The sequence below is a fragment of the Ochotona curzoniae genome, unplaced genomic scaffold, assembly GCF_017591425.1.
Source record: "Ochotona curzoniae isolate NIBS_2020 unplaced genomic scaffold, NIBS_Ocur_1.0 scaffold_4701, whole genome shotgun sequence".
Lineage (NCBI taxonomy): Eukaryota > Metazoa > Chordata > Mammalia > Lagomorpha > Ochotonidae > Ochotona > Ochotona curzoniae.
In genome coordinates this window covers 83,505,224-83,649,402 of record NW_024467122.1, presented here as the reverse complement: position 1 = coordinate 83,649,402, position 144,179 = coordinate 83,505,224, and the positions used below count along the sequence as shown (strand labels likewise).

The following is a 144,179-nucleotide window of genomic DNA, read 5'->3' as shown; positions in this document are numbered from 1 at the left end:
ATAAATCTTTGAGGTGAAGATCTAGAGAATTTGAAAAAGGACAAAAAGTGGTCAGGGGTGAGGCTTGAGGAAAGTTGAAGGTGTGTTTTTACCAAGACCTGAGGTTTTCTAGTTGGACACACGAGAAACCTCTTTCTTTTCCAAGCTTTGGTGTGGGGCATGTTGAGTGTCATCTGGAACTTTCCCCTGTAACCCTGTTCCATCGTGAGGTCCGTCCGAGAGCACACCAGATGCAGAGATGTTACAGGCAAGAGCCGACGGGACAGCCACCCCAGCAAGGTGGTGATGGACCACTGTGCCGGCACAGGCCTCCAGGTTGCTCACAGCTGGCGACACCATTGGGTCACTATCAACTGGTAGTAGTGGAAGCTGGAAAAGGGAGTGTAGCAGGCTGATTACAGAAGCAAATGGCTGCAGTGAAAGGAGGGCTCCCAACGGTCAGGAAGAACAATTGTAAATCCTTTGATCCCTTAAGGACCCCTCTGTGCCAGGCAGTTCTCAGAAACCAAATGGGGCTGAAGTCACTGAGTGTTAAGATGGCATTACTGTTATTTCCCCTGTAGCTGGGTGACCTTCATCCCTCCATGCCCTTGTCTGTGGTGCTTTGTGTCTGCTAGCATGAGCTTTCAGAATTTGACATAAACTCCACTGCTTCGCCAAGATGGTGGAAGTGGCCTGCATGTCCTTGCTGGTTTGACCGCCGTGTGGGCCCCGGGCAGGAGAGGGCGTCCTGACGGCCTGCGTGTGGCTGGCCTGGCCGCTGTCCGGGTTCTGGGCAGGAGAGGACGTCCTGACGGCCTGTGTGTGGCTGGCCTGGCCGCTGTGCGGGTTCTGGGCAGGAGAGGGCGTCCTGACGGCCTGCGTGTTGCTTGTCTCCAGGTCCTCCTTTGTGGTCCAGTTGGTCCCAAGCTGCATGAGCTACTTGATGACAGTGTGTTTGTCCCTCCAGAGTCATTGCAGGAATTGGATGAGTTCCACCTCATTCTGGAATATCAGGCAGGTAAGGGAATGCGTAAGTACCAGTGCGCCTGGCCAGGGAAGGCAGTGTTGTTCGATTGGGCATCTTGTGCATGCCACACCACTTCCAGCCTGGTTCCATGCAGCTGAGATTACCCATAGTCTCAGTGCAGAGCCACGACTCACAGGCCAGTCCTGGGGCCTCCGTCAAGATACTCGGAGCCCAGATAGGACTGAGCACGCTCAATAAAAATGATCTCCCTTGTTACTGAGAAGGGAGTGGGTGGGTGTCCCTGCCCAATCCCAGGCAGGCTCCGCCCCAAGCTGCTCTGAGTCCCAGGCAGACCGTAGCATTTCCTTTTGCCCTGGGCATGCGAGTGGTAGGTGTTTTGTGTTTCATGATGTGTGTTATATCCCCTTGTGTGAGCCCAGGCCTGGCCCCCCACTCCCTGCCTCCTCCAGCTGGGTCTTAGCGTGTGCTCAGAAGGCAAGCCTCTCAACACAGTGTTAATTCCGTTGAAGACCCAAGCCTCCAGACTGGCACATTAACACTCTCCCGGCCAAGTCCCAAGATGCCCTCGCTTTCCTTCCTCAGCCTTCTGCCCTCCTGAGCATCTTAGTGAAGGGCATCATGCCCTCGTGGTGGGGGAGGGGACCTGCCTCTGCTGCACCCCTCCTCCCCTGCCAAGTTCCTGCTTCCTGTCATGGCCCCTGGCGACCACCAGGTGACACTGTTATCTTTAGCCAGGCTCCTATTTGTCCTAGCCGCCAGTTGTGTTCTGATTACCCAGATGTCACAGCTGCTCTCCAAGGGAGATGGGTCCCAAGCCTCACACTGAGTTTTCTTCCCTGGGCCCGATGGGCAGCTCCCTTGTCCTCAGCCCCGGGATAGGTCGGCAGCAGCTCTCAAGCCTGCCCCTAGGACGCACACTCATCCCCAGCTTCCCTCTGACTTAGGAAAATTACAGGAGAGTTGGTCAGGTTTTTTTCTCTGTTTCTCTCCTACAGAATTCCCCAGAGACTCTCCTGCTCAGGGGGTCACTGTGTGGGTCTGCTGATGCCAGCCCGGCTGTGGGCCAGGCTGCTGCAGCGTGAGGACAACTGGCTGGCAGCAGTGGACACTGGGCTCTGGGCCCACCCGCTCTGCTCCTCTGCCTTCCTCCTTGTCCTGGTTGATTTCTGTCTCTTGTCACCTGCTAGAAGCAGCCCTGCTTTGAAGGCAGTGTGTGTCTTCTCACAGAGAGACCCTCGCTGTGCTTCCCAGCGGTGCCGCTATGGGAGAGCCAGGTCCTTGTCTCACTCTGAAGAGCATCAATATTATGCATCAGTATTTAGCCCATTACAGTATCTAGATGTTGGACATGGAGTTTACCCTTGTAGTGTTTGGTGTTGTGGGCATTAGGTCATCGGTCTGTCCTCGGAACCACTTGTCCTTGCTTACTCCTGCCGCGGCCAAGCGGGGGCAAGGGGAGGCAGCAGGAGTGGTGTGCTTGACAGCAGGGCCCTCACCTCAGATCCCAGCTCCTGCGGGAGGTGTAAACTTGGAAAAGCATTGGAAATTCTAGAGCTGGTGCTGGAGTGGGAAGGAAGCGGGCGAGTCCAATTGGATAGCAGAGGTAGAAAAGGCTTCACGTGTCAACAGAAGGTAGCACTTGAACTTGATGAAGCCCTTCTCTGAGCGGCTAGCACAGGCGTGGTCGAAGCCGCTGGGCATCTTCAGCCTTGGACCGTGTCCTGTGGGCAGCAGCAGGAGGAGGTGCGTGAGCCTGGCTCCTGGGGCTGACACTCCTGTGGCAGGGTAGGTGCAGGGACACCGTGTGCTGGCGAATGACAACCCTGTGGCAACTCTCCTGCGGCTCGGGGAGCTCCTCACCTTGGCACAGGCTGTCTCAGGTTGGGGCTGTTTGTGCTCCATCTCCTTCCACAGCGCAGTGCTGACCTTAGACCCCTGTGACCAAGGGGCCTTTCTGGAAGCCAGCCTGCTTGGAGCTCAGGCTCCAGAAGAGGTGCCTGTCAGTGCCCCCCCCCCCCCCAGCCAGGAGGCCTATAGTCTCTTCCCCCTTTCCCACTGTGTTTACTGGCTCTTCCAGGGGAGCAGTGGGGCCAGTCAGAAGCTCCCCACGCCAATCGCTTCATCTTCTCTCACGACTTGTCCAACGGGGCCATGAACATGCTGGAGGTGTTTGTGTCCAGCCTGGAGGAGTTCCAGCCCGACCTGGTGGTCCTCTCGGGCCTGCACATGATGGAGGGACAGAGCAAGGAGCTACAGACCAAGAGGCTCTTGGAGGTAACAGTGCTGCCCGGTGTCTCGCAGAGCCTGCCAGTGTCTGCCTGTGGCTTCTCACCCCTTGGGGCCGCTGGCTAGGAAGCTGGTCTGCAAAAGGCACCGCTCGCTCTCAGGCCTGGGTGGCAGTGGGAGAACAAGGCAACTTCTGCCTCCTGTGCTCCACTGAATGTGGCCGCGGGGGTTTGGTCTGTGTGCTGTGTGCGCCCACCTGCTCAGCTGCCGTACCAGGGGTACCGAGGCAGTTCTTCAGTAACACACTCTGGCAGAGAACACCCCTCATGCCCAGAAGTCCCGGGACGCATGGTGCTCACAGCTGGAGGACACGCTCAGGGCAGTTGGGGGCAGCAGCTTTTCTTCCTTGCCTGTCTCTGATGGCAGCGCTGCTTTTTCTCTGTGTAGGTTGTCACCTCCATTTCTGACATCCCCACGGGGGTTCCAGTTCACTTGGAGCTGGCCAGCATGACCAATAGGGAGCTCATGAGCAGTATCTTGCAGCAGGTAAGCCCATGGCCCTCCTCTGGCCCTTGCCTCCGGGGCCTTGCGGACAAGCTGCCCTGTCAGCAGGACAGAGCTGCGGGCTCTGGCAGCTCAGGAGATAGCCCCAAGGCTGCAAGGAAGGACCAGGAGTGTTCTGAAATACACCTCCTAGGCAGGCGGAAGTGTGGCAGTGATGGCCGGAGTGGGGCCTGGCCTCCCTCACAGAATGGAAGTCAAGCTCAGGAGCTTCCAGTTCAACTCAAGGAGCTCCAAGGGAGGGAACTGTGAGGGCTTCTCCCCCTCTGCTCCTGGTCCAGACAGCAGCAGTGTGATGACAGGGCCAAGCCGGTGGCCACCTCGGAGACCCCGGCTGTCAGCGCCTGTGTCGCCCACAAGCTTCTGGGCTCAGGCCAGTCATGCGGGCTCCCGCCTCACCTCTCCTCAGCCCTGACGACGTTGCAGAAACACTACACAATGCACATGGTGTCTGCCTCTGGTCCTCCTCAGTCTGTTCTCTGTCTCTGGAGGGTTGGATGGGTATGTCCATGTGGGAGGACAGCCCTCCTGTTTCAGCCCCCTTTTACCTAGAATGGTCCGCTTTGCTCTCACAGACTTCCCCTTGGAGGGCTTCTCCCAGCCCCAGGGTGGCATGGGGGTGGGCTGTCTCCCTCCAGACACTTCCGTGGTTTGCCTTACTGTTGCATACAGTGGTGCAGAATAATTGCATCACTTCCTTTTTGCCTGCATGTGTGTTTCCAGTTCTCAGGCGTGGGTTTGCCAAGGCTACGCTGTGTGCCCCTGAGAGGTGTGCCACTGACACCCCCTGGCTGAGTGTGCGGCTGCCCATTTCCTCGTGTCATTGTCACCAGCACTGCATGGAGAATGGCGTTTCAGTGCAAAGGGTTAGGGTGGACGTTTCCTTCTCAGGGAAGTCTTGGGCTTAGACACGGAGCAGCAAGTATAAGGGTCCCCATACTGCTGCCCCTCACCCCTCCAACCAGCGCCCCAGGGGTGCACCTGCCCTGGCCGTGAGCTGCTTCACCACACAGCTCCTTCCACTGTTTACACTTGTTTACTCTTGACGTTTTTCAGAATAGTTCTTATTTATATTTTTCCAAAAAATTTTTTTGTTTTTTAAATAAGGCGCTTCTGCCTTTTCTCGGTAGCTGCCACCTCAGTCCCGAACCCGGCATCGAATCCAGCTGTCCCTCCTGTGGGCACCAGGGGAGATGAGGCAGGGAAGCCCTCAGCCGGCACATTGAGTTCCTGGCAGTGGCTGCATCCTCAGCCACAGGCAGTCCTGGCTTCTGAAGTTGTTTGTTTTTAATTGGAAAGTCAGATATACAGAGAGGAGGCGAGACAGAGAGAAGGATCTTCCATCCGATGATTCACTCCCCAAGTGGCTGCATCGGCCGGAGCTGAGCCAATCTGAAGCCAGGAGTCAACAGTTTTTTCCAGGTCTCCCACATGGGTGTAGGGTCTCAAGGAGTTGGGCTGTCCTCTATGCTTTCCCAGGCCACAAGCAGGGAGCTGGATGGGGAGCGGGGTCCATATGGGATCCCGACATGTGTAAGAAAAGGAGCTAGTTTGGAGCTGGGCCCCAGGAGCTTCTTTTAGGCCTCCCACTTAGGTGCAGGGGCCCAAGCACGTGGGCCAATCTCTGCTGCTTTTCCAGGCTTAATCAGGGAGCTGGCGCCCATATGGAATGCCAGCATTGCAGGCAGAGGAGTAACATGACATGCCATTTTATCCGCCCCAGTTCTGAGCATTTTATCCACTCCAGAGATGTCACTTCCCTCAGCAGGAAGCTCCACCCTTCTGTAGGCTTCTAGTCCACAGGACACCCCCCCATGACGTGGTGAACATGACCTGGGGCAGCATACAGACTGCAGCGTTAGCACCGGTGGGGCTGCGCTGCGCTCCAGGGCACAGTGCCTGGCACTGCAGCCACACACAGTGTCTGCCCAGCTGGTCTCGAAGGCGGAGGAGGTTAGAGGAGCGACCGAGTCCAGGACTCCAGGGGCCGGAAGCCCTGTGTGCAGGAACAAGCTGCCCCCTTCCTGCCAGAGAGAGACCTGTTGCTTCTCCGTTAGCAGGTCTTCCCTGCGGTGACCTCCCTCGGGCTGAACGAGCAGGAGCTGTTATTTCTCAGCCAGTCAGCCTCCGGGCCCCACTCATCCCTCTCTTCATGGAACGGTGTTCCTGACGTGGGCGTGGTCAGTGACATCCTCTTCTGGATCTTGAAAGAGCACGGGAGGAGTGAGAGCAGAACCTCGGACCTCACCCGCATCCACTTCCACACGCTGGTCTACCACATCCTGGCAACGGTGGATGGGCACTGGGCCAACCAGGTGGCGGCCGTGGCCGCGGGAGCACGGGTGGCCGGGACTCAGGCCTGCGCCACAAAAACCATCGACGCCCAACAAGTGTCCCTGAAGGCACCCCAAGAGTTTGTGACTTCCCGCTTGGAAGCAGGCCCCAGGATTGTGTTCAGCCCAAATGAGCCAGTTGTGACGTGGCACAGAGAGGGGATATCCTTTCACTTCACCCCCGTCCTGATCTGCAAAGACCCCGTTCGCACTGTGGGCCTGGGAGACGCCATTTCAGCCGAAGGCCTTGTCTATTCAGAGGTGCTTCCCCGCTCCTAGGAGGCTCCTGCAGGGTGTGCTGAGCAGAGAGGATCTCAGCAAGGAAGTGCTTTGGAAGAGGACCAAGGGTGTCAGGACAGCTTCCAGAACTGACATGGGGAACAGCCGAAGAGCAGCAGCAGAGACTGTGCCACACACATTCCAGCCCGTGGGCAAGTCCACACATTTCAGTGTTGCGTCCAAATTCAGTTAGCTCCTAATGGGGCTGGGTGCATTACAGGGGATACCCCAACCCCAGTCCCATATCATCAGTTTCCATAGCCTCCTGGAGCCTTGCCAGCCAGCTTCTCCCTGGGAACGTGGCGCCTCCTCGCCAGCTGAGACATGCATGCCTTGTCGGTTGCACCCTCGTGTGCTGCTCGTGAGTCCTCGGCCCTTCCTGCCTTGTGGGGATGGGGTCAGAGAGGCAAGTCAGGATGGGTCAGGCCTCCTGTGCCTTACAGTGGGCTGCAGGCCGGGCAGCCCTGGGCAGCCTAGCGGAGGGGTGACTGCAGGCCTGGTGGCTTGGCTTCTGCAACACAAGATGGATTTGTGTTGGTTCATAGCTTTGGAGGACTGCTTTTAAAACTGGAATGTGCTTCTCTGTGTCTAATAGGTCATGTGTGTGACAAATCTTGTATTTTATGTTTTCATCAACATAGTCATCGAGGAGTTGGAGCCCACAATAGCCCCAGAATCAGGAATAAATTTGTCATGCTAATATTTATTTATTTTTTTAATAAATCCTGAGTTTTCTGTGTGCTTTTAAACATATTAAAAATGACATACATTTTAGGAACCCTGCCTGTTTGTAGTTGATTCTGTTTCTGGCAACATTTGGTCTTGACCTGTGGCCAGCACGTCACCATGCCCTGCGCGGGTCCCTCCCTCATGCTAAGCCTGGCTGGCCCTGACACAGCAGCACGTGGTGAGCTGAACGTGCTGATCCAGGGACTGGGAGGCACAGCCCACAATGGCTGGCTGCCTTGCTGTGAGCACCCATTCCGCACCAGGCCCACACAAGCCGCTTCTGGAATCTGAGCGCTCCTTCACGCTGCCTGTGACCTCCACTTCCAGCTTCAAGCCAAAAGGCACAGCAAGACTGCTTCTCCAGAGAAAAGGTGAGCTTTAGGCAGTGTGCACCGTGACCCACTGCAACCCACCTGGGCCGCTGCCTCATCCTCCACCTTCGTGCTCACTGACCGATCATTAACGAGCAGCCTGCTTTCTTGGTTTTACTAGGTTTCGGTGAGACCAGACAATTTGGAACAACTCGTCCTCCTCGAATCTTGCAGAGCTGTGCACACCTGCCTGTGGTTCCCCACCGTGGGCATGAGAGCCCCGGGTTTGCCTGGCGGTGTTAGTAGCCAGGTCCAGGAAGGGGGAGCAACACACAGCCTGCGGTAGCCTCAAGTACTCTGGACGCTGCATCAGTTTGGAGACGACCATCCAAGTAGGCGATAGGTAAGTGTTGGAAGTGGCTGCTGTTCTGTAAAGTGTTACTGAACTTGTGTCAGATGGGTGTGTGTGAACCTGAAACTCCCACCTCGAGAGCAGGGCAGCCCTGTCACCTGGGATGTGCTGGGCAAAAAGGAACTGGAGGGCAGGCTGCACTGAATCTGTAGGCTCTGGGCCCGTCACCCTTGGCTTTGTGCTGGTTTTACAAGAAAAAAGTTTGAAAATCCAGTGACCTGGGAAAAGCCACACAGGCCGGGTGGAGGGGGACGGTGCCCTCCTGCTGGCATACAGCTGACACTGCATTCAGGAAAGAGCTGCCACAGCAGCCACAGTCGGCAGTCACCAAGCAGGGCCGCCTGTGGAGGGTGGGTGCTCATCAGAAGGAATCCCAGTCCTGTGCAGGATTGGGAGCGGCCAGTGTTGTGTGTTTGGGACAAGTTGTCCTTGTGGAGTTTCAGGGTTACCTGCATGACCCGGCGCTGAGGGTGGCTGCTCCCCTGGAGGGCTCTCGGCAGTTGCATACAAAGCCAGTTATGTCATTGGTCACCAAGCTAAATGGGCCATTGCCTGTGATTCTTTCGAACCATGTTAAAGCACTTGAAAAACTACCACAATGTGTTATTTTTTGAGGGGTTTTCTGTTTGTTTTTGAGGTGGAAATTTGTATACAGTACATTTGTCTACACCACACATTTTAACCATTCCCCTTGGTAAGTCTTGACAAATGTATGTTGTATTGGGCCGCCTTGCCTTAGTCCAGAAGACCCAAGAGTTGCTTCTTTCAGCTGAGAGTTTGGGTGTGGAGCAAGCATGACCAGTGGCATCTTCAGCAGAGGTCGGTTCTGCCTGTTCTGGGGTTAGAACGGCAGATTTGGGGTCTTTGGGTAAGTGTCACTCAGCAGGATACCTTGGGCTGACTCCACTGGACTTGCAGTTTGTTGCTTTGAGTGGCTACCCACAGGGAAAACAGGTTGCCAGGGAATAGTCCGGGAAATGGAGCTGCTGGGAAACCCACGCTCCACACCCCGGCAGTGGCGCACGGCAGTCACGCATGACTTTAGCCCTTTTGATGGATATTCAGTGGTGTTCGTTGTGATTTGAATATAATTCCCTCAGAAATGGAGCCCAAGCAGTGTGGCACAGTGGGATAAGCTGCCACCAGCAGTGAAACTTAGTGTTTCATTGTGGGTTTCAGTTTGTGTTTCCCTTAAAAACTGTTAGTGCTTGTCACTCATTGTCTATAAGGTATCAAAATCTTCTGTGCATTTTCTTTCATTAGTTGTGCTGTTTGTTTACTAAATATGGCCTAGTTTTTTAGAGGTTTTAGTATGTTGTGGATTCAGCCTTTTGTCTTTCTCCTAGCTTCTGACTGGACATGTATCTCCCTTAAAGTCTTCGTGGCCCCCTCCTGGTCCTGAGAAATACTGGCAGCTCACTCCATTTGTCACCAACATAGCTTTTGGTTTTCTTCTAGAACTGTAACTTTTCAGTTAGATCTATAATCCACTTTGAATTACTTTCTATATACATTATTAGGTTGGAGTCAGTTTACTTTAATTGGCAAATGACATGTCTTTATCATGTACAATATGTTTTAAAAACTGTTTAATTTGTGTAATGGCTAAATTGAACTAGTTAACACAAGCCTTACCTCACATATTTATCATTTTTGTGGTGAGAATGCTTCTACTCTGAAGAATTTCCAAGAGTGCATTTATTGCGCTGCAGTCACCGTGTCGCTCAGTGGCTCAGGAAACTGTAAGAAACTGGGCACTCTGCTGGGCTGCAGTTCCTGCTGGTGAGCATGAGAACCAGGGCTGGGAGTGGGCTGGGCTGGACAAGGTGGCAGCACCCACTGCATGTGTGAGGGGCGGAGGTGGGTCTGGCTAAGCTGCAGCACCTGTGTATAAGAGCCGGATGGGATGCGAGATGGGTTGGATTAGACTGCTGCACATGCTGGCACACACAAACTGGGCTGGAGGTGTGCCTTGTGGGGGTTACCCTGACTAGACTGCAGCACCTATGGGTTTGTGTGGGAGACGAGGCTGAGGTGGGACTGCCAAGGCAGCTATATGTGCCTTAACGGTGCAGGTGATGGACTGACCCTGACCCTGCACTGACTGGCGCACACAAGTCAGGTCTGGGATGACCACAGGCGAGGTTTGTTGAGGGACTCCCCAGCTGGACCACTAGACTCAGACCCAGACCCAGACCCAGAATGCCAGCCACTCTGCTGGGCAGTGAATGTGGAAGAGGCTACATGTGCTGGGCAGCTGGTGTGTGGGGACATCTTCGTGACTTCCTCCAGACTCCGTTGTGGATCTCGCTGCCGGTGGTGTCAGTACTGACTGCTCATTTGCAGTCCAGCCTGACATGACTTGTACCCATTTCCAGCACTTGCCACCAGATGCTGCAGCAAAGCCTTGCTTGCTCACTTCATTTGGCTCTTGCATGCACCAGCAGATGCAGTGGCCTAGCCTAGCCGGCCCTCCCCCAAGCCCAGCTCACATGCGAGCAGGTGGGTGTTGCAGCCTTGCCCAGCCTGGTCTGTCCCAGTCCCAGCTCACTCCCAGTGGGAGCAGTGGCCTGGCAGGGGAGTCCTCAAAGCTTCCCTATGGGGCTTGTCCCCAATCCCAGAACCTGCTGGTGGGTCCTGCAGCCTGGCTCCATCCATCCTGCTTACACTGGCAGGTGCTGCAGCTTAGTCCAGCCCAACCATTCCCCATTTTTGGCCTTCATGTGAACTGCCAGGTGGCCTGCATCCCATCCTGGCCCTCACACCTGCTACAAACTGGCCCAGACCCAGCCCACACATAATACCGACTGGTGCTGAAGCCAGGTCTGGCCTTGGCTGCCCCCAGCCTCAATTCTGCTCACCTGTGGGAGTTGCAGCTCAGGGAGAGCTCCCCAAGTTCCCCCACCAGGCTCCCAGAGCTGGATCTCACAGGTGCTAGGCCAGCTCCCCCAAGACCCAGTTCCCGGTGCACCCACAGATGCTGCTTCCTGGGCCTGCTCCCAAGCCCAGTTCCCATGGCAGCGAACCTACAGAATCTGTCCCACATGCAGGTTAGTCTCATGGCCCAGCCTTGCATGACCCATTCCCTACCCTGGCACTCATTGGCAGGCATGCCCCACCCCAGCCTTAGCTCAGGTCTCCCAGTGGGCAGGTGCACTGGTCTGGCCCAGACATGCCTTCTGATTTCCCTCTAAACCACCCAGTCTTAGCACAGCCTCATTACCTGCAGGCGCACTGGTCTGGTCTGTGGAGGTCCCCAAAAGTCGTTCCATACCTGTCAAGTACTCCCTTGGAGGTCCCTACTCCCACAGTCCCCAAACCTTCATCCATGGTAGATCCACAGCCCCCCACCCGGGATTGTCTGTGTCACATATTTATAGTACCTGGAACAGCTGGTGCTTATCAGACAGTAATATATATATATATTTTATGGTTACATAGTTGAGAAGGATGCATGCCCATGTGGACCACTGATTAGGGTGGGAAGGGCCAAGGAATAGTGGAAGGTGAGTGAGACCATTACTTCCAGCCACACACAACATCCTAACCTCATTGCTAGCTGTCCTGCAGTGACTTCCAAACCCCTTGGGTTTAGCTGCTGTTCCAGTCTCCTGAATTTCTGTCTTCAAACCAAACCAGATGTCATGCCTGAAATTCAGCTGTGGCAGTGTAGAGTGGCCAGCCTCATCTGGACATCTTAAAGGTAAACACATCCAGAGCCAAACCCCACAGCCAGCTCAATCCAGAAAAGAACATGGATGCCCACCCCTAGTTTCTGCTCATTTCTCTCGTTGTTGGGTCTTCTCTAATAGCCCCCTACTTTGCACTAACCTTCAGTAACAGAATTACCAGCTCAGTGTGCTGGCTCGGACTCCACACTGGTGAGTGGGGTGAACCGACCCATTGGCAGTGATTGCTTGACCTGCCACCACCAGGGTGGCTGGCCCTCGAGCTTCCTTCTGCACTAAGGAGCCTTGAAAACAGGCAAGGGAAGGCTGATCGCTGTTTCCCAACATGTTTTTATTGTGATCTCTTATTGGTTCAAATACAAATTTCCTCAAAGAAAATACATTATCTTTAAACAGGACCTAGAAGACTGTTACCACTGATGAGTTCCTCGGCTCTTGGAGTTGAGAGCAAAGCCGCTCGAGGCTCCCACCTCATACCCCGACATGATCAGGCTGCAGATGCCGACGCCTCCCCACCGCCAAGGGCAGGGCTCTGCTCCGAGTCCCCTGGCAAGCAGGCCCAGGTCAAACTGCACTGCTAACCCAAGGTCTGTGCTTGCCTCAGGGACTGATCCACTGATCCACTTGACCCGAGGGGCTGCTGGCAGGGTCTGACTCAGCCTTCCCCACAGGAGGGAAGGCTCCCCCAGCTGGGATGTGCCTTGGAACCAGCAGCCTTGCTCCCGGTTCTTGAAAGGGACCAGGTAGGTCATCTGTTTTCTGGCTGAGGGGCCCAGGAGGCTACCATGCTGTGCCTTGGCCTCCTTTCCAAACGGGTCGTGCCAACCCTCCCTGCCTTCCACCTCCTTACCCCGTGGAGCCTGCCCACAGAACGGTGCTGGCCTCTACTTGGCCTTTCCTAACCTGATACATCCTCGTCTAAGAATCCCTAATCCTGGGGTTATCCTATGCTATTTCTCTCTCATCTGTTCCAGTGTTTGCGCTGGACTTGCTTCCACAGTAGGCTCTGGCTCCAGAGGAAGAGACGGTGGCTTGGTGAGCGGGGCTGAGCCTCCAGCACCTAGGAGAGAAAAGATGGCACCACCCAATGCAGTGTTGAGCAAGTCCTCCTTCCTGGAACTAGCAGGGCTGTAGTTAGAAACAGGCCAACAGTGCTAGGTCTGTGACAGCCTAGGAAGCAGCCATCCTGGGCAGGCTGCCTGGTCAGTGTGCTGACACCCAGCTAAGCCATGAGGAAGCCAGGACTGGCATAGCCTGTCTTCCTCCCCACCCCCAGCCATCAGGGCACCAGCTGTGAGGGTGCCAGCCTCCCTCCAGCACTGTCCCCTGCTGGCTCAGGGGGCATCCTAGAGCTCTGGGTAGCTGCCTACCTGAGGGGAGCGTTCTGTATGCAGCTGCTGAGGACATGGCCTGGCCTAGAGCTTGATTGGAGCCCAGAGGCTGCTGGAGAACAGCAGGCTTGCCGCTGGAGGTGCCACGGGGCTTGCACTTGGCGTCTTTAGCTGGTTTGGTCCAGACGAGTGCCTCCCCAACTTGGAGAGCAGCTCCCAACTTCTGAGCCATCTCCACCATCTTGTGTCCAGGTGGAAAGAAAAAAATCAGACACGACACTGGCAGAGATGAGCTAAGCCCTCTGCCCAGCTTCCCAGCAGGAGTGCAGCCTGTAGGCCCACGTGAGGCTGGTGATCAGCACACAGAAGGAAGTGCATGCCCTTGGTGAGCAGTGACAGCTCCAGGCTGGGGCACACGGGGGAGCTGGGCTCTGCCCTTCTCAACCCTGGGGAGGTTCAGACACACAGACCCAACAAGCCAGGATTTCCTCCATGATGATTTTCTTACAGGTGTGTTTCTCCAGAACCATGAGCCCAGGAGTCCTTAGTCAGGCTGGTTTGGGTGTGACCAAGTCTCCCTACCTCTGGGTCAGTTTCCACAGAGCCACTGTCCTTGAGCAGTCGGACCTTCTTCTCGAGCTCCTGATACTGGGCCAGGGCAGCCTTCTTCTCACCCTGGTTGTACAGCAGCACAGCGTAGTTCAAGTTTACCAAAGGGTTACACCTGCAGCAGACAGACAGCTCCTGTGGCTTACAGCGTGCCAACAGTGGTCATTTACATGACCGTCTCACAAACACAAGTGATTTCAGGGGAAATTAACCATAACACAGCAAATAGGACAAGTGTGTAGAACCGTGGAGAATGAAGGCATGAACCTACTCACACAGCAAGCAGGTGCTGGGACCAAGTCTGATATCCCCCCACCTTAAACAGAGGCTGGAAACGGTTGCATCCCCTGCAGCTAGTGGATGCCAGGGGTTTTAGAACAGGTTTACAGGCCCAGCACAGTAGCCTAGCAGCTAAAGTCCTCACCTTGTACATACCATGATCCCATATGGGCACCGGTTCTAATCCCAGCAGCCCCACCTCCCATCCAGCTCCCTGCTTGTGGCCTGGGAAAGCAGTCGAGGACGGCCCAAAGCTTTGGGAACCTGCACCCGCGTGGGAGACCTGGAGGAAGCTCCTGGCTTCAGATTGGCATCAGACAGAAGATATTTCTTTCTCTCTGTTTATCTGACTTTCTAATAAAAATAAATCTTAAAAAAAAAATCAGGTTTACTATCGCACACTGAGCTGGAGCCCTGCATGATGTCCCTGCTGCGTGCACAGGCCAGGCTGCAGTGACTCCAGAAAGCTCAGCCTTGCCCACAGCATCCCAGCCGAGAACTCACTGATCCAGGCGCACAGCTTCTGCGTAGGCTCTCCTGGCGTTCTCTAGGTCCTCCAGGTTGGTCAGGGCCACTGCAACAAGACAAGGCAGCACTGACGCAGACAGCTCAACTTGGCACCCTGTATGTGCAGCCCTCAGCAGAAGCCTTGCCTAGGACACCCGCCAGCTTTAAAGTTCTGTAGGGCAACAGCACTTTTGAGAGGACCCATCTACTCCACCAGCTGTGCACTCCTTTCTAACCAGTACCAAGGAAGAAGTCCAAATAAACAGGTGAACATACAAAGCCAGAGTTCTCAGGCTGCCCTTCCGGCCTTCCTGTCCCTCCCCAGACCACCACCACTGCCCCCAACAGCTGGGACGTTGTGACTTCACAGTTGCATCCACTTCAGCATCGCCATTGGGCCTTACGGTGTGGGTGTTCCCACCCCCAGGTACCCATCACAGCCAGGCAGCTCCCAGTCACCATTTGGGGTCACTGACTGTGATGAGCTCATGCCATGAAGACTGTCCGTGAAGACATGGACACTGCTTTGGGCTTATATTCAGTAAGTCCAGTGTATATGTTCCATCATTTTACATCTTTAAAATGACTGGTGTTAAAAGATAAAGGGCAGGGCCCGGCGCGGTGGCGCAAGTGGTTAAAGGTCCTCGCCTTGCACGCCCGGGATCCCATATGGGCACCGGTTCTAATCCCGGCAGCCCCGCTTCCCTTCCAGCTCCCTGCCTGTGGCCTGGGAAAGCAGCAGAGGACGGCCCAAAGCTTTGGGAACCTGCACCCGCGTGGGAGACCCGGAAGAGGCTCCTGGCTTCGGATCGGCATAGTATCGGCCGTTGCGCTCACTTGGGGAGTGAATCATCGGACGGAAGATCTTCCTCTCTGTCTCTCCTCTCTCTGTATATCCGTCTTTCCAATGAAAAAATAATAAAAATAAATCTAAAAAAAAAAAAAAGGATGAAGGGCAGAGGTTACTCCACACCAGCCGGGGCGAGCCAGGCTCAAGCCTACGGGCAGGTGTCTGGAGCACCTAGGTTCAAGGCCAACTCAACTCCTCACTCCAGTTTCCTCTGATGTACCCCGTGGAGGCAACAAGAAGGCTGAAGTGGTCAGGTGGCTGCTGCCCACATGCACAAGACTTGGATTAAGTCCCAACTTCATTCTGGGCCCAGCCCTGGCCATCCTGGGCATGCAGGAGATGAGACATTGGATGGGAATTCATTCTGTGTCAAATACATTTCCAACGGTATATCCCGTTATGTACTAACGGAGGCCAGTCATAAGAAAACTGACATTTACAGGCTTGATTATTCCCACATCAGACTGCTGGATCAAGTCCGTACTGCCCTGCTTCCAACCAGTGCCCTGCTAGAAAACGGCCTGGGTGGCACCAGGTTGAAATTCAGAGTAGAGTTCTAGGCTCAGACCTGGCTATTGGGCCATTTTGGATCAAAGACCTCTATCGCTCTGTATAAATCAACTTTTAAAAATAAAACCAAGGGCTGATGTTCACTGAGTGTTCAATCAACCCTGGGCACATAAAGTGAAGGAGGTAGAATCCCACCTAAGCCAGAACTGGGTTCCAGTGGAACTGGCTTGGCTCCTGGTTCCAGCTTCCTACTGACTCCCCGGAGACAGCAGGAGATGGCTCCAGCAGTTGCATCCTTGCCGCCCATGTGGGAGATTCAGACTGAGTTTCTGCCTCCCAGCTTTGGCCTGGCCCACTCCCAGTACTTGTGGCCATTTAGCGAAAAAACTCAAGGACAATAAATTTCTTTAACGCTCAGTAACATGTAGAACAGTGACAGTAAAGACCAGGCTCATAGCCCTCATGGTCTAGAACTTGACACCATAGAAAGCAAGAGAAAATAACTAAAAGATGAATGATGGATGACCTTGGTCTCAGTGGAATCCAGCAGCTCCTGCAGGACTCAGGCTTCCCTCAGCTCCCTCAGAGGGGTCCGTGTGCGTTCCCTTACCGGCCAGGAGCATGTACAGCTCCCCCATCTTTGGCTGGAAGTTGATGGCCGCACTGAGGAAGTGGAAAGCAGATGCGTACTGCTGCATGGTCAGGTGGACAAGGCCCAGGTTGTATAGAATCTTCCAGTCAAATGGTGCCAAGTAGTTGGCACGTTTCAGGCAGCTGATAGCCTGCAGGAGAGAGGTGCTTAATGAGGGAGGGGCGAGCTCAGCTGACCCAGTAAGCACACATGTGACACAGACAGGAAGCTGATGGGGATACTCACTGCCACGTATTTCTTCTTGCCAAAAAAGCACATTCCAATGTTGTTCCAGAGTGGAGGGCTCTCTGGAACAGCGCAAGCTACAACTCTGTACTTGGTGAGAGCAACATCAAAGTCCCCATGGGTCTGCATCATGCTGCCAGCTGCCAGGATGGCCTGTGTAGATGCCGCACACCAGGAGCAGTCCTGTCACTCCCAGAGAAGTGAGGAGACAGGAAAGCTGCCCCAGCTCATCTCTCCAAGCTATGGCACAATGTCCCAAGAACCTCCCTGCACCCCACACTGTGGCTTGACTCACTCACTTGTAGCTTCTAGCCAGAGAACCCAGGATTTTTAGACTGCTCTGCCAACCCCACCCGAGACATCACAACACACCAGTCCTGTCTGCTCCTCTCACTGAAGGGAAGGTTAAGCCAATCGATCAGCTACCACGATGACCTAATGCTGCGCTGGATCTGTGTCCTTCCCCGGCACTGCTCTCCCTCATGGCCTTCCTTCCCACCCACCGTCACATCGGCAAACTCGACTCTCAGGTTCATGAGGAATCGAAAAGTGCATTACAGAGACCAAGCGTGACAGTATTAGAACACCGGCTTCTTCAACCCACAGTCACACCGTCAGGAAGCAAGCTGCAGCACTTGATCATGGTGTCAGGAAGGGCAATTTCCCAGGAAAGCAAGGTGACAGAGCTGGCAAACCCTGAACACAAGCTCTGGGGACTCCCAGCCTACAGTACCTTGTAGTTGGTGGGGTCGTAAGACAGTGCATTTCCAAGGTGTTCAAATGCCTTCTGGTAAATGCCAAGCTGAGGGGAAAAAAAGTGTACCAGACCATTTATATCAGCAGGGAGACACAATGAAGGGACTCAATTCTCTTTTGAGGGAAAAAGAACTACAGGTATCAGACACAGAAAACAAAAGAGCCCTGCGTTGAGGCTGTCGCCCGTTCATATCAGGGGAACTACCGCCAATCCAGCTCCCTGCTGATGGCCTAGGAGAAGCAGAAGGTCACCCAGTTCTCCAGCCCCCTGACACCCACGAGGCTGCACCTGGCACCACCCTGGCCACTGCAGCCAGTCACCTGCAGAGTGAACGGGAAGGCTCAAGATCTGTTTTTCCCTTTAACACTGAATTTCAAGTAAAATGAAACAAAAAAGGAGTCATAATATCAACAGAGGCAGGACCTGGGGCTTGCGGGACTCTCCTCAGGGGCCGCGCAGGCTGGGACAGGAGAGACGGGGCTAACAGGACCCCACTCACAGGCAGATGCATGGAGCGCCACCTTGCTCCAAGCAGGGGCACCCTGCCTTCTCAGCAGCTCCTGGCTGGGAAGAAGGGGCAACAGAAACGGGCACAGCAACACAAGCCCAAACAGGCTCAAAAGAGCCAATCTTTGCAGAAGCCTGAAAAAGAACTGCTTTTTATCTGAGCACAAAAAAAATCCTTTATCAAAGAAAACAGAGAGCAAGGCCCAACAGCCTCACAGATTGAAAATGTGCTAAGTATCAAAATGCAAGGAAGCACCAGAGACTAAAGCAGCTGTCCTGTCAGTGGGTGAAGGAGTAGAGCACTCTCACCTGTAAGTAGAGCAATCCTAGAGTTGTAAGAAGTTCTGTGTTTTCTGGTGAGAACCTGCAACAGAGCAACAGGAAGCACATCAGAGGCAGCGAGACGCAGTGCCACTCCTCGTGCTGCCCCTGACCAACATGGAGCACCCACATCCCACAGTGTCTGGGTTCAAGTCCCATTTCTGCCTCCCAACTCCAGCTTCTTACCAATACAGACCCTGGCAGTGGCCTTGGCTAACGGGTCCCTGCCGGCTACGTGAGAGACCAAGATGGAGTTTCCAATTTCTGGTTTTAGCCTCAGCTTTAGCCTGAGCCATTGCAAGCATCTGGGGAAGTAAGCCGGCACAATAGGGCCCAGCACTACTGTGGCTAAATCCTCGCCCTGCATGCACCGGGAACCCATATAGGGGCTAGTTCGTGTCCTGGATGCTCCACTTCCCATCCAGCTCCCCACTTGTGGCCTAGGAAAGAGGCAGAGAATGACCCAAAACCTTGGGAGCCTGCACCCACATGGGAGACCCGGAAAAAGCTCCTGGCTGCTGGCTTTGGTTCAGCTCACCTCCAGCCATTGTGGACACTCGGGGAGTGATCCAGTGGATGGAAGATCTTTCTTTCTCCTTTTCTCTAAATCTGATCTGCCTTTCCAATAAAAATAAAATCTTAGAGGAAAAAAAGCAAGGAGAGCACTCCCTTTGCCTCTAAGGTAAAGAAAGATCGTTGTCTCTCCTCTCCATAAATATGCTCTACCTTACAATAAAAATAAGTCTTAAACAAAAAACAGGGCCCAGCACGGTGGCCTAGCAGCTAAAGTTCTCACCTTGTACTCACCAAGATCCCATATGGCCGCTGGATCTAATCCTGGCAGCCCTGCTTAACATCCAGCTCCCTGCTTGTGGCCTGGGAAAGCAGTCAAGGACGGCCCAAAGCCTTGGGACCCTGCACCCGTGTGGGAAACCAAGAGGAGGCTCCTGGCTCCTGGCTTTGGATCAGCTCAGCTCCCGCGGTTGCAGTCATTTGGGGAATGAATCATTGGACAGAAGATCTTCCTCTCTGTCTCTCCTCCTCTCTGTATATCATCTGCCTTTGCGACCAGGGCGAGCACTAGCTGCCTGTAAAACAGCCCAGCCAGGGAAGGCTAAGCAGTTTCCTAGTTCACTGGGGAATCTGCCTTCGTCTTTCCACAACAATATCTCAACTCAGTCCCTCCTCATGTGAGTAAAACTTCTATGACTCTAGCAGCACCCATGCCACCATCACTAGGCATTCTCACCAGAGCTGCCAGTCACGAATGATGGTTTCTACTTCCTCAGTGAGGCTCCAAACACCGTTTACTTTTTCTCGATTTGGAAACAGTAACTTCAGCACTTGACCAGTCCCTCGAGAACTGGTTCCTTGGATACACTGCATGGGCTGACCGCACGGCCACCACTGTCCTAGCAGATCAAGCACTACATCCCAGATGGGCACTGGCTCTAGTCCCATCTGCTCCATTTCCAATCCAGTTCCCAGCTGATGCATCCAGGAGAGCATGGAGAATGACCCAGGTGCCTGGGCCCTATACCCACCGGGAGATAAAGTCGTGCCTGAGTTCGACCTGACCCACCCCCGCTCATTGCAGCCATATGGGGAGTGACCCAACAGATGGAAGATCTTTCTCACAGCGTCTCCCTTTCAAGTCAATAAACTTTTTTTTTTTTTTAATAAAAGAGCCAACCTTTACGAGTGCTACGACTCAATACCACAGAGGCCCTTTAACACATGATGTGGTTTCTTCCTGTTTACCACATAAACAGCCTCTTGATGACAGAAACCTTCTGTTGCTTAGTAAACAAAGCAACCTTTCTGACATTTTGGGTTTAAAGTAAGGTTAAAGGAAATTCAGAAAGCAGCTTCTGACTACTGAAACCTAAGAGCTTACCCACATGGTAACAACTGGCCTTCTGTCTCACAAAGGCATGTGAGTCCCAAGTCACGGGCCAGTGGCACCTACAGGGTGTCTGAATGGGGCCTTGGAAAGTGGTTAGACTGCATTAGGCTCTGAGCGGGTCCCCATGACCTGTGATGGCACTACACAGCAAGACCACACAGGCGTGTCTGCTTCCTGCTCACCGTGCGGCCATCCCACCACATGTGTACTGCCATCACTGGTCTCAGCCCACTGCTGCGGCTGCAGTGAGCCACATTCACCTCTCTGCTTTTACATGTGGCTCCTCTCATGCGTTCTAGCCCTAGTAATGGAAAGCTGATCCATACCTTAACAGAAATCCTTGTGTAGTTCGGAGGTATCACTCAGTTCCATTCACAGTCTTGAACTACCATAATGATATTCAAAGCAACAAAGGGCTGGCGCTGGACACAGTAAGCTAAGCCTCCACCTGAGATCCCAGCATCCCGTGTGGGCTCAGGTTCGTGTCCCGGCTTTTCCACTTCCTATCCCCGAATATTCACAATGGCTGGAGCTGAGCCGATCGGGAGCCAGGAGCTTCTAGGTCCCAAGGTTTAGAACCAACCTCCATTGCTTTCCCAGGCCATAAGAAGGGAGCCGGAAGGGAAGTGGAGCAGCTGAGACATGAACTGGAGCCCATATAGGATGCCAGAGCTCGGAGGAGGACAATTAGCCACTAGGGCCATTGTGCTGGCCCCAGAAACAAATCTTGGAAAAAGAAAAAAAGAAAAAAAAGTCACCATGGGATAATGAGACTAGAATTTTACTGCTGAACCATGAGGTTTGTATACCAAATGCAATCTCTGGAAACAAAATCTGAAAAAAAGAATAGAGTGAAAATGACAGACTGTCTACTCCTCAATCTGCCCTCTTCCTCCTGGGCCTGTCTACTCTCCCTGCAGCTGCAGTGGCCATCTCACTAGTTCTGAACCGTGGAATACTAGTGGAAGCCATGTGCACCTCACCGCAACTGATTCATGGATGTTCCATTACAGCTTCAGCCTCTGGGGTGGTGACGACAACCAAGCAGTCACGAGCTCACAAAGGAGGCGACCAGATTCCTGTTGGCCCAGAGCAGCTGTCCTCTGGGATGAAGAGGACAAACAGTCCACTCACAGTCCCTTGGGAGAGTCTTAACCAAGCCTCAGCATGGCCTTGAACTCCTTCAACTACTCAGGGGTCATGCACGCTCGCTCCCGGGATTGCGCGTTCATACATCCTCTTGGCTTTTAGTTGCTCACGCATTGAAGAAAAAGCACTTACTCCACGGCCTTCCTGTAGACTCCGATGGCCTTGTCCAGGTCTCCCTCGAGCAGGTGCACCTTCCCCAGCATCACGTAGGTGAGCTCATGCCTGTGAAGCTGCAGGGCACTGTGCAGCTGCTCCTGTGCCTGACGAGGGAGGAGGAGGCCCCAGGATCACTAACACGCAAGGACAGCACCTTCCTCCCTCCTAACACAGGGCACCAGCTCTCAGTCCAGGGCCCCCAGGGCACCACTGACCAGCATCCCCAGGCAATGTGACAATAAATGAAAAGGGAACCAGTTATTCACTCAAGTCACAGGCAGCAACCCAAGCACCAAGGGCCCACTCTGGGTGCCATCCGTACTCCAGTCAGAGAACTGTAGTTTCTGTTCCACCAAAGCATAAAGCAAAGGGCTGATTATTCACTGATTCACCCTTGTGGCTTCAAGTAAAATCTAATTCTCCAATTCTCAGTACAAGCAAAGACCAAGGCCTGAGGCTGGTGTAACGGCAGAGCAAGGTAATCCTCCAGTTGCAGCACTGGCATCTCACATGCCAGTGAATCGAATCCTATCTGCTCCACTTCCAATCTAGCTCCCTGCTAATGTACCTGAGAAAGCACAGGAGGATGGTCCAAGTGCTTGGGTCCCTGCACCCATGTGGAGACCTGGAAGAAATTCCTGGCTCCTGGCTTCAGACCAGCCCGGTTCTGGCCACCACAGCCATGTGGGAACCCAGCAGGTGGAAGATCTCTCACTGGGTCTCCCTCTCTAACTCTCTCCTCCAGCTCATAGTATATTTCAGTGGACAGACATGTCCCTGCTCAAAATATTCTCCAAACTGTCAGAACCAAATATGCCAAGCTGTAGTACCATGCAAGAAACCCAAGTACCTACTAAATACATACTTTTTAATTCATATTTTTTGTTATCTCACAGGAAACAAAGAAGACACACTACTCATACAATGATTATATTTTTTATACCCATGACAGATGAGGCCACCCTATTTTCCAAAAGGAAGCAAACTAAACATTATGGAGCAGGAAGGGTTAGGGTTAACTTAGATTTGCAGCCTTGGTGGCACTGGAGACAGGAGAATCAGAATCACAGCGGAGCACCTCATGAAACCCCAGGTGCACCATTCCTGTGTCAGTTACCTTGCTGAACTGCTTCAGGTACATGTAGCAAACGCCCAAGTTATGGCAGATCTCCTGTGCACAAAACAGAAGGCAGGCAGCTTTAGGCATCATGCCGCAGCGGGATCAGGGCTAACAGGCAGCCGGAGACTGCTGACCACTTAGCAGAAACTTTAAAGGATGCACCACAGGCTGTAGTTCATATATTTCTGCAAAGAATTTCTTCATCTAAAAAATGTAAGAGCTACAGACAGAATAAGCGGGTCACTTTCCCGGGTCTGTGTGGGACCTGCACCATGTACTCCGCCCACCTCCCTATCTTTTTTCTCTGGCGGTTGCATCCTACCTACATCTTTTGTGTCCCCTTCCTTCTCAGCAGAGAATACCATCTAAGCCACAAACTCCGCCCTCATAAACCCACCCACTCTTCTGCCTGTGTCTGCACGCTTGAGTCATCTAGCTGTTTTCCCTGGGAAGCTGGAACCAAAGCAAAGTCAGCTAGTTACAAGCAACACACGCTGACGATGTGGACCCAGAAAGCCCATGGAGCCCCGTGGAGGCCACAATGATGTCATCATGTCATTAGGACCAGTCTTCGAAGTCAGGAACTCTACGGCCAGTGGGCCAGATCCCCTACCCTGCCCTTTTGTGTAAATTCTCTCGGAATGCAAACATGAAAACTTGTTCTCCGGCAGTTCCTTCACTGTTGAAGTTGCAGACGTAAAAAGTCACAACAGAGTCTAAAAAGGAGCCATGCTCCACATGTTTGCTAGCTGGCCCTTTACAAATGTGCCAACCTGATTTACACACAAACACTGATGAAGCAGGCCTGGCGTGGCAGCCTAGTGGCTAAAGTCCTGGCCTTGCAAGACCAGGATCCCATACAGGTGCCGGTTCTAACCCCAGCAGCCCCTCTTCCCATCCAGCTCCCTGCTTGTGGCCTGGGAAAGCAGCTGACAGCCCAAAGCCGTAGGACCCTGCACCAAAATGGGAGGCATAGAAGAGGCTCCAGATTGGCACAACTCTGGCTGATGCACTCACTTGGGGAGTGAATCATCAGATGGAGGATCTTCCTCTCTGTATATCTGACTTTCCAATAAAAATGAAATAAATCTTTTTTTTAAAAAATGATGAAGTGCTCCCAACACAGTAGCCTAGCAGCTAAAGTCCTCGTCATCCACGTGCCAGGATCCCACATGGGCATTAGTCCTAACCTCGACGGCCCTGCTTCCCATCAGGCTTGTGGCCTGGGAAAGCAGTCGAGGACGGCCCAAAGCCTTGGGACCCTGCACCTGCATGGGAGACCTGGAAGAGCTCCTGGCTCCTGGATTCGGATCGGCACAGCTCCAGTCGTTACAGTCACTTGGGGAGTGGATTATTGGACAGAAGATCTTCCACTCTGTCTCTTTTTCTCTCTGTAAATATGACTTTCCAATAAAAATAAAATAGATCTTTAAGGAAAAAAAAAAAACCAAAAACTACAATTTCCAACCTCTTTCACCGAAGAGGCAAGTGAGTGGAAGCGTGCTGAGGGATTCTTCCCTGGCACTGGTGGGTCCTCTTTGCACGGCCTCTTGTCTCTGCACCCCGGGAATGCACACGTGCTGCCAGAGCAGTCACCTTCTCATCAGGAGCAGAAACCTCTGCTGTGACATCCGGAGTCCACTGAATCAACAGGAGCAAGTTCTCACCTGGACCTCTTGTTCCGTGAGGAAAAGCATAAGCCCACACTTCTGTATTGCAATTACACATAAAGCGGGGGGTGAGAAGAGATGGGGGAATCAAAGAACGTTCCCTGACCCAGATAAAGATAAGCATCTTCGCAGAGAGAAGGCCGACTGGTTTCAGACAGAAGCAGGACGCAGCAGGTGCGCGCTCCTGGCACTCTGGAACCCTAACGGAGGAAGGACAGTCCCCAGTGCCGGCAGCTGCACAGCAAGCTAAGCCCCCACCTGCAGCACCAGATCCCACATGGGCTTCGGGCCCCGGCTGCTCCACTTCCATCCAGCTCCCTCCGAGGGCCTGGGAAAGCAGTGGAAGATGACCTAAGTCCTTGGACCCCACACTCATGTAACAGACCCAGAAGAAGCTCCTGCATCCTGGCTTTGGAACAGCCCAACTTCAGCTGCTGCGGCCATTTGCACATAAACCAGGGAATGGAAGATCTTTCCCTCTGGCTCTCCTTCTCTCTGTAAATCTACTTTTCCAATAAAAATAAATAAATCTTTAAAAATTAAAAATCTCCAGTGCTTCTAGAGAAGAAAAATTTATCAGTAAGCGTCAGACTGGTAAAAGACTGTGCAACAAAGACTGTCACAAACGCAGACAGCGGGGACCGCAAATTTAGGAGCGATGTGATCTGATCCCACGTGTGTCACACACGAGGGTAAATTCAGACCTGCCGGGCATTTCCTTCGAATGTAAAGTGTGTTCACCAATAAGAAAGAAACGAAATCTCCCTACTCACCCAGTCTTTCTGGTTCAGCCTCGCTGCTTCATTGTACACTTCAGCGGCAGCTTTATGTCTCCCTAAAAGGAATCTGGGGAGACCCATTACTTCCTTAAAACTCTCACCGCACTCACCTCCCTGCACTTACCCTGTGAGCTGGCCGTGCCGCCCTGCCCTCCGAGGGGCAAGGGCAGGTGCCCTCTTGGGAGGCCTGGACTAGCACTGCTCCAGGGCCCGAGTGCCCACCCTAGCCAGCTTTAGTTGAAAAATGAACCATAAACAAGGAGCACATAAGAAAAAAGCAAATGAACCAGCTTATTAAGCAAAAGCTGCCTTCACCGGTCCTTATACTCCGCTCCCAAGCCCAAGGGTCTTTGTGTGATACTGGGTCATGAGACTGGGAGAAACAGGAGAGCCAGGCTCCACAGGACAACTGCAAGTGAGAAAGGCAGAGCAGGTAAAGAAAACGGACATGGAAACCGCAGGGAGCATCTCACTGCTCAGCAAAGGGGATTGGAAAGCCACTTCCATCCAGGACACTCTCCCAACAGACACTCAAAACGTACCATGTGTCCAGTGGTATGTCAGCTACAGAATGATACAATGGGGCCTGGTGTGAGACAGCGTAGTGGTTAGGGTCCTCGCCTTGAACGCGCAAGGATCCCATATGGGTGCAGGTTCTAATCCCGGCAGGCCTGCTTCCCGTCCCGCTCCCTGCCTGTGGCCTGGGAAAGCAGTCGAGGACAGCCTAAAGCCTTGGGACCCTGCACCTGTGTGGGAGACCTGGAAGAAGTTCCAGGCTCCTGTCTTCGGATTGTCTCAACTCCAGCCACTATGGCCGCTTGGGAAGTGAACCATCGGATGGAAGATCTTCCTCTCTGTCTCTCTTTCTCCCTGTATATCTGCCTTTCCAATAAAAATAAATAAATCTTAAAAAAAAAAAAAAAGAATGATGCAATGGGAACTCTCCTGTGAGCTGCCAGGGACAACGTATCGCCATATGCATGAGAAAGAGTTCTCCCTTCCAAATGGAATGTAGTGTTTGAAAAAATTTAGTTCCTTAATACCACTACTCTCATTTTCTCCAATTTCCAAAGAATTCCCATGAAGCAGCTTGCCCCTCAGGCAGTGCTCTAGAAGACACAGCCACCACTGTCCCAGCGCATACTCACAGGGACCTGGCCACCTGCTTGAGGTTGTCCACACTCTGAGGGCTGAGCACAGCACACGTCTCAAAGAGCTCCAGGGATTCTTGGATATTTCCTTCTAGGCGAAATATCAATGCTGCCAAGCAATAGAAAATATAGAAAATAAAACCATGTGCTGGCACAAAGGAAACCTGGAGCCAGGAAAAATGGAGAAGGAAGTGGGAAACCACACCAAAGAAATCTCTTGGACAGGGCCCAGCACAGTAGCCTAGTGGCTAAACCCTCACCTAGCGTGTACCAGAATCACACATGGTCACCAGTTCGTGTCCCCGTGGCCTCGCTTCCCATCCAGCTCCCTGCTTGTGGCCTGGGAGGACAGCCCAAAGCCTTGGGACCCCGCACCTGCTTGGGGTACCCGAAGAAGCTCCTGGCTTCTGGCTTCGGATCATGTCAGCTCCAGCCTTTGCGGTAGCTTGGGGAGCAAACCAAAGGATGGAGGCTTTTTCTGTCTCTATCTTCCCTTCTCTCACTAACTCTGTCTTGCCAAAACTAAATTTTTTTATTTAATCATAACCAAAACAGGGACTCAGACTCCAGCACTCCAACATGTGATGTGGTGATCCAGCGCAGTCTTAATTGCCACACGAAACACTTACCAGATATCTGTCTTTAATACAATCGGATATGACTTCAGAAGGGCTGAGACCATAAGCCCAAACCCGGACGGACTAAAGCCTCTTCAGGAAGGAACTTCAAGCCTTCCTTGCATTCACTCTAAAGACAGTCGGTCCCTTTGAAGATTTTGATGCAAACATCAGAATATTTTTGGCCTTCCTCATCAGATGCTTGACCTATGATCGTTCCGACCACCTGACAACTTTCAGAGACCACCCAAGTGGGGTCAGCAGAACCAAGCCCACCACTAGCAAAGAACTAACTAGTAGTATGTCATTTCCTGGTCTTCAGTAGAGCAATCAATTAGAACAAACAATTTCTCCTAAACCTAGATTTTCATAAGAATTGATCAGGCTCTGGGTGAAATCATCCTTGGATTGGTGAAATCCACAGCATTCCAGAACTATCCAAACTACTTGGGGAAGAACCCCCAGAATATGTACACACCGAGACTCTGGGGTGATATGAGGTGGCGGCTCCTCATCCCTGGGTACTGGGACGTGTGGAAAGTCAAGTGTGGCTTCCCCCTTTGTCTCTCCCCTTCCCCCAGAAACAACAAGAAACAGCAAATTTGCAAACAATGAGTTCACCCAATTTTCTCTAAACCTTGATCCCTCCCACCCTGATCAACCATATAATTATAAAAATAAATAAATAGAAGAACTTATCAGGCTCTGAAGACTGAAACTTGTAATACTAGAAATAAAAGCATTTTTTCTTCCATGACACACTTACAGGTGTCAATATCTTACCAAATTTGTGAGAGGAATTATGAATTAAGCTGAGGAATATAAATGCAATGAATCTAAGCAATATCATTTATTCGTTTATTTCATAGTGTCATCAAGAAAGTTCCTGGGTAAGCCGATGTTGCTGCTTTGGACACTACAGGGAAAATTTTAAACTAGCAGTACCTATATTTGCTTTCTGATGAATTTGTTCTCTGCTTTATCCTGCAGACTTCTAGGCCTCGATTTTCGCCCAACTACAAGGATCCTTTCCAAAAGCACCTGCTGGCCCTGACATCGCTGCAAGAGGCCCGGGTCCTAAGTGGCCATTTTGAAAAGCACCAGCCAGAAGCTCAGAGGGTGAAAGCAGTCAGCTCTGTCAAGTGCAGTTCAGGATGGGCATTTTACCTGGCAGTGAGGATGCCAACTAAGACCCCCACATCCCACATGACAGGGTCTGGGTTCAAGCCCCAGGTTCTGAATCCAGTTTTTTGCTAATACAGACCATGGGAAAAAGTGGTCCGGCCCAGTAATTGAATCGGCCATCCACATGACAGACCTACTGACTTCCCAGATCCCAGCTTCAGGTGACCCCAGCCCTGGCTGCTGCAGGCAGCTGGGGAATGAACCAGCACACGGCAGCTCTTCCTCTAGGCCTTTCAAATAAATGAACTTGTTTAAACATACCATTTACTTTTTTAAAAATGTAACAATTAAAAAAAAAAAAAACCTATAAAAAGTAAATGATATCAATGTGGAACATTTACTTGAATTTCAATATTTCATGAGATATTTTCTTTTTTCAGGAATCTAGGAGAACTGTATTTCTCCAGCGATAGAAAAAGATCTTGTCTTACCTTGTACATAGATTGCATATTCACATAATCCGTGAGTCTCTTGAAGCTGCTCTTTGATAACAGCCTAAAAGAGGAAGGAAAATACTTCTAAGTGGTAGCTAAATGTCTTTTAAGAAAAGGCAGACAAAAAAAGCAGGCATTTAGCCAATGGATTAAAAGCCTTACCAGGACGTCCAGACCCTCTTCCAGAACTCCTTGATTTGAGTCCTGGCTGTGCTTCCAATCCTAGTTCTTACAAATGTTCACTCTGGAGGCCAGTGATGGCCCTCCCACCTGCATGGGAGACCCAGGCGGCTCCTGCCCAGTCCAGACCCAGCTGTCGTGGGCATTTGGGGAATTAATCAGTGGATGGCAGGTCTCTGTCTGCCTCTTTGGCTTCCAAATAAATGAAATGTATAAATAATTTTGCTTTAAAAATAAAGCACACATGGACAAGGAGCACACGTAAGAAATCTAGGATATAAAGCAATCATTCCAAAGCAATTCAATCTCAACTTCTTGCTTACGACTCATTATTTTCAAATACTGATTGGCAAACTATGGGCTCACAGGATATTATTTTCACTCATTAAAAACCTTGCAGAAGGAGCCTCCTGCAATGCCAGCATCCCATACGCAAGCACGGTCCTCAATGTTCTCTTGTGATGTAGCTCCATACTAATGCAGGAGTTCTAAGCGCTTGGCTTTGTCTTGGCTCAGCCACAACCTTTGGGGTCATTTGGGGAGCAACCCAGTGCACAGAAGATCAATTTCTTTATCTCTGCCTTTCATATAAATCTTCAGAAGGTAAAATTTAAAAATGTGAGAAACTTAAAGAGTGTACACCTCCATCCACTAGCTCACTCCCCACATGTCCATGACGTAGCCAGAGCTGGGCCAAGCTCAAAGGCGGATGCTAGGAACACAAGCCACACCTCTTTCTCTTTCTCTAAAGCAATGGATTCATTACTTTAGCCTCTGTGGGTCTGCATTAGCAGGAAGCTGGAGTTAGGAGTGAGAGCTGGGCAACAAACCCATGCATTAGGTATGGGAAGAAGCCATCTCATCTGTTAGCCCAGCTTAGTTAGGATAACAGCACAGTCAAGCCAACTGCTAAGCAAAATGCCTCGCCCCTACAGAACAGTTCTATACAGCTCTCAAGATAAGAATTTTTCAAAATATTTTTAAAGTGTAATATAGAACTCATATATGAGCTAAAGAACACTGTATATGGACTGTAAAGAAAGTCTAAACAATTTCCTGCATACTCATCACAGAAAGTTTACCAGCCTGCCTAAACTCTGACTAGACTGTGTGTGTGTGTGTGTGTGTGTGTGTGTGTGTGTGTGTGTGTGTGTGTTGTGTAGAAGGAGAGATTTTCAAGCACTACTACTAATGCTAGCAATGCTCTGAGGAAAACACAGGCTCTACCTTTGTCCTGTGCTGAGCCAACTAAGCCTATAGCACAACAGCTGAGAGGGCAAACAAAACTGCTGGCAGGGGCTTCAACAGAACCCACAGCAGCCATGAAAGTCAGAGACAGGACTTCACAGGCCATGCCAGTGGTACACAGAACATCACTACGGGGGCACGGCTGAAAGATGAGATTAGGGGTAAGGTTAGCAGAAGTCTCCCAGTCATTTAAATTACAACAATGAGAATTAAAGCACAGAGAGGGGGAAGCAGCCAAATCAAGAGATGGTCAGTGGAGGATCTCCATACCTATCTATAACACAGTGCCAGCTGGGTGAATGATGTGATCCATCTCTGAGACAGGAGTGGCAGGAGGAATGTGGCGGGAGCAGATGAATTCAGCCACAGAGAAATCTGGCTTGAAATGCTGATGATGCACTCAGTAGGTATTAGACTAATCTGAAGATGAGGAAGGACAGAATGAGCAGAAAGGGGGCCAACCATGGAACATCCTCCAACTTTCAAGAAGTAGGCAGAGGCCCCAGCTGCAGGCAATTGCCTAGGTTGCCTTGTACCTAGGCAAGCATTCCACTGCTGGGTAAAAAGCAGCCACTGGCTGGTGGGCACTCTATACCTGGTTAATGCCAAACTTACGTTAATTATATCAATATGCCAACATAATTGCTTGCTTTTTATTGGGGGGGGGTATTTGTTTGTTTGTTTTTGTTTTTTGATTAGTAGAGACAGAGGGGCTTGCTGAGCCAGGACAAGCCATCCTAGCATCCAGGCAGAGGGACTGCAGATTGCCTAGAGAAGGATGTATGGGGATATATTGGAGTGGGAGCAGCTGAAGAAATGATTTATTTGGTATTCCACAGACTGGGTCATTACACTTACATGCAAGGGGAGGGAGCTGAGGTGGAGTGGTTTCAGGAAAATGTCTGGGTCAGGCCAAGGCACCAGCCCAAGTAGGAGATCTGGGCTGGGCTACATAGCATCACCCACCACCTGCTGGCACACACAAAAACTGAGAAGGGGCATTCCTGGCTGGGTTAGGCCACAGTGCCCACCCATATGTGTTGGAGCAAAGGGTGGGCCATACCAGGCTGGGTTGCAACACCTACCAGAATGCAAGAGAACCAGATCTGGGATCAGACACTGCAGGAGAATTGTGGGCTAATCTCTGTGGGACTGTAGCACCCACTGATGCAAAGAGTGAGGGTCGTGACAGCCAAGTCAGTCTGGACCACAAGCTCACCTAACAGAAACCCATCTGACACTCACAGGAGCTAGGGCTGGGAGGAAGCTGGGCTGGACAAGGATACAGTAACCACCAGCACAGGGAAAAGCAAGACTAGGGCAGACCAAGCCAAGCACAGCCACTGCATCCACTGGCACACATGACACCGAGGGTTGGGTGAGATCGATTGCTGGCAATGATAGGGAAACTTGAGGAACTCCCCTGCAAGGTTGCAGTTCCTGCTGCTGAGCATGACAGTAGGGGCACGGAGGAGGCCAGCACAGACTGGATCACAGCACCCACTGGATTACGTGTGAGACCAGCCTGGTGGTGTGCCTGGCAGTTAGCACCGACCAGCCATAAGTGAGAGCCAGGACAGGATGCAGGCCAGGCTGGTTGGACCACAACACCCACCAGTTCACATGAGGGCTGAGGATGAGCCAGGCTGGGTTAGGCTGCTATATCCATCAGTGAGAACTGGGACTGGAAGTGGGCCAGGTTAAGCCAGGCTATACCAAGTGTTGGCAAATGCCAAGACTGGGGGCAGGCCATCTCAGACAAGGGTGTACACAAGAGACAAAGAGGATGTAGGCTGGGCTGGGCTAGGCCACAACACATGCCAGCACACAGAAAAAGTGGGGATGGGGAAGGACCTGGTAGGGATTACCGAAAGTTGCCCCAACTAGGCCATGGCACCCACATGTGTATGTGAGGACTGTCTATGGGAGGCTGGCTAGGCTGCAGCACCCATCAGTATGTGTGAAATACAGGGTTGGGTCACAACTAACTAGACAGCTGCATCAACCTGTATGTGCCTTGGCTGAAAAAGAGGGCACAGCATACACCAAAAACCCCCACATAGATACCAGTTCTAATCCTGATGGCCCCGCTTCCCATCCAGCTCCCTGCTTGTGGCCTGGGAAAGCAGTCAAGGACAGCCCAAAACCTTGGGACCCTGCACCAACATGGGAGACCCGAAAGAGGCTTCTGGCTCCTGGCTTTGGATCGGCGCAGCTCCAGCCATTAAAGCTAGTTGGGGAGTAAATCAACAGAGGGAAATCCACTCTGTCTCTCCTCCTCTCTGTATATCTGACTTTCCAATAAAAACAAATCTTAAAAAAATTAAAAAAAAAAAAAAAAGAAAAGAAGAGAAAGAGCAGAACACTTGCTTCCACCCAGAAACCAAGAAGCCCCAGCCAACTGGCCTTTCGCCCTGCCCTTGATTCAAGAGGCCATGGAACCACCGGTTCTAATCCCGGCAGCTCCACTTCCCATCCAGCTCCCTGCCTGTGGCCTGGGAAAGCAGTCGAGGACGGCCCAAAGCTTTGGGACCCTGCACCTGTGTGGGAGACCTGGAAGAAGTTCCTGGATCCTGGCTTTGGATCGGCATAGGATCGGCAGTTGCGCTCACTTGGGGAGTAAATCATCGGACGGAAGATCTTCCTCTCTGTCTCTCCTCCTGTCTGTATATCTGACTTTCCAATAAATAAATAAATCTTAAAAAAAAAAAAAAGAGGCCATGGAACACACCTGACCGCCCCCAGCCAATCAGAAGTCCCATTAGCAACCAAGGTCAGTTGGTCTGCGTGTGGGGCCAGTGAAACTCAGGTTTTTAAAAACAGCAGTATCCAAGCGGAAGCTAACCAGTCCACAAAGTGTGGGACCACAGGAACTGTCTTATGTGCTGGGCAGCAGCTGCCCCACTCCACAGCAGACACTGTCAGTCACCTTCCCAGGGGTCTCGTTCTCCCGGTCACTGCAGGCTCTCACCTTGCATGCTTCATAATCCTTCCGGATATAGTGCAGGTGAATCAACCAGTTCTGCTTCTCCAAAATAGGAAACTCTGGAGCTGGACAGCAGATTTTGACAAAACAAACGACAGTTATTCCTGGATTTTCTTCCTAGCATTGTCTTTACATCTAAATTAACCACACACATACTACAATATATTAAATCCTTCACGCTGCTAGGAACATAGTGTAGCACACCGGAAACAGAACATTAAACTGAGAATATGTATCCTACCATTTTACCCCATGTATGTGCCTGAGCTTCTGCCACTTCTAATGTCAGTTTCTCAAATGATAATTTGGTTTAAATAACATGACATTTCTTCAGGCTAGCTCTGTGGTACAACAGGGTAAGCAGCTGCCCCCATGCGGGCACTAGTTCAAGTCCCAACTGCTCCACTTCTCATCCAACTCCTTTCTAATATGCCTGGGAAAGCTGTGTAAGACAGCCCCAAAACCATGGGCCTCTACCATCCATGCTGGAGACCCAGAAGTTCCTGGTTTCTGATTTTGGCATGGCACAACCCTAGGCATTGCAATGGTTTGGGGAGTTGAACCAGCACATAAAAAATCTCTCTCTCTCCTCTAATTCTGCCTTTCAAATAAGCACGTAAATAAGCCATTGAAAAAAATAAAATTTTTATTTTTTTCTTTCTCCTCTCATTGCAGATGGCACAATTTTCTAAAGAAAATTTCACAAATGTTACTAGTGAAACAGAATACATAAAACATAATGTCACATCTGACAGATCAGAATGCCGGGCGTTTCCTCCAGCTCTCACACATGGGTGCAGGGACCCAAGTACGTGGGCCATTTTCCACTGTTTTTCTAGGCACGTTAGCAGGAAGTTGGATCAGAAGAGAAAGTGAAGCAGCCAGAATCAAACTAGCACTCATATGGGATGCCAGTGTTACAAATTATGCCATGGTGCCTGCCCCACAACTTTACTAAAATCCTACAATAGGGCCCGGCAGCGTGGCCTAGTAGCTAAAGTCCTCGCCTTGAACACGCAAGGATTCCATATGGCCGCAGGTTCTAATCCCAGCAGCTCCATTTCGCATCCAACTCCCTGCTTGTGACCTGGGAAAGCAGCTGAGGATAGCCCAAAGCCTTGGGACCCTGCACCCGCATGGGAGACCTGGAGGAAGCTCCTGCCTCCTGACTTCGAATCGGCATAGCACCAGCCGTTGAGGTCACTTGGGGAGTGAATCATTGGACGGAAGATCTTTCTGTCTCTCCTCCTGTCTGTATATCTGACTTTCCAATAAAAATAAAATAAATTTAAAAAAGAATCTTACAATAAAAGACAAAAGTTTTGGGCCCAGCTCAATAGTCTAGTGGCTAGAGGCCTCACCTTGCAAATGGGCACATGGGATCCATATGGGCACTGATTCTAATCCTGGCTGCTCCGCTTCCCATCCAGCTCCCTGCTTGTGGCCTGGGAAAGCAGTCAAGGACAGCCCAAAGCCTTGGGACCCTGCACCTACCTGAGGGACATGGAAGAAGCTCCTGGCTTCAGACTGGTTCAGCTCCAGCCATTGCAGCCACTTGGGGAGTGGACCAGTGGACAGATCTTTCCTCTCTGTCTCTCCTTCTCTTTGTAAGTCTGCCTTTCCAATGAAAATAAATGAATCTTAAAATTTTTTTCAATAAGAAATAAAAGACAAGTTTTTTGAAAATGAAAAAAAAAATGCCAAAATGTCCTCAAGAACCCAGAGACTCATGAGATGGGACATTTGGAGTTAGAGGGAAGCCACTACCAAATCCAAGTGCTATCACATCATTTCACACTCCTGAAGATACGTGTCTAAAAGCTGAAGGAGCAGCTGTGACACAGTGGGTGGAGCCAGTTTGGGACACCCACATTTCCTACGGGAATGTCTGGCTCCAGTTCTGGCAACTCCACTTCCAACCCTGCTTCCTTCCAATGCAGTTCTGGGAGGCAGCAGGTGTGGGCCCACGTGGCTGAATTCCTGCTTCCCACATGGCAACTGTGAATGATGTACCAGGCTCCTGGCTTCAGCTACTGCACATACTGGATGGAAGTATAAGTTGTCTCATTCTTGTTCTGTCTTCCACTGGAAACTAAAAGAACTTGAGTTTCACCAAAGACCTCAGAGATCACTGTCCCATAATCATGCCAGTACCAAATGAGTGAATTTTAAAAATGCATAATTTCTAATTTACTCATTCAACTTCAAAAATGTATAATTTTCTCATCCGTAAAATCGAGTCTCATTCTTTCAACCAATATTTACTAACTGCCTAACACTGTCAGGCACTGAAAACCCAGAAATAATCAAAAACGACTCCAAATTCGAGGAGTTCACGAGAGTTGGGGCAGACAGCAAAGGCGGGGAGGAACGTGCTCACAGAATGAGAAGATGATAATAAAGCAAAACAACGAAGGCAGATCGAGCCCTGGGTAGGACATTATCGTTGGAAGCGGAGGCAACAACATACTCATCTTCGGACTTAAAATGACCAGGTGACTTACAACAGAAGTCCAAACAGTGCCCAGGTGGGGAATTATTTTTCTGTCTCCCTGCCTCTTTCTTTAATAATACCATAAAAGAATGGGTAAAAATAGTGCCTGGTACACAGGAAGCCCTATAGAAGTTTTGGCTTTTGTTGCTGTTACATTTTACTTATTTTCAAAAGTGAGAGAATTCTGGATAACTTGGAAATCCCTACATCTGCAAATTCTGAATTTACAGTTATAATTTTACCTTTAAATGTGTGTGCTGAATTTCGTACGTTCCAAATCATTGCTCAGTCCAACTCCCCACTATAAACCAGGTTCTCGCCTTCCTTTGCAAGTATTATGAGATGACCTTCTGGAAAGTTCTCAAAAACGTGAAAGCAGAGCACAGCTCCCCCGTTCTATGATGAAAACAGAGGACACCTTGCCTGCTATGTCACCACAGAGATTGGGTGGCCCGCCACTGAGCTGAAGGCCAGGCCTCAGCCCCACCCCAGGCACCTGCCAAGGTGGAAGGCTGGCAGCCCAGCAACAGCACTCCTTGCCCCATTCTACTCTTCTGTGACATCTCATCCTCACGCCTCCTCCCACCTGATGTGTTTTAGACAATTCCTTGCCTGAATACACAGGTCACCTCAAGGGCTCTTCTATTATTTATCCAGGTGCTAAGTTGTCCTAAGCAGGGTATATGCAGACCCAATATTACTAACTCTGATTAATGTTTCAGCTGCATCCCAGCTACAGAAGAGCTAAAGAAAATAGCTGTAGTTGGGATCCTTAAGCACATATTTGCCTTAGTCACCCAAGGCCTTTTTAAGAATGCTGCAGACAAGCCCTTGCCTGGTAAAGGACCTCTTCCAGCTCTCCCAGGTCAGCACTAAGAGCTCAACTCGGGCCCCAGCCTTCTGTGGAACTCGGACAAATGGTTTAACTTTACTAGTCCTCCTCTAGTCCCTCTAATTTTCATTGGAAAATATGAAAAATAAATATGGTCATTCAATAATCGTTCATTTTCTCGTGCCAAAGAGGAATTGTAAAACTTTTACTTCAAAATAGCATCTGGGCCATCAGAAAATGTGACAAATGTGGAATGTAAACCTAGAACAGTCTAATCACTAACACCTGAACTGGGTCACTGTTAGACTCCAACAAGGAAACAGGGTGAGACCACTGCAGGATTTAACAAAAGGGACTGTGACGGGGGAATGGAAGAGGCGAGAACCTGCAGGAACAGCTCAGAGATGACTCCGGGCACTGACATCACGCAGGGACACAGGAAGGAAGGGCATTGCTACCAGCAGCCGGGGCTGCGGCCACCAGCAGGCAGCTGCTGCTGAGTAGAGGCCCAGAGCGGGCCAGGCTGGCTCCTCCTTCCTCCCACCTGCTAACCCAGCCAGAAGGGGAGGGTTCTTCCTGGGGAGGAAGAGGGGCTGTCGAGAGCCAGGGCCTCACAACAGCAAGACCATAAGAGGAGGTGAAGTTAGGCGTGGGGGTAAACAGTCCAGCAGCAATGGAACATTGTCACCATGTAGGAATGTAACTAACAGAGAACAGATACAGGGGTGAACAGTACTGATTCAAAGATATTCACTAGAAGCTGCCTTCTAATTTCATTATTAAACTGCTGTTATACCTAAATAAGTCTTTAAAAAAAAAGAAACAGCGGGTGGGGGGGTGCGCAGGCTGGCTCAATAGCCTAGAGGCCAAATCCTCGCATTGCATGCACTGGGGATCCCATATGGGCACCAGTTCGGATCCCGGTTGCTCCACTTCCCATCTATCTCCCTGCTTGTGGCCTGGGAAAGCAGTGAGGACGGCCCAAGTCCTTGAGCTTCCCTGCACCCACTTCACAGAAATGGCTTTGAACCAGCCTCGTTCCAGTCACTGCAGCCATTTGGGAAATAAATCAAATAATGGAGTATCTCTCTCCTTTCTCTGTAACTCTGCCTTTCAAGTGAAAATAAATAAATCTTTAAAAAAAAATTCCTCTAAATAAAATATATACCACATTTCCATGAGATCACAAAAAGCAGATCCTTACAATCTAGACTCATTATGACCACAAGCACTTATTTCACTTGCACACATGAGATTATTCAATGCCTGACACGTACTACGGAACTTCAGACTGGTTTATCTCAAAATAGAAAATGAACACATTGGTGTGCTACTGCAGCCCTGCCAGTATGTGCAAAAAAAAAAAAAAAGAAGAAGAACACATACTTATGTAGCAATCAATCTCCATTTATGCACACTTATAGTTCAAATCAACATCCTAATACCTGAATACTCCAAAAAAATAGAAATTAAATGTGGTGGTAGTCCTCTAGTGCCTTTCCCAATGCTTCCCATTTTTAAAAGTTCTACTGTGTGCAGAATAAAGAATCAATGAGACAGAAAAATATATGAAAATATGCACATCTGATGAAATTACATGCTGGGGCCCGGCGCAATGGCACAGTGGTTAAGGTCCTCACCTTGCATGCCCGGGATCCCATATGGGCGCCGGTTCTAATCCCGGCAGCCCTGTTTCCCATCCAGCTCCCTGCCTGTGGCCCGGGAAAGCAGTCAAGGATGGCCCAGGGCTTTGGGACCCTGCCCCCGCGTGGGAGACCAGGAGCTTCGGATCGGCATAGCATCGGCCATTGCGCTCACTTGGGGAGTGAATCATCGGATGGAGGCGAGATCAGAATCTTCCTCTCTGTCTCTCCTCTCTGTATATCTGCCTTTCCAATAAAAATAAAATAAATCTTTAAAAAAAGAAGAAATTACATGCTGACCTTTTTTATGCCGAGGTTTCTGGGATTCAACAGACGCAGGAAACTGAGTTCTCTGAAATGAAAACAAGAGCTACATTAAAGCATCACCATATACTTTGCCGACTTAGAAAATCACTCAAGTAACAACAGCAATCAATCACCAATCATGAAATTAACCCACTAAATGCACTATCATTCTATTTTTAACCATTTATTTTAGCCCCAGCTGTAGGCAATTGCCCAGGTTGCACCATACCTAGGCAAATGTTACACTGCTGGGAGTAAAGCCGCTAATAGCTGGCAGGCATCCTAGGCCTGGTTAATGTAAATTTGCGTTAACTATACCAGTGTACCAACATGGCTGCCTATTCTATTTTTTTTTTTAAGATATGTAGGGGGCAGATGCCATCACACCAGCAGACAGGATCTGGGGACCCACATATGAGTATACGTGGACCCTTCTTAGGCAGGCAGGGTCCCAGGCTGCCATGGCACACGGCTGGAGGACCAGGCTTGGGAATACTCATGCTCCCTGGCATAGGTGGCTATGAACTGTTCAGGAAAGGGATTCTGGGGATATGTGGGAAGAAAGACTGAAAGGGAGAGCATCACAGGTGAGAAATGAATTCTGGGGGACTCTACCAACAACGCTACTATACTTGCAGGTTAACAAAGAGGCTGAGATGGGTGGTTTAGATGAGGGATGCTGCAGGACCTTTGGGGGCCAAAGCAATACAGGTCATTATGTAGGAGACCTGAGATGGGGTTGTTGGTATCAACCACCAACTACTGGCACACACTTCCACAACTGGGGAGCCTGCCTGGCAGGGCACAACTACACAGTACCCACCAGTGTAGGGAAATGGTGTGAACCAAGTCATCCTGGACCATGAAACTAACCAGCATGAGAGAGAACTGGGGCCAGGAGCAGATTCCTCAGGGAATCCTTGACTCATCCCTGTGGGACTGCCACACCAGCTGTTTTTCTTGAGGGTTGGGGGTGGGAATGGGCTGAGCTAGGCATGACCATGGAACTCATCAATATTCCTGGGTACTGGGGCTGGGAACAAGCCAGGCTGTTTCAGGTTGTAGCACCCATAGACACACCCAAGAATTAGGTGTGGAGTGAGCTGGGCCACAACTTTCACTAGCACACACAGGGACTGGAACTGGGAGTAAGTCAGGCTAAACCAAGCGGCAGCACTCACTGGTAAATGCCAAGGTGAGGTAAGCCATGCCAGTCTGGGCCACAGCTCCCACCAGCACATGTAAGACCTGGAATGGGGGGTAAGCCCAGTAGGGGAGCTGCAGGGACTCCCCTGTTGAGCCACTGCTCCCGCTGGTGAGCCTGAGAACTGGGATCAGGGGCAGACCAAGCTGGGCAGGGCTACAAAGCCTGCTGGACTACATATGAGCTGGGTTAGGGGGACAGCCAGGCTGAACTAAGCGACTATATCCACTGAACTAAGCGACTACATCCACTATATGCAAGATCCAGACTAAGTCCAGGCTCATCAGGCTTTGCTGCATTATCAGCTAGCAGAGACTGGAGGCAAGTTCTGCCAGGCGAGACCATAGAACCACCTGGAAAATGCCAGATCCAAGACTGGGAATGGACCTAGCAGGGAAATTGTGGGACAGCCTAGACTAGTCTGCTGCACATACAGACATGCACAGGCACCGGGGCTGAGGGCAGGACTGGTGGGGTTATTGCAAGTTGCTCCGATTAGGCTGTACTTCCTACTCGTGTGCCTGAAGGCCAAGTGTATGATGATCAGGGTTAGGCTGGGCCAAAGCAACCACTGATTTGCATGAGATGGGGCTGGGGACAGAACTGATTCAGCAACTGCAACCACCAGTGTGCGTATATACTGATGTGGGTGATGGACTGAACCAGACTCCCCACTGGCTAGCACACACAGGAGTCATGTCTGGGGTCACCTGTGGGGAGGTTTCTTCAGGAACTTCCCCCGACCCACAACAGTACCTCTGGAATCAAAACTCCAACCACAGCAGGGAGGGAAAGTCATAGGATCTGTGGTTTGATTGTAGAATTTCTGTGTCAGCACCAGACCTCCATAGCTGCAGTGGCCTGTGCGGTAGACGGCATGCCCAGACGCTCACTGTGGACATGACAGCTCATTGAGGCCTGCAGAGGTAGTCTAGTACCATGGCAGAGGATGGTGGGCAGAACAAATTGGACAACTCGCAGTGAAGCTTCGACAGCAAGTATCTGGGCTAGTGGAGACTCCAGGGTGGAGTATGTCCGTCAATGGACCTTGGAGAGATTACCTCAACCTTCAATCAGTGAAATTAACAGCATACCAGAACTACTGAAATCACTTAAGCAGTAACCTCACAACATTCTCCCCATCATGGACCCTGGGATGACTTCAAGAGGCCATCCCACTTCCTTGGGTACGGATGCAGTTACACTGCTGGGAGCAGCCATCTCCCCTTCTCTCCCCACTCTCCACAGATGCAGGAAGAAAAAATTTTAAAAAAGGGAAACAGTGATATCATCCACTTTCCTCTATTCCTTGACCCTTTCCATCCTAATCAGTGGGGGAGATGATGGGGACACCATGTGGGGATCCCACATGGGGATGCATGCTTCTCAACTAAGCATCCTCAAAAACTAAATAAAATTTAAAAAGACAAAATAACATGCAATATACTTATAATTACTGTATAATAAAATATACTCACAAAAGTACTGAGATCTCAGATGCTTCATATTAATATTATATCTAAGGTTATACTTCTCAGAAGCCAAATCAAAAAAATCAAATTTGATTTTTAAAAATACCTTATAGGATTATCTACAGGGCATAGGATTATCATGGTATCCTAGTGGCTAAAATCCTCGCTCAGCATGTGGTGGGATCCCATATGGTCACCAGTTCATATGCCAGCTGCTCTATTTCCCATCCAGCTCCCTGCTTGTGGCCTGGGCAAGCAATGGAGGATGACCCAAAGCTTTGGGACCCTGCATCCATGTGGGAGAATCAGCAGAGGCTCCTGGCTTCAGATCAACACAGCTCCAGCCATTGCAACAGTTCAGGGAGTGAACCAGCTGACGGAAGATCTTCCTCTCTATCTCTCCTCCACTCTGTATATCTAACTTTCCAATAAAACTAAATAAAATCTCAGGCCTAGCATGATAGCCTAGTGGTTAAAGTCCTTGCCTTGCATGCCAGGATCCCATATAAACACCAGTTCTAATCCTGGCAGCTCCATTTCCCATCCAGCTCCCTGCTTGTGGCCTGGGAAAGCAGTCAAGGATGGCCCAATGCTTTGGGATCCTGCACCCGTGTGGGAGACCTGGAGGAGGTTCCTGGCTCCTGGCTTTGGATCGGCTCAGCTCCAGCCATTGCAGCCACTTGGGGAATGACTCATCGGACAGATTTTCCTCTCTATTTCTCCTCTGCTCTGTATATCTGACTTTTCAATAAAAACAAATAAATATTTTTAAAAATAAATCTTTTTAAAAAGGAGTACCTACAGAGAGGTTCTCTAGATTCAATTTGAGGATGGAAAATGCTTCAAATTTATCAACTTCCTATGTTATTTGCCAACATATGAAAAAATAATGGTTGAAAATCTTTCAGAAATACTGAGACATTTACTTTTAGATTCTGAAAAGCCACAAATCCCAACAGGGTTAAAAGAAAATAAATCCACAGTTATGTCACCAGGAACTGCACAAAAGACAGTGAATTCTTACAAGGAGACAAAAGTAAAAACATATCATCCAATTGTCTACAGAGAAAGGACACAGTAGTTTAAGCCACTTGCGTCCCACCCTGGTGCACCAGTTAGAGTCCTGCCACTCTGCTTTTGATCCAAACTCCTGCTAACGTGCAGCCTGGGAAGGAACACATGAGCCTGCATCCCTGCCAAGTGTGTGGGAGACCTGAACCCAGGCTCCTGGGTTCCACCTGCCAACCCCAAGCCATTAGGGAAGTGAACCCAGAGACGAAAGATCCTGATCTTACTTTGTCTTTCAAGTAGAGGAAAATAAAGCATAAAAATCAAAAGGCAGAGGTGTCAGGCACAGTGGAAAGTCCTGGGCATACTGGCCTCCCTTTCGGGGTATCTGGGTTTGACCTCAGTCGATGTTCAAACCACTGCGTTCCTGCCACCACACAGGACAGCAGGGTGACGTCCTGGCTCCTGGCCAAGCTCCACGTGCTGCAGGCATGGGGATGAACTAGCAAACAGGAGATCTCTATCTCTGTCTCTCAAATAAATAAATTTGCAAAAACAGACCTAACACTTGAACTGTCAGACTAAATAAATTGAAAGTTAATCTAGACCAGAGGTGAGAGACAGCAGCCAATAGGTCAAACCCAGGCTACTTTTAAGCAGTCCACAAGTGAACAATGGTTTAGACATTTTTAACTTGTTGGGGAAAAAATTAGAAATTAGCATTTTCAGCATAAATTATAGAAGAGTCAAATTTCGATTTCTATACACTCATAGGTTTATAGATTAAGCTGGCATTTGTGTTCCAACAGAGTGGCTGAAAATTTTGACAGCTCAAAATATTTAATGCTACTTCAAAATTTGCAGCTCGTGGTCCTTTACTTTACTTGGAAAGTTGGAGTTACAGAGAGAGAAGGAAAGACAGAAAAATATCCTCTATCCACTCCCCAAATGGCTGCAATGAGCAGAACTGGGCTACTCTGAAGCCAGGAGCCTGGAGCCTCTTCCAGGTCTCCCACGAGGGTGCAGGGTCCCAAGGCTTTGGGTCATCTACTGCTTTCTCAGGTCAAAAGCAGCGAGCTGGATGGAAGTGCAACAACTGGGACATGAACGGACACCCAAAAGGGATCCCAACGCCTGCAAGGGGAGGATTCATCCACTGAGCCATCATGTCAGGCCCACTAAGGGTCAGATTTAACTCTGGATTTAAAACATCATTTAGGAGCCAGCATTATGACACAGTACATTAAGCTTCCACCTAAGACACGAGCATCCATCTCATAGGAGGGCTAGCTGGAGTCCAGTTGCTCTACTTATAATCCAGTTCCCTGCTACTAATGCAGCAAAGAAAGCAGCAGAAGATGGTCTAAGTACCTGCACCCTTGCCACCCATAAGGGAGACCTGGATGAAGTTCTAGGAACCTAAATTCAGCCTGGTTATTGTGGTGATCATCTTGAAATTGAACTAGTGAGTGAAATTTTATTTTCCTGTCTGTCTCTCTCTCTCTGTAATTTTGCCTTTCAAATAAATAAGCTCTTCATTTTCAATGTATTTTCAACTGTAACAAAAGGAAAGAGGGCCCAGCATGATAGCCTAATGCCTGAAGTCCTCACCTTACGCACCCTGGAATCCCTATAGGCACACGTTCATGTCCTGGCAGCCCAGCTTCCCATCCAGCTCCCTGCTTGTGGCCCGGGAAAGTGATGGAGGACAGCCCAAAGCCTTGGGACCCTGGCACCCGTGTGGGAAACCCAGAGGAAGCTCCTGGTTCCTGGCTTTGGATCAACTCCTGCGGGTGCAGTCACCTGGGGAGTGAATCATCAGATGGAAGATCTTCCTCTCTTTCTCTCCTCTTCTCTGTATATCTGACTTTGCAATAAAAATAAAATCTTTTTTTAAAAATCTAGATGTATGATATTTTTATAAAGACATCTGAAATAGAAAGTAAAAAAAATAAATAAATAAATAAAATATAAAGGCAAGTAAAAAGTAAAAGATAGGAAATGACATTGTAGAAAAACAAGGAAAAAACAATAACCAAAGTACTGCTAATAATAATATTAGATAAAATGGACTGTAAAAGGGAAAGCTTTATCAAGGAGAATAAGCTAAATAAAAATAAAGACTAAAGCAGAACAAGAAAATATATATATAATTTTAGAAAAGCATAAGGCAGGGAAGGATTACTCAACTTTTGGGGAGTGAACCAGCAGATGGAAGATCTTCATCTCTCCTCTCTTTAAATCTATCTTTCCAACAAAAAGAAATAAATCTCTAAAACAATTTTTTTCAGACTTACCTTGCCTGACAATAGATTCTAAAACCCCTTCTAGGAAGGGACTCTGTCCCAAACCTGGGAGGGCTCAATGCCGTGGAGAGCAAGAATCTGAGCACGCCCCCTTGCTGGTTTTCCCCCCCTCTCCATCTGCCACAATCCCCTAGAAGGACAAGGTGTGGCGCCGGAGGACAGTGGCGCACAGGAATGGCACACTAGTCCTGGCACACACACCCTACACTAAGTGTCTCCTCATCCACCCTGAATTCTGAAAGCCACTCAAGTCAAGTCCGGCAGCCCCAGGAGGTTGCTGTGGGTCAGTCGGAAGCACAGCTCCATCAACCTGGTGCTGGCTAATCCTCAACTGAGGCCCCTGATGCAGTCTCCAAACCAACGGGTTTCGTACAAATCCGGACAATTCGCTTGGAGCGTGAAGGAACCTCACTCCTCTGCTGTCACAAAGGAGCTATGTTCAGAACATAGAATGAGAGGCGCCCCATTCCAGCATGCTAAGCTCTTGGATTCCTAGCATCCAAATAGAAGACTGTGGAATGAGCTACAAGTTCCTGACTTTGGCCAGGCTGAGCCCCAGGTGTTGTAGGCATTCTGGAAAGTAAATCATTGGATAAAACAGAATCTCTCAAGGCTGGTGGGTTGGCTCAGCATGTCAATCCTCTACCTGTTGGTGCCTGTGTCCTATACAGGCGCCGATTCAAGTCCCGACTGCTCCACTTCCAGCCCAGCTCTCTACTCATGACCTGGGAAAGCAGCAAAGAAAGGCCCAAGTCTTTGGGCATTTGCACCTGTGTGGGAGACTGAAAGAAAGCTCCTTGCTCCTGGGTTTAGATTAGCCCTGTTCTGGCCTCTGCGACCACTTGGGGAATAAACCAGCAAACAGATATCTGGAAGACTTCTCTCTCCTCTCTCTCTGTAAAATCTCTTTCAAATAAATAAATCTTTTTTTTTAATTCTCTTTCACAAAAAACAAAAACATTTTTTTCTGAGAAAAGAGATAAAAGGCCGTGCAAAAGCAGCATTTGGGAGTTTCCAAGTTACTGGAAATGACCCACGCTTCAACCTCTGTGCTGGGAAGTTGAGCTTCCTTCCATATTATTCTCTAGCACACACACACACCATTTTATTCATTCTTTTGGAGGTAAGATGTAGCTTACAGCAATGAAAAATTCACCCTCGAAATTTAAAAAAAAAAAATACACCAAACAAAGCTATTTTATGACTTTCACAAATACACAAAACTTAGTAAAGAAAGAAGCATCTCATTTAAAAGTGGACAAAGAATTTGTAGACACTTCCTCAAGGAGAAACAAATGAAATTCAAGCACATGAAAAGATTTCTGAATACAGAAATTTAAGCTCACAGAGCACTGGGTAAGCGCCAGTCATTACATCTGAGTCAGACCTGCTAATGTACAACAGTAACTTCTATTTTCTGCTCCAAGTTAACCCTTAATAGACATTTACTTCACATTATTGTTAAGTATATTAACAACAAACTATCTTCAGTACAAACCCTAGAAGCCAGGATTCCTTTAGAGCTAAAACCAACTTACAAAACAGCCAAAAGCTCTTATTTTTCTGGTCATTTTCCAGCATATTTTTAAGACAACAAATTCCATACCCACCCCCAAACAATCAAAATATTTCTAATAGCAGTGCCGAATGGGCCTGAATCTCAAAAAAAGTAAAAAAAAATTAGAAGAAAAAAGGTGCGTTGGCAAAGCTTTATGTTGGAGACACTGTCAAATTGGTAGATATATGCCTCAAAGGATCACTACTGCTGTCCAAAAACCAAACACAGAACTGTCCCGCGGGATCTGCCCGAGGAAAGGACCACTCCTAACAGCTGGCATACCCTGAGATAAACCGAGACACCCGACGACACGCGATCGTGCCAACACTCAGCCACACACACACACAATCCTGTCACTTGCAGCTACTGCAGGAGATTATTACAGTTAATCAGCGAAGGCACAAAAATAGCAGGCTCCGTTCCAACGTGGAGATTAGAAAAACTGATTCCAGAGAGAGAGAGAGAAGTGAAAATTCAGGTGACCAGAAGTGGACAGGAATTACCACAAAACATTTAGTACTCCTTCAACCAAGCAGGAGTAAAAAAGGAAATAGAAGGATCCCAAAGAAGAAACCCGAGGGAGCCAGACAGGCTCAGCGCCTGAGGGGGTAACACCTTCTGTGGGGTAACACATCCTGTGGGGTACCCAGTCCTGCGGGGTAACACGTCCCGTGGGGAACACGTCCTGGGGGATAACACACCCCGTGTGGTAACATGCCCTGTGGGGTAACACATCCTGTGGGGTTCCCAGTCCTGCGGGGTAACACACCCCGTGGGTAACATATCCTGTGGGGTAACACATCCTGTGGGGTATCCTGTCCCGTGGGGAACACGCCCTGTAGGGTAACACGCCAAGTGGGGTAACACACCCCGTGGGGTAACATGCCCTGTGGGGTAACACATCCTATGGGGTTCCCAGTCCTGCGGGGTAACATGCCCCGTGGGTAACACACCCTGTGGGGTAACACATCCTGTGGGGTACCCAGTCCTGTGGGGAACACGTCCTGTGGGGTAACACATTCTGTGGGGGAACACGTCCTGTGGGGTAACACATTCTGTGGGGGAACACGTCCTGTGGGGTAACACATCCTGTGGGGTACCCAGTCCTGCAGGGTAACACGTCCCGTGGGTAACACGCCCTGTGGGGAACACGCCCCGTGGGGAACACGCCTCTCAGCACCCACGGGAGTAACGGCGCCCTGTGGGGAACACGCCTGCCACTGTGACCAGCCCCCTGAAGCACGGAGCCCGCTCCCGGCGTCCCCGGGCCCTCCAGGCCAGCTCGGCGGCCCAGCACACTCGCGCAGCCCGCCGACGCTCCGCTGCACGCCACGCGGCCCGCGCCCGCCGCGCCCGTCGCTCCCACGCCCGGCGCTCGGCTCGCCGCCTCACCAGGCCGCCCGCCACCCGGGCAGCACCACCGAGAACCCGTCGCTCACCGGCGCGAGCTTCTCCTCAGCCATCTTGACTCCGCCCCAGGCCGCCGCGGCCGGAAGTCGGGCGTTGTCATAGCGACGGGAGCGGCGGAAGTTGTTGTCTAAGAGGACAGGACCGGGCCGGACGCCGCCAAATGCACGAGGATGCCCAGTCATCCGTTAGCCCGGGAGGCAGTGGGGTGGCCCTGGCCGCTGGCAAACGGATCCCTGCCGCTGAGGACACGGAACCTTCCTGAGAGCATCGTGCACTCACTGCCTCATTCTCTCAGTGACCACAGTGGCTGCAGCTGAGCCAGGCCATAGTCAGAGGCCAAGAGCTTCGTCCAGGTCTTCCACCTGAGTGCAGGAGCCCGGGAACTTGGACCATCTTCTGCTTCCCCAGGCGCATCCAGGAGCTGGATGGTAAGTGAAAGCAGCCAAAACTGAAATGGACATCCACGTGGAATTTCCTCTTCACAAGTGGTGGTTTAACCTGCTATGCCAAAATGACTGTCCAAAATCAAACCATTATCCATGATTGTCAAGTAAAAAAACAAAACCAGTGAACTATGGAAGGAAAGCCTCTTTTTTTTCCTTTTTATTTATTATTTCTGGTACTCTACTGGCGTGTATACAGAAAAGAACAGGAGAACATAGCTTCTACCCTAGCAACCAACCAATTAAAGGCCACATTAACCTGGAAAATCAAAAATATGTGTTAATCACAAGAAAGAGGAGAGTACAAGCAAAAATCTAAAGTGAACCAAGCTCCAGGAAATGTCAAATTTGTCACAGACCAGAGATGCCCCTCCTCTAACTGCTCATTTCCTAGTAGAATCTTGCCAAGAAGAAGAAGCAGGAGTGAGGGGATGGGGAGCCATATGGTAAACTTCTTGGACAATGGCAAGAGGCTGGGATGGCTGAGAACTGGGGAGTGCAAAGCCATACAGTGGAGTTACACCCATGCCCCTCCTCTACATCTGGGGACTGAAAAATGGGGAAGTGGAACAGCCACAGCAGAAGCCCACCTGCAAGAGTGATGGCAGGTCTTGCAAATGCCTGGAAAGGAGGAGATAGGCCAGAGAGAAACTTACAGCAGCTGTGAAAGGCTGGGAGGGGGCCTGACAAAGGGTAGGTAGGGACTGAAAGAAAACCCTCCTGCCCAGCCCCACTCCCAAAGCCAGTAGTCAGGAACCTCCCAGGCTGCCAGGCAAGAAGAGATAACCCCCAACTCTCCCCTCCATCTGCTCCCATTGCCTTGGCTAGAAAACACAGGGAGAATCTTGTATCTGGGGAATCTTGTGAATGTTCAGATGGAAGGCCCTGCTGAAGTGAAAATGCTGGTTCTATATGAATAACATCTGAGAGTAATGGAGACCAAATCAAAGCACAAATACAATAAGGCCAAGCCCAAATTAAGTCAGGCAGCCTGAAAGCAAAAATTTTACATCAATCCAAGAATCATTTATTTGGTTTTTTTTAATCTTTTCTTCTTTGATTATCTAGTACTTTTATTTAAAAAAATGTTTTGTGTTATTTATATTGGAAAGTCACATTTACAGAAAGGAGGAGAACCAGACAGGAAGATCTTCCATCCACTGATTCACTCCAAGTGGCCAATCCAAAGCCAGGAGCCAGGAGCTTCTTCCATCTCTCGCACATGGCTGCAGGGTGCCAAGGCCTTTTAGGCAGTCCTCGGCTGCTTTCCTAGGCCACAAGCAGGGAGTTGGATGGGAAGTAGAGCCGCTGCGATTAGAACCAGCATCCATATGAAATCCTGATGCATGCAAGACAAGGACTTTAGCCACTACCACACTGGGCCCAAGATTCATTTATTTCTAAGGCAGAGTTAGAGAAAGATCTTTCATCCACTAGTCCACTAGTTGTCACCCTCCCCTTGAAAAGGGTATAACATTTGGGGATGTGTCAGGCGGGAGCCAGAAGCCAAGAGCCAGGACCTTCATCCAGGTCACCATGTGGGCAGTAGGAGTACTTGGGCCCTTTATTACTGTTTCCTGGGCACATTAATAGGTAGCTGGATCTGAAGTGCAGCAGTCAGGATTCAGGCTGGTGCCCATATGGGATTCTAGCATCATTGTGGCAATTAATTCTGTGTCACAATGTTGGCTTCTTTTTGAATATAAAAGATCCATATAGCATCACATAAGTGACATGTGTTCAAAAATGAGAAAATGAGCTCCACAATAATACAGAGTTCAGCAGAAATGGAACTAAAGGCATTGGGTTCATCCCATCTGGGTGCCAGTTGGTGTCCTGCCTGCTCCACTTCTGATCCAGCACGCTGCTTGAAGCCTGAAAAAGCAGAGGAGAATGGCCCAAGTCCTTGGGACCCTGTACCCACATGGAGGAGCCAAAAGAGGCTCCTGGCTCTCAGCTTCATATGGGCTCAGCTTTACCCATTGTGGCCGTTTGTGGAGTATACCAATGAGTACAAAATCTCTGTCTCTACTTCTCTCTGTAAATCAATTGCTAAATCATAAAAAAAAAAAAAAAAGAAGGCTGAGAGATCTTTAAAATAATTCCGGGGAGGGTCAGCATCTTGGTGCAGCCGTTTAAGCCAGAAGAGCCTGCGATGCCAGTATCTTATACTGGCACACCAGGTATCCTATGCCAGCTGGTCTGCTCAATATTAATATATCGAACAAAGTCACAGCAGATGGTCCAAATACCACCCACCAGGGAAGCCTGTATGGAGTGCCTGGCTTCAGCCTGGCCCAGTGTAGCATTTAGGTTATTTGGGGAACGAACCAATTGGAAGAAGACCGATCCTTCCCTCTCTGCTAGTCTTTCATTTCAACTGGATTAAAGTGTTTAAAAAAAAAAAAACTGTAGCAGAGATCAAAATATAGCAATCAACAGACAGGGTTGTGGAGATAATTCTGATAAAATATCTAACAAAAGGCTTGGCATAAAAACCTAGTGGCTGAAGTCCTCACCTTGCATGCGCCGGGATCTCATATGGGTGCCAATTCTAATCCCAGCTGCTCCGCTACCTGCTATTGGCCTGGAAAAGCAGTCGAGGATGGCCCAAAGCCTTGGGACCCTGCACGCATATGGGAGAGCTGGATGAAGCTCCTGGCTCTTAGCTTTGGATTGGCTCAGCTCCAGCTGTTGTAGCCACTCCGGGAGTGAACCAGCGGAGGGTAAATCTTTCTGTGTATCTGCTTTTCCAATAAAAATAGAAAAAATTTTTTTAGAAGGTTTACTTATTTTATTGGAAAGTCAGATATACAGAGAGGAGGAGGAGAGACAGAGAGGAAGATCTTCCGTCCGATGATTCACTCCCCAAGTGAGCACAATGGCCGAAGCTATGCCAATCCGAAGCCAGGAGCCTCTTCCGGGTCTCCCATGCGGGTGCAGGGTCCCAAAGCCTTGGGCCATCCTCGACTGGTTTCCCAGGCCACAGGCAGGGAACTGGATGGGAAGTGGAGCTGCCAGGATTAGAACCGGCGCCCATATGGGATCCTGGCGTGCTCAAGGCGAGGGCTTTAGCCGCTAGGCCATGCGGCCAAGCCGGAAAAATCTTAAAAATAAAAAAATCTAGTGAAAAACATGGGCAACATGGGTGAAGAAATACAGAATGTTAACCGAAAATGGCAATTTGACAATCATAATGAAATGCTAGAAATGCAAAATACGATGTTAGACACACAGAATTCAGTAGGTGAGTTTAAGCAGTTAGCATCGAGGTGGGCACTGTGGTGTAGTAGGAAAAGCCGCCACGTGGAATGCCAGCATTTCCCAGTGGATTGCTTCACTTCCCATCCAGCTCCTTGTTATTGCACACCCTGGGAAACCAGGAGAACATGATCCAAGTCCTTGGGCCGCTGCATCCATGTAGAAGACCCCAATTTCGCTGCTGGCTTCAGGCTTCAGTCTGGCCCAGCCCTAGCCATTGCATTTGGGAAGTGAATCAGTGAATGATGATTTCTCTACATCTCCCCCTCTCGTTGTAACTGTCCCTTTCAAACAAATAAAAATGAAATTTAAAAATGTTAGCATTGTAAGGCATCAGATAAAAGATAACTAAATAAATAGTATCTTTGGAAAAAAAAAAAAAAGGCAGGCCTGGTGCTATAGCATAGCAACTAAGTCCTCACCTTGAACGCGCTGGAATCCTATATAGGCACTGGTTCTACTCCCAGCAGCCCAACCTCCCATCCAGCTCCCTGCTTGTGGAAAGGCAGTTGAAGACAGCCCAAAGCCTTGGGACCCTCCCCCCGTGAGAGAGACCCGGAAAAGACTCTGGGTTCCTTGCTTCAGATTGGCTCAGTTCCTGCCATTGCAGCTGCTTGTGGAGTGAATCATTGGACAGAAGATTTTCCTTTCTGTCTCTCCTCTCGGTATATCTGACATTGCAATAAAAATAAATAAATCTTAAAAAAAAAAAAAAAAAGCAAGATGGAGCCTGGCATAGTAGCCTAGCGGCAAAGGTCCTTGTCCTTACACAAGCCAGGATCCCATATAGGTGCCAGTTTGTATTACAGTGGCTCTGCTTCCCATCTGGCTATCTGTGGCCTGGGAAAGCAGTGGAGGATGGCCCAAACCCTTGGGACTCTGCACCTGCCCAGTAAACCTGGAAGAGGCTCTGGGCTCCTGGCATTGGATCAGCTCAGGTCTGGCCATTGTGACAGCTTGGGAAGTGAACCAGCTGATGAAAGATCTTCTTCCTGTCTGTCTCTTGTCCTCTCTCTATATCTGACCTTCAAAAAAATCATAATAAAATAAATCTTTAAGGAAAAAAAAAGTAAGGTGAAATCACCTGTGATCTATAGCACAGTGTCAGTCAACTACTAGACAGGTAACGGAAGCTCAGAAAAAAATTAGACACAGGGCCCGGCGGCATGGTCTAGCGGCTATGGTCCTCGCCTTGAACGCCCATGTGGGATCCCATATGGGCGCCGGTTCTAATCCTGGCAGCTCCACTTCCCATCCAGCTCCCTGCTTGTGGTCTGGGAAAGCAGTCGCGACAGCCCAAGGCTTTGGGACCCTGCACCCGTGTGGGAAACTCAGAAGAAGTTCCTGGCTCCTGGCTTCGGACTGGCATAGCATCAGCCGTTGAGGTCACTTGGGGAGTGAATCATCGAACGGAAGATCTTCCTGTCTCTCCTCCTCTCTGTATATCTGACTTTCCAATAAAATAAGTAAATCTAAACAAAAAAAAAAAAAGAAAAGAAAATTGAGGGTCAGTGAGAACAATTAAAAAAAAACTTAGAGACAATTGCAAGGGAATAGATAATTTTTTTAATGTAAAGATACATTTTAAAATATTGACTTACTTGAAAGGTAGAGTGACAGAGAGGGAGAGAAAGAGATCTTCCATCTGCTGGTTCACTCCCCAAAAGGCTGCAATGCCTGGGACTGGAACTTGCCAGAGTCCCAAGACAACAACTCTTTGCATATCTCTCACATGTTTGTCAGGAATCCAAGCACTTGGGTCATTTTAGGCAGCTTTCCAAGGCATGTGAGCAGCCAACGCTGCCAATATTGGATGCTGACATCACAGGTGGTGGCTTACTCCTTTCTACCCATTGCCAAGCCCAGAAATCTCCAGTATTCATGGAAGACATCAGTACAAATCTACAAAGTCCAGACACTTCCATGCAAACATGAGCACTGGTAGACGAATCATAGTCAACCAGCGGAAAGGTAAATATAAAAAGATTTCACCAGGGCTGGCATGGTGTAGCATACTAAAGCTTTTGCCTGTGATGCCGACATCCCATTTGGGTGTTGCTTCAAATCTCAGTCACACTCCTTCCGATCTAGCTCTCCACTTGTGTCCTAGGAAAGCATCAGAACATAGCCCTGGACCCACGTGGGAGACATTGAGAAAGCTCCTGGCTTGACAGGACAAGCTCTGGTCATTGTGGTCTTTGGGGAATGAAACAACAAATGGAGGGTTTCTGTGTCTGTGTGTGTCTTCTATTTGTGTAACTCTGCCGTTACCTGCTTGGCCATCGCATTGGGGCCCTAAAGTTTATTTTTACTAGAAAGACTGAATGATAGGAAGTAGGGAGATAGCTATACAATACTGAGATTTCATCTGCTGGTTTAATCTCCAACTGCCTTCACAATTTGGGGATGGGTCAGGCCAAAGCCCAGAACTCAGTTCATATCTTCCATGAGGGTGGCAAGAGTCAAGTATCTAAGCCATCACTCAGCCTCCCAGATATAGATGAACAGGAAGCTGGATCACAAAGAAGGGCCGAGGGCCCGGCATGATAGCGTAGCGGCTAAGGTCCTCACCTTGAACGCCCATGTGGGATCCCATATGGGCACCGGTTCTAATCTTGGCAGCTCCACTTCCCATCCAGCTCCCTGCCTGTGGCCTGGGAAAGCAGTCGAGGACGGCCCAAGGCTTTGGGACCCTGCACCCGTGAGAGAGACCTGGAAGAAGCTCCTGGATCCTGGCTTCAGATCAGATTGGGGAGTGAATTATCGGACAGATCTTCTCCTCTGTCTCTCCTCCTCTCTGTATATCTGACTTTCCAATAAAAATAAGTAAAACTTAAAAAACAACAACAAAAACCCCAAAGGAGCGCCGAGAGCTGATTACAGGATCAGATACAGGATGTGGGTACCACAACACTCACCCCAACAAGTTTGTAAAAGGAAGGCCCCATGAAAGCAGACTGAAGAGGCATGTGGCTTAGTGATTAATGCCTACGGAGGAGGAATGCCTGGGTTTGCTCTGGGTTCCTGACCAACTTCTAGAGGCAGTACAGATGTCTCATGTAATTAGGTCCTCACCACAGAAGACTTGGGGGGCCCAGCACTGTAGCCTTGCAGCTGAAGTTCTTACTTTGCACACACCAGAATCCTACATGAGAGCCGGTTCTAATCCCAGCAGCTCCTGGCTCCTGGCTTCAGATTTGCTCAGCTCCAGCAGTTGCAGTCACTTGGGGAATGAACCATTGGATGGAAGATCTTTCTCTCTGTCTCTCTTCCTCTCTGTATATCTGCCTTTCCAATAAAAATAAATAAATCTTTAAAAAATAAAAAGGTTTTTAATATCCTTTTTGTTTCAAAGATTTATTATTTTTTATTAGAAAGGCAGATTTACAGGAAGGAGAAACAAAGATCTTCTGTCCATTTGTTCATTCCTAAAGTGGCTACAACGGCCACAACTGAGCCGATCAAAGCCAGGAGCCAGGCACTTCCTCCAGGTCTCCCACACAGGTGCAGGGTCCCAAGGTTTTGGCCTGTCCTCGACTGCTTTCCCAGGCCACAAGCAGGGAGTTGGAAGGGAAATGGAGCTGCCAGGACACAAACTGGCGCACATATGGGATCCCAGCACATAGGAGGTGAGGACTTTAGCCACTAGGCTACTGTGCAGGGCCCAGATCATCCTATTTTTAAAAAACAGAAAGGACCAAGTGTTGGGCACAGTGGTGAATTTGTTGCTTGGTATGCTTACTTTGCACATCAGAATACCAGTTCATGTCTGGGCATTTTGGCTTCTCATGCAGCTTCCTGTTAACGTGCCTCCTGAGAATGCATCGGGTGATAGTTCAAGAACTGACCTCCATGTCACCTGCATGCAACACCCTGCTTTGCTGGCCTGGTCATGCCTGGCAGAAGCATTTAAGGATGGAACCTTTAGAGAGAAACTTATCTTTCTCTTGACTTTCCAAGTAAAATGAAACAAACAGAATGCACAGGCATTTGGCCTAGTAGTTCAGGTGTTCCTTAAGATGTCTCCATCTTTATGGGTTCATCATGTCCCGGCTGCTCCACTTCACATCCAGCTCCCTACATCTGGCTTTGGAAAGCAGCAGAGGATGGCTCACGTCCTTGGAACCCTGCATCGACCTGGGAGGAAGCTCCTGGCCTTTGGCTTCGGATTGGCTTAGCTCTGACTATTGTGCCCACTCTGGGAGTGAACCAGCAGATGGAAGCTCTCTCTGTCGCTCCCTCCTTCATAAATCTACCTTTCTAATGTTCCTGTGGCGTATGTTTGGGTCTGTGTCTGGGCCCCACTACCCATCCTAGCTTCCAGCTAGTGCGGAACCCGAGAGGCAGCAGCAGTGATGACTCAAGTGGGTGGTTCCTGCCACCCACTCGGGCGACCTGAATTACCTTCCTGGCATTTTTGGAGGGAATCTCAGACAAGGTCACTTCCTCTTTCATTTTTCAAGTGGGAAAGAAAAACAAAGACTTGTGTAAGAAATACAAGACAGCCTTCTTCATAAATGCCCCAGACTAGAATAAAGTAAAACTCCATCAGCAGGAGAAGGGATAAACAAATGGTGGTATATTTGCAGAATGAAACACTATTCAGGAACAAAGAACAGTCTCCTGTACAATACAAATGAGTCTTTAAATTGTTGCAAGTAAAAGAAGCCGGAAGCAGAAAAGTACATATTTCATGATTCCATTTTTCATAAAATCCAAAAGCAGGCGAAACAAATCTTTAGTCATAGAAATCGGCGAGTGGGGAGCGACTTGACTCATGGACGGTTTTAAAGGCACACGAGAGAATGTTCTGGGATGATGGCAGCATTCTAGATCTGCTTTGGGGTGTTTATTATACAGATGTGTACAACTGTCTGGATGCCAAAACATTAACGCCAAGATGTGTGCACTTTACTGCATATTAATTGTTAATTTACCCAGCCAAGCCAAGTGGGAGAGTCCCGTGTCAGCAGTGTCTGAGCTGCTCACCTCAGACCTTCTAGCTTTTACTTTCAAATCTGTTCAGGACCAGTGCCTTGATTGTGGGTTTTATCCGCAGCATTTAGAATCTGGTGAGTGAATGACCACGTGGCTATGGTAAGGCACTGACTTGCACTTATTCCACTTTTATGGGAACACATGGTGGAGGTCTTAATCTTTAAAAGGACAATGCTTTGACCTATCTACTTTATTGCAAGCCAGTCAACACCGTAGGGTGAAAAGTCTCCCAAGCCACCCTTCAACAGGCCCATTTTGCTCTCCTGATTTTTATAATTCCCAAATTAGTACCACAGTTTTGGGAATTCAAAAATCCTTATTCAAAACAGGTAGCCATTCAAGTTACCCGCTCTGTTGTTACAAAACTCTTTAATAACTGTCCTCACTAGGTAGAAATGAACCACAAGCCAGGATATGTTCACACCAGCAAGGCCAGTGACTAAGTTACAAACTATTCAAGAGCAGATGTAAGAACTTAACAACTTCACAACATTCCTTTGGGACAGCCCAGGTAGGCAAACCAAAGGTGTTCTGTAGTTATTCCCCAATGCTGTGCTACCTCTGAGGGAACCTTAGGAACCTGCATGGAGTTTCCCTGCACAAGATAGCTGGTAAATTCAGGCAGAAGTTCTTTTGGAGGGCATCTCCAAGAAAATTCCTGCTGTACGTGTGCTCGGTCTTCAGTAGTCCCCAGCTGGCTACCAGATTCACAGACTGCTGGATGCTCGCCGCCTAAAGCCCAAGTTCAAAAGTGTAAGAGCTGCTTCCTGTGCATTGCAGCAGCTTCTAGGGCACTGCTCCATAATCATGCATCAGCAGTGGCTGTTGGCCAGCGGAGGGAGAATCTAAGACCAATAGTGTTCAGTCTCAAGAGCTTTCTGGAGGAAGAAACTGCATTCAGGAATTGGTCTTGCTTCTAAAGTCACCCTCCAAATTCTCACCATGAAAAACAAGTACTTTCACAAAAGGCATGAGGCCTGAAGAATAAATGCCAATCTTCTCATGGTCAGTCAGGGAGGAAGTGGTAATAGGGGCCTCTGGAAGACAACAGATGTTAGGAAATATCCCTTTGCACATGGACCCCATTGCGTCCAGGTAGACTGGCTGTCTGTCAGAATTGCTTCTTAAGCCCTATTGAAATGCGGGGATGGCTCCCAAGTGTCAAGGGGGGGTGGAGGGAAGGAATCTTCAGGTGCTTCATAGAAGCTGGAGTATAACCAGCAAGCCATCTGTTCCCTACAGAACACAGCCGGAGGTAAGCTGGTCATTGAGTTTTCAGGTCCTCCTATCTGTTTACATAGTCTGAGCCGGGCTGAGAAGCAGTTAGCTACAGTGGGGTGAGAACACACAGTGCAGAGCTCAACGTGACTGCACTTCTCACAGGCCGAGCGGCTGTTTAACACCATGACTATAGGGGCTCCAGGTAAACCATCAGAAATTCCCTCCCGGCTGCAGCATAGCAGCTCCCGTACTCTAGCAACCTGGGTGTGAAACTTCCCCATTAACTATAGGATGGCTGCAAAGAAGCTACCTACCTTCTCTGAGCATCTACTTTTTAATTTACAAAACAGGGACGACAACTGTTTCACAGGAATAGCTTAAGTAGCATAAACATGAAGGAAGCACTTCGTGTTAGGTACTAGTTAGCCATAGTTATCATACACTAATTTCTTACATGTATTTTACAAAACAAGCTTTCCAAGAATCTTGAGTATGTGGAAGACAACTGTGATGTGTATGCAGCTAAGCACGATCCCCATGCACAGGGGTGTGGGGAGAACCGCCCTTGGATGGACACTGCTGCTTCAAGGATCTCATGGGTTCTGTGTGCACACACCTTTGATCATTCATGTGAACCTGTGGGGCAGAGTGGCAGCTAGCAGCAAGAGCAGAATCTGTTATATAGAAGGAAGTGGCAGGCAGGGCTAGATGAAGACTCGGAAGGGTTTTCTAGTTCCTTGGTGGAATCTCACCCTGCCTCCCTAGACCTCATGAGTGTGTATCTGCCTTTTCCTCCAAGTTCCGCTAGTTTTCTTTGATCCTCACAATTACCCCTAAATGCAATGGAAAATACACAGGACACTAGAAGGAGTGTAAGGAATCAAGACAGGTGTGATTATGTCATAAACTCACTGTGCAAGTCAAGTTTTTGTTTCATTCTGATCACTTGATTTACGGCTGTTTACAAGACAGACGACATTGAAGGCATCTAGCAAAAACGTTATCAGCAAAGGACAATTTCTACTTGTAGCCTCCTTTTACACAAAAGCGAAAACTATGGCTGAGACATTCTTTCCATTTTGACACACTAAGAACAAAAATAGGCCAATCTGGTCTTCACAAACAAGATTATCAAAATAATGACAAGTGAAAGCAAAATTTGTGAAATCTCTAAAATGTTCTGAACTTCACCGTAAGTGGAATAGTTTATAACTTTTGCTGAAACTCTAAATTTACTTTTCCAATTTGCTCCTGGGAAAAAGAATGGATACCACTTGATGTAAACATTGTCAGTTCCACTACTACTTGTTCGGTTTTGTGAATTTTTTCCTAGGTGCATGGATCGCCTAACAGAAAAGTAACAACAAAACCCAAACACTGGCACCAACAGTATTGTGATACTGCAAGTGAAGGATTCCATATTGGAACCCAGTCCAAGTCCCAAGTGTTTTGCATCTCAACTAGCTCCATGCTAACAAACCTGGGAAGGCAGTGGAGTACAGCCCATATACCTGGGTTTCTGTCACCCAGCTGGGAGATCAAGATGGGAGACCTGGTTCCTGCCTTTGGTCTGGACTAGCCCTGGTCATTAGAGCCATTTGAGGAGTTTATCAGTGGAACTGAGATTTAACAATCTTTAAAAATAGATAAGGTGCATTGCACTATACCCTGGGAAGGCACTAGTCCACAGTACCTACACAGCTGAGGCCTATACATTTGCCTTTCTCCTGTAAGACCTTGAGCTGCTCACTTCCTCCTGGCCACTACAGAGGTCAGCTGAAATCAGTCTCAACTAAGCCTCCTACCTATGGCATTATCATCCCATGTGTAAGTCGGTTCCAGTTCCAGCTGCTCCACTTCCCATCTAGCTTCCTGCTTATCGCCTGGGAAAGCAGTGGAGGATGGTCCAAGACCTAACGTGCCTATACACGTTAGGAGAGCTGGAAGCAGCTCCTGGCTCCGGATTGACTCAGTTCTGCTCTGACCGTTGTGTTCATTTGGGAAGTGAACCAGTGAATGGAAGATTCTGTGTAAGTCTGCCTTTCAGAGCTCAGCACACTAGCCTAGTAAAACCTTGCTTTGCATGCCCAGTATTCCATAAGGGTGCCAGCTGCACCACTTCCCATCCAGTTCCCTGCTTTTGGCCTGGGAAAGCAGTTGAGGATGGCCCAAAGTTTTGGGACCCTGCATCCATGTAGAGTTCTGGAGGAAGACACTGGCTTTGGATCAGCTCAGCGTTGGCGATTGCAACCAATTGGGGAGTGAACCAGTGGATGGAAGATGTTTGTCTCTCCTCTGTACATTTTCCTTTCCAATAAAAATTAAATCGGGGGGTGGGGGAGGGGGAGCTCCTAAACAGTACTAACACCCAGCTCACAAATCCCAGGAGTTAAATCAAGTTCCAAGCTGTGTCCCTCAGGCATCCATATTTTCTCTAAGCTTCCCACACAAGCACCAGGCTGAGAACCACTGGTCAGGATAACTTTCTCAGCATGGAGCTGCAATGCAAGATTAACAAGATGGCAGCATGTAACAGCTTGTTTTAAAATACTATACACTGCCACCATCCAAAATTAAGACAATTCACATAAAGAGTAGATTTCACAGGCTTCTCAGAGATCACCTAATACAGAATAGTTTTAGTACTAAAATACATATCCTGTCATTACACAGCTCGAGATTCCTAAATTACTAATAAGGCTGAGCTGTTAACAAACCAGTATGTGAATAACTTATAAACCAAGTGGTGATTTCCTAAAAATGGTCTCATGCTAAAGCATATGTATTGCGACCTAAAAACTGCTCTTCCCAACAATCTTTTTTCCCATCTTTCTTTCATTTTATGACAGTTTCATAGGCTCTGGGATTCCCCCAGCCCCTCCCCACCTCTTTTCCCATATTAAATACTAACAACCAGAAAAAAACTCAACAGGTGACATTAAAAAATTGAAACTCACAAGAACTGAAAGCAAGAAAGCCCCAAAGTAGTCTCCTTTTGTTTATTCCTACGGTATGCACCGTGTGACTGACTTCTAATAGCACGTCTTATCTGGCAGTTTCATCGTGGGCAATTAGCAGCAAATCTCTTAAAACCAACCCAATATATACCAACTTCATACCTAAACAAACAAAACAAAAACCCAAGGTGTCCAAATTTCTTGTTTCTCAAAGAACCAGGGGTTTCCCGTAATTCCCAGTGTTTACCGCTCCCAAGGTAAAAGAGCTCCACGCATAAATACTGAACTTTTACATAAGCAGCAAACACTAGAAAGCCCCAGATTAGTTAGAGTCCCTACTCTGGGAATACCCAGGAATAACTGCAAAGTACCTGGGTATTATTGACCAAACTCAACCATGGTCCACCATTTACCCTCAAGTCCTGACATGAGCCCCCACAGCTGGATCTAACTAGCAGGAAACAGAGCCACATTTCTAGCTAAGCCTGTAATAAATAAAGATCAGAGACAGTAACCACCTGCAGCAGGCCATTTGGGATGTGGTCCAAGGTACAGCACTAAGCTGTGAGAAATTCTCCTGGCTTCTGTCCTCAAAGCAACATCACTCACAGACCAGAACAGGAACACAAGACACACAGGTAGCATGACGATAACCCAAAGAAATTGTGGACCACTTGCTGCAGTACTTAACTGCTTCAAACTTTGACTGCCTCCTTTGTAAAACAGCAATTCCTACTTCACTGCAGATGGGTCAAAAGTGCTTGAAGACGAACCCTAGGTCTAAACTAAACTGTTGTAAAATGCCAGACCTGCCTAGAATATTGGTAATAAATACCTTCAACTTTGGGACCTGCTTTAAAATGGCGCCTTCCCTTAAGTTTCATCGGGAAATATCGACTTGCTAATGGGCTGGGTGGAAATAATGCCATGTAGTTTTAAAAAGAATGACTTTATCTTAAAACCCTGATATTCAAATATCTGAGTAACTAGTATATATCCCTGTCGCAATACGGTGATCCAAAGTCAATATTCAAGACATGGAAATGAAGACGCTCCCAGATGTTCTGAAGGGTTTGTTAACCAGTTAAGTACTGGGGAGGGATGATCTTGTTTGCAGTTCCCTGTAGAGGAGATTCCCATCTTGACACTTGCTAGTGAACAGGAATGGTGATTAAGGCACGTAATCATGCAAGCAGCTGCTAGCCCCCACACATCTCTCTCTTTAACTCTAAAAATAAACATAAATAACTAATGGAATAACAAAATAAAAGTTTATTTTATTAGAATTAGGAATGTTCTTTCCCTGTGGGCAACCTGAACAGTCCAGTTACAATGAAAATCTAAGAACAGTTATTTCCACAGCACAGGGTGCTCTATGCACAAAATTACAGGGTTAGGAGCATTTAATCAATTTACCAATCTGATTGTCTCACCAACCCACCCCAGCCCATCCCCCAAGTGCTCTATACTGAGATTTGTAGCTATTAAGAATCTGTTACATTAAGTTCTTTTCTCTTGCCAACTAAGTATCAATTCCTAACCATGGTTGAACCATGCAGCACACTGCCAATTTCACCATTTCAATACAAACCAGTCAGTCTTCTGCCTATGTGTGTAAATATACACATGTGCATTTAAAGGTATTTATTTAAACATACAGCAAACACGATCCTAATTGCAGCAAATTACACAAAAATTTAGACTCAGATGATAATAAAAGCTACTCCTTCTTGCCACTGTGGTTTGTGCCCTGAGCTTTGGATGAAAATTTTAACCATTGCAGGTCCATTTGCTGCTCAATGAAGTGTTCAAGGAAGCATGCACCTTTCCAAAGACAACCTAACTGACCTCAAGAAGACCGGGAGACTCTGGCGCTCATTGTGCAACGGAGGAAGCAGCCCTTCCCTCACCTTCTGTTGTCTTGCCCTGGGACAGCTAACAAGATCAACTAGCTCTGGGAATTCTGTCCCAACACAGACTTCTGGAAGCAGAAAGGGCCAGTTCACCTCAATCCATGTGAACGCAGGGACAGACACATGCACCAGGCAGTCCCCTCCTCAGGCTAAGCAGCACACACACTGTCTTTGGATACTTGTTGGGGGAGGGGTGTCAAGAGGGTTTAATGACACTCAAACCTGGATACCGTAAAGTTAACTTTGAAAAAACACCACACATACAACAAAACAATTGAGGGAGCTACATATTACCTATAGCAACACTGGCTGCTTCTCAAAGTCACCAGGGGAAATCAACTTACTAAAGAAAAATAAACAAACAAACAAAATACTCCTTAGTTTTGGTGACTCTTAAGATTGTTGCAGTCAATGTGAATAAAAATAAAGTGAGTTGGATGATGGGAGTGGCAAGGGCTGAGTAAAGGAAGAAGCAGACACTGAAATCCAATGTGCACCTGAGGTGGCTGGGGAATGGGGTAGGATGCTTGGGAAGCAGGGCCTCAGGCGACAAGTGGATTAAGGAAGCAGCATAACACACTCAGCAAACATTCACTGATTGTTGATGGGAAAACAACAGTTGCAAGTACATCTCATGTAACAACCTTTTCTAAAAGGAAAAGTAGGGTTGACTCAGCAAAGCCTAACTTAGGCAAAAGGCCAGAGGAAAGTGAAGTTACTTCCCAATGGAGTAATTAGATGGACAGTGCAAGAGCAGACAGAGCTGCCTCGCAAATGGGAAACATTCCCTAGGCACGAGACAGTTAAAGGAAGACAAAGAGGCTTCTTCAGACCTCTTGATCTGGTTGCCTAGTTCACTCTGCACTTCTGTACAAAATTGACAGATTGAGGGATGCTGACCTGTTGAAAAAATACAAGGCCAGAATAGCCCAAACACGTAATACAGCTAATAAAACCACCACCATCCTTTACTTTTAACATAGCTCTGAAGTAGAAATAGCATAAAAACGGACATCACAGCTAAAATGCATTATTAACTCTCCTATAAATGCCGTGATTTCTATCTAAATGCACTAGATGGGAATTTATGATGTTCTAGAGGGATCTGCTTCAAACAGAACCCACAGCAGCACACACAAGCAATCTCAGAATCCGCCATTTTAAATTCACAATCTGAAACTAAGTGAATGGGTATTTATTAAAGTTAAAGCAAAAACATTCTTTTTGATGCCTTAAGTAGGACGGGTGAAAGAAACACAACTGAAATCTTAAAAGGCTCAAAGCAGCAACAAAGGGAAAACCAAAAAGAAAAAAGAAACTTTGAATGCTTCCTCTGGATGTGAAAGGGTGCTTGGGCAGCCTTCGGCCATGTGCAGGACATGGGCACCAGGACAAGGGAGAAGCAGGAGGCCATCGGGGATTAGGGTGGGGACAGGATCACGTGACAACTGCAGCCCTTGGTGGCCACAGCATGGAGTCCGAAGCGGCACCCCCATCCCTGCGATCAAGAGCTGGGAACTCAAGGCAGGGGCTGAAACAGCAACTAGGAGGGCCAAGCAACCAGGAAGGGGGTGGCTAACACTCTGAATCTTCAGAGTGACAATCAGTACACTTTCCATCCCAAACCCAATCCCAGGAAGATAAACAAACTGAAAAAGAAAATGCACAGCAAATAGACATAATCTTGAAGATTTTTAAAGAATAAATATTTTTGTAATTGAACATTATGCAAACACGTGCCACGCTTGCTTTGTCCATGCATATGCGCTATATACAATTTTGAAAAATACTGTGTTGTCCTCTTGTTTTTAAAAGTCATATACAAAGTATTTTTGTTTTTGTTTAATCCTCTTGCTGCCTACCCTCTTTCCTGTCCTAAGAATTTGCTTCACAAGGAGTATATCATTCACTCACGACCTCAAGCATGAGAGAATCAGTCTGTGTGTGTGGGCGCATTGTGTTGTGTAGGGTAGGAGAGGGAAGAAGGCCTTTACCAAAGTACAACAAAATGGCTGGTTTGGGCATGAAAAGCAGTGTCAAGGAGCTGTTCGTAATTTTTAAGTGTACTACACTCAGGAAAAAGAAAAATAAACAAGGAGTCGGCTTTGAGAATGAAGCTACGTTACAAGTTAAAGTTGGAGGGCTTTTAGTGTGTGTCACACTTTGTTGGCGGCCTAGAATACTGTTGTACAATGGTTTATCTACCTTTTTTTATTACAATATAATTTACTTAAACTTTCCGTTAACAAAACAGAATTCTGGTGCTATAGACCAGTGGTGTCAGAATAGGCTTAGTGCCTCCTTGTTTGTGTTTGTTTTGTTTTAATTGCATGAGCACTCTAGATGGTAAAGTTTTCAGAGTTCATTTTATGCGGGGCCACTCTCAGTCCTCAATGTACTCCCACAGATCTTTCTCATAGCCTTCATGCACATGCTGCAGCAAAACCCTCCGGCGACTCTCGCAGTATCTGGAACCAAAGAGAAAAAACACAAGAATGAGACACACAGACAGGGAGAGAATATGGCATTTTCCTTTTCTTTTTAACTAAGGTAAAGCTACAGTTCATCCAGACTTGGAACCCAGCACGCATGCCCAACAGGCACACTTCCAGGTCAACACACAGATATCTATCAAACTGCTTCCTATACAAAGAGGGAACCTCTTGCAAGCCATGATTCATTTAAGAGACTTAATATGGTAGAATACTGATCTTGAGAAATCACGATCCAATCTTACAGGGCCACATATAAGCAACCACCTACAGAAAGAAGTAACTTCATTATCTATTTATTCATCTAAGTTTTGCAAATTTTCAACCTCTCCTACAACTATTAAAAAAAAAAAACACTAGGATTTGTAAGGAAGAAAACTTCAGGGGAAGCAATTTCAGGTTGAGAAATCAAACATGAATCTAGAGCTTAGCAGGTGGTATTATTTCAAGCGTCATGTATTTCTATCTCAAAACAAATCGTTCCTGAGAGATGAAACAAGAGTAAGAAATTTACTTTACAGTTGTAACACAAGGATTTCCAAGCAGAGATTAATATCCTGTTCTCAAACATTTCCCCAATGGTCACTTTCTGTCAGCCAGTAGATAAGGACTGAACTTTCTCTCCTACTGCTGGCCAGGTCACAACCAGATTCAGTATCACCCAATCTCATTTCTAAGGCATTCTAGCCGAAGCTCAACAGATACTTAGGAAAATCATACCTGTACTTATCTTGTACTTTCTGCTTTATATCCTGCAGAGAATCTTGGGAAATATCTCGTTCGAGGTAGCCCGAGAGCACCTCTGTGGCATTCTCTAGATCTGCTTGGTTATTCTGCAAGAAGAATTACACCATAAAAATGCTGGCTATATAAAACACCAGCTGGCAAGTGCCAGGACAGGGTAGGTGCAAGATTTGTGTCTGGCAACATGCCTGGGAGGGGAACTATGGGCATTTTCCTCCTAGGTTGTACCAATCAACAGTGACACACGAGCCAGGATTGGGGAGGAAAAGGTTGGACAGATCAGCAGCACCTGCCAGTATGCATGAAGTGACAGGTACGGCTAGGCTAGGCTGCAACATAGGTTGGCATGGGCATCAATTGGGCTGGCGGCAGGCCCGCTGAAGATTACTGAATAACCCTGGCATGCAAGGGACCACGTCTGTGGAGGGCAGGCTGGGCTGCAGCATTTACAGGTTTGTGAGTAACGGGGCTGGGTCACAACTAACTAGACAGCTGCATCAACCTGTATGTGCCTTGGCTGGTGCAGGGGACAGACTGGACCTGACCCTGCACCGGCTGATGCACACAACAGTCAAGTCTGAGGTCATCCCAGGTGAAGTTTCTTGGGGAACTCCCCAACGAGGATGCTGGGATCAGACCCCAGACACACGTAAAATCACAGGATGCGTGGCCAGCCTTGGAGAGCAAGTATCAGCCTTGGGCCTCCTCGGTTGGTGATGCCTGTGCAGTGTCATGAGGGACAGGACAGCTAGCTCATCTAGGCCAGCAGGGGATACTGACTGCCTCGTCAGAGGATGGAAAGCACACAGGTTAGACAATTCTCCCAGCTAAGCTTTGCAACATGCTCCCAAGTTGGTAGATGCACTAAGATGCACTTTGTCAACCATTAGACCTTGAAAAGATTTTCCTAGCTGCGGTGCACAAAGCCAATGGTGTCTCAAAACTATCAAAAACACTCAAGTAACACACTCGGAGCATTCTTCCTGCATTGGGGTCTAAGGCTAATCCAGTGACTGTCCCTCATTCCCAGGTGCTCACCTGCCCTATCCTAACCAGAAGACCACATGGTCATGCATTCAACAACACACGTAAAAAATATTAAAAAGAGAGCCCAGCATGGTGAATTAGAGGCTGGAGTCCTCGCTTTAGGCCTGCTGGAATCCCATATGAGTGCCAGTTCTGGTCCAGGCGGCCCTGCTTACCATCGGGTTCCCTGCCTGTGGCCTGAGAAGGCGGTCAAGGACGGCCCAGGGCCTTTGGGCCTGCACTCATGTGCGAAACTGGAAGGAGTTGTGAGCTCCTGGCTTCACATTAGCACGTGTCCGGCCACTGCAATCACTTGAGGAGTGAATCATTGGACAGAGGATCTCTCTCTCTCTTTCCCTCTGTATATATCTGACTTTGCAATAAAGATAAATAAATATTTAAAAATACATTAAAGAGAAAATACAAAATTATTTTAACAACTGCTGGCTATAAAATTAATACTTCTAATGTGATAGTTCAATTGGGCAATCCTTCACCTCTAAGCACCAACTTCCCATAAGGGCGCTGGTTTGCATGCCAGGTACTCCAATTCCTATCCAAGTCCCTCTTATGGCTTGGGAAAGCACAGGGGATAGCCCAAGGCCTTGGGACTCTGCACCCACATGAGAGACACAAGAGAAGTTCCTTGTTTCAGATTGGCTCAGCTCCAGCAATTGCGGTCACTTGCAGCGTGAGCCAATGGAAAAAAGATCTTTATCTCTCTCTCTGTAAATCTTTTTAATAAAAATAAAACGAATCTTAGACACACATAACCCTTCTTTTGGTCATTGTTTATCCACTAATATTAGCCTCCCATACCAGATATTAATTCTGTTTCAATAAAGAGAAGTTGCTCTCCTAACAGATGAGTTCACTGACCCAAAGCTCACAATTAGTGGAGCCGGGGAGGAGACAATGTCAAGAGTCAAGAACATGGCCCAGCATGGTAGTCCAGTAGCTAAGGCCCTTGCCTCGTAGCTGACGGGATTCCATATGGTACCGGCTTATATTCCAGCTGCTACATTTCCCTTCCAGCTCCCTGCTTCTGCCCTGGGAAAGCAGTTGAGGACGGCCCAAAGCCTTAGGACCCTATACCTGTGTGGGAGACCTGGAAGAGGTCCCGGATTCCTGCCTTCAGATCAACTCAGCTCCAGCTATTGTGGTCACTTGGGGAGTGAACCAATGGATGGAAAATCTATCTCTCCTTCTCTCTGCAAATCTGATTTTGCAATAAAAATAAGAAAAAGTCAAGAACAATGGGCTGGCAATGTGGTAACAGTATTCTAAGGGTGCTGGTTCCTTTCTCAACTGCTCTACTTGCAATCCAGTTCCCTGCTGATGTGCCTGAGGAAGTAGCAGACAACGGTCCAAATATCAGGCCCCTTCTTCCTCATGAGAGAGAAACTCTGGGCAAGCCCTAGCTTCTGGGAGCAAACCAATGGATGGACAATTTCTCTCCCGGCCTTTCTTCTCCCTCTGTAACTCTGCCTTTCACATAACAGTAACAACAACAACAACAACCACCACAACAACAGTAATAGGAGCTGAGAACTGAGTTCAGTTATTCTAATTATAGGATGTGGGTTTCTGAATACTCATACTCTTTGCCACCCTTACATAAACGCTGTTACTCAGGAACTTCATGTTGATTTCAGCCAATGTTATATCAGGTACCATATAAACAATGTACCTAGATCATTTTACTTAAATTTCCCAACATCTTCATTTTTAAATGCAGCAGAGGTGAAGTAAATTATTTCAAACCAGCTCAGCTAAAAGTGGTCAAGACTCCTATTTGAACTGTCTCTAGAAAATGCACATTTAATCACCAGCTGGTGAAATCATGGCAATTCAGACATTCAGATTGCTAGAAAACCCCATGCTCATACACATTTCATGACTAGGCAGGAGCTTTACAGACAGTCCTTCAACACAAGCTAGGGCTTCCCCACCCAGGAACTTCCTTACCTCAAAGATAATGGACTGGTTATTCTTTTTGAGGTAGAAGGCGAAGACGTAAGTGTACATGAGTGTGGCACGGCACTGGCAGAGGACATCCACGGCTTTCTTGAGGAACTGCACCTCAATCCACGACATATTGTGCTGCTGCATCTCCTCCATCTTCTGCTTCACCTGAGCATACAGTTTGTGCTCGAAGCGTAGACTCTGCATGTGGTTCATATAGCGATTACAGTAGAACAGATACCTCTGCAGGGCTGCCCTCGAGCGCTATCCCATTAAGAAGGAGAACGACCACACAATTAAAACATGCTTTTATAGGAAAATTGATCAAATAAATCACAATGGCTTTTTATTAAACAGGCAAAATATAACAAGTGTGGGTGTGACTGTATGCAAAAGGGAATGCCTGCACACTGTTGATAGGAATGTATATTAATACTGCCATTACAGAAAACTGTCCCAAGCAGCCTCAAAACCTAAACGAAACCACAAAAATGATTCGGTAATTCCTCTTCCAGGTATATGAAAAAAGAACTCTCAGGGACACTACATTTCTGTGTTGACTTAAGACCTAAAGCTCAGCATCCTGGAAGGCCGTTATGGGAAGAGCAAATGGAGTATTAGCAGGGCTTAAAACGGAAATCTTGTCTTAGGTAAAACAAGATTGAAGCTAGAGGACAGTGCGTTAAGCCATGACAAATAATATAAACTCTCACGTATCCGGAAGTTAAAAAAAAAAAAGTTGACCTCACACAAGTGGAGATGAGAACGATGGTTCCTGGAGGCTAGCAAGGAAATCAAAGGGAGTGGTTCATGACAGTACAATGACAGCATGAAGTTCTGAGATCTACTACATGGCAGGGCAAATATAATCACCACTATATTTACATTACTTCACAAAAACTAGAGGAGTACATTTCAATCATCTCACTAGGTGAGGGGAAGGACACTCTAGTAATCTTTCTTTAATCATCCCACATTATATGTAACTATTAAAATGCCACCTTATATTAAATATAAGATTAGATTTGTCTATTAAAAACAGCAATGAACAAGTTAACATATTTACTGATAAAAGTATATTTATTTAATGAACAGACAACTACTGCTACCTTTGTTGTTTAATACTGCTTTGAGCATCCTGTAACTGTACTTTCCAATACAGCAGCCAAGAGCCACATGTGGCTATTTAAATTTTTAGTAATTACCAAATAGAACAGTGGTGATAAAGAACATTTCCATCATCACAAGAAAGTTCTGCTGGATAGCATAGCTTTGTTTTACAGTGTGCAATAAATCTAAAACAGGCAAGAAGCAGAAATATTTTTAAGTAGAACAGAGGTCAGAACATATCATGTAACTGCTAGTATAATGCAATAGCAAATAATTGCTATACTGTTCGATCAGGTTTCTGGAATAAGCCACCAAGGAGTTGCAATCATGAAAAATCCCTAATACAGGTAATTCTATAGGACAAAATGCCCAGTATTCTCTAAAATTGGCACGGGGAAAAAGAAAAAGGGTATGAGGAATAGAAGAGACAGAAATCAAACCCAATGAATTTACAGACCTGTGTGCATCACAGTTTGATAAAACAAAACTTAAGGGATTATTAGAGTAATTTGAATGTTGGTAGTTGACACTAATAAAACACTGCTTTCATATGCATATTCATATAGGAGTAAGGGGTGAAGACATTTGAAAAATTGTTTAAATCATAGCTTGGGACACCCTGCCCCTTAGAATACTGCTTAATTCAACTCCTGGCTCCTCTGCTTCTGATCCTGCCTCCTGTCAATGACAGCAGATGACAGTTCAAATGTTTGAGTCCCTTCCACTCAGGTGGAAGATGGAGACTGAATTTCAAAAAGGGGGAATTGTAGAGAAAAAGAGATGGGGAGAGAGCGGTCCTCCATACACTGGTTCACTCCTCAAATGGAAACAACACAGGAAGCTGGGCCAGGCCAAAGCCAGGAGTTTCATCTGGGTTTCCAAACGGTACAGAGGCCCAAGCAACAAAGTCATCTTCTACTGATTTCCCAGGTGTATTAGCAGGGAGGTGGATCAAGATGGAGCACCAGAGACTCATGACAGTACATATATGGAATTCTGGTGTGTTGCAGGAAGCAGTTTAATCTGTCACATTAGAACACAAACTTTTTTTTTCTTTTTACAAGATTTATTTATTTAATTTGAGAGGCAGATTTTCAGAGAGGAGAGGCAGAGATATCTATTTTTCATCCGCCGGTTCACTCCTGAAATGGCCTCAATGGCTAGAGCTAGGCTAGTTCCAAGTGGGTACCCTGGAGTCTCCAAGATCTCCCACGTGGGTGCAGGGGCCCAAGCACTAGGCCATCCTCTGCTGCTTTCCTAGTCCATCAGCAGGCTGATTGACTGGCCTGTGGCACCTACCCTCAGCAGAACTCTTGATTCCTGGCTATAGCCTAGTCTAGTATTGGCTGCTACAGGCACTTTGGGAGTACAACAGCAGACGCAACGTCTACCTGGCTGCTTTCAAATCAATGAAAACTAAAAATTGAATAAATAGCTTTAAAGAAAGGAGAAAAAAAAAAAGAAAAGAAAAACCATTTCAGTCGACTTAGGGGGCCCACCAAAGTCCTGACTGCTTCACTTCCAACGCAGCTCCCTGCTGGTGGTCTGGGAAAGCAGCAGATGGCACAAGTCTTAGAGCCCCTGCACCCACATGGGAGACCCAGAGGAAACTCCTGACTCCCAGTTTCAGAGTGTCCTGGCTCTGGCCATTGCAGCCTTTTTTGGGAAGTGAACCAACAGATGAAAGATCTTTCTCCTTTTCCCAGGCCATTTATAATTCTTTTAAGTAATGTATCTTTTTGTTTTTTAAGGCCAGTTGTAAAAGAAACAAAGTACTAACAAGGAAACACTAAGATATCTGGTCTATATTTCTTTAGTAGTATCACAGTAGGAAAGTAATCCACATACTAATTCCCCCGTTGCATAAATCTCTACAGGCAATGAACTTGTAAGTACTCTTAGTTTTTCCAGGATCTGACTGGCAGAAAATGATTTAGAAGTACTTGTTAAATATAATCACTAAAGCCACAACTGATATTTGCAAGCCTGTAAAAGGCTCAAGACTGGAAAAAATATATATATAAACTACCATATTGAAATATATGAAGAGGACTTGATTTAGTTTCACCAACAACTCACAACTAACTCATATCATTACCGGAAGACAAACTTCATCAATCAAATACCACAGAATGGAACAGAAAACCAAAGTGATCTGAAGCTTAAACCCTTCCCCAACAGTGCTCACAACTTCAGCTGCTGCGCGTTTTTGCAACTAATGTTTACTTGGATCATCGTCACATCTATTCACTATTACGTCTACAGCTGACTCAACATTCTGCAACAGAGTCTGCCATGTCTGGATGTCTCAGAAAAAGCATGCTGCCTCCTGGTCTGGAAGAGCAGGAAGATCCACCACTGTCAACATCGTGGAATGAAATATTAAATCAATTCCTTTAGATGAGACAGACGCATCCGTCCAGGCAGTCAAAGTCCTACTAAGACTACAACTCCCAGGAAACAGTATGTCAGCTGCACAAAGGGGTAGGTAGGGCAAGGGAGAAAACACAGAAGGCCAGGCAGGCATGCAGTGACATGTTCTAATTTAGCAAGTATATAATTAAATAAATACAGTGATTTGAAACATGCCCGCGTTCACACAGTATCTGGAGCTTCTGGCTTACTCTGACAGAAACACTAACTAGAAAACAAATTCATTCATTCAGAATCTAAGTACTACACAACAGTTCTTGTCTTGCACCACATACTGCTGAATGTGCATGTGACACTTAGGGAACTCAGCATGCTGGTGAATGCCATAGCCCAAAAGACACAATACAGGTATTCTTCTGGCAGCAGCAGGCATTATGGCACAGAAGACTCAGCTACTGGACCCCTGACAACCACTTGGGAGACCAGAATGGGATCAGGCTTCTGCAGCATTGCAGCCATTTGGTGTGTGAATCAGCTGACTGAAGGTCTGCGTGTCTCTGTACCTCTGCCTTTAAATTAAGAAGCTGGGGCCAGGTCTGAGAATTCAATGGCTAAATCCTTACCTTGCAAGCATCAGGATCTCACAGGAGTGCCAGGATCCCATAAGAATGTTGGTTCCAGTGCCAGCTGCTTCACTTCCTATCCGGCTCCCTGCTTATGTCTGGGGAAAGCAGAATATGGCCCAAAGCCCTATGACCCTGCTGAAACCTAGAAGAGCCTCCTGGCTTTGGATCAACTCCATTGTGGCCATCATGGCCATTTGGGGAATGAACCAAAGGATGGAAGAACTTCTGCCACTCCTCTATATAAATCTGATTTGCATTTCCAATAAAAATATACCGAAATCAAAAGAAAACAAAAACAGCCCATACAAACAGGCTAGAGACTGTCTTCTCTCAGCTTTAGTGCCATCTTCATGGAAACCAAGTAAAAGAAGAAGCAAACACGCAGACCCAAAGAGGATGTCAGAGAAAGTGCTGGCCCTTGTTTACCCATGATGGCTAAAGGAACAAAGTGCGATATAAGACAAGTTATCAAACTGCCTGCTATATCCACTACCCATAATTTGTCCTGAAGGATCTGAAACTTGTAAGACTAATGATTGCTGAAACTACCTGTAAGATCCACATGGACTGGGGCAATGGTGTACGTACCAAGCTAATCCCTACAGCAGAGGATGGCTCAAGTTCTTGGCTCCCTGTACACACGTGGGTAACCTGAAAAGAACTTCTGGCTGCAAGCTTTGGATAGCTACAGTCATTTGTGGAGCGAACCAATGTATGGGAGATATCTCTGTAAATTAGTTACTTAATTGTTTTAAGAATCCCTTGGTAGTTCTCTGTCCCAGATAAGCTGTTTTCAGTTTTGGTCAAGTGTAGCATGCTTGCAATCAATCTTACCTTCTGTTGTCTTAGCCAATTGGGTAGTTATAACAAGTAACTTGGTTTCAGAAAAATCATAAAGTTTTTCAACAGTAAACAATTTTTCAATTTTCAAAATCTGACCATCTACACAATTATTTAAATGAATTTCTTGCAGCTGAAAACCAAATTTTAACTTTATCTTTTGCATTTGTGAAATGGCTAAAATTGGCAACCATGACTATTCACTCAACTGTACTGGCTAGCAAGAAAATCACGTGAGCAGGCATTTGGCCAGCTTGGTGAACAATGCCAGGTGGGATACTTGCACTCCATCCCTGCCTCAGGCACAGGGTCCCTGCCACCCATGGGAAGACCTGGCTTTCCTTCCTAGCTCAGCTCTGACCATTGCAGGAACTTAAGAAATTAGTGAGTGAATGGATGGATGGGAGCTCCCTGTACCAAAAAGCAAACAGAAACACAAAACACACGATAAAAACTAAATAAAAGTGATGGAAATAAAACAATAATAAATTTTACAAAAATCAAATCATGATTCACTGTAGCAAACTCAAACAATGTTTGCTTGTTTTATACTTGAGATGTAGACACACAGAGAGAAATGGGGATGCAGGGGTGGAAGAATTCCACACACTGATGTATTCTTCAAATGCCCAGAAATAACCAGAACAAAGATGGGCTGAAGTCAGGAGCTGGGGACTCCAATCTAGGTTTCCCAACGGGGGTGACAGGAGACAACAGGAGCCATCACCATGGTCTCCCAAGGTTGCATCGAGGTCAGAACTCAAATCTAGGATTCTGATATAAGATATAGTCAGCCCAACTAGGACAGGCTATACTCACATTCCAAGGGAATGACACAGCTCCCAAATTTAAAGTTAATATAAAGTTGAGTATCATTGATTCCACAGTTCTCCTGGATTGCTTATATAGTTGTCTAACAGAATAAGACTTTACATGTCATTTTACATTTATACAGATTTTGGTAACAGGGATTAATTTTCTTCCCCTTGTAAAAGAATCCAAACATCATTTTAATTACAAAATCTAACTTTTCGATCTTTTTTTTTTTTAATTGCGATGTCAGATATACAGAGAGAAGGAGAGACAGAGAAAAAGATCCTCCATCTGCTGATTTATTCCCCAAGTGGCCGCAACGGCTAGAGCTGAGCCAATCTGAAGCCACGAACCAGCAACTTTTTCTAGGTCTCCCACGTGGGTGCAGGGTCCCAAGCTTTGGAAACTGCTTTCCCAGGCCACAAGCAGAGAGAGCTGGATTTCCCAGGCCACAAGCAGAGAGAGGGCTTAAAACCAGTGACCATATGGGATCACAATGCGTTCAAGGCAAGGACTTTAGATGCTAGCCTACCACACCAAGCTCTCTATCTGCTTTTTAAATAGAAAATAAATATTTTAAAGAAATAAGTAGAAACTAACGAAATAGGGAATAAGACAGAAGGAGAGATCTTCAATGAAATGGATAATTCCCCAAGTGGCCTAAGCCGGAGCTGAGCTGGTTTGAAGCCAGGAACCAGGAGCTTCTTCCAGGACTCCTGGGATGGTACAGGGTCTCAAGGCATTGGCTATCCTCTACTGCTTTCCCAAGCCTCTAGGAGGGAGCTCAATGCGAAGTGGAGCAGTCAGGACAGTAGCCATGGCCCATATGGGATTCCAGCATGTTCAAGGTGAGGATTTAGCCACTGAGCTATCTTCATCAAGTCCAGAACTTTAATTTCTGACAATATGTATATTTATTAGTTTTTATCAGAAATAAATTTCAAAAAACAAAAACCAATGACAAGGAAATACAACTTATGTTTCTGGTGGCATTCTGACTGGGGAAAAAAGTGTTTCTGGGATAACTGAAGCATTTAAAAAAATGGATAAACATATAAACTAAAATTCCATGATTTTATGATTATCAATGAAATTTCCAGACTGAAAATTGTAGAATCTGATCCACACCTATTAGAATACCCTTATGAATAACACCATAGGGATAAAACAGAGAACAGTCTACTGCCAATATATAGTGGCAGAGCCATTTAACAAATGCTACCCTGCCAGGGACAAGGGGTTAGGGATACATCTTGACAGATTCCACCAAAACCTCAATCTGGACTATATAATTAAGTAAAACAAAGCAAACAAATAAGAAACACACACACACATGGCAGGGAATAACGGGTTTGGACAGATAGAGGGGAGGGAAGGATATCTTCCCTAGGAAGAAGTCAGGAGCCAGGAATTCCATCCTGCTCCTCACAGGAGGGGAAGGGGCCCAAGCATCTGAGCCCTTGTGATTCATTCCTAGGTGCCTTAGCAGGGAGCTGGATCAGAAGCCAGGCCTTGAACAAGCATCCTGAACTGGGATGTTGTCATCAAAAGTGGTGACTTAAACTACTGCATTTGAACACCAGCCCCCAAATAATCTTTTTTCAATAATATTCCCTTTCGGGTGGGCCTGCTGGGGGTTATTGTGGGTCGCTCCAACCTAGGCTACAGCTCCCGCTGGCTTATGTGAGGACCAAGTATGTGCTGGGCAGAACTAGGCTGGACTGCAACACCCATTGGTTCCAGTGGAAGTCGGGAGTGAAAACAGAACCAACCCAGCAACTGCAACCACCAGCTGATTGGAGCGATGGACGGTGCCAGGCCCTGTACTTGTTAGCACATACAAGAAGTTTCTTTGGAGATCTTCCTAATCTAAATGCTGGACTCAGAACCCTAACGAAGAAAAGAGAGAAGACAGAACAGGTCAACCAACCATCTAAGCTATGATGGACTATGTCAATCAGTGGATTTTTCAAAGCCCTCATAGTGCTTGGAGTGGCAAGATTGACAGCGATTCATAACTGTTGCAATATCAAAACCACTTGAGCAAGAACCTCAGAGCATGCCCTACATCCGGGACCTGGGGAGGGTGGGAAATTGGGTGGGCCTTCTCCCTTAAATACCCCCCTTTAAACATGAAGGTAACAATATGGAAAACATACTAGTATTATCCACTTTCATGTAGCCCTTGAACCATCTTACCCTAATTAACTATGTAAAGAATGTCAAAATAAAATTTTATAAAAATTAAAAATAATAATAATAATATTCCCTTTCCACTTAGATAGTAAAAGGGCCAGAGTGCCATCCTAGAAATCTTGAGTTGAAACCTGCTATTTTCTAATAGACACACAATGAGCATCTCTGTTCAAGTGCCTTCTAACAACTGTACTTACCTCCTGGGCATCTCTTGCTGCCTTTGCGTCATCTTCATTATAGCGATTACAGTTGTACCTTAAAGTAAATTAACATAATTCCATAAAGGCACCATTCAATGAAAAGATAACAAATCACAGAACTTTAACTTAGATTTAGAGATAATCTAGAGTCAAGATTATTACAAACTGAGGTGTTAAAATATCCAAATTTCTACCATTAAAACAAAACTGTTGAACTTAACCTACACTTAATGTTTAAAATTTCTCTTTAATAGCAGACTATTAAGTATTAGTGCCCTATCTCTAATGTGCTCCATTCCAAATGGGGTTACCCATAATCCTTTGAATATACAGTAACCTGGAACTTCTGTTGGAGAAAAGGATCTTCTCATGGGCCACTTGCTATTTATTTAAAGCAAACACTCTGTTTTCCAGAGTTACTTTCTTATCTGCTATTTTGTAAACCTATGAAATAACTTGCTGCTGATGGTAAATTATGTATCAGACACTGTGCTATGTGCTTTACATGCTAATATAATTTATAAATCACCAAAAGCCAAACAATAAAGTGTGGGAAGATGCCCCTGTTACAGAGTGGGGATGAGTTCAGACCAAGATGTTCCTAGTCCTGGTTGTCAGCCCTCTTACATGGGAGCCTCCATGACTTACCAGTGCGCTCACCACAAACCTAAACAATTAAAATCGATACTTTTATATCTGATCCCATTCAGTACACCTTATGAAGTGTGTATTGTTATGCCCACTGAGCAATGAAAACCTGCTTTTAGACAGGATAACCAGCACGCTGCAGTATCTAAAAGCTGAGAATTAATCTTAAGCCTGTTTGCCAGCTGAGGCCCATGCTGCCCACATGCTTCCTGGAATCTTTTTAACTGATGTTTTCAGGATTAAAGAATTCTGAATTTAAATTTTATAGAATGGAAACCACTGCTACAGTCTATAAAGTTCTTCATGATTTTAATCATCATTCATCATCTCAATATTACCCCCAAATGCATATAAGATTCTTGTATTAGTTCAAGCAAGTCACCAATAAAACCAACCAAAAAGTCCATATATACTGAATCCAGTAGAGCACCGCAGACACACCATGCCAAGCAAACTTTTCCAGTGCTCCACACCAGGAAGACTATTTCATTACCTAGACTCCAAGAAATAAAATTCAAGTGATCTTAAATACCTCTGCCTTGGCCAGCAAAATCTGAACCCACCATGGAAAGTCTTGCTGAAATCTAGAAAGTATTCTCTTTTCCATCATCCTAATAATACCAACTGATCTAGGATTTTACATAAGAGGAAAATAAAGTCATTTGGTTTATTTGTAGCTTGCAAAACTTCAGATGGTATTTTACCTGATTTCAGTCTTTCCAATAACTATTTTCCATACTTGCTCACAGAAATAACTAAGGCCTCATCGAACTTATTCCCAACTTTTTAAGTCACGAGTTGATTTACCCCAGAAGACATATTAGCTTATCTTTATTATGCCAAGATAACTCTGTCCTGTTAGCAATCACTCAACGTACCAGTATATAACTCCCCTTCATCAACTATTAGCACCATTGCTTTGAATCAGATAACATCCTTAGAAATTCTCCTTTTGATATTTAACAAAGTTACAAGCCTCATTACATTATAGACTTTGCCAATATTACTGAAGGTTTTAGGGATGGAAAAGTAATTGTTTCAGATTTGTCTGTACTTGTAACTCCAATAACTGACAGTGCTACTTGCATTGCTAACTTGAAGGCTCTGAAGTAGCTGATGATCCAAGTAGGAAAAAGCAGCATATGAGCATTGGTGAGGGCAAGGCACAGGCAACACTGCAGACATACCAGTGTAGGCCATTCTCTATGCTCTGTGCCCATCATCTGCTGTGTCCTTTTCAGGTTTTAGCACAGCTCACCCCAAGGTGGAGCTGTCATTGCACAAGCAGGAGTTTTAAATAATTCTTATTGTCCACAGTTCATTAGGTTTGTTTCATTACAAAAGTGTACGATAGAATTCGTTTTGGAGAACACTACCCCTCCAATCCATATTCCTAAAATTGAGAATATCTGTCTGGCTAAGCAACAACTCTCACCCCTCCCATTCTTTCTTGTATGACAAGAACATATTTTCTTGAATTCCGCCAAAACAAACAGCTTGGAATTATAGTCAGAGAAATATTGAGCCAAAGAGTTGCCACTGTCTCATCCTTAGTTCAGGCCTTCCTCATCTGGTCTCATACTATCCTCCCCTGCCCTCCTACTCACCCTTTACAAGATAATTTATGTAAATCACACAATATAGACACTACTCATCTCAACTAAGACCTTTGCTCATGCTCAACCTTTAAATGCTTGTGGCAATATTCAAACTATTCTAAGTGCCAGCTTATTTTCCAACTGTTTCCTATTCCACACAATTACCAAATGTCAACAGGGACCAGCTAGGCAACACCAATTAGTGGAGTAGAACACCAGTATTGTAACAGGACTGTTTTCAGTATTATCAGGAAGTATGAAAGCATCTTCACCCTCATTTGCATTTTCTCAAACTAATGAATATTCATGAAATAAAGGAATATATGGTGCTATGTGATAAAGTCAGTCCTCCACTTCTACAGGTTTCACCTCTCTGGATTTGACCAACCAAGGATTCAAAGTAAGTGGGGTAAGAAAATTTAAATGTGCACCAACATATACAGACTGTTTCACTCCTCATTCCCTGGACAACACAGTGTGACAACTATTCACACAGCAGTCACATCGTATCAGCACTTGCTCTGTAAGGAATCTAGAGATGACTCAAGCACGCAGAAGGGAGTGTGTACATTACAATCACTACGCCATTTCATTAAAAAGACTGAGACATGTTATTCTGGCACCAGAGGAGGTCCTAGAAAAAATTCCACAGACGCCCAGCAATGAATGTCATGCAAATGATATCAGGTCTCAGTCGTAAGATAAAGTCTCCACCTGAACAGCTGCTACCTAGGTTCAGGTGACTGCTGTGAAATAGGAATACAGGATAGTTCCTAAATTCTAGAGGTAAGTTAAAAATGGGGATTCTATTGGACAACTTCCAAATTGTTAAAAGTTTGAGACAAATATTTTGCCAATGATTCACAAGATGAATCACACTTGTAGCATTGGGGGAGGGGGTCTTGCCAACAACTTGTTCATGCTCAGTTCTGGCTTAGAGAGATCATTCCCACAGCTCTTCTCACTTTTGTCCATGCTGTTGGACATTTAACCCTAAATGTATTTCAACTAATGGACTGTTGGGCTTCCTTAAAGCCCATCTCATTTTTTTTTGTCCATTAAAGAACATGCCTTATTAATCCCTCTCGTGCAAATCTTGTCCATATCTCTGACTAGAGATGGCATCTACTCTCTTTTAGTCCTCCAGGTAGATGGAGATCTCTGCACAGAAATTTGCTCTGCAACATGCGGCACATATCACATGCTCATGTGAACACATTCTTCCATTTCCACACCTACCAGGCAGATCCATGTGGTTCCCAAGGGCCAAGACACACCCAGCAAAACTCTGCTTTACAGTTCTGGTTACGACAGACCATGTGATTACAACCGCCATCCTTCTCAATTGTGACATGGCATTTGGGGCATTCCTATGAAGAGAAACTGTAAAGTTGGTGTCAACGCTACACTAGGTTGCAATACTACCACTGAGAAAAAGTCAGTTGTAGATCTAGTTGACGATTTTGGCCAATACATGTAAAGCACTTAGAACAGCATCAAATATTTACTAAGCATTATTAAAAATAAGCTGTTATCATTATTACCAGCATTTATAATGTTAAATTTGACTTTTTTTTTTCTAAGTGGGATAGAGGGACATAGTTTAAGAACTTTTATTCAAACCCTAAAAATAATTCTAAAGAATAATTCACTCATTAAATATATATGATATCTAGTACTATGTAGATATAATTACTACTTCCTATAACCAACACTCTTTTCTCAGTGTTTTATATGCATCAACTATAATTCCTGTACTGACACTATTCTCAGTCCCTTATTAAGATGAATTATGAGACAAAAAGCATGAAATCAGTCCAAGATTACACAGGTAATAAATGGCAGAGCAGGAACCAAAATTCAAGAAACACAGCCCCTAAAGAGTGAGGCAAGCCAAGAAATTGGGACCTGATTTGTAAATTCACTTTGTGGCCAGTGAATTTCTAAGTTTCTCTGGAAAATACTCATGTTTTAAATTCAGTTCATTTTGACCTTTTATGTTATAGGGACCACATTAAATAAGAGAACTTCAGGGGTCTTTTATTATTATACTGTATCAAAGATGTAAACTTGTGCTTTGGGCTCTATTTGCTTGATGTCTACAACTCCGTAGGAAGGAAGTATCGCCCAGAATATTATCATTTATACAGACTTGCTTCCTTTGTGAAATAAACTACACTACATTGCCATAAAACACAATTTCAAACGCTTTGAAATCACCCAAATGAGAAATTTTACAATTTCCCCAAAAAGTACATTTCTAATTTAAAATGCTTAATTCTACATTTCTGAGATAATTAATTAAAAACAAGCCCTCAAAATGCTGGGAAGACACTGATACCCAGCAGAGACAATTCAATCTATAATAATAACAACAATAATACATTTAATAATGTATTTAATAATAATTACTACTACTACTACAACTCAACAGGAAAAACAACCCAAAGAATGCTGGACTAGGACTTTAAATATCACAATACTATTGATTTCTACCACACAGTCCTCAAGGATGTGGCCATAGATTTCATGTGACTCAATTCAGTTTACTGACTGGCAACAATGTCAACACAAGGCAGAAACTTACACTTGTAAACACATAGTTAGAAGAAGACTAATTTAAAAAAAGGAAGGGAACTAATGAAATATTTTTAATTGATGTACCAGAAGGCCACACACTTGCAAATACTCATCATTTCATGATACCCAAGATGTGTGGTTCAACAGAACTCGCATTCTAGTCAAAGTACTTTATCTCCACAAAGAAACTGGTAATTGAAACTATAGTGCACCTCAAAAAAAAAATTGTATCAGTGCTCTATCTATTAATAATTCATATTTTAGAAGCTTAACAAAGAGGTAGATAGGAAGCAACTGTTTTCTTAAGGCCAGCTAAGGAACATAATACAAACAGCTGCTAAGTCACTCTGCTCCAACCCTCCCTAAAGAGTGACTCCTAAAAGTAAAGCTCTGGGGATTGAAGGTCGAAATGTGAATTAGCCTAGCAGAGCCAAGCTATGCTAATAAACGTTACAACGCAGCAGCCAAACCCAATCATAGTCAACCAGAGCTTTATAACTGATGACAACTAGAGCAAGGCTCATAGCAGATAAACTTAATGCTTGTGCTATCAGTGGTACAACAGTCTCATCAGTGTCACTGCTAGTAGTCACTAAAGCAAAACACCAACCTTTGTATTGGCTGCAATCCAATTTGAAGTCTCACTGTCATCATCACATTTTTTAATCCACTTCTTTAACCACTGTTAAAAACAACAACTGTTAGAGTACACCAAAACACTAAAAAAAAAGTAACAACTTGCCTTAGTACACACTATAGTTAGCTTAAATATAACCCAGTCAATGGACTTTCATCACTACGCTGACTTGCTCCTCAACCAGCTTTAATGCCCTGTTTCTAGTCCATCTCATGAAAGGAGGATTTTCTCTGACTGAAGCCCAGGTAAGATATTGCACCATCCCTGGGGAATAAAGCATCCCAGAGGAGGTGCCTCATCATGGCATCGCCAAACTGATCAGGAGCAACTGATCTGTCTTCAGGAATGCTCTCTGAAATACACACAGAAAAACAGGTACCTTCTATCTACAGATAAATAACAAAACTGCTGGGCACTATTTCCAGGATTTCACTACATTACTTAGAGGTATAAAAGCCAGGCATACTCACCTTGCATTTCACAGGATCATGCCAGTTTTCTCCACAGTTGAAGCTGGTGACAAAAAGAATTAGACAAAATTTAAGTCCTCCCTGCTTAAAATAAGTAAAAGGAACCAGTGACTAGTGACAGCAAACATGAGGAGAAACCAAGTCCGTTTTATTTCAAGATCTAGTATGTGGTAGGGCTGGCATGGAGGCTGCACTTAACACACCTGAAAAGAAATCTAACCATGGGTGCTGGAATGCAGCAGTGATGACTCAAGCTGCTGTTTCTTCCCCACCCCCCAAATTCTTTTATTCAGTTGAAATTTCATTCAAATAGTACTCAATAATACAAATTTCAAAGTATTTTTTCTGTGACCAGGTAAAGAGCAAAGTGAAAAGCACCTCCCAGGAAAGGGCTGGGAGGTGGGGTGCCTTGTGAAAGGAGGTAGATACCCAAGTCATTAAGCCCTTCTACCACTCTGGACACCCGGACTGAGTTCCCTGTTCCCAGGTTTGACATGGCCCAGCACTGGTCTTTGCAAGAACGTGGGAAGCAAAAGCAATGTAGTTCTGTCTGTCTCTGCCACTCTAACAAATAAAAAAATAAACTCCAACAAAGAGGATGACTACAAGCTTGAAGATGTGACTTCTTAAAATTGTTACTAGGGTGGCTTGGATTGTAACGAGAAGTTGTATACACTTATTCACTGATACATACTCAATCTTTTACTTAACACAAATGAAAAACAGTTAAAATTTGATTATGTAGGTTAATTATGTAATTTACAACCAGTGCACTGATGATCATTAAAAAAGGAAAATAGTAAATCAATTCATACAACTCAGCCATGCAGATATATTACAAGCCAAGAAATAAAAGGGCTAAATAAATATTCCCCAAATATGTATTAGTGACAATTTGTTTTTATACGTGCATGGCATATACAATGAATTAAGTGTTTAAATAAGGAATTAACACAAATAAGCAAAATATGAAGCTAAAAGGAAGAAACATGACTTAAATGAAGGCAGGAAAAGCAAAAGAGAAAATGAGATGGAATATGGAAGCAAAGAATTCAAAGGCAGGTGTCTGATGAAGCTAGAAGTATGTATTCAGGTATTCACCATCACTTTCCTCACTTTGTTTGAATCATTTCACATTAAAAATACAATCGAGGACCCAGCACTCTATACATATTAAAATAACATCACTCACCTCTCTTCCTCAGGCTGAAGCTCTTAAGATTTCACTGCCAAAAATACACAGAAAGGAATCACTTACTTACCAAAACTGGCGTCCACATTTGCAGCGAACTGGTTTAGCATCAGGATATTGGACTTTAACAACATGGTGGCAATCTGGTGCAGGACACCACTTTAACAGTCGATTGCACTAAAACACAAATTAGTACATTTAAAAATGAAAGCAAATTAAGTCATGATGAAAGACATCCTGGTACACAAGCAACAGAAAACCTGAAATGTTACTCAGAGTTATGTTCCTGCATACACGGTTTTCCCAAAGTTATCAATCCCTTAAACATCTAATTTAATAATATACATGCAATAGCTCCTGACTTTATCTTCAAAATCCAACTGGAAAACTCCGATCATCCTTAAGTGCTCATTAACAAGCATCAAAGTATTTACAGTGGGGACAGTGTTCTGGTGTAGTGGATAAAGCCACTACCTATGATGTCAGCATTCCATGAGCACTGTTTGAAGTTCTTAGGCTCCATTTCCAATTCAACTCCCAGATTACTGGCTAGGGAAGCAGCAGAAGATAACACAAACAATTAGGCTTCTGTCACCCATGTGGGAGACCAGGATGGAGGTTCATGCTCCAGGCCCTAAGCCTGACCAAGCCTCAGGCACTGTGAGAATGAATCCACATATGGATGCCTCTCACTCAAACTGACTTAAGCGGCACATATACTAAGAATGTTACATATGGTGCTAACAAAAGATAGTGTACAGATATGACAGAATAGTATGGTCTAAGTTAACGGGTATACTGTGTGATGTTCTAAATAATCTCAGCTCCTCAAAGGCAAATACCATTACAAATTTTTTTGCTTTTTCTGAAAGGCAGATTTACAGGCAGAAGGAGAGACAGAGTGCAACCCTCCCAAGGTGGCCTCAATGTCAGGAGCTGAGCAGATCCAAACCCAGGAGCCAGGAGCTTCTTCTGGGTCTCCCACACAGGTGCACTGTCCCAAGGTTTATGGGCCTTCCTTGACTGCTTTCCTAGGTCATAAGCAGAGAGCTGCATGGGAACCGGAGCAGCTAGCAACACTGGTTCATACGAGATCTTGGTGCTTGGAGGTTGAGGATCAACAAGTTGAACCAATGTGCAGGCCCTTAAAAGTATTCTTATCATGGAAGAAAAATCAGCTTGAGTAACACTCTGTCGTAAAATTCAAAAGTCTGCTGACAATCTCAAAATAAATGGCTTGGCAAACTAATTTTCCACCTATGGTGCTGGAATCCCACATGGATGCTGGTTTGTGTGCTGGGTGTTCCACTTCTGATCTAGCTCCCTGTTAATGGCCTGGTAAGGCAGCAGATGGTTCAATTGCTTAGGCTCCTCAAACATATGGGAGACCCTGATGAAGCTCCCAACTTCAGACTGGCCCAGGAGCAAACATTTTGAGAATGAACCAGAATGGATAATCTCTTTCTCTCTTTCTTTTCCTGCCCTTTCTCCCTCGACCCCCTTGCATTCTCTTAAACATGAGTGAACACAGAAAGATACATCATTGCAAGGAAGAACACTATAAAAATTTGGCCGTTAAAGGTCAAGAATTGGGCCTGGCATAGTAGCCAATACTGGCTGAAAGTCCTTGCCTTGCAAGTGCTTGGATTCCCTATGGGTACTGGTTCACATCCTGGCTACTCTACTTCCATCCAACTCCCTGCTTGTGGCTTGAGAAAACAGCTGAGAACGGCCCAAAGTCTTGGGATCCTGTACCCATGTCTGAGACCCAGAAAAAGCTCCTAACTTCAGATAGGCTCAGCTCCAGTTGTTTCAGCCACTCGGGGAGTGAACCAGCAAATGGGGGATCTTTCTGCATTTCATTTTCTCTATATATCTGCCTTTCCACTAAAAATAAATAAATCTTACAAAAAACAAAACAAAACAAAAAACAAAGTTCAACAACTATGAAGAGATTTGTCTTAATGGTCTGTCATGGGAGATTCAGAGGAAGCTCCCGGCTTCTAATTACTTCAGCTTGGGCCATTGCGGCCATTTGGGGTAGTAAACTAATGAATACCTCTCTCTCTTTTTTCGGTAAACTATAACTTTCAAATAAAATAAATAAATCTTTTTTAAAAAGGGACAAAATGCTTCAATAGAATTTACATTAATAAGCAGAATTTTGCATGAGAATTTTTAAATCACTTACCTCTACAAAGCTATTTGTTATTAAATGCTGATACTTTAATTTAACTTTTGAATCTGTGATCAAGCGCCTGAAACCAAGAACAAAACATTTATCAAGAAGCTTTCTGCAGAGATTATTTCCAACATTTACAAAATACAACGTCACAAATTGCTTCAAAGTCCCTAGAGTTCTATTTTGGTAGACTTGCTCCCCATGCTCCTTACACTCTAAACGTCCTATTCCATGCAGTTCATATTACACTCTAACAACTTACCAAGCACTGCCAAGCTGAGGCTGTGCTTTAAAAGATGGCAATTCTTGGCCCTTTCCTTTACACTCCATCTCAGTCAGTGCTATGAAATGAGAGATGCTACTGACAAAAATATTGAGTAATGGATCCACATTTTGTGACATCTAAGGCTTATATAATTTTGAGGGCCTTTACTGAGAACTCCTGGCAGTTAAAAAACAAAAATGCTTACTGCCTGTGACCTGGCTGCCATTCCTGTCCAAATAAAACTCTACAATCACAGTCAATCTCCAAGACTTACTTACACTTACATGAGACCACAAAAGTGAGGAACCCTGAAGCTAAGTTTGAGGCTTAATGGATTTATGGTAAGTACATCTCTGAGTGTGTTTAGGAAAATAGATGAAAATGTGCAGGGAGTGGGAGGTGTGGAAGGCAGCAGACAGAACCACTGAAAAACCCAGGAAGAACTTAACCTGCATGCAGCCCAATCTAATTCATTTCAATGTATTTCCTGGCCTCAGTCTGGAGCTCCACAGTCTACTTGCCACTTTGTTCCCATAAAACTCCACCCTATCATGTTCAATGCACTCCTGTCTCAAGCACAACCTCTGATTTTCTTCACTAATAGCAAACACCACCCTTCCCAATGTGTCTGTAGGAGACTCTAGCAGAGAACAGGCCAGAGCAGCCTCCCAGTTCCTTAGCTATGAACTGAGGGATTATGACTAATCTGTAAACACACAGCAAAAACAGAGTTATGAGAAAAGTGCCTGGATAACAGTAAGTACTCAATAAATGGAAGACCTAGCAGTGTCCTGGTATGACTTCAGCCAAACTCACTGAGAACACCTTTCCTAATTCCCCATACCAGCTAGATGTAGATTCCCTCTCAGTTGCTATGGCACCCAAGACATCTCGTTCACGGATTTTATCATTTTAGACACCCAGAAAGGATTCCTGCATCCAGCATAGTGCCTGGCCTATAGAAAGGGTTCAATAAATATCTCCTTCACATCTCGCAAACGTTCAAACTAGGGCCTGAAAAAATATTTGTGTGCCTGCAGTTACTCAAAATTAAATAGTGATTTTTTAAAAAGTTAACTGCTGAAAAGACGCTGAGCCTAAGAAACCAGTCTACAGAGTCTGGCGCGGTAGTCTAGTGGCTAAAGTTCTCGCCTTGAATGTGCCAGGATCTATATGGGCACTAGTTCGTATGATTCGTGTAAGAGCAGCACAAGACAACTCAAAGCCTGGGCATTCTGCACTCGTGTGGGAGACCTGGAGGAATCTCCCAGCTCCGGGCTTCAGCTCAGCTCCGGCCTTTGCAGCCACATGAAGAATGAACCAATAAGCAGATCTGTCTCTCCTTTTCCCTCTAAATCAACCTTTCCAATACAATAAATCTTAAAAGAGAAAGAAACCAGTCACAAGGTCACATTTTATGACATCATCAATATAAAATGTCCAGAACAGGCATATACCCAGACAGCAAACAGCTAAGTGCTACTACTATGATGAGGGGAGAAGGGGACGGGAAGTGAATACTGATCGCATAATGGGAAATAAGATGATGCAAAGAACCTGAAATTAAATGACGAGGATGATGGTTACACAATACTGTGAATCATAAACTTCAAAACAATTAAAGAGTTTTATATTATAATAAAGCATGAGACCCAGTCAGATGTCCTGGTTGCCAAACAAGTTCACACATACTATTATTTACATTGTTTCTGATATGAGACCCTAACCATTTCTGATACCCAACTGTAGCCCAAGAGGCTACTTAAAAGTCACTCACTCTGGTCATTTGTGACCTAATTCTTGCAACAAAAACCTTCTGCTATCACCTTCCTTTGAAAACTGCAATGAAACCCATGCTCCTAGCAGATGGCAGCTCTGTAGATAAACAAACTGACTTGGTCTCAACACCTACTATATATGCTGAGCACAGGGTCAAATTGTGTCTAATCACCCCTGAGTATGAGTGAATACCTGGCTAACTAGAGCGCTATGGCAGTAAACATAAGGACTGTTTTACTAATGCTAATGTTAAACCATGATGCATGCTTACATGATGCCTTGAAAAAATGAACATTAGATTTAAATTTAGAGGGGCCGGCGGTGTGGCCTTGTGGCTAAAGTCCTCGCCTTGAATGCACCAGGATCCCATATGGGCACCAGATCTAATCCCAGCAGCTCCACTTCCCATCCAGCTCCCTGCTTGTGGCCTGGGAAAGCAATCGAGGACAGCCCAATGCTTTGGGACGCTGTACCCACATGTGAGAGACCTGGAGGAAGTTTCTGGCTCCTGGCTCCAGATCGGCATAGCACCAGCTGTTGCACTCATTTGGGGAGTGAATCATCTCACGGAAGATCTTCCTCTCTTATCTCTCCTTCTCGCTATATATCTGATTTTGTAATAAAAATAAATAAAACTCTTTTTTAAAAAAAGATTTAAATTTAGAGCTAATAATAATATATTCCTTTACAAAAAGTTTTCCGGGCCCAGCAGCGTGGCTTAACAGCTAAAGTCCTCGCCTTGAACGCACCGGGATCCCATATGGGCGCCAGTTCTAATCCTGGCAGCTCCACTTCCCATCCAGCTCCCTGCCTGTGGCCTGGGAAAGCAGTGGAGGATGGCCCAAAGCCTTGGGACCCTGCACCCGCGTGGGAGACCCGGAAGAAGTTCCCGGATCATCAGCTGTTGCGCTCACTTGGGGAGTGAATCATCAGACAGAAGATCTTCCTCTCTGTCTCTCCTCCTCCTCTCTATATATCTGACTTTCCAATAAATAAATAAATCTTAAAAAAAAAAGTTTTCCGCTTTTGATATACAAACTATATTCAAATATAAAGAAAAATCATCTGTGACTATCAGGAAGGAAGAGTAATAATGCAACATTTTATAAATCTAGACGTTTATAAGTCAATACAGGATAATGCAATAGAAAGTTAATCACATGTACTGTTGTACCCTGTGAGGAATGAATCCAGAGGGACATTATTACCAGATTTATCAGCATGACTCATAAACCATCCAGAAACTATGTCACTCCACCTCCCCACTGATAGACATCTGAACCACATGAGTTACAGTATTATAATTAACATCTTTGTAATACCTACTCTCATTGGAAATCATTTAATCACATAGATCAAAACAATCCTGCAGCCATTACTGAACTGTTACTTTATCTCTTTTCCTCATATTTAATCCTGACTCAACTCCAACCATTTCTTACTCTTCTCACTATCTTCTTTGGCGCCATCCTGACCTAAACTGCTGTCATCTCTGTCCTGCTCTGGTGTAGTAATGTTCCACATTAGGGGTCTGCTTTTTAAACAGCAGCAGTCAAACCAATCATCTCTGATCCTATCAGTCCTCTTCCCAAAACTCCCACGCTGTTGCCTCACAGTAAAAGCTAAAGACAAGGTAATGGTCTATAAGGCTAACCCTGCCTGCTTCGCACACCATCCCCATCCATCTCAAGCTCACAGTGACAATTCACTAACAATTTACAAACTTTAAATTATTAGTTAATAACGTCATAAATCATGAAGATATATGATCAGACAACATTAATTAAAACAAACAGTTCAGGGTGGAGTCCAGGTAAGTCTACTTAGAGGTGCAGGTGTTTGAATCTCCCAGGCATGTGGCTGTGGCTGAGAGAACTCATGCCGGGCAGGGCTTCCTACAGAGGCTCCTAGCTCCTTGTGCAAAGCTGCAAGACAAAGTAGCTGGGCTTCACTGGTGAGCTCTGGGGTCCTGGAGGTCTGGAATTACTGTCTAAGAACACTCATAGACAAGGCCACCTTACATGTAGCCGAGGAATGAATCTGGCGGGATACTCAACGACAGGGCCACTGTAGTTGCAGGTAAGAGCAAGGGGACTGAGACCTGGTGATTGGAGGGGACAGATGGGAAGATCTGTATGGCTCAGACTCATACACCAGCCCATATGGTAATTCAAGAGTTGGGCTTCATTTGGCATGGGTCGGGGGCAGACCAGGCTGAATCTGTTCGTGTCATCCACTGGTAAATCCGAACGCCAGAACAGAGTGTGGGTCGAACCAGGTCCGATCGTGACAAAAGCAACACACAATTTGGAATGCCAAGGTGAGGTAGCCTGAGCCAGATGCAGCCACAGCACCCAGCCAGCACACGGAGAACCAGGAAGGGAGGAGGCAGAGCTGACAGGGGAATAAGGGGTGGTTCCCTAGCTGAACAGCAACTTACACTGAGGAGCGTGAGCTGGGTAGGGGGTAGACCAGACCAGGCAGGGACACAGCACCTGCGCACCTCATGTGGACCAGACTGAGTGAAAACCAGGCTGGGCTGACTATTCCCACTGGTGCAAACTACAATCAGAGTAGGTGAGGGTTGTTGGGGCTGGGTCGTAGCATCAGCTGGTAGAAGCTGGTACAAAGGGTTAGACATGTCGAGTTGAACCACAGGGCCAACTGGAGAGGGCACAACTGGAATGGGAGTGACCTGGGAGGGAAATAGTGGGCTCCTCCCTCTTGGGTCATCACCTTCCATGGGAGGGCATGGGAACTAGGACAGGGGGCTGGGGTGGCTAGACAGACACCCAACAACATCCGTTAGGGCCGGTTGGATGAGACGCTTGGATGGAAGTAGGTTGCAACACCCGTTGGCAAGTATATGAACAGAAGGGTATTTGGGACAGACTGGACTAGTATGCCATACATATTGGCAAGCCAGGGTAAGGGGTGGGCCTGGTTGGGGTTACTGTGGGCCACCCTGACTGGGCTGCAGCTCCTACTGGTACGTGCGAGGGCCAAGTGTGTCCAGGGCGGAACCAGGCCGGACTACAAGAGGACACGGGTGGAGACAGAACCGACCCAGCAACTGCAACCACCAGCTGATCGGGGCAATGGACGGTGCCGGGCCCTATTCTTACTAGAACACGCAGGAATCTGGACTGGGAATACCTCAAAATTTCTTTGAGGATCTCCCCAGTCGAGACACTGGACTCAGAGTCCTAACCAAGAAAAGACAGAACAAGTCAAGCAACAACCTCAGCTATCTGTTGGCAGCAAAAAACTGGGCAAATGGAGACTCTAGAAGGGACTGTGTCAATCAATGGACTCTTCAACAACCACATCGTGCTTGGAGTGGCAAGACTGGCAGCGACCCATGAATGGTGAACTATTGGAACCACTTGATCAAGTATCTCAGAGCATGCCCCACATCCAGGACTTAGGGTGGGTGGGAAACTGGGTGGGGCTTCTTCCTCTAAATATGTAAGGATTGTCCAAAAAAAAAAAAAAAAAGAGTTGGGCTTGTTAGCTTGGAACATTGCTGACCACATGCCAGCCCACGTGAACACGAAGGCTGAGGGCCTGTCCAGCAGAACTAAATGTTGGAACAGGGGACAGGTCACGTTATGCTGGACCATGACACTAATGAACACGCGAGAGAAACAGGTCTGGAGGTAGAGTTTGGGGGGGGATATGTTTGCCAAAACCTATGGAAATGCAGGTCTCACTGCCTAGCTCAAGAGCTGGGGTGGTGAGGGGCCAAGCTAAGTGTGACCATTGAATCTGTCAACACCCATGGGCACAGGGACCAAGGATAGTCTGGGTAGCTCCAAGATGCAGTACCCACATGGGCATCCTAATACAGGGTGTGGGATGGGCCAGGTCAAAACATTCACCAGTTCATACTAGGCTAAGATGGAGGAGCAGACTATATCGTAGGTTGGTTTTGGAAGAGGGCGGATCAGACAGGGCTGAGCAAACCTTAGCTCACTGGCAAGTGCAGAAACCAGACTGGAACATAAGTCATGGCAGGCTAGGCTACCACACCAACCAGTTTGCATGAGCCAGGGATGGGAGGAGACTGAGTAAGGCCAGGTGTGAGCACCCACAAGCCAGAGTTAGGTCTCGGGGCAGGCCCGATCAGACCAGGCTACAGCATCTAAAGCAAAGGCCAAGACAGGTGAGACTATGCCAAGCTGGGTCAGAGCAACCACTGGCACGCACATGATCTATGGCTGGGAAGAAGTCTGGTTAGGGAGCTAAGGGGATGGCCTGGTTGGGTTGTGGTTCCCACTGGTGAATGAGAAAGCCAGAGTGGGAACTGCTGTCTAGTCTGGGCATGGCTGCATTGTCCATCAGCACAAGTGTGGGCTGGGTCTGGAGTATGTCAAACTGGGCTAGACTCCAGCACTTACTAGTGCTAGTGAGAACTGAGAACAAGGGTAAGTGTAGGACAGGCTACGCTGGGCAGAAACACCCAACAGTACAGACTGGAAATGGATGAAGGCCAGTCAGGAAAGGCCACTGTTCCTGCTAGGACAGGAGGCAGAATTAGTAGGGCTGGCCCATGGAACCAACAGTGTGTGTGAGATCTGACACTGGGAGAGATTCTGATGGAGGAGCTTGGGAAACTCCTCTGTTGGGACACAGTTGCTGTAGGTGAGCACAAGAACCACGACAGGGAGCAACCCAGACCAGGGCAGGGAACTGAAACCATGGGTATACATTTGGCATAGGTCAGGGGCAGACCAGGCTGAACCAGTTCACATCACCCGCTGGCAAATGCAAGCACCAGAAAACAGTGTTGGATGAGCCAGGATTGATCACAACACAAACCAGTGCGCATTACAGAATGCCAAGGTGAGGTGAGCCGTACCAGATGAGGCTGCAGCACACAAACAGCACACATGAGAACCAGGGAGGGAGAGGGCAAAGCCGGTAGGGGGAATCTGGAGGGCTCCCCCATGCTGGACCACCACTCCCACTGGAGAGCATAAATAAGGATGGGGGCGGACCAGACCAAGCAGGGCTACAATATCTGTTGGCCTCATGTAGGCTGATCAGGGAAAAGCCAGACTGGGGTGACTGTTCTGACTGGTGCAAGCAAAAACTGGTGCGAAGTAGGTGTGGGTTGGTTGGGTTTTGCTGCAGCATCAGCTGGCAGAGGCTGGCACAGGGGACTAAATCTGTTAAGTTAAACTCCTGAATCACCTGGAGAGTGCATACACCTCCCTCTTGGGTTACCACTTTGACTGGAGAGCACAAAAACCAAGATGGGGCAGGCATGGCTAGACAGAAAGGCACCTGCCAGCATATGTGTGAGCTGGATAGTAAGGCGGGTTGGGATGAACTAAGCTTCCATGACCACTAACATGTACAAGAGCTAAATGGAATGTAGGACAGACTGAACAAGTCTTCAGTACATACAGGCAAGCATGGGAACGAGGGTAGGGGGCACGCCTGGTGGGGGTTATGGGGAGTCACTTTGACTAGGCTGTAGCTCCCACTGGTTTTTAGGAGTGCTGAGTATGAAGTGGGCAGGATTGGGCTGGACTGCAACAACCATTTGGTTCAAGTGGAAAACAGGTCTGGTAACAGAACTAACGCAGCAATTGCAACCACTAGCATGTGCATAAGCTGATTGGGATGATGGACAGTGCTGGACCATGTACTAGCAAACACAAGAATCAGGTCTGGGATCACCTCAGACAAAGTTTCTTTGGAGATCCCTCCAACTGAATTGCTGATCTCAGAAGCCCAACCATGAAGAGACTATATCAGCCAGAGAATTCTGAATAGATTTCATTGTACTTGGAACACAAGACTGGCAACATTTCAGAACTGTTGATCAAAACTGCTTGAGAAGAACACTCAGAGCATGTCCTGCATCAGGGACGACCTGGGATAGGTGGAAGGTTGGGTAGGGCTTCTCCCTTTGTTTCTCTCTGGATCTCAGATACTGGGGTCGGGGGATGATATGATGATATTAGTGTGGGAAAAAAACTATGTATTTTACTGAATCAAGCACAAGTAATTAAATGATTAAATCATATATGCAAATATGTAATATATGAAATATAATAAGTTATTATTATAAAATGCTATAAGTAATAAATATATATAAATTTCTACTCTGTTTTAGCAACTATAGAATTCATGGCCTTGAGATTATGACCCACTTAGAATACCGACTTATGGGGTAGTACTGCAGTACAGTGGGTAGACCTGCCATCCGTTTAAGTTCCCCTGCTCCTCATCAGATCCAGCCCTCTGCTAATTATTTGGGAAAAGCTGCACAGGATGGCCCAAACAATTGGGTTCTGCCACCCATTGGAAGACCCAAAAGAGGTCCTTTGGCACCTGGTTTCGGCTTGACTCAGTAGAAACTGTTGTGGTCTTTTGGGGTGTGAACCAGGGGATGAAAAAGAAGATACCTTCCTCTGTCTCTCCTTCAAATAAGTAAATTTTAAAAAGTAAATAACAGGGCCAGTGCAATGGCTAATCCTCTGCCTTCCAGCATCGCCCTGTCATATGGACACCTATTCGTTTACCACCCGCTCTACTTCCTACCCTGCTCCTTGCTTACGGCCTTGGAAAAAAAAAAATAGAGGATGGCCCAAAGCCTTGGGACCCTGACCCACATGGAAGTCCTAGAAGACCTGGAAGATGCTCTTGGCTTAAGTCTTGCTGTTGTGGCCACTTAGAATGAACCAGCAGATGGAACATATTTCTCTCTGTATCTCCTCTCTGGAAATCTGTCTTTCCAAAAAAATACTTATATCTTAAGAAACAAACAAACAAAACAAAAAACAAAACAAACTCTTGAAAAGTCACTCTACTGTCGTTTTTTTTTTCTCGCTCCCTTGTACATATGTGCTAACAGGTGGGTTCCTAGTAAATGTCTGTGGAATGGATGAGCGGATACCTGTCTTATGTAGAAATACGCTACTGAAAGGAGGTAAGGAAGTCAGCTGAAAAGATACACAGACCATTTTTACTAGCCTAAAACAATCATGGAAACACAATTTACTAAGCTGGCAACAACAGCAAACATACTCCAAATAGATCAGACTAATGTTAAGTAGACAGAACCAGGGAAACTGTGCAAGGCAGGTCAGCTTCTCAGATCTTATGACGTTAAAGTCAGTCATAACAGCATATAACTGCTTTAATTATATCATGTTGGAAACCATAGTGTTTGCATACAGACAATTAAATATGGTTAATTACCGAGGACTAATTAAGCAACCTGTATGGGATCCTTCAAGTCCTCAAACCAGCAACCTGGTACAAAATCTGTTAGGTGCGCTTAAAGCATAAGCAGCACTGAACTGGGAAAAAAGGAGGCTGGGAGAATTCCAGGCTCAGAAACCATTCTTTCTCCTTCTAAGGAGAACTTTCCACAACAGCGGGGCCTTTGGGAACAATATCAGTATTCCACAAAAACACTCTCCCTGGATGTTGTCAATCATAGAACTTGGCAGGACGACCTGGGGCCAACTCATTTCTGCTTAGCAGGGAATCTTTGGAGGTTCACCACAAAGTTCACCACAGAGTTGCCAGAAACTGTCTCAGCTGCATCACAGGCCACATCTCCTGCTGATGAATCCTTCTTCTTTTAGCAGATGTCTTTCAGCTCTGCCTCTTGATTGCTCCTACTCTTAACCCTTGTCTCCCTTTAATCCTGTACCAAAGTTGTATCACATAATTCTCTCTGCTTTTAACTCTTATCTACATTTCAGCACCTCAACTGACACACTTCCTCCTGTAGAGTTCCAACAGTTACTCAGATCCAGAACAGTGACTGTACATTTAAGCAAGTTAAAAATCCAGACTTCTTAATGTTTCATTCCTTGGGGGAGCTGAATGAAAGCTAGTTTGGTTTAGCCCCCTTACTGATATGCAACATGCAGCATCTATCAAGAATACTTACATAACTGTGTTGTCATCCACTAAGATATCACAACCATGAGCGGGACACGAAATAGTCTGAAAAAGATTGAAATTTAAACTATGTATTCATTTAACAAATATTTACTGAATGCATACCATGGCCAGGCAGGTTGCTAGGATCTGGGATATTTAATGGGGATTTTATACCCCCTTTCTACTTAAACGCAATGCATGTCTGTTTATCACCATATAGTAACTAAAAATCCTGACAAGAGTAAATAGTTTTTCAACTTAAAAGATAAAATGCCCAAACAGCTTAGCCTGACAGATACTCCAATATTGACGTTTACACAAGAAAAACTTAACCTAGAATCCATCTGTATCTGGAATGCCCATTGTAAACACAAAAACCCTGTTGTGATTTAGTATTTTATTCTGGAAATCTATAAATTTAATCTATAAATCTCATTTTTTCTGAGACTTGTTAACACAAAAGCTTCACCGTTAAATTGACACAGGGGTCTAAACATTACAAGAAATCCAACAAAAACAGATTAGCATCTTTACCTGTCCCATGCCTTCCTCCATTATTTTGGTAGTTAAATATTCACTCCAGCACTGCATACAAAACTTATGTCCACATTCAAGGCCAGTGAAATACTGCAACAACAAAACAACAGGGTGGGAAAAACCATGAAATTTAACAAAGACATCAGAAGAATCACTATATACAGTGATATGAGGCTCTGATAGGTCCCATTTCCCACAATGGCCATGTCCAACTCCACAAAAACTAATGGAATCTTAAAGTGAACATTCAATTAGCAAAATCAACAGACACGCAAATACATGAACATCATCTTTGGTAATTATTTATAAATTTCAGGAAAGGCAGGAAACAGCTTTGTACTAAATACATCATGTGCCAATACATATATAAAAAGCACTCAATATCATTAGCTACTACAGAAATGTACTTCAAGCTCACAAGTAGAGCTGTAATAAAAAAGAAAATAACAAGTGTTGGTCAGGATGTGGGAAAACAGAATATTACTACTGAAGGGAATTTAAAATGCCATAGGAACACTGGGGAAGATAAAAATCAGACAGCCCCTCAAAAAACTAAACATTAAAAGAATTACCATAGGACACAGTATACACATACCCAAAAGAAACAAAATGCACCCAGATAAAAATCTATGTGAAAGTGTTCGTAGCTGCATTAGTTTGAGCAGTCAAAAAGTAAAAGCAACCCAGATGTCTATCAACTAGCAAACACACAAAACAGACGATTCACAGAAAGGAACATAAACCAACACAAAAACAGAATGAATATAGACACAGGTCAGAGGGACCTTAAAAATACTATGCTAAAAGAAAGAACCCAATCGCAAAAACAAACTATTGCTCATTTTACCTCAGTAAGGACTAGGCAGATCCATAGTGAAAGAAAGTGCCTCAGAGCTTACCTAGAGCTAGGGGGCTTGTAATAAAATGAAGGCTGAGACAATGTATGACTAGGTTTCTTTGAGGAATTATTAAAACTTTCTGGGGTTGGTGCCGTGGCCCAACAGACTAGCCTTCCGCCCTGTGACACTGGCATCCCATATGAGCTCTGGTTCATGCTCTGACTGCTTCACTTCTGGAAAAGCAGTAGAAAACTTCAGGTTCCAAGATTCAGATCAGCTCAGCTAAGTTCCAGCTGTTGCAACCATTTGGGGAGTGAACCAGAGGGTCGGAGACCTATCTCTTCAAAAATCTGCACTCCAAAGAAAGATTAAAGAATCCTTAAGAAAAAAATTTCCCCATTTATTTTTATTGGGAAGTCACATATCCAGAAAGATCTGTCTGGTGATCATCCCCAACTGTCAGCAAACAGCTGCAGCTGAGCCAATTTGAGACCAGGAGCCAGGAGGTAGGAGCTAGGAACTTCTCCCAGGTCTCCGATGCATGATCAGGGTCTCAAGGCTTTGGGACGTTCTCTACTGCTTTATCAGGCCACAAGCAGGGAAATGAATGGGAAGTGAAGCAGCCAGGACAAGAAACAGTGCCCACATGGCATCCTGGACAAGGCAGGCAAGGATTTAGACATCAGGCTATTGCACCAGGCACAAAACAAAAAAGTTTTAATGTTTTAATCACTATATTAAGATTACAAGTTCTAGGAAATACACTTGCAAAAGGTCTAAAACAATATAAGAATATCTTACAATACTTATTATTAAATTAAGTAATACAGGTTTTGATTATGATTTAGGAATCTGAATTTATGCTAAATAATGAGGATCCCTCCTCCTGCTTTCTGGTCTCTGTCTCATCTACCAAGAAACAGAAGCTCCTTCTAAGTCTTGCTCATTCTTCCAGAGCTGCACTAACACGTATGTACGTGTGGAACAGCTCCACATCCTCCCGTGTACAGATGTCCAATGTGGTAACACAACAGAGCACTCAGGTATATCTTTTAAAAATATATCTATTTTTTCATTGGAAAGACAGATTTACAAGAAGAATAGATACAGACAGAAAGATCTCTGTTGCTTCACTCCCCAAGGAGCCACAATAGCCAGAACTGAGCCGATCCAAAGCCAAGAGCCAGGAGCTTCTTCCAGGTCTCCCACGCAGGGTCCCAAGGCTTTGGGTCACCCTCGACTGCTAACCCTGGCACAGGCAGGGAGCTGGATGGGAAGTGGAGCAGCCAGGGCATGAACTAGCACCCACATAGGATCCTAGTACATGCAGGGTGAGGCTCTAGCCACTGAGCCATAGCGCCGGGCCCTGGTCCTTCTGTGCAGGCTTGGTAACTTTACGTCCTCATCCCTTGTCCCCAGGCATGGAGACTGGAGCAGGGATCCGGGACCCAGCTTAGAGGAGAAAAACTCCACTTCCACCAGGTGAGTGTGGGCGCCAGGCCTGGAGCTGACACAGGAAAGGAATCACAGAGATACAAACTGGTGCTCATATGGGACCCCAGCACTAGGTTACTATGCCAGGCCCATGAAGATGTCCTACTATAGTTCCCTATCAGTGGACATTTGCATTTTTTGTCTACATCTTTGTTCTCACATAAATGTATTCTAGGACAAACTTTAAGAAACAAAATTGAAATAATTCATTAGATTTGATTCTGAATTTTTAAAAAGATTTATCCACTTTTACTGGAAAGTTAAGAGTTAGAGAGAGATCCTTTATCTTCTGGGATCGCTACAACTTACTACAACAGAGCTAGGGTGATTCCAAGCCAGGAACCAAGAGCTTCTTCCAGGTCTCCATGTAGGTGCAGGGGCCCAAGAATTTGTGTCATGCTCTGCTGCTTTCCTAAGCAATAAGCAGGAAACTGGATTGGAATTGGAGCGGCTGGGACTTGAACTGCTGCACAAACTGCCCATCGCTGACAGCCGAGGTAAATTAGCATGATACACTGAGCATGCACCTCGGATTTCCTTTGTAATACTTTTAAAAGCATAAAAAGATTTAACACTATATATATTTTCAGATTTATTTATTTGAAAATGGATGCATTGATCAGAAAAGAGACTGATCAATGAAGAATCAATCTGGTTCACTCCCAAAGGATCACAACAGCCCAGGTTGGTTCAGGCTGAAGCTAGGAATCCACAACTCCACTCAGGTCTGCAGTGTGGCAGCAGGGAGTTGTACTCAAAGTGGAGCCGGTGGGACTTGAATAGGCACTCCAAGAGGGGATGCAGGTGGTATAAGCAGATGGAGTTCCTGGCTCTGGGCATTAAGTCTGGCCAGCCCTGGCCATTGCAGGCATCAGGCAGATAGAAGACCTGTCACTATGCTTTTCAGACAAATAAATAAATACATTTTTAAATGCAGGTTGGAAAGGAACTTTGTTATTCTGATTTAGTTGCTAATGCCCAGGGCCAGGCCAGATAAAAAAACCAAAGTCTAAAATTCCACCTGGGTCTCTCCCAAGTAGGTGGCAGGGTCCAGGTACTTGGGTCTTTTATCTGCCATTCCCAGGTACATTAACACGAAGATGGATAAAAAGTGGAGCAGCTATGTAGAAGCACTTTGTTTCTAAATAGTGAGATATGTCAGTCTTGAGTTTCTGAATTATCTTTGATTTCAGAAGCTGGCAGGAAAACGACTTTCTGCCTGGACAGCTACGACATCTCTCCTTCCCTCTTGAAAGGTCAGCCTTACTGGAGATGCCTGCTCTGTCCCACACTGAATCCTCCCACACTCATCCGAGTCTGCAGTGCTTCACTGCTGCACTCTTGTGGCTGCCAGGATGATTCTACCCTGCTCTCTTCTGCCAGCTTATGTATTGGTTATTTTTCTGACTTTCCTTTCTTCTTTGCAAATCCAAAGCTGTCTCTTTATTTCCCTTTGTTTTCTACATGAAGAACTCCCATACCGTCTTGTCACCAGTTATTGACAGTTTTTTTAAATTGTTTTCTTGGTTCCTATATGTAGTTCAGTGTTTATTCAGCTACACTTTCTGATTAGCTTTTACTTAAAATATACTTGTGATGTTTCTGATATGGCTTACAGCATGCATATCAACTACATTGTGAAGTACAAAGGGAGTCTTAGGAGGCTGAGGGTGGGTCTTGGGATGTGTCCTCCAGACAGAACATGTAAGATAGCATTGAACATAAGTGAGTTCCATTTCACTACTCTCGGTAAAGAGACTCGGCTCTGACTTGCTCCGACAATTCTAATGCACATCTTTTTGAAAAGTAAAACAAGAACAAATGTAAAACTTCAAAAAGCTGAATATATATATATACATGCTATACTGTTTCAAAAAAAAATCTGGAAAGTCAACATATTAATGGTCAAGTGGCTAATAAATAATCACTCAAAGCCAACACCATTCAATTTCTATTCAAGGGCCCGTCACAAGAAAAGGACCTGGGTTATCTGTCTTCCTGTCTGACTTGACACTCCTTGGGAAAACCGAAAAGTACATGGCCTCAACAAGTGGGGCTCATGGAACAGGTTCTTTATTCCTTCAACTCACTCCTGTTCATACTGTCAGAAAACTTCATTAAGGGAAAAAAAAAAGACAACACAAGAAGTTCTTTTTCAGAATGTTATCTGCAACAGATGAGAATGGTACTGAGAAAAGGGAGTAACAGAAAACATGCTACCTCCTACCACTTTACCCACAGAGATACAAATGCCAACCACCAACAAGAACACTAAGAATAGTCTTTCCTACACTAGAAACAGTTTATAAAGGCTGACTGCAGCTGCCTGGTGTGTAAGACACAATGGGTGAGAAGCAGAAGAGCACTGGACTACATCACTCTGCCAGTAACATGTCCTGGAACAAGTACCAACTTCCATGCAGGGTTTCTGATGTGAGGGTAGCCACCACCTTTCCTCACAGTCCTCAATTCCGCCTTTATCTGTTTAAAATCTTACATTTTAAAAATTTCCCTAAAAATGATATTTTATAGCCTAGGTTACATTCCACAATGTAGCGATGGGTTAGTAAACAACCTTGACTCAAAAAATACTATAAAGTGACTAAGGCCAGTGTGGTGGCCTAGCGGCTAAAGTCATCGCCTTGAACACGCCCAGGATCCCATATGGTCGCCAGTTCTAATCCCAGCAGCTCAACTTCCCATCCAGCTCCCTGCTTGTGGCCTGGGAAAGCAGTCGAGGATGGCCCAAAGCTTTGGGGCCCTGCCCCCGTGTGGGAGACCTGGAGGAAGTTCCTGGCTCCTGGCTCCGGATCAGCACAGCACTGGCCGTTGTGGTCACTTTTTGAGTGAATCATCAGATGGAAGATCTTCCTCTTTGTCTCTTCTCCTCTGTGTATTTCTGACTTTACAATAAAAATAAAATAAATCTTTAAAAAAAAGTGATTAACTGGCCAGGCTGAAGAAAGCTCTGAATAGGTTTAGCAGGTAAGGCTAAACCTATTGCCTGTGACACTGGGCTCCCATGAGTGCAAGTTCAAGTCCTGGCTCCTCCACTTTCAATCTACCTCCCTGCCAATCATATGGGAAATCAGCAAACAGCCCAAGGAACCCGAGTGGGAAACCTGGAGAAAACTCCTGGCTCCTGGCCTAGTTCAGCCCTTGTGTTGCAGTCATATGAGGGTGAACAAGCTGATGACAGATCTCTTAAAGTACTCATTTTCAAACAAACAAACAAATGAATAAATAAATAAAAGATTTAGAAAGCAAGAGCAAAAACAAAAAGAATCTACATAATTAGCCATAACAAAGATGAGCAGGGTAGGTCCTAATAATTTGGGTGCAACACAGGTTCAGGAAATTAAGGACAGATCACACAGAACAGTTAATTCCAAAAGTATTATAAATTTAGTGACAAAAAGCATTTATTGCAAACCCATTTTTACGTGGCATTACATGAAGTTAAACCGATCTCCAAAAGGACAAAAGCACTGAAGGTGTATGCAAATAAAAGTACAAATGTTTGAAGAGAATTAAAATGTGGAACTTCAACCCTAAGCTGCCCACTGACTCCATAAATGAGTAGAGCTTTATGGGGACTTCAGCAGTTTTCTACCTGAGAATGTTAGAACTACCCTCCTTATGAGGCTGCATGCAACCAGCTCAGCACAGGCGCTTGTCACTGGCATATGGGCACCAATTAGTTTAGTATCCCCTCTCCCCACGAACTCTGATCCAGTTTCCTGCTTATGACCTGGGAAAGCCTCAGATGGCTCAAGTCCTTGGGACCCTGCACCCACGTAGGAGACACAGAAGCAGCCCCTGGCTTCAGATCAACTCAGCTCTAGCCACTGTAGCCATTTGGGGATGAACCAGCAAATGAAACCCACCCTCTCTGTAAAGCATCAACCTTTAAGAAAATTATCCTTCAGTACACCAGTCTTAAAAATTATGAGAAGGAATAGGTATTGTCGTTGTGCAGCAGCTTGAAGCAGCCACTTGGTATGCCCACGTCCCAGATCAAGTTATTTCCTGTAAGCTTCCCATAAACACATCTAGAGAGGCAAAAGATAACGCCAGTGCTTGAGCTGGCGTTACCTACAAGAAAGACCTGGATGGAGCTCTGGGCTCCTGATTCAGGTATGGCCCAGCATCAACTTCTGACTGCACATCCCTCTCTGTTTCTCTTTCACTTTTACCCTTGCTCTCTCATGCTTTCAAGCAGGAAAACAAAACACTATTCAAATTAGCTCTAGTTTTGCTCTTCTGTTTTTCATCATGCTTCACTTATCACTGTTACCCTTTCAACCATGTTGCTTCTCCCGTACGTAGATAAATTTCCAGTAAAAGAATAATTTGTTTACATTATTACTGCCACTTCCCTCACACTTTCATTTTAGGTTAGTGACTTTTTGGCTCATGCAGTGTAGTCTATCTCATCTTTTTCTTTTTTTTTTAAATTTTGAATTTTATGGTACAATTCTGTAGAGTCAGGGATCCATCACCACTATTTATCATCCTTTCAAAGGTCATCAATAAATTGCTTCTTAATCTGAAATTAACTTTTCTCTGAAGTCCTTGAGTACCACATGCCATTCCATATTGCCCAAAGGACACTGCCATTCCATTCCTGTGTAACTCGCCTCCCTAGCTAGCATTCTGGTGAGTTTACAGGCCAGCTTCTATGTGGAGTTCAGCCAGAAAACAAACACAGCCTAAGAATCCCTCCAACATACTCCCATAATAGCCTTGCTTTGTGTTTTGGGGGCCTTATAGTACTTCTTGTTCTGAATATCATATTTATCTACCTAGCTAACATGTAAATTATTTGAAGACAAACAATGTCTTTACTTTCCTGTATGTTTCTAACTTACAGAACAATCCGTGTGCTGAATGAATGGCATATTCATCATCAGCTACACGTACAAAGGAGAACTTCTACTATAAATCTCCACTCCAGATTTCAGTTCCAGTTTTGCTGGATGATAACAGAATACACTGGAAAAGTAGCTATTTGTAAGCATTTAGCTTCACTATTCACATTAGATTTAAATTAAGCAGAAACTAGCTATATAGAAACAGGAGAAAAACTTCCAAGGAGTAAATCAGGTTTAGTCTGGGACAAATTATTTAGGCCTTAGTATTACTTTACAGAAATATTAATAAACCTTGGAACTATACAAGTGGCAAAGAAATGGTCAAAACATGAATCTAAAGTATCTTAATAGAAATAATTATTATTAATACTATTTTATTGCTTCAACACATCGATTCTATATACTCACGTTTCAGAACTTATCCCTGATCACTCAGAAGTATCAACTAGCTTCTTTAAAATGTGCTCTCTTAAAGGCACACAGATGAAACTATTTGGTTAACATTTATCAAGAAAGGAAAAACTTTCAATATATCAACATCTAAAACCAGAATGACCTGGAAGGAAATAATTAATAAAGACTTACTTAATATTTGGGTCCAGTGCTGTGGTCTAGCAGCTAAAGTCCTCGCCTTGAAAAGTGCCAGGATCCCATATGGTCACTGGTTCTAATCCCAGTAACCCTGAATCCCAGCTCCCTGCTTGTGGCCTGGCAAAGCAGTCAAGGACAGCCTAAAGCCTTGGGACCCTGCACCTGTGTGGGAGACCCGGAGGAGGTTCCTGGATCCTGGCTTCGAAATGGAGTAGCACTGGCCATTGTGCTCACTTGGGGAGTGAATCATCGGGAAGAAGATATTTCTGTCCATCCTCCTCTCTATATACATCCAATTGTGTAACAAAAATAAATAAATCTTTAAAAAATTTTGCATAATATTTAAACTAAGGGATATGAAAGATTCTTGCAATGTTTAACAGAACTACGTTTTTCTTCAACATCCCGAACCATCTTAAAAAATGAATTCTAAGTAACTGCATTCATTCTACAAATACTATAAAGTAAGGTCTTTACAGGAAAACCACGTTTGTTAAAGCATAAGAAATTTCTTTCTTAAATACTCCAAAGTAGATCATCTTATTTAAAAAAAAAAAAAGTAAAAAAAAAAAATGGGCTGTAACAGAAACAGCAACTGTGTGTTCTATGCTCCCCTTTATAATACGCAAAATCTCTATTAAAATGGACTTTTATAAATGAAAATCTTTAGCAAACAGTGTTTAACTCATTTTGTAGGGGTGTTGACTACTTAAAAAACAAGCTGGAAATATCTATTATAGACTACCAGTTGAGAATCCCCCATCAAAGTGCCTGCATTTCAGTCTCAGTTCTGGCTTGTGTTTCTAGCTTCAACACAGATTCAGAAAAGCAGCAGCAGCGGGCCAAGCACATGGGTTCCTGTCAGTGCATGCGGGAGACCTGGATGGAGTTCCCAGCTCCTGCTGCCAGCCCAGAACCAGGAATGCACCAGCAGATGGGAGTTCTGTCTCTCAAATAAAGAATAAAACAATTTATGTAGATTTTAATTTTGAGGAAAATCAATTTCACTCACTGTCTACCTATTACGTAATTCCTCCCACCATGGAAAATAAACTCCAGAAATATTTCAATGTATAATGACAACTTGGGAAAAGTCATTTTAATAAAAAGTAAATGGGGGTGAGGAATACAGGAAACCAAGCTTCTGCCTATTTCTCTTCCTTTCCTTCTACACTGCTGACAGAAAACTGCTTAGTGTTGACAGAACACTACTACCTCTAACCCCCAAGATTTCTTTTATTAATATAATGAATACAGTCGGTGCTAGCCTTAAACTACCAGATACTCACCGAGTTAGGGTAGTTCAAGTAGCAGATCTGACAAGGCATGTCCTGTGCTGATGACCTTGTATTCATCTGGCGTGTTCGAGACTTTTTACTTGGATTAATTACATGACACTCAGCAAAGAGCTTCTCCAGGTTTCCATCAAAGTACCTGCATTATTTAAACAGAAAGGATGAGAGCCCAGCAAGAGCATACTATTAGAGCTCTCCAAATTTGATTTTCTATAGGGAAAAGCAATTAATTGAAATAAAATAAACAAGATCAAAACCTTTTTGCTCAGAGGCAATCAGAAGGGTACGGCTACAGACACTAGCAAACACAGTTTGTGTGTGTCTGTGTGTATGTGAAAGTAAAGGTAGCTGTTTTAACTTTCTGAAATTGATGCTGCATTTTTAATTAAGAGTCCAGGGAAGTTAAGCAATTGGTACTTTTACAGTGACACAACTGGCACCTACATAAGAAAGCTATTATTATTGGTACCTATTAAGAATAGCTGGGGCTGGCATTGTGGCACAGTGGGTTAATCCATCGCCTGGGACATAGGCACCAGTTCCAGTCCTGGCTGTTCTACTTCTCAATCAGCTGGCTGCTAAATGCACTTATGTCAGTGAGGGAGGGAGGAGAGTCCAAGTGCTTGGACCCCCTACCAACCACTTGCCAAGACCCTGCAGTTCCTGGATTCAGCTTTTCATAAAATATGCATCTGAATACATAAAAGTAGCTAGATATTTTTAGGGTGAAGTGAATAGTATGACAAGTGCTATCTTTGAGATGTAACTAAATTGTAAACTTACTGACAGAAGAAGTAAACACTTAGCACAGTGTTTTGCATTAATCCAGAAGAGACCAGATCCCTGGCCCCGAAAGGATTTAAAAATCTGATTTTTAAAATAGGTGAATTAATACAGCTGGTTAATTATTTATATGCTGTAAAACTCAGGTTTTAATAAATTCTATATTCTTAATACACGAACAGAGTTCTCCATTTAAAACATAATCAATATTCAGATTTCCATTATTTCCCATGAAGGTTGTGTTCTGGCTGCATGTCAAAGCATCAGTCTGCAGACTATCAGATGAAAAACAAATCAACTTATTCCACTCAGACAAGTATGTACGTACTTTTAAAAAATTCTATAGACCACAGTGTATTCCAGAGAAATAATCAAATTATCAATGAAACTGCCAGCACACCATAAAAAGGGAGTTCACATAAACACAAAGTAGACACTACCACTGATGATTCAGAAAATCAAATATTTTCCTATAAATTTCAGGGGAAAACTGCCAAGTTTTATCGGAAAAGTGACAATGTAAGAGATTAGCACTGAACATGAATCCATAAACCAAATAAACATCTAGTCTCACCAAATTTTCAAGCTCGGAAGAAAGGACAAACCTATCACCTGAAATATGACTCCACGAAACGGTCTCCTCACATCCAGAGAACAGTCACGAGATTGGGAGTCTGCAGTATCACAGAAATAACACTCGCCCGGATTCACAGTCTGCTGTCTTCACGACACAATACTCACCAGACATCTTTACAAAGAAATCGAAGTCTACACTACTATTAATTTTCTTGTAGTTTACAGAACCTAAATACTATTTATACACATCATCAACCTCAGAATAAGGAATTTTTAGATATCCTAAACTAGATCAAAAACTTGCCTCACTTCACAGGGGAACACCACCTAAACTTAACTTACATTTTCCTCACGGCTCATGAGGCTTCCAATGGTTTCCTGCCTTACTCTTTTATCAGACCTCAGTATGGACCCACACAGTGACCTTCTGACTCACCAACTGCCTTCCTTTCCTAGTTTCTGACTTGCTTTTCAACCTTGTGTAAAGGTGATTTATTTAATCAGCAAATCTGCAAAAGCCCACTGTGGCTCTTAGGTTTCATACATAGCTTTATAAGCCCTAAAGGCATATAAGTGGTCAAATACCACCTGAACCCCTGAAGTGGTCACCAGAACCCCTAAAGGGGCGGGGGGACACCCAATGTTGCTGTCCTGGGAGGTAGCTGTCAGGTATCCAGTAGCTAGCACCCTGCCATGTACATAGACACCTGGGAACCAGACACATGCAGGGAGTGAATCAGTAGATAGGAGTAAAACACTACCTGTCAAAACATAAGAAGTTGAAATAACCTCTGCATTTAAAAACTTGACTGAAAATGCATGAATGTTATTTGGATCTTTCCTTTGAACTAGCAACCCACCCCATTGTAATCCTTTACTGCAGGACTGTACATTGGCTTGAATTTCCAAGAACTCAGCCTCATTACCTCCTCAGGCAGTCCCCCAGCCTGTCAGGAAAGAACCCTGTGCTGAGTCAATCCCAGAGGACGTGCACAGCTGCCGGAGCCCTCGTGTCCACAGCACCTTTTCATAGACGCTCAGTTCTTCCACGGGATGGCCAACTAGCCCAACTCTCTCAGCTGGTGGTCTCAGGCACCCCTTTTCATATAATAGATATCCACAGTCCCATAATCCGTTCACAGGCTTTCCAGCCTACTCCATTTACCTCTCTGCACTGCTATTTTAATAAGAAATCCTTGATTATCATTGTTCTTTAGAAGTTTCCACATTCTCTTTTAAGATAATGTATAATCCTTTTGTTAGAAAAGAAGTATGTTGGAAGTTTCATTACATTTACATATATTAAAACTACAGTGATTGAAGGAATAATTGATCTTCCCAGACAGCAGCAATGCAATTTTGTTCTATATTATCACAATGCAGACCCTATAATAAGGTCTTTTAATGCTAAACTGACTCCTTTTACTTTAAGCATATATGCATTTTAGAAGAAGTTAATCATTTCATTTGGTTTTTTTAAAAAAAGATTTATTCATTTTTATTGGAAAGTCAGATCTGCAAAGGAGAGACAGAAAGATCTTTTGTCTCCTGATTCACTTCCCAAGTGGCTACAATGGCCAGAGCACAGAAGATCCAAAGCAGAGCCCCTATATGATCCTGGCACATGCAAGGCTAGACTTTAGCCACTAGGTTATCGCGCCGGATTTAGAGGGGGGGGGATTGTTTTCCATCCGCTGGATCACTCCCAAAATAGCTGCAATAGCTTGAGTTGAGCAGATCTAATCCAAAGCCAGGGCTTCTTTTCGGACTTCCCACAATGTAAACGGAAGGTCCCAAGGACTTGGGCCATTCTCTGCTGCATTCCCAGGCCATAAGTAGGTAGCTGGCTCACAAGTGGAGCAGCTGGGCCCAAAACTAGCATGCATATGGGATACTAATGCTTCAAGCAAAGGATTAGCCCGCTAAATCACTGCACTGGCTTTGAGGTCAATCACTAATTTAGACTGCTGGAGAGGAAGAGTTGGGCTCCCACTTGCTGGTTCACTCACCAAATACACATAATTGTTGGAGATAGAACTGGGACTTGAACCCATATATTCCAATGCTGGATGCAGGTGATATAACCACTAAGCTAAACATTGGAGTTATAGCTTCCTGAATCAATTTTAGAACCCATTAAAGAACTTACATTACTTTTTTTTTTTAAATTTCATTGTAACAACAAATTTATGGAAAGAAGAGACAGAATGATCTTCCCTTCTGTTGTTTTCACTCTGCAAACGGTCACAATGAACAGTACTGAGCCGATACGAACTCAGGAACCAAGAGCTGCTTCTGCTTCTCCCACCTGGGTGCAAGGTCCCAAAGACTTGAGCCATCTTCCGCTGCTTTTCCACGCCACAAGTAGGAGGTGGAGCAGCCGGGAAACAAACTGACATCCATATGGAATGGCAGGGCTTGAATGTGGAAGATTACTCAGTTGAGCCACATGCAAGCCTCTGGGCTCACTGTTTTCAATGACTACAACTGTCAGAGCCCTGAATTCAATCCACATCTCCTATGTGCACATAAGGAACTCAAATACTTGAGCTATTACCACTGCTTCCCAGGAACCTGAAGTCAATGGAATTCAGCTTCTCCTTTATAGGACTGGGGCATCTGAACAGCTGGGACAAATGCCTTCCCCACCTTCTATTTCCTTTTATAATTAGCTCTGAACCCATAAACATTTTTGGAAGATTTTGAAATCCAATACAGTATTACTAGGAGTGGCTTATTTAACAATACAAACGAATTCCTCTACTTTAAATCTCACACTAATTGTTACTACATTATACAGCTTCACACTTTAGGGCCAAATGTTGGTTAGAATTTCCTGAAAATAGGGCCCGGCGCGGTGGCGCAGTGGTTAAGGTCCTCGCCTTGCACACCAGGGATCCCATATGGGCGCCGGTTCTATCCTGGCAGCCCTGCTTCCCTTCCAGCTCCCTGCCTGTGGCCTGGGAAAGCAGTCAAGGACAGCCCAAAGCTTTGGCACCCTGCACCCACGTGGGAGACCCGGAAGAGGCTCCTGGCTTCGGATCGGCATAGCATCAGTCGTTGCGCTCACTTGAGGAGTGAATCATTGGACGGAAGATCTTCCTCTCTGTCTCTCCTCTCTGTATATCCGCCTTTTCAATAAAAAAATCTTTAAAAAAAAAAAAGAATTTCCTGAAAATATTCTTGGATTGAAAATTTAATTTTATTGCCATAATATATACATTATACATATAAAAACTACACTGCTTGAAAATTTATTTATTTAAAATGCAGTGTTACAAAGAGCAACTTTTAACTGCCTATTAACCCCACAAATGGCCAAAATGGCCAAAATGGCCAGGCTGGGTCAGGGAGAAACCAGGAACCTGGACCTCCATCCAAGTCTCCCATAAGGTATAGAGACCCAAACACTCCGGCCATCATTAGTGAGTTGATCTGATCAGGATATATCAGAAGCAGTACCAGGACTCTCACGGAAAGTCAGCAATGCAGGCAGCATGTAGGTGATTTATTTAAAGCTTGCTGTTGATCTGAAAGGTAGAATGCCAAGAGAAAAGCATACTGCATTTGCTGGTTCAGTCTCCATATCACTATAATCTCTAGTTCTAGGCCAGGATGTCCAACTCCATCCAGCTCTCCCATGAGAGCAGCAGGGGCCCACGCACCTGGGCCACATTCTATGGCTTTTATTTGCACATTAGGAGGGAGAGATGTATCAGAGATGGAGCAGTCAGGACTCAAACTGGCATTCTGATATGGAATGCTGGTGCTCATTAGTGGTAAAGTAACTTTTTGAACAAGGCAGAGTGACAGAGAAAAATGCAGGAGTGGAGGGAGAGAAATCTTCTATCAGCTGGTTCACATCCCACAAAGAGCTGCAACAGCTTAACACCAGGCCAGGCAGAAGCCAGGAATGCAACTGGGTCTCTGAGGTGAGTGGCAGGAGCTGAGGACTTGAGCCATCAGGAAATATTTTCCTAGGACCAAAGCTTCAACCACCACCACAACTGCTATACCTTACATGTATAAAAAAGAAAACAAATAAAAATTGTTTTGTTTCCTAAAATGTTAAAAATGGCAAAAAAAAAAAAAAATCTTTCCCTGTCCTCATGTGAGTATACTGCATGTGAGTGTTTCATTTTCTTCCAGTTACCTAGTTAATGAGAGTTGTTATAAAAGTTTTTATAAATGTTTTCCCCAGGAGTTGTAGTAAGGTCAATTCTTAGCATTTAGTTGACTCCGAAGTCACTCAGACATGAAGAGCACTCTTTTTTTTTTTTTTAACATTTCTTTTATTTTATTGGAAAGGTAGATTTATAGAGAGAAGCAGAAACACAGAGAAAGATCTTTCAGCCACTGCTTCACTCCCCAAGCAGTCTCACTGGCTGGAAATGAGCTGATCTGAAGCCAGGAGGAGCCAGGAGCCTCTTTCAGGTCTCCCATGTGGATGCAGAGTCCCAAGGCTTTGGGTCATCCTCCACTGCTCTCCCTAGCCACAAGCAGGGAGCTGGATGGGAAGTGGAGCAGCCAGGGCACAAACTGGCTCTTCATATGAGATCCTGGCGTGTGCAGAGTGAGTATTTAGGGCCACTGCCACCATGCCAGGTTTCAGATCCTTCTTTTCCTGTTGCTACTGTAGTTTCAAGTTTGACAAGATTATGATTTATTCCTTCAAATTTCCTTAGTTTTGTCCATTTCCTTCCCTATTTTATCAGCTATCTTTGGAAACTCTGCCATATTCTCCACTCTCACAACACGTCCCTCAAAGAATCAACTATTTCTTCTAATTTATAACAGCGCTCAGGAATACAGGAATCGTACCTTCTTACACAGGTTTATCAAAGTTCCTTCAGTTTGCTGCTTTAGAGAACATCTTTGTTAGTGGCCACTGGGCCACAATCAGAAGTGACCAAGTCGCTGATGAAGCACATACTGCATACTGAAGAAGGGCTGCAAGGGCTGCTGGAAACCCGCTCCTCTCCTGCACCCACTCTTTTTTGTGAAAATCAGATAGACACAAAGGAAGACAGCCTGTGACTTCCTGCACCAACCTTGCCTCAGGAGCAGCTGGATTCCCACTTTAATAGGCTAGAGTTCTCTACATTAAGTATGCTAATATAGGCAATCATCATTTGCCAACTTAAATAAAGGGTTGTTAGACTTAAATACTTTCCTAGGTTGCAAATTATATTCTCTTGTGTTCTTTTTGTCCTTCAGATTGTTCACAGAACAATACATACAGCTCACACATACAGCTGAGGAAAACCAGTACTTAATCAGCGGCCCATAACTTGGGCATTTTCAGCTCTTTTCCAGGCACGTTGACCCTGTGATCTGTTGTTGCAGGTGGCTTAATTCACTAAGCCAAACACAGCTCATCCACCAGAAATTTGTGTTTACCTTAACGTTTTACTTCACAATATTCTGGTGCCAGAGTTCAATTTAAACAAGCTTCAACAACAGTCACAACTGTTAATATACCTTAAAGGCATTCTAAGAAACTACTTTTAAAAAGTTGGTCTCTATCCCTTCTCCACTTAATAAAGGTATTTAGGAAAAAAATAACAAGCAAAGGAACAGGAAAAATTACTTTATATCATGAGTGACCAAGAATTATCTTGTATTTATATAAAACAAAAATTATACACAAGACATAAAAATGACAATCTTCAGAAAGTAATATTACAGAGCAGACACTGAGAACAACAACACTACCCAGCAATCCTCACCTACCAAAGAAGTCAGCTGACATGGTATGGCACAAACAGACTGAAAGTCAGGGCTTGGAGTGTTTTGACTTTAAAAAATTTAAAAAAAAAATTTAATGGAAAAAGTTATAAGACAGAGTGGGACACAGAGATTTCTCTTTTTTAAAGACTTTATTTTTATTGGAAAGGCAGATTTACAGAAAGGAGTAGAGACAAAGATCTTGCTTCTGCTGGTTCATTTCCCAAGTGGCAGAAACAGCTAGAGATGAGCCCATCTGAAGGCAAGAGTCAGTCAGTAGCTCCTTCAAGGTCTCCCCATATGGGTGCAGGGTCCCAAGTCTTTGTGCCATCCTCACTACTTTTCCACACCACAAGCAGGAATCTGGATGGGAAGCGGAGCAGCCAGGACACTAAATGGCACCACGAGAGAATTAGCCAATTGAGCCATTGCACATGGTCCAAGATCTTCTATTACCTGGAAAATAATCCTTCCCCTGCAATGGCTCCAATAGCCAGGGCTGGGCCAGGTTGAAGCCAGAGCTGTATCAGAGTCTCCTATGCAGGTGGCACAAGACCAAGTACTCACACCATCTTCTCCAGCTTTCCCAGGCAAATTAGCAGGGAGCAGGATCTGAAGTGGAATTCAGAAGGGGCAAATTAACCTTCAGTGTCGCCCATTTAAGATCTGCAAAATCTATCAAACTTTCAAAATTATTGCTTTAGTAAAAAATTTTAAAGGGCTCCTGGGGTAAATTATAAATTTTTATATAAATAAAAACAAAAGTATACTTTGTGATTTTCAAAGTTCTTCTGAAGTCATAATGCTGGATATAAAATGCTCTGGATTCCAAAGAACTGAGCAACAGAAAACTATTTTTTTATGCTTTCCAGCCCTCAAAAACTGGAAACCTCCAATTGAGGAATTATATGAATGATTGCAATGTGTTTTAAAAGGTTTTGGGCTTCAGGGTTCACTGTGATGGTTCAATCAGTTAATCCTACACCTTCAAGCATTGAAATCCCATAAGAGTGCTGGTTGGTGTCCCGGCCACTCCACTTCCTTGCTTGTGATCTGGGAAAGCAGTACAGGACGGCCCAAAGACTGTGAGACTGTGAAACTGCACGGGAGACCCGGAGAAGCTCCTGGCTTCGTTTTTGCTCAGTTCCAGCGATTGTGGCCATTTGAGAAGTGAACCAGTAGATCCAAGATCTTTCTGTCTCTCCTTCTCTCTTCAAATTTGCCTTTCCAATAAAATAAATAAATCTCAAAGTATTCCATTTCTTACACAAATATTTGACATATATAATCTAGTCCATGTTTTAATGTAAGTGGTATTTAGTACTGCTTTCCTATTGCAGTACAGTATCTCATAGTTTATGTTTTGAGAAAGTTTCTTCAAGGTCTTATCCTTTTTTTTCCCTCAGCCATCATGACTTTCAAGGCAGAGTAAGGAACTAACCATAGTGAAACATACGTAAAATAATGCTTCCTAGGCTTGTGTTTACAAAGTCACAACAGAAATACAGATTCTTAAAGAGAGCTCACAAGATTTATTATACAAAGCTTAAAAGAAAAATTTACAAATCCAAGAGAATTGCTTTAACCATTATCGACACATACATAACCATATATCCAAACACACACAACCATATATCCAAACACACACACACACACACACACACAGTTTGTCTTCATGAGGAGGACATCATCTACCCAGTTCCACTCTACAAATGCATACAACAGCTGGGACAGGTTTGAGTTCGGAGCCCAGAACTGCATTCAAAGCACAATAGCCAAGGACTGCCACATGGGATGCAACCCAAGCAGAAACTTAATTTGCTATGCCATAACACATCCACACCCCAAAAGCTTTTTTTCCGTATATGATTTTATTGCTCTTCATGGCCTTATCAGGTAGGTTTGAAACAAAGACCTACCTCTACTCATAATCTTCACAAGAAATAGTCACTGGACTCAGAACCTGAACCAACCACAATGAAGAGAAGCTCACTGTCACTATCACCGACTATGACTATTCAATTTTATTTAGTTCTTGTAACACACAGGTTCATAAGCTGAAATCCTAATAACATCAGCAACACCCTGACCTAGAGAAAGTCCAAAACTTTTCTTTTACATGAAAGGCAGACACCTGAGAGGGATCTTACATTCTCTGGTTCACTTCCTAAACACCCACACCAATAAAGGTTGGGCCAGGCTGAAGACAAACTCCAAAACTCAACCCAGGTCTCCTATGTTAGCAGTAGGGACCAAATCACTTGAGTCATCACTGTTGTTGCCCAGAGCAGAGTTGGAAATGTAAACAGGGCCAGAATTAAAACCAGGCACTGTGATGAAGCAAAAAGGCATGCCAGATGGAGCCTTAAACACTGCCAAACACCTGCCCCTAAAAGTTTTTTTTTTTTTTAATGTGTTCAGGAAAATAAAGATAATGACTTCCGTGTTCTCTTGCTCAGGAACAAGCTGGTCAGGAAGCTGAGCCACAGCCTTGGCTTTTAAAGATACCAGAAGAACGGCCATTCTTGGGTTAGGACCACCATGACCAACCACAATGTCAATTCCGTAGAGAAAATGCGCATTGACTTACTCAGAGGAGCAATGGAAAAAAATCGGAAAGTGAAAGGACCAGTTCAAATGCCTACCAAGACATTGAGAATCACGACAAGAAAAACAGAGGACACTGAATACCATGTAAGAAGATGGAGAGCAGAACAGGCTGGGTAACCCTAGTTATCCGAGCTTTGCCAGCAGGTGTCTGGGTGGGTAGATGAAAACAGGGTGGACTCAACCAACAGACCTTAGAAGGATTTTCCGAACCCTGCAGCAGCAAAGTCAACATCATCTTAAAACTACCAAAAGCACTCAAGCAAAACCCTTGCTGCAATATTCTCCACATCAGGGGTTCTAGGAAGACACTGGGTAGACAGCTCTCCTTCCCAGGAGCTTAAGTAAAGGAACATTAAATCAAGTATACATTAAGGTGCAAAGGAGATAGTGACTATCTTGAGAAATAAAAAATTCCTTATGCTGGGTTTTGAAGGACAACTGGGAAAAATGCAGTAAGACAGCCAAGGCAGCAAGTCAGGTCTGGTAAATACAATGAAGCTCCAAACATGCTACTGAGTAGGCACAGAGCTGAAGATGCTCACAGTCCACACTGGAACGCCAGACAGCTACAGCCACTCTGCTTCCTAGTGTTTGTCAGGCTAACTTGGCAGCCTGTATTCACCAGCTGACTTCCCTCATGACCACACTGGCCAGGGTAGGACAGATCAAAGCCAGGATCCTGGGTCCAACAGTGTGGGCCACCTTATGTGGGCATCCATTAGCAAGGATCTTTAGCAACCTGGGGCTCACACAATGTCTCAACTGGCTAATCTCCCCACTGCAAGCACCAGTATCCCATGCAGGCACTGCTTCCAGTCCCTGCAGCTCCACTTCCCAATCCAGTTCTCTGCTTGTGGCCTGGGAAGGCAGCAGAAGCCTCTGTCACCCACTCCCGGTTCCCAGCTTTGACCATTGCAGCCATCTGGGGAGTAAACTAGCGGATGGAAGATCTCTGTCTCTTCTTTTCTACAAGCCTGCTTTTCTAAATAAAGCAAATAAATCTTTAAAAAACAAACACAAAAATCTTTAAATTCCTAATTATCTTCACCGTATTTGAAACAAAAAACTAAAATTACGAGAAACACAAAAAGCTGATACAGCCATGAAGTATCTACCAAAAGGCTCCTATTTTTTATTTCACATTTACCACGCATCAGGACAACGTCTAACAGAAAAAAGCTCTCAGCAGTGTTACAGGACAAAATACAACATGACCTTGGGTAAGTGCATTAAGGTGAGACATGCTGAGAAAGTTCACTAGAGGAGATTCAGTTAAGAACAATAATTCTGGGCCCAACACAGCAGTTCAGTGGCTACAATCCTTGCCTTGCACATGCTGGGATCCTGTATAGGCGCCAGTTCTAATCCTGGCAGCTCCACTTCCTATCCAGCTCCCTGCATGCGGTCTGGGAATACAGTCGAGGATGGTCCAAAGCCTTGGGCCCCATGCACCCGCATGGGAGACCTGAAAGAAGCTCCTGGCTTTGGGTCGGCTCAGCTGTGACCATTGTGGCCACTGGGTGGAAGATGATCTTCTCTGTCTCTCATCCTCTCTAAATATCTGACTTCCCAATAAAAATAAATTGAAAAAAGAACAAAAATTCCTTTTCCTAGCACAGGTGTCATAAACAAGCAAACCTCAAAATAAAGGCTTCCAAAATTAAGAAACACTACTGATTTCAGAAAAGAAAGTCATTCCAATGAGAATAAGAAACACTACGCTGGTGAAGGAGCATTTTATCCTACAGTCCTTCAGGAACCCCGGGAATCTCCAAACTTTAGTTTCCACATCAGTTACAAGGGGACAGTAGTTTCTAGCTCCACAGAACTGTCAGGAAGACCAAATGAAATACGGCAACAGAAGACTTAATCAGTGACAGCTATTACTATTGCAATTAAATAAATTTTTAAAAAATTACCAAGTGCTCAAATTTCTAATGAAAAGGAACAAAGAATGGCTAATCAATAATGTCATTTCTCCAACCCCAATAATTTTTTCCCTTTAGAATCATAAAATAACTTCAGAGATAAAATGCAAAACAAACAAAAACAAAACACACACACAAAACCAACGGAGCAGACTCCTGCCCTGAAAACGAAAGAGCAGTCCAAGCATCTAGCTTTATCGCCAGCAAACCTGGACAGCTTTCCAATTTGGTTTTCACTAAATAAACACCATTAACATGCGTAATTTTTTAAAGAGTAACGACTTTTTTTTAAGCAATTCATATGTTTCAAGAATGGAACAGGTGTTTTCAACTGATTTTCAGTTTTGTATCTCTGGATATATATAAAGAAAACTGAAGCACAGTCCCCATCTCATTTCCAAAATAAAGTAACAAAAATGAATTCTGAACTCCTTAACAAACTTATTGCAAAATATACACATGAGAAATACAGTAAATGAAAGCATTCACTACTTTTAGAGTAGCTTGTTCACATACTGGTATACAAATGACTTCCTTATTTGCATTTGTAATTTAGTTAAAAGATTTCTAAGCAAACAATACCATTCCTTACCTTTCCATTAGCTTCTCTTTATCCCAATTGAAGTGGCTAAGGAGTATTCTTGTGATAGTTGCAGGATTCTGAGGGGTGAAAACAAACAAACAAAAAAACATTTTTAAGGCAATAGCATCTCATTTAATGCCCTTCGATGTTAAACTTAAATTTCCATAATATCCTACCCATATTTTCTTCCCTGGAATATTCCTTTATTTCTTAATGGAACACAAAACTTTAATTATAAAGATCAAGATTACTTAAAGGTATTATGTCGTTTCTGCAGAATCTGCAAACAGCCAGAGAAATTAAATTCTAAAAGGTATTTCACTGTATTAAGTCACACATTAACTTTTTTGTAATTAAGATGACCACAACAAATGCTAATAGTTCTAGCACCCAAAGCACAGAAAAACTCAAAGTGTAAGACATGTTTAACTCAGAAAGTACTCCAGAAATACCAAAAAGCTAAAAGAAAAAAATTTCTACTATGTAATTTACAATGTGTGATCTTAGACTGCTACTTCATTTCTAGAAGGATAAGCTTTCATCATCTCTAGGACAAGCTAGCATTGTGAAATAAAACCAAAGTTTGCTATTCTATCATTCAGGACCAACACCAATGTCTACATTTTCCACAACACCAGTAAGCTTATTAACATAAAACATCACACTACACCACACACATAAGGGATCAGCAAAGCAGGACCCAGGGCACCAAGACACACCTCCAGAGGACCAGCTTTGGGAATCTGTGTGCTCCAGGCATGGGAGGCTCTGAATTGCTCAAGGAAGGATGGAGGACTGCTGAGGGAGAACATGACAGGTAAGAAGTGACTTCTAGTGGACTCCTTCCAACTACACTACTGCACTTGCAGGTGAACAAGGAGGCTGACACCGGGCAGTTTACAGGTGGACATTTTGGGGCCAAACTAAAACACTCACCCATGTGGGAGACCGGTCTTGCAGGGCCCAACCACAGTACAGTGTGGACCATGTTAGGCTGGGCCATGACACTAACCAGCATGTGAGACAATCAGGTCTGGGAACAGATTCTGTAGGGAATCCTGAGTTCACCCCTGTGGGACTACCACAGCAGTTGTTTTGCTCCAAGGCTGGGGACGGTAACCAGCGAGCTAGGCATGACCATGGAACTCACCAACAATCATGGGTACTAGGATTGGGAATAGGCCTGGCTGGTGCAGGCTATAGCACCCACAGGCGCACCTAAGAATTGGGTGTGGAGTGGGCTGGCCACAACATCCATCAAGCACAAAAAAGGCCCGGGGGGGTGGGGGGGAGGTAGACTGTGCTGAGTAAGGGTCTACTATCCACTGGCATGTGTAAGCTCTGGGTCTGGGAGCAGGTCTTAGGTCCACGAGAGTCAGGGGTGGGTGTTAGACTGGGCAGGACTGTTTCACTTGTAGGTAGATGTGTGGATTGGCTCTGGGCACAACTATCACACCTCCAGGTATGCATGAGATCCAGGGAACACGGCAGGGTGGACAGGGCTAGACTGCTGCACACACCAGCAAAAGCTGAGATTGGGGACTAGACAGGATGGGCCAGGCCAGCTGCAGCATCTGATGGTTAAGGCCAAGCCAGGGCATGGATTATGCTTGGCTGGTTAAAAACAACCACTGTTACACACGAGATCTGTGGCTGGGAGCAGGCCTGGTTGGTAGCTAAGGAGATGCCCCTACTGTACTGTGATTCCCACAAGTGAGGACAAGAGCCAGACTGTGGGCAATGAACTGGGTTGGACATGGCTACAGCATGCCTCGGCACAGGTGTGGACTGGGTCTGGGATATGCCAGACTGGGCTAGGCTGCAGCATCTGCTGGTGCTCTCAAGAACCAGGCTGGGTATAGGACAGGTTGGGCAAGACAGGGCTGGACTGTAGCACCCAATGGTAAGAGTCAGGATGGGGGTGGGATGGTCAGGCAAGGCCACTGTACCTGCCAGGACAGGAGGTGGGCCAAATCAGGCTGGGCCAAACACCCTCCCATGTGCATGAGATCTGCCACTAAGAGGTGACCTGATAGTGCAGTGTGGGAACTCCTCTTTTAGGATACGGTCCCTACTTACAAGCACAAAAATCAAGACTGGGAGCAGCCCAAACCAGGCCACCACAGCCAGTTCACAGCAGCCACTGGCAGATGTAAGAACCAGGACAGGGTACAGAACAAGCCAGGCTAGACCGCAACACCAACCAGTCCACATTAGAGCTGGGATTTAGGGCAATCCAAGCTGGGCTACTGCTCAAACACCCATTGGCCTACATGTAAGCTGGTTTAGAGGGAGAGTCAGGCTGATGCATGTATGAGCCAGAGTTAAGTGCAGGCTGGTAGGGTTTTGCCACAACACTATCTAGGCAGGTGCTGGGACTGGGGACAAGTCATGTTAGGCTAAACTGAAGAACACCAGGGAAGTATAAGATTCAGGGTTAGGAGTGGGTCTAATAAGGAAATTGTGGTATCCCTCAGATTGGCTGCAGCTCCCACCAAGTGTGCATGGAACCAGGACTGGGGATGGGACTGGCTGGACAGGCAGTGACACATGGTGGTGTTAGTGTGGGCTGGGTAAGTGGCATCATTTAGGCTGAACTAGGCCCCAACACCCAATGATTTGTACAAGAGCCAAATGGGATGCAGAACAGACCAGACCAGTCTGCTATACACACTGTCAAGCACAGGAAAGGGGCCTGGGGACAGGCTGGTAGGAGTCATCTGTGTAAGCTGCAGCTCCTGCTGGTGTACCTAAAGACCAAGTGTGTGGTGGGTAGCAGTAGGCTGGGCCTCAGTATCTGCTGTTTTGGTAAGACAAGGCTGGGAATACAACTGACCCAGCAACTGCAATCAGCAGCACGTGTGTAGGCTGATGTGAGTGATAAACTGAGTCAGATCCCACATTAGCTGGCAAACACAGGAATCAAGTCTGGGGTCACATCTGGCAAGGTCTCTTTGGGGATCCACGCCCCCACAACTGGATCTCTGGACTCTGAACTCCAACTATGGTGAAAATCACAGGATCTGTGGTCTGACCATGGAATGTATGTGTCAGGTCTGGGTCTCCACAGTTGCTGAAGCCTGTGCAGTGGACAGCATGCCCAAACAGACCTGGGGGATGTGACAACAGCTCACTGATGCCTGGAGAGGATGTCTAGTACCATGGAGGGCAGAACAAATTGGACAACTCCTCTCCTGGCCAAGCTTTAACAGCAAGTATCTGGGCAAGTAAAAACTCTAGGGTAGACTATGTCAGCCAATGGACCATGGAAAGATTTCCACATCCTTGGAGTAACAAAAATAAAGACATCTCAGAATTATCAAAACCATTTGAGCCACTGCCTCAGAGAATATGTCACAGCGTGGACCCCAGAATGTCATCATATGGCCATCCCCCATCCCCAGACACTGATGAGAGCGGCCCTCTCCTCTTCTCTCTCCACTTTCCCCCATTCTTCAACTCTCCCTCCATCCTAACTGGTGGTCCACATGGGCATGCATTATTCTTAACTATGTAAACATCATCAAAAATAAAATAAATCTTATATAAAGAAAAAAAGCTGCACATAGAAAGGGGCGAGGGGCTCGTCCATCTACTGGTCCACAATCTGTATGTCCACCATGAGCAGGGGTAGGCCATAAGAAGCCAGAAACCAAGAGATTCATCCAGATGTGTTTCAGGGGCCCTAACATCTAGACAACCTTCTACTGCTTTTTCCAGGCCATGATCCAGGAGCTAAATAGAAAGTAGCTGGGACATGCAATGGCACCAATACAGGATGCTCACACTACTGTTGGAAGCTTTATCCTTTTATGCTGCAACACTAATCCTAGTTATTTATTTTTTAATGTCTATCTACTGTAGAGTTACAAGGAGACAGGCAGACAGAACAGAACAATAATCCGGGCCCAGAGCGGTGGCTTAGCAGCTAAAGTCCTCGCCTTGAACGCACCCAGGATCCCATATGGGCACTGGTTCTAATCCCATATGGGCTCCACTTCCCATCCAGCTCCCTGCTTGTGGCCTGGGAAAGCAGTCGGGGACGGCCCAAATCCTTGGGACCCTGCACCCGCATGGGAGACCTGGAGGAAGTTCCTGGCTCCTGGCTTCGGATTGGTGCAGCACTGGCCGTTGCACTCACGTGGGAAGTGAATCATCGGATGGAAGATCTTACTCTCTGTTTCCTCCTCTTTGTATATCTTTGTGATGAAAATAAATAAATCTTAAAAACAACAACAAAAGAAAAAACAAAACGAACAAACAAAAAAACAATAAATAATCTACCAGTTCACTCCTGAAATGGCAACAACAACCCATCTGGACCTGGCCAAAGAAAAGGAGCCTGTAACCCCATCTGGGTCTCACTTGTGGATGGCAAGGGCCTAAGAACGTGGACCATCTTCTGCTGCTTTCCCAAGTACATAACCAAGGAACTGAATCCCAATGGAGCCAACTGAATCTGTTGTCTATGTGGGATACCTGTGCTGAAGGTGGCTACTTAAGCCACTGCCACCACCACACCAGCACCACAAAATGCACATCAAAGAAGAAATCCTAAACCATCGATAGTAGAAGTTAGGATTAAAATCTGTATCTCCAAAAGTCAAAACTGCACTAGTGTATCTTGACTCAGACTTCTAGGTATGACAATCTGCAAAATTATATATTAGTAACTAATATTAATATTAATATTACCACACCCATTGAAGACAGAAAATAATTATTTAGTGGACCATAATGTACCTAAAATACTTTTCTAACAAAGAACAGGGGGTTGAATGTAGGGTTTACAAGGTTAAGATGCTGCCTTCATCCTGTACCTGCCAATCTGAATCCCAGATGCTCTGCTTCTGATTCAGTTCTCTGATAATGTGCCTGGGAAATCAGAAGAAAAGCCCAAACAATTGGGCCTCTATGACCCACAAGAGACACAGATGAGTTCTAGGCTCCCAGCTTGACCTGTCCGAGCCCTGGATGTTGGGGCTATCTGGGAAATGAACTAGAGAGATCTATCTCTCACCGGTCTCCCCCTCTGTTATTCTGCTTTTGAAATAAACAAATCTTTTTTTTAAAGTACTATACACAAAATATGAAAGGAAACATAACAAAAGTTTCCAAGATTTCTAAAGCCATCTTTTAAAACATACCAAAATAGCTCATACCAAATGAGTATTAATTTAAAAATACACACACTACAGTCTATATGCAACTTTAAAATGAATTTTCACATTCAAGACTAGATTTCCTCAATGTGGAGTATGTAACAAACTAGAATATTAATAAACACTAGTATCCACCTTTGGAGCCAGAATTTAGGCAGGGGATACTTAAGATCTTTGGTTGCACAAGCATTCTCAACACCCAGCATTTTCACTGAAGACCGAATACAGTCGGCTATATGATTCTTCATTTTGAAAGTCCAAAAACATATTACCAACTTATGAAAACCATGGCTCCTTCCTTTAGATGTGTAATTAAGAAAATGATATAAATCTGCACTAATAAGCTGTCTTCCTCTACAGCCAATACCACTAGAATATGAGAGCACATCAAACAATGCATACAAACACAGAACTGAAAGGAAAGTTCATTCTGGTGCAAAAAATTCAGAAAACCCACATATATTTTGTGCCTTCCAAGAACATTTTGAAGTATCCATGTGTAGTAACACAACTTTCTTCCTGTCTCTCTCTAATATGAAAGCAGGCCCAACTGGATTGTTTTACTGGAGTTAACAAGGTGAAGACAACTAGGACACCCGGCTGGAGAGAACACCCTCCCTCCCCTTACATGCCCCTGCCAAATAAAAAGCAAGCAACCAGGGAAAGAGCAGCTGAGACAACAACTGGGTCCAGGGGAAGAAGACAGAGAACTCAGGAACCATAGTGACAAGACCATTTGGTAACACAACCTTATCATGTAATCTATACAAATGCTTTTCTTCAAATGTTTGCATTAAATGGCTTAAGTCCTTTAAAATTTTTATAATTTTTTTTTATTGGAAAGAGATTTGCAGAGGAGAAACAGAGATCTTTCATTTGCCAGTTCCCTCCTCAAATCTTCCAGGAGCTTCATCCAGTCTCGCACAAGGGCACAGAGTCCCAAAGCCTTGGAGGCATTCTCCTCTGCTTTTCCAGGCAGGGACAGGATGGAAAGCAGAGCCACTGGGACAAGAACCAGTGCCCAAATGGGATTCCAGTGCTTGCAGGTGCAGGTTTAGCTGACTGAGCCATCATGCTGCCTCCAGTGGAAGTGGCAGAAGTTTTTAACATGTGCCTAAACAGGTCTGAGAATTTGGTGTATAAATACTCTCCTATTCTAAACTAGTACAGATGGGCCCGGCGCGGTGGCGCAAGTGGTTAAGGTCCTCGCCTTGAACGCCCCGGGATCCCATATGGGCGCCGGTTCTATCCCGGCAGCCCCACTTCCCTTCCAGCTCCCTGCTTGTGGCCCGGGACAGCAGTCGAGGATGGCCCAAAGCTTTGGGACCCTGCACCCGCGTAGGAGACCCGGAAGAGGCTCCTGGCTTCAGATCGGCATACTATCGGCCTGTTGCGCTCACTTGGGGAGTGAATCATAGGACGGAAGATCCTCCTCTCTGTCTCTCCTCTCTGTATATCCGCCTTTCCAATAATAAAAAAATAATAATAATAAAAAAAAATTAAAAAAATAAAATAGTACAGAGGGAAAAAAAAGTTCAGGAATCACTATTACAATGGCTATAATGTAACAAGCAAAAACATAGAAATATAAAATATATATGTAAATCACACAAATATTAGAATAAAAATCCTGAAATGTCACAGTAACACAACTTTATTTAGCATAGAACCAATTATTTAAAGGAACCAATTACTTTCATCAGAGCAAGGAACGTAAAAATGCAAACATGTGGACAAATCAATCCATCCTTCCTGCTCACCCCCTCACATTTTACAAAACCAGATCTCCTTTGCCAGCAGCTTCTGAGATCAACCAGGTCAATGGAATCAAGCTAGAGCTGGTATCAGTATTCTCTACTTAATCACCTCTTAGTTTAGACAGTATTGTAAAAATAGTGGCAAATGCCAATCTGATTTATTATTTAGGTGCCAAGTAAGCTTATATGTTAAAAATTAATAAAAAACAAGTCCTTGAAAATACTCTGTCATGTCACAGAAGACTCTCCCTTTAGGACTGACAGGACAGGACACAGCAGTTACCTAGTTACTAAATCCTCACCTTGCACATGCTGCGATCACATTAGGGTGCTGGTTCTAATCCCAGCGGTCCTACTTCCCATCTAGCTCCCTGCTTATGGCCTGGAAAAGCAGTAAAGGATGGCCCAAAGCCTTGGAACCTTGTACCCACATGGGAGACCAGGAACAAGCTCCCAGTTCCTGGTTTCAAATCAGCTTAGCTGCGGCCGCTGTGGCCACTTAATCAATCAGCGGACGAAGATCTTCTTGACTCTCCTTTTCTCTGTATATCTAACTTCCCAATAAAAATAAATCTTAAGGAAAAAAAAGATTGACAACATAAAGGATGTGGTGTGCATGTGTGGGAACATGTGTGTGAACGGTCTTTGCATGACTGTCTTTGGAGTGATGCTGTCCTACCTTTGCTGCCGCAGCCCGCCTGTCCTTTGCATCACTGAATTCATACTTCTGGAAGTACCCAAAATGCACTGTAACAGACAGATGGACAGGTCAATGGGCCACAGCGGCAAAGGCCAGAGACAGACTAAATAAAAATCAAAGTAGATAAATGAGCATAGAAAACAGGAAGAAAATATACTACCTGCTTTCTACACTAAAAGACATGAACCTGATGTCTCAAATATTACGCACATACAACCGGCGCCCATATGGGATCCCAGGTGTGCAAGGCGAGGACCTTAACCACTTGCGCCACCGCGCCGGGCCCCATACATCAAAATTTTAAAAGAACAACTTGATTGCTGTCCTCACTCGTTTACATAAATTAGCTCTCACTGAGGTGCAATGGTTTTTGCTATATTCACAGAATAAGGTCAACCATTAATTTAAGAACACTTCATCACTACCCTCAAAAACTCTGAATCTAGGGCCTGGCAGTATAATAGCAGACTGTCTGCATGCACCGGGATCCAATATGGGCGCCGGTTCTAATCCTGGCAGCCCTGTTTCCCATCCAGCTCCCTGCTTATGGCTGGGAAAGCAGTCGAGGACGGCCCAAAGCCTTGGGACCCTGCACCCACATGGGAGACCTGGAGGAGGTTCCTGGCTTCTGGCTTCAGATCGGTCCAGCACCAATCACTGCGGTCACGTGGGGAGTGAATCATCGAACGGAAGATCTTCCTGTCTCTCCTCCTCTCTGTATATGTGACTTTGCAATAAAATAAATAAATCTTAAAAAAAAAAATACAAGTATTTGTTGTCCAACACATGAGACAATTCCACATGCTTGTCTTCCAGAACCTTCTCTGTGCTTCCATAAGAATCCTGAGCTTGGTATGCCACTGACACATTATCCATAAGCCATCGACACATTACATACTATACATATTCTGTAATCTTAATTAATGGAATTATTTTATACTGAAATGTGGATTTTTTTTAACATTCAGACTTGAAACAGGAAGTGTTTTAACAGTAAGCTTGTCTTGCTATTTTCTTCACAATTGTACATATGCAAGACATAAAGAATCTTAAAATTTTATTTATTTGAAAGACAGCGAGAGCAACCTTCCACTTAACTGCTGGTTTACCCCCTTATGCCTTCAACAGTCACAGCTGGACCAGGGCAAATCCAGGAGTCTGGAACTCACTGGGTTCCAGGGCCCCAGCTAACTGCCAACTGAGCCACCCAGAGTCAGCAGCACAGCAGGACCTTGCACGAAGGGACTCTACAGTGGAATGCAGGTTTTACAAGAGGCATTGTCATCTCTGTGTTACATGGCTACCTCTAAGATGTGAAAATTTTAAACCTAGCAGATTTCTGAGTCTATTCCACTCTTGTTTATTATTATTTTTAAAGGTTTATTCATTTTTATTTAAAAGCAGATTTACAAAGAGAAGGGTATGGAGAAAGATCTTCCATCTGCTGATTCACCACCCAAATAGCCACAACAGCCGAGACTGAGCAGATTCAAAGACAGGAACTCCTTCCAGGTCTCCCGTGTGGTGCATGTGCCCAAGGACAGCAATACTCTACATCAGTTATGAGAACAAGTATGTTATTTAATTTCTGTAAACATCTACTTCTTTATCCATAAAGGTTATTAAAAATAGCACCAATAACACAGATAGTGAAAGCACATTGAAAATTCTAAGATCCAGAAAGAAGAAATGATAACCAGGGAAGGTCTTAAGCACTAACGAGTCTATAAAGGGAAAAGCTTGTGAGGCAAAGGAAAAAATATTACAAGAGATAAGAAAACCTACTCTGCTATGCAAGGATAAGCATGAAAGGAGATGGGGCATATTATGAAAAGTCCAATCTATCACAAGAGGGAGTCTTCTTGTGATTTGCATACTTATTAGGACTGCATAACTCATGTCAGGTTCCACTCAGTAAGTCCCTCTTACAGAGTCCCTCCTAACCCATCACTGCCATAGATCCAGACTAACAAGGGTCAGTATCTGCCTTGTTTCCTAAAATCTCAGTGCCCACTGGAAGGTTCTTCTTATCTCAGCTGCAGGGACACCAGCACTTATCAAGGATTCACAAGGGCAGTGTCATTCAAATAACTAATCCTCCACCATTTTGGAGACCAGAAGAAGCTCCTGCCTCAGCTCCAGCAGTTGCAGCCACATCGGGAAGTGAACAAACAGATGGAAGACCTACTCTGTCTGTAAAACTGCCTGTCAAAGTAATAAATAAATTGTGAAAGAAAGAGAGAGAGAGAGAGAGAGACGAAGGAAGGAAGGAAGGAAGGAAGGAAGGAAGGAAAGAAGGAAGGGAGGGAGGGAGGGAAAAAAAAGCAAGAAAAGCAAGGCAAGGCAGGGATAAAGGCAGGCAGAACAAAAGAAGAGAGAGCAAGGCAAAGAAAGGAAGGAAGGGAGAAACAAAACAAAACAAAACAAAACAAAGGGCTAGTTAGTTAAGGTTAAGGGGGCAGCACTGTGGCCCAGCAAGCTAAACTACTACCTACCAGGCCAGGATCTCATATGGGCACTAATTAAGAGATTCAGTGGCTCCACTTCAGATTCAGCTTCCTAATGTACCTGGAAACACAGTGAAAAGACAGAGATACCAGGGCCCATGCACTCATTTGGGGGTGAACTAGTGGATGGAAGATATTCTTTCTCTCCCTTTCTCTGTAATTCTTTCAAGTACACATAAACCTGTTTCTTTTTTTAAGAATTAAGTTTTTTAGGGCCTGGCGGCGTGGTGGCCTAGTGGACGGATTAAGTCCTTGCCTTGAATGCACCAGGATCCCATATGGGCGCCGGTTCTAATCCCGGCAGCTCCACTTCCCGTCCAGCTCCCTGCCTGTGGCCTGGGAAAGCAGTGGAGGATGGCCCAAAGCCTTGGGACCCTGCACCCGCGTGGGAGACCTGGAAGAAGTTCCTGGATCCTGGCTTCGGATCGGCATAGCATCGGCCGTTGTGCTCACTTGCGGAGTGAATCATCGGACGGAAGATCTTCCTTTCTGTCTCTCCTCCTCTCTATATCTGACTTTCCAATAAATAAATAAATCTTTAAAAAAAAAAAAAAGAAAAGAGGCCATTGCAGTAAGTTCCCATCCAGCTCCCTGCTTATGTCCTGGGAAATCAGCAGGGGATGGTCCAGTCTTGGGACCCTGCGCCCACGTGCAAGACCAGCAAGAGGTTCATGGCTTTGCATTGGCTCAGCTCTGATAATTGTGATCAGTTAGAGAGTGAACCAGCAAGTGAAAGATCTTTCTTCTATCACTCCTTCTTCCCATAATTACAATATGCCTTTCCAATAAAAATAATCTTTAAAATTGTTTTCCTGACAAAAATGCTGTCAGCCCATCTCCCTGATTCCTGGAATACTTAGAAAAGGGGGTGGGTGTGTGATCCTGAAGAAGGGCATTAAACTGAATGGCTATAAGCGTCTTGGCTTGCTCAGTAGAGGGGTCATGGCCGACCTGCTCCCCTGTTGCCAATAGCTTTTCCTGTTCTTTGGTTGTAGGTGTTGCTTATTCTGTGCCACCACACAGCATCTGGGTTGGACTGCTGCCACTGGCTCCCGACTCCAGCGTCCTGGAAGGCAGCACCCAGCTAGGAGTCCTGCATTATTCCCAGCCCATCATGGAAGCTACTGGGATGAAGAATCTCTCTCTGCCTCTGAGGAAAAACAAGTTGTCAAAGGACTGCTACACGTGATCAAAGACAGAAAACACTGGAACAGATGATTCAGACACATTCAGCTAATAAAACCTTAATAATAACAATGATTAATATTGAGAACTTGGAGCAAAAGGGATCACCAGAAAATTAAAATCTGGTCATCAGAAAAGAACTGAGATTATGGAACTGAAAAAAGAAACAAAACAAAAAAACAGGAACTGAAATTATGCCAAAGAAGATGTGTTTAATAGCAAATGAGACACAGGAAAAAAACAGATTTGAGACCTGAAACATAAACCAAAAGAAATTATCCACAATGAAGCACAAAAGAAACAGAAGACACATTAGAGCACTAGACAGGAACAGAACCAGCCCAAAGCCCCAGGAACCACAGGAAAGGGGCCCAAGAACTGGACATTTCCACTCCAATGCAAAAGCACCTGAAAAACCAAGAATTAAGCCCAAACATAAACAAAGAAAGCCACAGCTAATGACTTCTTTTTCAGTCTTCTAAAAACAAAGCTAAAACTACCCAAACCACTCAAATTTAAATAACAAAATGCCTTCCCAAAGTGAAACAGAATTGTTCCAGCCGTGAAGAAAACCTCCCAAACTAGAAATGAAAATACACATGCAAATATATTCTTCAAAATGTAAGTGAAATAACACTTATATTAAAAAAGTATGGGCCCGGCGCAGTGGCGCAGTGGTTAAGGTCCTCGCCTTGCAAGCCCGGGATCCCATATGGGCGCCGGTTCTATCCTGGCAGCCCCGCTTCCCTTCCAGCTCCCTGCTTGTGATCCGGGAAAGCAGTCGAGGATGGCCCAAAGCTTTGGGACCCTGCACCCGTGTGGGAGACCTGGAAGAGTCTCCTGGCTTCGGATTGGCATAGTATCGGCCCGTTGCGCTCACTTGGGGAGTGAGTCATCGGACGGAAGATCTTCCTCTCTGTCTCTCTGCCTTTCCAATAAATAAATAAATAAATAAATCTTAAAAAAAAAAAGTAGCCAGAGGCCCGGTACAATAGCCTAGCAGTTAAAGTCCTTGCCTTGAATGTTCACATATGGGTACCAGTTCTAATCCCAACAGCCCTTGCTTGTGGCCTGGGAAAGCAATCGAGGATGGGCCAAAGCCTTGGGACCCTGCACCTACGTGGGAGACCCAGAAGAGGCTCCTGGCTCCAGATTGGCTCAGCTTGGGGAGTGAACCATCAGACAAAAGATCTTCCTCTCTGTCTCTCCTTCTCTCTATATCTGCCTTCACAATAAAAATAAATAAATCTTAAAAAAAAAAAAAGAAGCCACAATGTGCTAGGTACCAGACTACCACAATGAATAAATGAAGTCCCTGCTCTCCTACAGCTTTCATCTTACTATGTAAAGCCAAATACAAACTAATGGAATATGCAAACAGCAACTGGATTAGCTCATTCCTGGGGGGCAAAAAAAGCATTCCATTCCAAATCCTACCATCTTCTGAAATACTTCATCTATGCAGATCTTCTCAATGTTCATGTATTTTTTTATACAAGTTGCTCTGAAATGTTTTCACTTGGGCCGGTGCAGTGACTCAACTGGCTAATCCCCTTCCCAGGTTCCCATACAGGTGTTGGCTTGTGTCCTGAACACTCAGCCTGTGGCCTGGGAAAGCAACAGAGGACAGCCCTGCACCTGCATGAGAAACCCACAAGTGCCTGGCTCAAGGCTTAGGATCAGCTCAGCTCTGCCATTGTAGCCATTCGAAGAGTGAACTAGTGGATAGGAGATCTTTCTACCTCTCCTCTCTGTAAATCTGCCTTTCCAATAAAATAAATCTTTAGAAACCAATTTTTTTTTTTGCCACTTTATTTGAAATGCAGATTGGTTCACTCCCCAAGCGTCCAGGACCCTGAAACTCCATTTAGGTCTCCCACACATGACAGGAACCAAGCACTTAAATCATCACTGCTGCCTCGCAGGCCACACATCAGCTGGAAACCAGAAACAGGGAGCAGACTGGGACTTGAACACAGGGACCCAGATGTGGTGCTTAATGCCTTTATTATATTAATAGAGAGTTACAGCGAGGGAGACACACAGAGAGATCTTGTATCCTACTGGTTCACATCCCCTAAATGGTCACAACAGCCAGGGCTGAGGCAGACCTAAGCTAAGAGCCTAGCACTCTGAGTCGCCCATGTGCACGGCAGGGGTCCAAGCACTAGGGCTTCCAGGTGCCGTAGTATGGTGCTGGATCAGAACTGAAGCAGCCAGGAGGAGTGCTGGTGCTCAGATGGGATGTGGGCACTGCACACAGCAATTCAATCCATTGTATCACAATGCAAACCCTCAGAAAGTACTAGCAAGCTATCAGTCCCAGTTTTCAAAAGTCCTCATTTTCACCAGAAAACTTGAGTTTGTCATTGGCAACAAATACCACCAGTGCTTTCCTTAATGACAGTCACCTGAAGAAACACCTTATACTTGTCATATGCCTAAATATACATAATTTGTTCTTGATCTCTTTCAAATAAAAATTACATTCCATTACTGTTTAGCTCAAAAGTCTAAACTGCGCATAAATATGTGTGACAACCACCTTACTTCAGAATACAGCAGAACTTTCTGCATAACTCCTATTCTATTAATAGACTATTAGGATGGCATAAATTAAAGGGAAGAGATCGTAATAAAACCAATCTTGTTTACCCTTCCATGGAGACCAGAAGACTGGCCCTCGTACTCAGCACAGTAGGAAGCCTCTGATCTAATCTGTGCTGAAGGTTGCTGACCCACCTATCACTTTGGCAGCATGAGGAAAAATGTCAACACACTTAAAATGGCAAACAGTATCAGTATTGTTGTCACATAATTTTGCTCTTAAAGGCCATACCTTGAGAACACTTGTATTACTCATTCAACTGTGTTAAAATCATTGTGCAAGTTCATAAAAAGCACTAAGTACCTACATGCATATAAAAACCCCTTCAGGGGCCTGAAGCACAGCCTCAAATAAAGCCACTGTCTGCCACAAAAGCATGCCATGTGTGTGGCAGTCTTCAAGCCTTGGCTGCTCCAGTTCCAATTCAACTCCTTGCTAACGTGACTGAGAACAGGAGACGCTCCAACATCCCCAGCTGTTGAGGTCACTTTGGGAGTAACCCATGGATTCCCTCCTCTTAACTAAATTTTTTCAAATAGGCTTTGAAAAAGCTATGTTTCCTTGGAATTTAAGCACTTTTCTTCTTGTCATATTCTTACAATACAGTTTGCTGGGCCTGGTGTGGTGGCCTAGTAGCTAAAGTCCTCACCTTGAACGCACTCCAGGATCCCATGTGGGCTCTGGTTCTAATCCCAGCACCTCCACTTCCCACATAGGTCCCTACTTGTGGTCTGGGAAAGCAGTCAAGGACAGCCCAAAGCCTCAGGATCCTGTACCCATGTGGGAAACCTGGAGGAAGTTCCTGGCTCCGGGCTTCGGACTGGCGCAGCACCAGCTGTTGAGGTCACTTAGGGAGTAATCAGTGGACAGAAGATCTTCCACTCTGTCTCTCCTCCTCTGTATAGCTGACTGCAATGAAAATAAATAAATCTTTAAAAAAATATATATATATATATAGAGTTTGCCATTACCTGGAAAATTTAAAATAATTCACTGATTTACATATTAAGGAAATGAAGTTAGCAAGCATTTGCCAGGAAAGGATAAACTCAGCAAGCACTGAGTTATCCTTGCCAGAAACTGAGCAAAAGGTCCGGGCACTTGGCATAGCCTTTCCAACGCTCTCTCACCCCTGATGATGGGACTTCACATCATGGCTCGGCTCCTGGCTCCACTCCCTGCTTGCTAACACAGACCCTCAAGACCAGCCGAGCATTCTCAAGTAGCTGGAGTCCTACTACCCACATGAAAGACCGTGAACAACTGGGTCCTGGCTTCAACCTGACCCAGCTCTGCATGCTGCAGGCATTTAGGGAGCCAAGCAGTAAATAGGAACTTGCTCAATTTTCTCTGTCTCTGCCTTTCAAATAAATAAAATGAAACTAAGAAAAATGGTTTGCCTAGCAGGACAAAGGGACAAGGAGACAAAATTAAAATGCCCTAGACTAGTAGTAAGTGAAAAAAGGAAAGTAACATGAAACAAATTTCCAATAGAAATATGATTAGAACTACTCATAGGTAGAAAATACAAGAGGAAAAAAAAGGCCCAGCAGGAGGTCAGCAGCTAAATCCTCACTCTGCAAGTGCTGGAATCTCTTATGGGAGCAAGTTTGCTTCCTAGTCGCTCCATTTCCCACCCAGCTCCCTGCCTGTAGCCTGGAAAAGCAGTAGGGATCTTGCACCCCTGTGGGAGCCCTGGGAGAAGCTCCTGGCTGTAGCTGTTACAGCCATTTGGGAGCAATGAAATATTTGTCTGGCTTTCCACTAAAAAAGTAAATCAATCAATCTTTCAAGAAAACAAAAAAAGGATGATGCTCAAATTTTAAGAATGACTGATGGAGAAACCAACACAAACCCAGAAAAATGCAAAGCATTAATTCTGGGTTTGATATATATTTAGAATATCTGGCCAAAATGTCACAAACAAAAATGTCCATGTTAGAAGTTGTTAATTACAATTATTTGCTAAGAATCAGAAAAATACCTGTCTCTAGTTCATACTCAATGTCTAGGAACTGGACAACTGTGATTGAAAGAGTATGTAGGGGCCCGGCAGCATGGCCTAGCAGCTAAAGTCCTAGCCTTGAACATGCTGGGATCCCATATGGGCTCCACTTTCCATCCAGCTCCCTGCTTGTGGCCTGGGAAAGCAGTTGAGGATGGCCCAATGCCTTGGGACCCTGCACCTGTGTGGGATCCGGAAGAAGTTCCTGGATCCTGGCTTCAGATTGGTATAGCATTGGCCGTTGTGCTCACTTGGGGAGTTAAGCATCGGACGGAAGATCTTCCTCTCCATCTCTCCTCCTCCTCTCTATATATCTGACTTTTCAATAAAATTAAATAAATCTTTAAAAAAAAAAAGAGGGCCCGGTGCAGTGGCACAGTGGTTAAGGTCCTCGCCTTGCACACGCCCGGGATCCCATATGGGCGCCAGTTCTATCCCGGCAGCCCTGCTTCCCTTCCAGCTCCCTGCCTGTGGCCCGGGAAAGCAGTAGAGGATGGCCCAAAGTTTTGGGACCCTGCACCCGCGTGGGAGACCCGGAAGAGGCTCCTGGCTTCGGATCGGCATAGCATCGGCTGTTGAGCTCACTTGGGGAGTGAATCATCAGATGGAAGATCTTCCTCTCTGTCTCTCCTCCTCTCTGTATATCCGCCTTTCCAATAAAAATAAATAAATAAATAAATCTTTAAAAAACAAAAAAAGAAAAGAAAAAGAATATGTAACCACGCAGTTGGGAGTCAATGTTTGAGTTAGAAGCATGACAGCTTCAAAGAGCATAGCAAAGCAAGCCTAAGAATTAGTCTTCTTGACATTTTGTAAATAAATGTCTCAGTAACAAAAAAAAAAAAAAAGCTACCCAATACTTTACCTACTGCATTCAGTCAAGAAATATTGAATGGTCAATTCTGACACTTATTTGAACTTCAGAGTAACACAGAGGGAAGACAGATCAAAAACCAGGAGCCAGGAGCTCCTTTAGCAGGTCTCCGATGGGGAGGTAAGGACCCAAGGTGGAGCCATCCTCCACTGCTTTCCCCAGGCAATAAGCAGGGAGCTGATCAGAAGAGGAACAGCCAGGACTCAATCCAGCACTCACACAGGATGCAGATGCCACAGCTGGAGGCTGAGCCTACCATCCCACAGTGTGGGCCTCCCACCACTTCTTTTAAGTGAAATATCAAAAAAGAAAGCTAGTAATGAGATGATTGCACAAACTCATGTGTTGTACTGTGTACAAACGCACACACAAAGAAGTCTCAGAACAATATTTGGTATTTCTCATCAAACTCGTAATTCTCGACCCTAAAAAATTTTTTTAAATGTGTGACAGAAAAGCAAGAACAGATGCTACCTCAACAAAAACATTTTAAAAAATTTATCTATTTTACTTTTATTGGAAAGGCAGATTTACACAGAAGAGACAAGTATCTTCCATCTGCTGGTTCACTCTCCAAGTGGCTCCAACAGCCAGAGCTGGGTCAATCCAAAGCTAGGATCCGAAGCCTCTACTGGGTATCCCACGTAGGTGCAGGGTCCCAAGGCTTTGAGCCATGCTCAACCTCAACTGCTTTCCCAGGCCACAAGCAATGACCGGGATGGAAAGTAAAGCAACTGGGACACAAACTGGCACCCATATTAGATTCCAGCATGTGCAGGGCAAGGATTTAGCCACCAAGCTATCACATCAGACCCCCACAAAAAAACCTTTTTTAGCTGCTATCTGCGACACTATATTGTTCTTCAATTTAATTTAAACACCTACTGAGCACATACCACCCAAGATAGGGCAAGTAAAACACATTCAAGGCGCCAGGACTGTGCCCATAACAAATTATGGTTCCACATGCAGCACAGGCTGGCTGCTCCATCTCCAATCTGGCATCTTGTTAATGCTCCTGAGAAAGCAACAGGATGGCCTGGGTTCCTGGGCCCCTGCACCCAGGTGGGAGACCTGCAACTCCTGCCTTCAGCCAGGCCAGGCCCAGGTCTTTGCAGTCACTTGGAAAATGAACTAGAGAACTGTGTGTCTCCTTCCCTATAACTCTGCCTTTCAAATAAACCTTCACAAAATATAAAATACTTACCAAGTAATTTTTCAGTGTTTCAATCTAGAAATCGTGAACTACTTGAAAAATTCAAATCCCTCTCAGCCTCTGCACTGTTCAGACTTTCCTGAAAGGGCTCACTAAACATCATCACACCTTCAAAGCACACATGGATAAATTCATCTGCTGAATTTCTACACTCCTGATAAGTTCTGCAACTTTAGCTCTCAACACCACCTCACTGAAGGCTTGTTTGAGGCTCGGCGGCGTGGTGGCCTAGCAGCTAAAGTCCTCGCCTTGAACATGCTTCGGGATCCCATATGGCCGCCAGTTCTAATCCCAGCAACTCCACTTCCCATCCAGCTCCCTGCTTGTGGCCTGGGAAAGCAGTTGAGGACGGCTCAAAGTCTTGGGACCCTGCACCCGTGTGGGAGACCTGAAGGAAGTTCCTGGATCCTGGCTTCGGATCGGCACAGCACCGGCCATTGCGCTCACTTGGGGAGTGAACCATTGAATGGAAGATCTTCCTCTCTCTCTCCTCCTCTCTGTGTATCTGACTTTGCAATAAAAATAAATAAACCTTCCAAAAAAAAATTAGTTTGAGGCGAGAGGACAAGTGCCATGAGCAAATCAACAAGCCCTACAGTAACTTAAAACATACAGGTCAAGGAGATCAGCTGGGAAAAGATAAAAGTTCAAGAGTAAAATCTAAACCACACTAAACAGTTTATTAAAAACTCACAATCTGCCTTTCATCCCTCACACCCCCAAATAACTTAATCTGCTTATCTTTATATGCAGATCTAAATTCAATTTCTTGGAAACAAAATCACCATTAACTGAGGGCTTTTTATATTTTTAAAGATTTATTCATTTTTATTGCAAAGTCAGATATACAGAGAGGAAGAGAGACAGAGAGAAGGATCCTCCGTCTGTTGATTCACTCCCCAAGTGGCCACAACAGCCAGAGCTAAGCCAATCCGAAGCCAGGAGCCAGGAGCCAGGAACTTCCTCCAGGTCTCCCATGCGGGGGTACAGGGTCCCAAGGCTTTGGGTTATCCTTGACTGCTTTCCCAGGCAACAGGCAGGGAGCTAGATGTGAAGCGCAGCTGCCAGGATTAGAACCAGTGACCATATGGGATCCCGGTGCGTGCAAGGAGAGGTCTTTAGCTGCAATGCTATCACGCTGGCTCTAACTGAGGTGTTTTAATGGTTTATTTTTATTGGAAAGTCAGATATACACAGAGAAGAGACACGAAGATCTTTGATCCACTCATTCACTTCCCAAGTGGCTGCAATGGCGGGAGCTAAGACGATCTGAAGCCAGGAGCCTGTAGCTTCTTCCAGGTCTCCCACATGGGTGCAGAGTCGCAAGTCTTTGAGTCATCCTCCACTGCCCTCCCAAGCCACAAGCAGGGAGTTAGATGGGAAAAGGGCCACTTACTTGGACATGAACCGGTGCCTATATGGGACCCTGGCACATGCAAAGTGAGGACTTGAGTTGTTGGGCTCCTTTGATGGGTCCTGAGGTTTGTAAAAGAATGTTGAACAGGCAATCTTTTGTAGGTGCCTGGAATGGTGGCTTAGTAAGCTAATCATCAATCACACAATTCTGCCATCTCATATGGGTGCCGTTTGAATTCTGGCTGCTTCACTTTCAACCTGCTTATAGCCCAAGTCCTTGAAACCAAGACCCATGTGGGAAATCTGGAAGAATTTCCAGCCTCCCAGCTTTGTTACAGCTCAACTTTGCCCACAGTGACCATTTGGGAAGCCAGGGGATGGAAGACTTTCTGTCTCTCTGCTCTCCGTAAAATCTACCTTCCCAACAAATGCGGAACAGCCACCCGTTGTCATCCCAGAGTCTCCGACGTGGAGCATGGTCCTAGGGTATAGCTTAAGTGGTTCTGATAGTTCTGAAATGCTGTCGATCTCCCCAGTCCAAGGATGTGGAAATCCTTCCAAGGTTCACTGGCAATATAATCCACCTTAGTCTCCATTTACCCAAATACTCGCTGTTAAAGTGCGGCCAGGAGAGCTGTCCAATTTTCTCTGCTCTCCATGAGATAACCAGACATCCTGCGCAGGCATCACTGAGCTGTTGAGCTGTTGTCATGTCCCCCATGTGCGTCTGGGCATGCTGTCCTCTGCACAGGCTTCAGCAACTGTGGAGACCCAGACCTGACACATACATTCCATGGTCAGACCACAGATCCTGTGATTTTCACCATAGTTGGAGTTCTGAGTCCAGAGGTTCAGTTGTGGAAAGTGGGAGCGTGGTGAGGGTATCCATCCCCAAAGAAACCTTACCCCTCACCAAAGGCGACGTCAGAACTGACTCCTCCTACATGTGCATCAGCATCACATCTCTCTAGTTTCCATCTGCCAGACTAAAATCAAAATCTGAAGGTGCCAAGATTTAAGTCCAAGGTAAACTGAGGGGACTAGAATTGAGGGCTTGAAACTTGGGAGGTTCTTTAACTCCATCTTTTCATTTAACCAGTGAAATATGATTAAAGCAATTAGCCAAAGATAATGTGACCCATGTGGGAGACCCAAAAGCAGTGCTGGCTTCACAATGGTGCTCCCTAGCCACTGAAGTCAGCTGGAGGGGGAACCAGCAGACAGATCTCTTTCTCTCTTTGTGTTCAAACAATCTGTCTTTTTTTAAAAAGATTTATTTATCTTTATTGAAAAGACAGATTTACAGAGAAGATAAGAAAAACATATTGTGTCCGCCGTTCACTCAAGTGGTCACAATAGCCAGAACTACACCAATCCGAGGCCAGGAGTTTCTTCCAAGTCTCTCAAGCAGGTACAGGGTCTGGATGGGAACTGGAGCAATCAGGACACGAATCTGCACCCATATGGGATCACAGCTATTACAAGTAAGGACTTTCGCTACCACATTGGGCCCCCATAATCTCTTTTTTTACAAAGTATTTTTTCACTGAAAAGCTTAGACTTGGGGCAGGCATTGGGGTACAGTGGGTTGAGCCGTCATCTAAGATGCCTATGTCTCAGCTTCCTACACTGGCAAGCCAGTGCTGGGGAAGTGGTGGGTAATGATGGCCCATGCACTTGGGTTCCTGACACCTAGGGGGAGATGCAGATGTGGAGTGCCAATTCTGCCTCATCTGGCACTGGCTGTTGCAGGTTCCTAAGGAGAAAACCAGAGGCTGGAACATCATTCTCTTCTAACTTTTCAATAAAAATAAATAAATCTTAAGAAAAAAATGTACTTATTTTTTATTAGGCAGATTTGCAGAGAGAAGGAGATACAGTAAGATCTTCCATTCGCTGGTTCACTCCCCAAGTGGCTGCAACAGCTGAAGCTGAGCTGACCCAAAGCCAGGAGCCAGGAACTTCTTCCAGATATCCCATGCGGGTGCAGGGTCCCAAGGCTTTGGGCCATCCTCTACTGCTTTCCCAGGCCACAAGCAGGGAGCTGGATGGGAAGTGGAACAGCCAGAACAAGAATCGGAACCTATATGAGATGTCAGTGCTTGCAGGCAGAGGTCAGCCAACTGAACTGAAGCACCGGCCCCCAGAAGGGCAAACTTTTTAAATGATGGTATTATGCAAAGCATGCACTGACTGGCTGGCAGAACTAGTCAAATCTCCTTCAAAGTACAAGGATATATACTTGAAATGGGCAAGCTCTTTTTTTGAGATAATTAAACCTATTCCATGAACACACTCAAAAGTGGAGTACACATTCCACAGGACAGGACACCCACAGGCTGGCACTAGGGTCCAGGTGAGTCCAGTTAACACTAATCAGCTTCCTGCTGCCACACCCCTGGGAGACAGCGGGTGTCAGCTCAGGTGCCCTGCCAGCCACACCATGGTGACATGAGATTGTGTAAAGATTGGTCTATGAGAATTTTCAGCAATTTCTACAGAACCCAGAAACCAGAAATAAAAAGGAGAGCTAATAAATAAATGCACTGGTTAAACGGAAACAAATCATCACTATGACCCTAAAAAAAAGTAGCATACAGACATGAGAAAGAGTTCCCAGAGGATGCTGGTTTTGGCCACCTGTTGTCCACTCAAGCAAATGTGCCGCATGAGTCCACTGTTACTACAAACTATGAGCAGCTATCCAGAGCACCCAAAGGTAACTGCAGTTCAGTTTAGGGTCACCTTTCAGGACCACAGGTTTATTCTGATTGTCCTTTTTCTCACGTTGTAACTTTCCTCCCCCATACTGTGCATGTATTACTTGCAAAACTCAAGCCTAAATCTAGCAACAAAATGAAACTGCATAACCAAAGCCCCTCTTAGACCTAGTAAGTATATACCACTTGAAAATAAAAATCTCAGATATATCTGATTATACTGCTCTAAGTATGAAGTTTTAAAAAGGGACAAATAATTAATAAATATGCAATATCAGATATACACAAGAATTATATTTAAGAACATCCTTACAGAGACTAGAACTTTTTTTCAAAAATCAGGCATAGAAACAAGATAAAAGTAGAACACATTCAAACAAAAAAAGTCTTTAGTCTTTTGTAGGACTTGCTAATTCACTCCATCAGCATTTATTCTCTCACCCAAACAAAGAAAAGAATGATGTCACACAACGACATTTCTGTTCCAGAAGTGATATAAAGAACTTCTTTGGGACCTTTAGTCATTAAAATAAGCCTTAAGAATGGAAATAACTGGATGAGATTTAATTGTAGAACCAAGTCTACCAAGTTTACACTTAAGCAATAAATGCCCAAAATTTTAAAAACCTAGTTTAAATCACAGAAAGCTAGGCAATAAGCCTGAAAAGAGATTTTATTCAGCTACAAAAAGCTTTCCTTTAGGGAAAAAAAAAAAGAAAACGCCCAATTCAGTGGCCTGATTAATTCAAGCACATTTCTTGTAACCAGACACAGAGCAGTCAACTTCCATCAGCAAACCTTGAAGCGCCTCCTGAGCCCGTGTCATCGACGGAAAAACGTCTAAGTGCCTGCTACTAGCAGACATGAGCCCTCCTATCCAAACAGGAAGCGGTGCCTTCAAAGACAGTTCTCTTTCGAACTGCTGATCGTGAAACAAACCGCAAAAATCTGTAGGAAATGGAAGGTCAACAAGCAGGCAATGACAGCTGCTGACTTCTCCACGAGCATCCAGCCAGCCAGCCCACTAAGGGACAGTGTTTAAAGGGGACGAGGAGCATGCAGGAACTCACGGCCGAACTTGGGTTTACCAAGACCTGCACTGAACCAAAACCATTTCCATTCTTGAACCATATCCCTGACGACTCCCGATGTACCCCAGCCCTCCCCCCGCCACGAAAACTCAAAAGCTCAGAAACTGCAAAAAAAAAAAAAAAAAAGCTTAAGAAAAATGATGCGCAATGTGCAGAAAAGTCGCGACCCTCCATTTCAACCCAGCCTTACTTCCTAAGCACGGAAGCAGCAAACGAGCGGCTCTACCTCACAATGGAATCCTGCGTTCTGTCGTTGTCGTTTCAGCCGCGAGAACGCGGGGTGCGGCCGGGCCGGAGCTCCGGGGGGCAGGACGGTGACTGCAGCCCAGCGGGGCGGGCAGGGGCCCCCCGAAGCCCAGTTGGGGCGCAGCAGCAGCAGCATCTCCTCTTGCCCTCCCCGCCGGTCGGCACCGGAACGGCCCAGCAGATCTGCTTCCTCCTTCTCTGCTGCCCGCTTGGGGCGACCGAGCACCCGGCAGCGATTCTCGGGCCTGCCCTATTCCCCCCCTAGCTCTGGGCACCGCAAGGTTTGCAAAGGGGAGAACACCCCCAAAGTCAGCCAGCCAGCCGGGAGGAGGGACGGGACACGAGTTCGCCTCTCCCCGCCCCGCCGGGGGGGCCCGGAACCTCCGCACCCAGAGATTTGCAAGGGGGAAGAGCATCCCCCAAGCCAGCCAGCCAGCCGGCCAGGGGGAGGGAGAAGGCACGCACCCGCCTGGCCCGAGGGCCCGGAGCCTCCGCACCCCAAGACTCGGAAAGCAGAGAGCACCCCCCAAAGCCAGCCGGCCAGCCGACCAGGGGCAGGGAGAAGGCACGCGTCCGCCTCGTCCAGCCTCGTCCCGTCCCGCCGCAGGGCCCGGGCGCCTCCGCCATGGCAGGGACCCGGGGAAGCGCCGCCCCAACCCCACCGCGCGCGGCCCCCCGAGTCCGGCCGGCGCTCACCTGGATGACCTCGTTGACCTCCCGGATGCACTCCACCATGTGCTGCAGGATCTGCTCGGCCGTGAGCACCTCGTAGCGGTAGTCCTCCTCCTGCTCGTGCCCCGGCCCGCCGCCGCCGCCTCCGCCGCCGCCGCCACCTCCGCCGCCCGGCCCCAAGGCGCTGCCGCCGCCGCCGCCGCCCGTCTCCCCGCACAGCAGTCCGTCCCGTTCCCCGCCGACGCCCAGCCCGGGTTCCACCAGCTCCACCTCGCCCAGGTCCAGGTTATCATCGTCCGGCTCGTCGTCGTCCTCGTCCTCCTCTTCGGCGCCGCTGTCCTCCTCGCTGCACTCCTCGTCTTCGTCGAACTCGTAGTTGTAGCCTTCGTCCGAGTCCATGGCGCGACGGCGGGGCCCGAGGCCCGGGGAGGGAGGAGGAGGAGGAGGAGGAGGGGAGACGAGAGAGGGCGGGGACACCGCGAGCGAGGCCCCGGCTTCTCGGCTCCGGCTCCGGCGGCTGTCCGGGGCGCAGGCCTCGGCGGCGGCCGCGCGGGCCGCGACTCGTCCCCGGCGCGGGGCGGCGGCGGGCGGGCGGACGGGCGGGCGCGCGGCGGCAGCAGGAGCAGCAGGAGGCGGGACGGGGCCAGGGCCTGCGGCCGCCCGCCTCAGTCAGACGCCGCTCCGCTCCGGCCGCTGAGAGAAAACAGCCCCGAGCGCCACCTCCACGGCCGCCGCTGCCGCTACTGAGCCAACAAAGGGGCGTGCGTCACCGCGTCGCGCCGCGTCGCGCGTCACCGCGCGCGTCACGGCGCCCCCCGCCCCGGCGCCCCTTGCACGCTGGGCGGGAAACCCCGCGCGCACGCGCGTGCCCGGCCCGGCGCTTCCCGCAGGTCGGCCGAGGGGAGAAGCGCGGCTCACCCCGCGGGCTGCGGCTGCGGGACCCCCGGGGATCCGCCCTCCGGCCTTCTCCAGCCCGGGGCGGGGAGAGGCGGCGACTCCCGGGCCTGCGCGCTGTGCGGCAGGTGCAGCGCGCGCCGGCGTCCCCGGCGGTGACGTCACCATGGGGGCGTCTCCGGGACTCGGGGCGCCGGGCGCCGTGTGGGGCCCGGAGCTTCTGAGGAGGAGGAGGAGGAGCAGGCCTGCGCACCGGGAAGTCGGGGGTGGACGGAGGGCAGCCGCGCTTTTACACCTGGGGGGATCCCGAGGGGCCGAAGCGGAAGGGGCGGGATGTTTCAGAGCCGTCAGGAGGCTTTGTAACGACGTTGCCGTGCAGTACCCTCCCCCCCGGGCACCGCCCCACACCCCGAGGCGGGCACCTGCCCCGCCGCCGCCGCCGCCGCGTGCGCCCCGGGGGAGGCGGGGTGCAGAGTGAGTGAGTCCCCCGAGTGCCGGCAGGTGAAGGGCGAGGTCGTCAGGGGTCACTGTGCTGATGTCATCCCCAGAGTGGACTCAGGTCTTTGTAAACAGGGCGGGAGAGCTAGGGAAGCATGCACGGCCGAGAACATTCTGTGAACTCCCGTTTCAAAGGCCGGGCTGTGCCGAGCCCTGATTATCACCCCACCCCCACCCCGGTCCAACGCTGTGCGGCATTTCTGAATTGTCACTCCTGGGACGTCCCGTCCCCGTCCCTTCCGTCCACCACCACCATCACCCTAAACGTGCCCTAAACAGGACCAGTGTGGCAGGCACAAAGTGAGCAGAGACAGAGAGAAGGCCAGCGCAACTCTCTGAAGCTCCACGTTGTTAGAATGGGGAGCTTTTCAGAGGTGTTAGACACAAGAATGAAATTCAGAATCGCTTCTCGGCCTTTTGGCTAAGATCAAGTGAAGAATGAAATTCAGATCCTGGATTTTCAAAAAAGAAAAGAACTCTAGTTCTTCTGAGCGGGAGGGAAAAAAGGGGGAGGATGCGCTGTTAGCTGTTTCAGGAGGCCGGGTGAGCAACCAGAATGGCTTGACCGAGGCCAGTGGACAGAGCAGGTGATCCCAAGAGGCCACATTCTGCTGTCATTTAAAAGTAGGGCCGGCACGGTTGCTGCTTATTTGGCTGTGGGGTTCTTAAGAAGACTCCAGGAAAGTCCCGTGGAGTTGGAATTTGAACCACAAGGTGACAATGATGACGTTACTGAAAGCTGCCAAGTAGGAGGGGCTTTCTGGGCAAGGAAATACTGAATAGTCTGCATGCTAAGGTCTGGGTCTGAAAGTTCAAGAAGCTTTAGAGCTGTTGAGGGTTGAGAAGCAGACCAGCCTCTCTCTCTTTCTGCCAGCTGATGTGTGAACTCCTGAAGCCATGGCAGGGCCTCTCAGAGCTACAACTGGGAGGACTGGGCTCCTGTTCTCATAGGGTTGTTGGTAGCCAGTGGAGTGACATCTCTAAAGCATCTGACAGCAACCCACACCTAGTCACATGCTCCCCAAATTGGAACTTACTTTCAGGAGTGTCAGGAGGTTCACGTTGTTGGAAAACTAAAGCCAATGGGATCTGTTTCTGGTCAGTTTTTGCTGTGTTTCTGCATACACACACCATATGATCCTTGTTTTCTGAGGGGAAGAAAATGGCTTTGGGGCCAGAAACCTTAGGTTTCTTGTGATTTTTTTTTTTTCTCGATGGGTATTGTCAGCAGTGTCGTAGTATTTCTGAATTCTCATTCTCTAGTTCTCAGACAAGCCTTCATAACCAGACCCTCCACAATATTCATTCCATTCATATTTTGGAAACTACCTTGGATTCAGGTTAGGTCATGGTGCTATTTCAGGAAAGCCAGAACAGCCTCTCTCTGGCCCCACCTTGGCTGAAGATGACCCACATAGTTTGTTTTTGTAAGTCACTTGCTCTGTAAGGTGTCGGCTGTGTTACTGCTCACACAGCCCTGCTGATGACCAAGTTGAAGGACTGTAAACAAGAGGAGGTCATTGAAAATGCAAATGCACA

The 144,179-nt window shown here is 46.0% G+C and overlaps 3 protein-coding genes across 7 annotated transcripts in view; 1 reads left to right on the top strand and 2 right to left on the bottom strand.

Annotated features, from left to right (window-relative positions):
* ADPGK (ADP dependent glucokinase) overlaps positions 1–7,152 on the top strand; it is a 22,795-nt gene extending 15,643 nt beyond the window's left edge. Inside the window, exons 4-7 of one of the 4 annotated variants that reach the window (XM_040968990.1) lie at positions 880–1,000; positions 3,048–3,244; positions 3,644–3,742; positions 5,818–7,152. In XM_040968990.1, the coding sequence (XP_040824924.1) occupies positions 880–1,000; positions 3,048–3,244; positions 3,644–3,742; positions 5,818–6,369 (969 nt within the window). In that variant the 3' untranslated portion in view covers positions 6,370–7,152. Of the gene's footprint in view, positions 1–879; positions 1,001–3,047; positions 3,245–3,643; positions 3,743–5,814 lie in introns of all 4 variants that reach the window. The other 3 variants (XM_040968989.1, XM_040968992.1, XM_040968991.1) reach the window with 3 other exon arrangements.
* Positions 7,153–12,242: 5,090 nt separating this feature from the next.
* BBS4 (Bardet-Biedl syndrome 4) lies at positions 12,243–46,944 on the bottom strand. 2 transcript variants are annotated; one of them, XM_040969095.1, is made up of 16 exons: positions 46,902–46,944; positions 37,909–37,960; positions 32,625–32,704; positions 28,223–28,286; positions 25,987–26,098; positions 24,833–24,905; positions 22,387–22,440; positions 21,246–21,373; positions 18,047–18,101; positions 17,207–17,275; positions 16,474–16,626; positions 16,207–16,378; positions 14,234–14,303; positions 13,424–13,565; positions 12,881–13,082; positions 12,243–12,570 (listed from the first exon to the last, which is right to left on the bottom strand). In XM_040969095.1, the coding sequence occupies exons 1-16, from the start codon at positions 46,923–46,925 to the stop codon at positions 12,461–12,463; spliced, it is 1,560 nt and encodes a 519-aa protein (XP_040825029.1). In that variant the 5' UTR covers positions 46,926–46,944; the 3' UTR covers positions 12,243–12,460. The 2 variants fall into 2 exon arrangements, with proteins under 2 accessions (XP_040825029.1, XP_040825030.1); XM_040969096.1 differs by lacking the exon at positions 32,625–32,704 and having other exon boundaries at positions 46,902–46,925.
* A 14,060-nt stretch (positions 46,945–61,004) lies between these two features.
* On the bottom strand, positions 61,005–141,992 carry ARIH1 (ariadne RBR E3 ubiquitin protein ligase 1). Its single transcript, XM_040969548.1, has 14 exons — positions 141,273–141,992; positions 117,159–117,226; positions 104,937–105,081; positions 95,847–95,939; positions 95,320–95,375; positions 85,367–85,433; positions 83,246–83,352; positions 81,984–82,026; positions 81,487–81,558; positions 79,536–79,666; positions 76,048–76,105; positions 67,896–68,156; positions 64,878–64,990; positions 61,005–64,133 (listed from the first exon to the last, which is right to left on the bottom strand). The coding sequence occupies exons 1-14, from the start codon at positions 141,645–141,647 to the stop codon at positions 64,049–64,051; spliced, it is 1,674 nt and encodes a 557-aa protein (XP_040825482.1). The 5' UTR covers positions 141,648–141,992; the 3' UTR covers positions 61,005–64,048.
* Positions 141,993–144,179: the final 2,187 nt, after the last annotated feature.

Excerpts from the sequence above, each read along its gene's own strand:
- ARIH1 (XM_040969548.1), bottom strand. The coding sequence starts at position 141,647 with ATGGACTCGGACGAAGGCTACAACTACGAGTTCGACGAAGACGAGGAG. Across the intron at positions 95,376-95,846 it reads TGGAGGAAGGCATGGGACAG|ACTATTTCGTGTCCCGCTCA; the intron begins GTAAAGATGCTA and ends AATCTTTTTCAG. Across the intron at positions 82,027-83,245 it reads AAATGTGGACGCCAGTTTTG|CTTCAACTGTGGAGAAAACT; the intron begins GTAAGTAAGTGA and ends TTTTGTCACCAG.
- BBS4 (XM_040969095.1), bottom strand. The coding sequence starts at position 46,925 with ATGGCTGAGGAGAAGCTCGCGCCG. Across the intron at positions 14,304-16,206 it reads GCTGTACATGCTCCTGGCCG|TGGCCCTGACCAACCTGGAG; the intron begins GTAAGGGAACGC and ends GTCTTGTTGCAG. Across the intron at positions 13,083-13,423 it reads CTGTGGAAACTGACCCAGAG|ATGGTGGAGATGGCTCAGAA; the intron begins GTAGGGAGACTT and ends CCTGGACACAAG.